The 142,632-nt window shown below is 42.2% G+C and overlaps 5 protein-coding genes across 14 annotated transcripts; all 5 read left to right on the top strand.

Moving 5' to 3' along the window:
- The first annotated feature begins 80,477 nt into the window (after nt 1–80,477).
- Nucleotides 80,478–103,984, top strand: SLC30A5 (solute carrier family 30 member 5). 6 transcript variants are annotated; one of them, XR_010886826.1, is made up of 17 exons: nt 80,478–80,646; nt 80,987–81,109; nt 82,168–82,234; nt 83,590–83,675; nt 85,106–85,193; nt 86,923–87,010; nt 88,329–88,405; nt 89,326–89,496; nt 90,064–90,352; nt 90,713–90,921; nt 94,285–94,442; nt 95,134–95,263; nt 96,788–97,013; nt 98,357–98,583; nt 99,983–100,111; nt 100,566–100,664; nt 100,770–100,853. XR_010886826.1 is itself a non-coding variant. In XM_067315270.1 (17 exons), exons 1-17 carry the CDS (start codon nt 80,573–80,575, stop codon nt 100,938–100,940), a joined length of 2,286 nt encoding a protein of 761 aa, XP_067171371.1. In that variant the 5' UTR covers nt 80,479–80,572; the 3' UTR covers nt 100,941–103,984. The 6 variants fall into 6 exon arrangements, 4 of the variants coding, with proteins under 4 accessions (XP_067171372.1, XP_067171371.1, XP_067171370.1 ...); XM_067315270.1 differs by lacking the exon at nt 100,566–100,664 and adding an exon at nt 96,116–96,171 and having other exon boundaries at nt 80,479–80,646; nt 95,217–95,263; nt 100,770–103,984; XR_010886827.1 differs by lacking the exons at nt 100,566–100,664; nt 100,770–100,853 and adding an exon at nt 99,127–99,503 and having other exon boundaries at nt 99,983–100,019.
- Nucleotides 103,985–104,376: 392 nt separating this feature from the next.
- On the top strand, nt 104,377–108,191 carry CCNB1 (cyclin B1). Of its 2 annotated transcripts, XM_067315390.1 has the most exons (8): nt 104,377–104,472; nt 104,970–105,239; nt 105,361–105,543; nt 105,926–106,084; nt 106,492–106,728; nt 107,193–107,333; nt 107,571–107,681; nt 107,964–108,191. In XM_067315390.1, the coding sequence occupies exons 1-8, from the start codon at nt 104,452–104,454 to the stop codon at nt 108,069–108,071; spliced, it is 1,230 nt and encodes a 409-aa protein (XP_067171491.1). In that variant the 5' UTR covers nt 104,377–104,451; the 3' UTR covers nt 108,072–108,191. The 2 variants fall into 2 exon arrangements, with proteins under 2 accessions (XP_067171491.1, XP_067171492.1); XM_067315391.1 differs by lacking the exon at nt 106,492–106,728.
- A 774-nt stretch (nt 108,192–108,965) lies between these two features.
- Nucleotides 108,966–116,655, top strand: CENPH (centromere protein H). 2 transcript variants are annotated; one of them, XM_067315539.1, is made up of 10 exons: nt 108,966–109,096; nt 109,222–109,277; nt 109,995–110,043; nt 110,463–110,537; nt 111,214–111,270; nt 112,282–112,345; nt 112,625–112,676; nt 113,884–114,047; nt 115,604–115,696; nt 116,300–116,655. In XM_067315539.1, exons 1-9 carry the CDS (start codon nt 109,005–109,007, stop codon nt 115,694–115,696), a joined length of 702 nt encoding a protein of 233 aa, XP_067171640.1. In that variant the 5' UTR covers nt 108,966–109,004; the 3' UTR covers nt 116,300–116,655. The 2 variants fall into 2 exon arrangements, with proteins under 2 accessions (XP_067171640.1, XP_067171641.1); XM_067315540.1 differs by lacking the exon at nt 115,604–115,696.
- A 271-nt stretch (nt 116,656–116,926) lies between these two features.
- Nucleotides 116,927–123,214, top strand: KGD4 (alpha-ketoglutarate dehydrogenase subunit 4). The gene is made up of 4 exons (XM_067315541.1): nt 116,927–117,050; nt 118,168–118,231; nt 121,509–121,711; nt 122,934–123,214. Exons 1-4 carry the CDS (start codon nt 117,012–117,014, stop codon nt 122,949–122,951), a joined length of 324 nt encoding a protein of 107 aa, XP_067171642.1. The 5' UTR covers nt 116,927–117,011; the 3' UTR covers nt 122,952–123,214.
- Nucleotides 123,215–124,009: 795 nt separating this feature from the next.
- CDK7 (cyclin dependent kinase 7) lies at nt 124,010–142,047 on the top strand. Of its 3 annotated transcripts, none has more exons than XM_067315196.1 (12): nt 124,010–124,147; nt 124,395–124,454; nt 125,303–125,336; nt 127,236–127,303; nt 128,777–128,845; nt 130,514–130,624; nt 131,226–131,344; nt 132,432–132,531; nt 134,333–134,419; nt 135,676–135,825; nt 137,501–137,648; nt 141,527–142,047. In XM_067315196.1, the coding sequence occupies exons 1-12, from the start codon at nt 124,088–124,090 to the stop codon at nt 141,541–141,543; spliced, it is 1,023 nt and encodes a 340-aa protein (XP_067171297.1). In that variant the 5' UTR covers nt 124,010–124,087; the 3' UTR covers nt 141,544–142,047. The 3 variants fall into 3 exon arrangements, with proteins under 3 accessions (XP_067171297.1, XP_067171296.1, XP_067171298.1); XM_067315195.1 differs by lacking the exon at nt 141,527–142,047 and adding an exon at nt 140,830–141,054; XM_067315197.1 differs by lacking the exons at nt 134,333–134,419; nt 141,527–142,047 and adding an exon at nt 140,830–141,054.
- Nucleotides 142,048–142,632: the final 585 nt, after the last annotated feature.

Raw genomic sequence — 142,632 nt, 5'->3', positions numbered from 1 at the left:
CTCCAAATCTTTGCTCGTGTATTGAATTCCAGAGGAAGACCAGAGAAGTAAAGTGAAATGGCAGATTAAGCCTTTAATACAAAATGTTCAAAGTGGTGAAGTGGTATTGGTGAAGTGAACGTACACACACACGTAAAACATGCACATTACCACATGTGTCCCTGTTAACCATTCTGCACATGAGACTGCAGGCACCTGTGGACATGTCCGTAGAATAATCCTTTGAGACAATGGGCCATGTTATTTCTTTTTGAAAACAAGAGGAGGGGATACCCTTAAAGTACTTTATTGTGGATTTATATTGTTCGTGATCAGCAGCATTTGCAACATTCTCCACATTTTATGTATGATAAATCCTGCTCATGATTTATCACATGCTTTACAAACTCTACATCTTAAAGGCATACAAGCTGTTTTTTCTCAGCTTGTATTACTTAGCTATTGGTTATTCAGGAGATTGAGTTTATTTTAAAATCTATTCCAAAACACAACAACCCAGTATTTGGGGGGTGGGGGGTAGGGGGGGAGAAAGTTGTTGTTGTTTTTTCATGAATACAGAACTCGCTGCTTACAGTGTAATTCTGTCCAATTGGGACATCCACATTTCTAAAAAGATGCTGAAAATCTGAAGATAGTGAAGATAAGAGCTGTATAAATGATTCCAGGGCTGGAAGAAGAGAGACTTCAGGAGTTCGATTTGCTTAGCTTAGCAAAGAAACATTCACTGAGACTCCTTTAAGCGGTGAGAACACTGAGTCCTAGAGGCCCTTTTAAGCTCAAGGAGAAAGTCACAGGCAAAACTAGTGGGTGGAAACGTAAGAAGAAAATTCAAGTAAGGAACAAGTTACCATTTTTAAACAGTGGGGGTGGCAACTTTTGGACATGCTACCAAAGAAAGTGATAGCTTATGCAAATCAAGAGCAGATAGCTTTTCAGCAAGTTTAGTTTTGTCCAGGAAAGTTAGATGAGCATGTGGATGGCAGGCAGTGATCTCCAGTGTAGAAGAGTCTAGAGGAAATGTCCTTTCCTTGCTTCAGCTTTTGTGATTAAAAAGTGTCTGTAGCTGTGAAAACAAGTTCTGACCTACTACCCTGACAGCTTCTTGTTCTCACTGGAAAGCCCTGGGAAAGTTCATCTGGTAATACCTCTGATACACTGAAAATGGTCAGGTTTTGCACCAGAAATGAAGGTAAATAATTTTGTAAAGGTCAAATACTAATCCCTGAATGCCACAGGCAGCCTTATGCCTGCTCATCTTACTTATTATAAGAAATTAATAAAACCATTACCTCACCAATCCTCCTCTGGACAGATGGTTATCTTGCTAAATAGATGGCTTGACATTAGACCAGCTTCATGCTGAGGCAGGAGTCCAGAACGCTTTTGATTTGTCTTCTGGAAGCCACTGCGACCACTTTTCCTCCCTTCTAGGAACAGCAGGCCTTTTCTGTTCAGATGGGTAATGATGGAAAAGATTGTCTAACAGAAGTTGGCCACTTGGTTCCTGAATAACACGGACATTAGCTACTTCTGCAGCAAAAATTAGAAGTTACCGCACTGAATCAATGATTTAGGACCACCAAGAGGAGATGCTCTTTGTTTTTGTAGTACTTTAGTGATCACGAGCAAATACAGTTGCAACTGTTTTCTGATGCTGCTCTTTAGAATTATTATTTTTAGCCTACATAATTCCTCTCCAACTCCTGATTTTTTGGCAATGCAAAGCAGTAGCTAGGCCAGGAGTTAATGATTGTGAGATAAGCATTTATCTCACTTGATGCCATGTCGGCTTGTTCTACTTTCAAATATTATTTGCTCTTATGCATGCTGTTCTTCTGCCAAGGCTGAAAACAAATTATTATTCTTTTTCCAAGAAAGAAAGAACTGTGACTTGATTCCAATTAGTAATGTGGGTTTTAAGTATAATCTTTGTATTGCTCCCTTATTTTACTCCCATTTATCACTTTTGCTTACTTGTAATCTGTTACTCTGTACTCTTCCAACTTTCTTCTCATATCTGAAGATATACTTGCTGTAGAAATGTCTTGAGCAAAAAGTGAATTTTCAGGCTCCTGTCTGAAAAGACAGGGGTCCCAGAGGTTATACTGATTTTCTAGCATGCTTATGCACATTCAAGAACTGTGCCACTTGCAAACATTTACTAAGTAGCTTTCTCCTCCACTGTACCCGGCATTCCCTTTTGTCCTTACCTTTCATTTTTTGTTCTGCATGATGGTGCCTCAGGTTACTGTCAGGCAGCCAGAGCTGTTTATTGCTTCCCAAGTGCTGCTATTTGCTGTGCAATTGAAGATGGCAACAGTGTGAAGGACTGAAAAAGAACAACAGCCCATGTTCATTTTATTGCTTTTCTAGGTATGGTTTCTTGATATCTTTGCTTCCTGGTGGAAGTGGATTGATTCAGTGATCAAATTGGAAGGTATTTTCCTCTATGCAACATATTCCAGTTTACCAGAATTTTTCTCTCTGAAGAAGCTGGCCACAGAGATATTGGCCACTGTCATACATAAGGCATATACGAGAAGAAGCAACGAGCAGACAGCTATATCCCACCTGTGTTTATTATTTGATATCTGACTGAAAAATGGAATGTGAGTAAAACTCAAATGTTGAGACAACTGGATTACTCAATCCTTTAATTTACTGAATATTCAGTAAGAAATGTAAAGCACAGGGAGGTACCCCTGCTCTACGAAAATATTAACCTGTACATTCAAGAAAAAAAATAAGCTGGTCTGAGCATCCTCATTCTCTAGCTTTGCTGACCATTGCCTTCCAGACCCAAGGTCTGCCTCTGCGTGGTTCCATGAAGAGAGGGGTGTTAGTCCATAGCTTATATTTTTCTCTTCTTTCTTCAATCTATTGTTAGTATGATTTTAATTCTGGGTTCCAGGCTACTCTTGTTTTATCTGACTTTTCCACTGATCCAATGAAGATATTTCTAAAATTAGAAGATACATTTCTTTTTAAGTAATAATAACCTTCGGCTGATTGGTACTTCTCTATTTCAACATATTTACAGACATTAACTGATTAAGCTAACTGGTACTCCTGTGAATCTCATTTTTTATTTCTCCCTCAGTACTTAGCATTTTCTGCAGATTAAACTGAACAGTAGTTAATGCTTTCAGGTTTTTAATAGGAAATGATTGTCACCCAGACTCGTTCACCCTACCAACCCCAAACAAATACTGGCTACAAATTCTGTCATGTTTTTGCTCTTCGGTCATGAGATAACATGAGACAGAAGGAAAAGTCTGCTAGTAACTTACTTCGTCATGCATTTACCAACTCAGTACCTACAAATATATAAAAAGCTACAGATTTAAATTAACTAGTAGGATTCATAAAAGGGCATTCCCTGAAAAATTAAGTAGTTGTTTAACTTCACACATGAATCTATGAATCCATGAATCCATGTTTATGTCTCTCCAAAACTGGACTATAAATAGGATGTGATTTGAGTTTTGTAGCAAGAAAAATTCAGAATGAAAAATAAATAGTAACATTTCTAGCAATGAGTGCCAAACATTCAGAAACCACAGCAGATAAGACCATTTCACCAAGAAAGGTTATCAGCTAAATAATAAGCCCTAAAAATCATTTTTTCCCTTTTTGATTTTCTCTGGAAAAAATAGCAGTAGAGCCAAGGAAATAATCTAAAGTTCATTGCACATTTGATATAAAATCTGCTTTAGCCAGTTTTCTACCTTGAGGTGTATTTTCAGGACTAAAAAATACACCATAAAATCTCAGCAAGGATATCAGAAATAATCACATCTCACTGCTATTTATATCTGCTTTTTCAGTTCCTCTTGTTCATATTGCTGTGGTGATGTCTAAAATAGGAAAATCAGTTGGATAGAAATGTTACAGCTTATTCCCACTCCTTAGGAATGAATAAAACCTTCTGAGCAGTCAGAACGCTGACAGCTCTACCTGGAGCCACGCAAGTGTACACTGCCCTCCTTTTTTTAAATAAACTTTGGGATGAATCAAGATGTTGAAGGCTTGCTTAAATCCCAGCAAAGGCATAGCTCTGAGAGCGGTGAAAGGAAAAACTGCCTGTGATGACAAAGTACATTTCACAAATCTGCAGGAATGCCTTCGGCACTGAGTGTTTTTGTGTCTGCGCACCGAGGCACTGCTCCCTCAGCAGCAGTGCACGAGCACACTGTGGATGCGTGCTTTGCAGTGATGTCTCTTAACTGCTAGTCTGCAAAAAAAAAATGTTTGAACTAAGAGAGCAGGATCCAATCCTCCTAACCTACTGACCCATCAAATTTAAGATGCCTAACAAGGCAGGTGTCTGAAAGTGAATACCTGTGCTCTGTAAAGCGAACAGAACGGGGCTTTTACAGGCCCCCAGATGCATCCTGTTTGCCTAAACATGCACCAGTACCTCTGCCCACACCATGGACAGGGGACACAGACACTTTAGCAAGACTGCTTCACTCAGGGCCCAAAATTTAAGTGCAAGTTAGGTGCCAAAGTCAAACACCTAGGTTAGGCCAGCTGGATACAAGCCCAAGAGATTAGTGGTCTCTTACGTCCATCCTTCCAGTGAGCGCAGGTCACCAAGTCCTGCCAAGCTCACCAGCAGCCTCTGTGCTGGGCAGCTGCGGGCAGCACACCCAACTTACAAACACTGAGCTCAGTGTGGATTTTCCAAACACAGCTGAATGCAGAAGAGCACAGTCCCTTCACGTGAGGGCAAGCTTCTCTAAAGGCATCAGGGAGCTTTCAGGGGTTCAGGGCCTGTTCAAAACTGTCTCCCAAGGACTAAAGGAGCAGGGAGTCACCTCAGATATGTTAATTCCAGTTATCTGAGCCTTATAGGAAGGCATATTCATGTACCAGTGATGATATACCAAAGGCATGCACAGTATCATGTTCTGTTTCAAACTGGCTCTAACGTTTCTCCAATACATATACATGCTAAGGAGCTTTCTAGGTAGACGCTGTCACCATTCTTCTTTTTTAAAAAGTGTCTTGTAATGTCATATGATCCTTGCAGTTCCTCTAGGGGCAACCAATGCTGCTCCAGGAGGAAGGCTCTGCTACGTGTGTCAGTGACTCAAAAGCTGGTGCGGCCGCGACAGCCAGTGACGTCACCCATCTGCCCGGAGGTAGCGGGCTGCCAGCTGGTGGAGTTCGACATTTTCTCTCCGAAAGTTCCCCTCCTTCTGCACAGCGCTCCTCCTCTGCAATAGCCACAACCCTAGAGAGGAGAAGGGTGACAGCACTGAGAGCACAGGACGAAGCATGTGTCGATTGCGGTTGCGTTTCAAGCAGCCCTGAATCGCTGTGGGATTCAGCTCTGAACCCAGCATCACGTCCACATGCCTGAAGCTGCGCAGGCTGCACAGGAGAACATGGGAGTTTGGCTCATACTGCTAGTGGGGCCATCTGTTAACAGACCTCCTACTTTCATGAAATGCGCAGGAACCTCCCTCTTGACCTCTCACAAATTTGTTTTAAATTGACAAGCTAGTCCAAAAGTCACTGGAGTGACAGACGGAGGCTGAGGCTGCGTAAGCACCATCTCCCCAGGAAAGCAGAGTAGACAATGGGGGAGTGAGACAAAGGGGCGGGGCGGGGGGGTAATGAAGGCTTTCCCAGGACATTATAGATCAAATACTTGTTAAGAGTCTAGTGGCAAGCCAGCTAAGCAACATCGGTGAACATTAGTCATCTGGCAGTAAATGGGTTCTGACTTGTATGATGCAGAAAAAAGGTGATCAAGAAGCCCTGAAAATCCAACATCCTAAAAAATCATATCTGAAAACAACTCAGACAAAAAATGGAGAAAACAATACCATGCTACAAGAAAAAAAAAGAATGGCAAACGTATTTCTACTTTTAAAGTAAACTTGGGCTGCTTCTGAAGCTTCTTTCAATTTCTCAGACCCAGAAATGAACTGAAGGAAAAAAAAGCAAGCTCGGAGAGAACATATACTTTTAAAATTGTTTGTGTATTTGCTGGAACATGAGAGAACTGAATAACTAAATACTGTGTGTCAACCAAAAAGGAAATGGCAAATGAACCAATGCTATTTTTGGTGGGAACTAAGTAAGTAAATAACAATAACAACAAAGACCTGTAATACCAAAAATAGTGTTTATTGTGTTTTACCTTCTGACCCCAGTCATGAAAGTGTTTCTGTTTTCTAACTGTTTAGTTTGGTAGAACTAGTTCTACCTGCCATAAGTAGATGATAGATCAAACTGTAACCATCATACCATCGTCTGGGAAGGATTATTAACACTGTACTCTGCAGAAAAACAAAGGTAAAAGAAATACTGAAAATCAGTGCTTAGGTTTACAAAATAAGCATAATTATTTTGTACACTCCTTCTCAGCACTCAGATATTTTCCTTTTAAGCCGAACAGCTTCCCTAAGCACTGTGCAAGCCATAACCCCGCTTGCCTACTGGCTTAGCAAGAAAGCCTCTCCCCTCTGCCCTTTCTCTCCTGCACTCATTCCTGTATGTGGCTAAAGTTGCCAGGAATGGCTCATGGTTAATACAGAACATGATGAACTTGTTTTTCCATGTAGCATGGAGTGGAGACATATTTCTGTCTGGCCAGCTCGCAGCTTCATTCCACAAGCAATTCTGGGTTTGAAATTCTCTATTATCGACACAGAAGAAACGTGCTTCTATCCCACTCCAGCACTGGTTCTGAGACTGCTCTTTCCAGTGCCAACATCCTCTGTCTAATGCATCCTCCCCACCCTTTTCTGTTTCTCTTTCAGACAATATGAAAATCTGCAAGCAAAATTGTGTGAAGTGCCAAGAGGGCAGTAGTTCACCTTGGCATATGCATCCTATTCTGTGCATAGGTAATGCACTCTGCCTTAAGAGTCTTAATATGTCTTTCAGGAAAATGTTTCAGCATTAATTTTCTTTTCCTTTTCTTTCTTTAAAAAAACCCATCTGCTTTAGAGGTACCATCACCCGAGGTTTTCTTCAGACTCCTCATTTCTATGTCTGGTGTGGATCATTACTTGAGGTAATGAGGTTAAAATCTCTTCAGTTTTTGAGCCAATACTACATCTGACTTCTCTGAAAAGACTCAAAGCTTGTCATCTTCCAGGGATTAGGCCAAATGCTAACTGCAGCAGTACTGTGGTGGGAAAAACAAGCAGAGACAAGGTAGTAAAATCATAAATAAAAAAATAACTAACTAAAAGAGAGGCAATAGAGGAGAGGAGCTGTACTTAGTGATGTGATAAATGCGTGTGCTGGGGGAGCATGGGTAGTGGTGTGAGACGAACCTAGGCCCAGTGGGGACACCCAGCCAGGTACTTATACCAGCACTTTTTAAAGCAGGTGGAAGAAACCAACAAGGTACTGATATACAGGCTGGAGCTAAGACATGGGGGTTTGTAAAGAGTGGTACTGGTCCTAGTCATCTGGCTTGGGTAACCCAAGTCTCCTGTGACTGGGCGAGTGGATCTGGGCTGTTTTCAAGCTAAGCATCCCAAAAGCATTTTTCAAAAGCACTTGGGGATCTCCAGGGATTTCTCTAAGAGACTGAAGCTCATTCAAGTCAGACCCCTAGTTCATCATGAAGTCCAAGTTGAATGTATCTAAGTAAAAGCTTCAAGTTATCTGCACTGCAGGCCTATACCCCGTTACCTCTGTTTAAGCAGAAGGCAGTTCCCTGTCCTCCTAGCCAAAGCTGAAGAGAGAAGGTCATCAACACAGCAGACAGGAAGTGGTTTGGATGTGGGAGAGCTGGGGTTCGAGCAGGCCGAGAGAGGATGCACACATCAGGCTGTAGGAGGAGTACTCAAGGTGGAAGAGCTGGGAAACTGAGGGAAGGAAACTGTACAATTGTCATGTTGTGCAGATGACACAGGCCAGAGAGAAGTAAGACCGAATATCAGAAACAGTACCCCTCCTCTCTTCCCTGCCCACTGATATACTGCTTCTCAGATATCAACCAGGGATGAAGCCCAGGCTAGGAAGTCAGTAGAGATTGCTCTTCCCCACATGGAGAGGATTTCTGGGTCCAAGCCTAGCTGAGGCAAGGGAGCAGATGGTTGAAGCACCTGCCAAAATAAGCAGCAGCAGGGAGGCTCCCCAAAAACGAAGCCACAGCAGTGGGGAGCTCCAGTGGGTTTTAATAGGGTGTCCAGGGACTAGCTGTAATTTCATAAATGGTCTGGACAAAGTGACCCAACTCCCTCACCATTGCTCTGTACCACCCTAAACCAGGCTCTTCTCATTTCAGTTCCATTGCTTTCAATATTACAAGTGTTTCCACATGATATCAGGTCTTTAAAAATGCATGAAAGAAAGAGAAAGGGCTGAGCCAACTTCTCACCCACCAGACATCAAACTTCCAGCAAAAGTTTTCTATTTCCAGAATTGTTCTCCAATGTGCTTCAAACTACCCTTAGTGACCAGAGCTGGTCACTGATGCCTTAACAACCAGTAACACTCATATGATGGACTGGAGATTGTTTAAATATGTATCTAAATGTAAGCACACTTCCATATTAACCACCATGCTTCTGCTGCCAACATCCAGTTCCTTTCCTAGCACCAGTCATCTGGAAAATATAAAAAATGAATCCTTTTCATTTCACACTTTAAGCTGATAACAGCTTCAGGCTGATCAGCTTTAACACATTGGGATTACTGTGCTGGTCCTCATAGCCTTTGGGTTTTTAACATCTCCCTGTCAAGATTATCCTTTTTCCTTTTCCTGATTATTTTATATTGATCTACACCTTAACTGCCTAATATTTTTTGTTTCTAAAGAAGGACCAAGAGTTATTGTATCTTTGTTTAGTGTCCACTCTCCTTTTCGGTGTTTCCTCCAAATCAATAGGCTAACTCCCTTTTGCCATTTTCCCACTAGAAGAAATCACATTTTGAAAGTTTCCATTACAGTTTAAGGAAGAACTTGTGATAACTGCGTGGTGCTCACATGTGTACTCTAGGCAAAACAGGAAGGATTATGTTTGATATATGTTTTTATATAAATGCATTTTCTATCCAATCTCACCTCATACGTATGTAACTTTAAACACAGCCACGTCACTATTTAGCTGCCCATAGCAAGCCTGCTTAAAACATAAGCACTAGGTCAGGTTCTTAGCTGATCTAAATCATCATCATTCTGGTGTCTTCCATCTTTTCCCATCATCCCCATACTATGAACCTTAAGTTAAGAGGAGAAAATTTAGGAAAGGTCTACCCATTCCAGAAGCCCGGTATTTGTTTCCCCTTTGATGCTCATTCCATAGGGGTTCCCATCCCTTCCCACCTAAAACACCTGTTTTGTCTACAGGCTGAAGGCATTGTTTCAAGACAAGATGGAATTAAAGGAGAGGTGATAGCTACCTGCAAGTGTGCAATTAATATAAACACCCACAAGGAGGACTGATGTTTGCTGCATATTATTAGCATTAACAACAGAGACAAACTTAAGTGAAGGACAATTTTTTCCAAATAACTGAGTATCTGGTGGAATCTGAGCTCAATGTATTTAGTCTAGGAGAAGATGCATGGTCTTAATGGTAAGCTTGACTACCTATGGAACAATTTATCAAAGATTTCTATAGGTTCTTTATTGGTTGAGGTCTTTAAAACAAGACAAAACAAAGTCTTCTCAAAGTCATGCTCTGTCCAAGCACAAACTGCTTCATGCAAAAGGCACTTTGTAGAAATCTACATTGGATATCTGTGAGAGGTCTGACCTGAAAGTCAGTGATGGTCCCAGCTAGGTTCAGGTCTATGAATCTATCAGATGAAATGTCCCAAACTGGACTCAGTGCAATTAAAGATCTACATCAGCAGACCCTCTGGCCTGGGAGAATGAGTGCAATAGATCCAAACCCAAAACACAGTTAAGATCTGTGGAAAGGTTCTCTTTGACATCAGAGTTCTGCATGAGGTCCTTAAAGGGTGGACACAGTGCAGATAGTATGCAGTGACCAGGCTTATCACTTCCAGCAAGTATTAGGTGACACTGCCCTCAGACGGTCAAGACAGAGTAGGTAAACTCTTCCTAATTCTTAAAATAAACTTTAAGGCAGATCTTAACCAGCTAAATACATTTCAAGCATTGTAAATAAATTCATAATTTCTCCATCACACCGGACTATTGAGGAAAACGGTTATTTCTTTGTCCAAAGCCTCCAGTAACCTGGAGTACAAAGACTACAGGTTATGAAACCTGTGGACTTGCAACATTGGTCAAGGTGGGAAGTTAGAGAGACAGGCAGCCCTAACACTCTTCCAGCTTCTTCCATCTTTGCTAAATTCAAACTAGCAGGGAGAACAATATGCACTACAGAATCAGACCTTCAGCTGAAAAGCAAGAACAGAAAGGAAATTAAAAGGAAAAATCCTCCTCCACATAAAACCTTTGTACCATAGCTAAATTTGTCTAGGAAGTTAACATTAGAGAAATTAAATGGGCACTGCGAAGTCCTCCATTAGTTGGGAGAATATTATATTAACATCAGATATAAAATACAATTAGATTTTTATAGCATCTTTTATGCTAAAGGTATCAAAGTGCTCTGCACAGTTTGATACTGGGAGTGCAGTGATGGGTTATCACCAGAGCTCAGAGAGAGCAAGGGGTGCTGGGGAAGCAGCCCGGGGCCCTGGGCAAAAGCAGACAGGGCTTCAGGAGCACATCTAGGCTCCTTCTCTGGATATTGATATTTAAGGGAGGTTCTGCAGAATATGTGTTTTTGTGTCATCCCAGAGATGGGGAAGCAGTCTGTCAGACCCAGTGCAGGGCTGTCTTCCTCGGCTGTCCTTGCCAGCAGCCGCTCAGAGCCCAGCACCAGTGCATTCAGTGGGGAGCGCTGGTGCCGACGTTTTTGGACCAGACACGGCACGTGCCCTGCATAGTCCAAGGAGAGGACCAGGCTGCCATTCGTCTGACCTGGTTTTGTCATGTGCTCCAGGAGGGGGTGAATCACACACCCAGAGTGCCTCTTCACCTCCTCTGGCTGTGCATGAGCCCTGTCAAGCAGCTCACGTGCAGACATCTGCACTGAGGAGGTCAAACTTTGGGAAATTGCAGACAGCTGAGAAGTTGCCAACTCCCTTGGCTCTATTAAGAAGAATCTGAGTTAAGAAGAAAAGTGATATCCTATAAAATGGGGGCCAGAAACTGCTCCACCTTGCACTGCAGTGAGAAACTGCCATTTTCCTTTCCTTGCTGTCAAAGTGGCCTGTTGTCCCTTACTATCTTCCTGCTTGTCCAGTCTAAACCACAAAGACATTTCAGTCCAATCAACTAAATTTCCACGGAAGGTTTTAATACAAGACCAAAGGAGAACCAAGTCCTGCAATCCTCTTCATGTATCTTCTGAGAAAACAAGTAAATAAAATCACATCTCCTAGCTAAGCAGATAAATGCTGGTTGCTCTTTGAAAACATGGCTGATGGCAGGCAAAACGTGCCCCTTTCAAATGCTCTCTATAAGGTCATTCCTGTAATCAAAAGAAAACTAATCCTTTTGCTCTAGATAACAAACTTAGCTAGCCAGTGATTTTTACTGCTTCAGACAAAAGTTCTTTGAATTCAAAGATGAAAAGTGCCAGAGATTTTGAAATGCTTGAAGAGCATTGAGCAGAAAGTACTTGGGGGAGAGGAGGGTAAAAAAAACTTTTTTTTTTTTTTTTAAAGGAATGTGGCTGCTGGGGAAACAAGGATACTTTTCTGTCTAGACTTACATTATCACTTGTTGTACACTGGTCTGTCACTCAGAGATTGAGCCAGACTAGCCAGCAGCCACCGGACAAGCGTTAGGAAGAGGCAGTTGTGAGGAGGTGCTGTGCAGGTGTAAGCTGGCCATTTGCATGGGACCGCCTTTCTGATGAAGTGCTGCCTGTACTGCCTGTAGTGAGGCAGAATGGTGTAATTGAAGAAATTCTGTTTTAGACTACAAGAACCTCCAAACTCTCCCAGCAATTGCAAAGTTAGGCAGATACAAACAAGCTTTTGCACAGGAGCTTTTCACCTACTTTAACTGATCAAGAAATATACAGGACAAACTCAGCCTTCTCATTAAAAAGAAAAAATGGTTGACTAAACTAAATAAGGAACTCAGAGTAATTTCAACTCTGACTTCCTCTGCTACGTGTCATCTCCCTGAAATGAAAAATTCAAGTCTGAAGCATGCAAATGCAGATTTAAGGCAGAAATATGTGTACCAATGTTTGCAAATGATAGTCTTGATAAATCCATTTTCCAGCATCTCTGTGAAATAGGGATAATAGTCTCTCTCTCACAGTAGGGTTCTGGCAATGAAATAATATATTGAATTCCAATGCACTTGAAACCCTGGACAATTAAGAAAGCAATTGTCCCTGGCAGAAATTTAGTCCCTCTCGTTCAGGTTTGCTCAGGCAGCTCTGCCCCACTTTTCCCCACACACACATATTTATGTCACCACATCCACCATTACCATTTCATAACTGTTTAGTTTCCTAAATCCAGCCCACAACAGCCAGGCTGCGGTGGCACTGGGCAGGTGCTTACTACCGAGGGGTAAGCAGTTTAACAGAAACAGCAGTGCCAGAGCCTAGGCTCTGAGGTACAAAGCATGTGTCTGTCCAGCAGACAGTGCTGTGATGATAGCTCCCATAAAAAGACCTGCAGCAGCTTGCTTAGCCAAGCCCACTCAGATATTATTGCAAGCAGCGTAACAACGGTGTCAAAATCCACCTGAATGGCCATGCAAGGACCCAGGCAACTAGTCCTCATTAAACTGCATGTTACCCTGTTCTTGCTGTTAGTTGTATCAAAACTCGCCAGTTTATAACTGTCATAGTCTGCTTCGCTCCACTACAGCAAATTGTAAACCCAGCTAAACAGCCACTGAGTGATCTTCCCTGGCTTCAGGATAATCCTTGTGTGCCACCATGGCAAACTACTGTCACACCCTGACAGTCTCTGGGTGCTGAAGAAATTCCTCTGAGCCTCGGAGCATCCTTGGGCTTTCCTAGGAACAGCTGCCCTCCGCGGCCTGATTTCTTCAATAAGTAGGGTATTCCACCACAGTTTATGTAGCAAGAGGCTGGACGCATTCTTAGCAGGATATCTGCTAAGGCATGAAGTGAAGGCCACTGCTCTGCTGCTGCCTTCCTAGTCTCTGTATTGGAAAAAAATCTGTAGTGCACCAAACTTGTCACTGCCTCCTCTACAATTCACTCCTGGAATGTAAGGCTGAATCAGGTGAGGTCCACCCAGTCCACAGTCCTGGGAAACACTCGCTACCCGTACCCAGCATCTCTGCTGATTGTAGGAATTTCTCCTACCAGAGGGTAATGGAGAAAATAATACACTACCCATGGCAGCTTGCTTTTTGTCCAAGATAATGTGCTTCTAGACAGGTTTATCCCACCCCCACAGCTGAGCACAGGGATTGGCCATACCCCTGACCTGCTTGAGCAGGGCAGTTGGACTAGATGATCTCCAGAGGTCCCTTCCAACCTCAGCCATCCTGTGATTCTGTGATTCTGTGATTCTGACACCAACTCTCTGCTCTATAGCAACTGCAGAGCTTTTCTCTTTTTTAAAATTATCAGGAGGGTGGGGAAAAGCAATATGAACAACTACTAAAAGAAAGGTTGTTTTGTTCTTTGATACATTTTGAGTTGTTTGTTATTCCATATTTCAGCATTTATAACCAATGACTATGGTAGCTGATGGTTCCTTCTGCCTTTGCTGTTCAGGTGTCCCAGTCCCGGTGTCTCCGCGGGAGCAGCAGAGGCTCAGGGCCCCCATTCTGCACCAGAGCTCCTTCTGGTCACTCTGCACCCAGCTGGGGCTACCCTCTGCGCACCATGGAAATCAGTGGCAGAAACATTGTTTTCAGCATATTTCTTTCCAACATAAATGCTTCCTTCGGAATATTTTCTTTACTGGGAGGGTTTCTGCTGGTGGCCTTGGCTCTGTAGGGGCAGGTTGTTAAGGATGTCTTTGCCCCCAGTATGCCCACAGACTGGCCCAGAGCATGACAGATAGACTTTCACCAGGCAGCCTTATGGTGGTGCCAAACACTGTCAGGAGCTCCCTGAGGTCAGCTGGGCCTGAGGGACTTGAAACGTCAGAAAATCATGTCACAAAAAACCTGAAATCTAAATCGCATGCTAAAGCTTAAGAGAGAGTTTGAAGGGAAATTTTTATAAAGCTTTCCAAATTGACAATATGTTGCTTTTCACTAGGTCCCCAGCCATCACTTTTAATGTGACTATGAAATATAAAACCAGATTGCAGTTGCTTCCTGCTCCATGGCTCTGATTCAGTGACGCTCATACAAACCCAGAGAGACACCACTAGCTTTAATGGCATTTTACCAGATTCATGGTCACGAAGATCAAAGCGGAATCTGGCATGTATAAATTGCTTCTTAAAAAATATATTATCCCAAAGCCAGCCGCCTATTCTGAACTACCACCTGTGTTACAATGACTCCAGTGAATTTATTCCAGATCTAACCAAGACCAGGATCAGTGCCTGAGACTCCTCTCTTGCAAACTCATCCTAACCTATTCAGAAACCTATTATTCATTGTGTTAATATTTTTTCTTATCTTTTCTTACACTAATGAGAAATTAGAATGATTTCTCTCTCTCCTATCTTTTTTTTAAGTTAAAAGGCTGCAATATGGTTTTGTATAGATAGAACACCCAATATATAGGCAGTAATTTATTCTGAAGCAAATGTTGAAATGTGGAAGGGTAATGAAATTTATCATGGTTTAGCCTGTAAATTAATTGAGGCTCTTTAATGTAACCTATGACAAAAATTGCTATTTATTGGACTCTGATCGAAGTGTGGTTCTACAGCTCACCGGCTGATCAACATGAAAGGACGAACCTGGCTCCATAATCCTGAATTGCAAACAGCATCAGCGGGGAAGGGATTGTGTTCTTTGGGATACCCACATGTTTCTATGAATTCTTACTCTACCCAAAGTTAATTATGCTTTTTCTTTTCTTTAGCTTTCCTTTTTTTCACTCAAATAGCTGTAAAATGATGTGGGACAGAAATTTTCTTACATTTTGAAAAGGGGTCAGCTGGAAATAAGAAACCTATTTCCTGACACAGGCTTCTTGAACAAGCCCTTTAAAACAAACCTGCACGAGCACAGTCTTCCCAGCTAGCCGGGGGTGGGTATTGAGCTTATGACCAAATATAACAACAGATAGATGAATGAACATTCAAGGAGAGAGTGAGAAAAAAAGAGAAAATGGCAGGTGTTCCTTGGCTTGGCTAACACCAAACTGCTGAGTAGTGGTGGTGGTTGAATCACAGGTTGTACATTCGTACTCCAGCCTTAAAGGACCAGATAGCTTCACAGCAGTTCTTGTTCAAACCTGCCTTAATATCTCGCAGTCTGCTGGAAGGGAGGATTGCTCAGTAGACTCTGTAAGTAGGATGTAAACTGGAGCTATTGTAGGTAATACTCATGAGATCCCTCTGGTGACTCCAAACTTGCTTTTGAATGGCTGTTCTTCTCTCCTGTGGTTCCTGCTTTAGAGCAATTTCCTAAATGTTTCTCCTGGGTACCACTTTCAGCAGTGGCAGCAGTGGCAGCAGGGAGCAGAGTAGCACATGGGAGTGGACATTAACTACCACAGCCAATGCCAGTTCAGCTCGGCACCAGCTCACATACCCCGGGTTGCAAAGCCCTGCTTTGAAGTAAAAGTTGTGTCACAAAGTTTAATCATCACCTTTTTGTTATGTTTATAGTGAGGGCTGTTGTCAGAATAGCTGCTCCTCCTAAGGCTTTGCTGGGCCATCTGGTCCATTTCCACTTGACATAAGGACTAGGATGGATGGAGAGAGACATCTCTAAGCCATGATCTTTGAGCTCCTTCACCCTGCTACAGCTGGTAGCTGATCTTTGATCAAGTCTTTTGCTCTTGCCAAATGCAGGGCCTTGGTAAGGGCAAGGCAAGACATCTTGGCTGCTTGTTTGAGGAGGCTGCCAAACAGGGGCTAAATTTTTGTATACTTCCATAGTCAAGGAAGGTGAGCAGTGAAATCACCAAAATGGCATGGTCTCCTCCTCACATTCCTGGGCTGCCCAGGAGGGTCTCTTCCACACGAAGGGTAGCCAAGAGCCTGCCCTGACATTGTTATGGCATCCCAGGGTTCCCTACCTCTCAAAGCCTAAAAAAATCTAGCTGTCAGGCTACCCTTGGTTGGGCTTTCAGCTACCACCTACTGCTCTTGTACTACCACCTACCTTCTTTTAATGCTCTTGCTTCTTGGGTTCTTCTTTAGACTTGTCAGAAACTTGCCCCGGCTATCCACATTGTTATATGCCATGGCTTTGGAGCTTTATTCTTGATCTAACAGCAGTAATATGTGTCTTTCCTAATTTGAGCACCTTGCAGGAGATTTAACCTTTTTTTTTAAAGGAAGTAATTGGAGGATTACTGAATTGCCATTTTAAATTTTTTAGGTGAGTTAATGGTTTTCCTACAGATTTGCAGACAACACTGGAGCCATAGTACATGAGCAGACTGAGAGTACATCCTCAGCAGACATTTACCTAAGGTGGCCAAATTAGTTTTTGCAGCTTCCAGAGGGGAAATCCTATTTCAAACCTACAGGATCTGAGTGCAAAGCAACTGTTCATGGTCTATCTCTGCATCCAAGTACTGTGTCACCAGGTCCCACTGATCTGCAGCATGCATCGGCACACTGATGGGCAATATAATATATATGAAAATGAAGGAGCAAAATATATGCAAGGCTTCAGTGGTGGTGCAGGGGGCTGGAAAATATCTTGTATAGTACATCATTTCACTGGAATTTCTCATTTTCAGGACATTGGTTCTAACATTACTGCAGTCATAGTGTTTAATGTCCCTATAGTGGCATTCCAACATTAAAATAAGAAAATCTATGGCTGCTAGCCAGGAAAGTGTACCTCACTGCTTTTGACTGGGCTGACTATTTTAGAACCTACATGTAGCTGTGTCAGGACAGAGCCTCCAGCCTGGCAAGTACCTGGTAAAAAGAAGTACAATAAACAGGAGTCTCCTCCTTACACATGCACACTTAGAAATGCTGCTACAGATAACAAAAAAACTCTTGAAGAACAGCACATATTACTGTTAAATTTTGTATCTATCCCCTCTGTTTGCATTTAACTACTATGAAGTGATTTAAGATGTCTACAGGAAAAAAACATTTGTTTGTGAGCGATGAACATATTGGCAGCTCCTTGGATTAACCTGTTGATTGAAAACTCACCCTTTTTATTTAAGGTCATCTCTGCCTGCACTGTCTCTTTACAGTTCTTTACCTTGCCAGTATTAATAGATGCTGCTCTGTCATGCTGAGGCTGGTGCTGTACATCTTTCAAATGGGATTAGGATTTGATATGGGGGAAGTTTAGAATGGATTCAAATGACACACTCATTCTGATTGTACCATTTTCACCGTTGTAAATGGCCTCTCTTTGGAAAATCAGGCACCATTTCGACTCTGGGAAGCACACCATTCCCCAACCACTCCTTACACACTACAGCCCTATAACAAAGGCTTTAGAGCATGCTGAGACAAGGCAGTGCAAAACTGAAAGGCAGAAATAGCTCTTTCTGAGGATTTCCATGGATGTGACACTCTCCCCACTTGAAAGCTTCAGGAGACTGATGGGGAATTGCATGGGTGGGGGTGTCAGCTCCACCAGTACACTGTTGGATTTGCCAAATACAGCATTTCACCTCCAAGCCCTTCAAGTCAAAGTGCTTCTGAGTGCTTGCTTTGGACCTGCTGCTTGTGCATCAGCTGTTTATGAGCATATTTCACTAAGCCAGGGTTGATTCCCACTCAGAAGATGTCCAGCAGACCTAGACAGCTAGTCTAGCTTCAAGAAAAGCTCACACTATTGGTCTGAGGTGCAGATGCCCAGAGAAGTCCATTCTTGGCAGGGGCAGCATCACTGAGACCTTTCCGCCACTTTTCCTCTCTCTGAAGCTTGGAGCTGCCTTCACCTGAATAAAAACGACCTGTTCAAAAGGCAGAACAAGCTCAGCTTTGCTCTGCCTTGTGCTGCCAGACAGAAGCTGCTGAAGACAAAGTACGAGCCAGGACATGATCTAGGAGTCTCCAGCCTGCTCCTAGGATCTCCTCTATGCTGGGGAGACCCTTTTCCCTGCAGTGACCCTACCAGAGGAGGTAAGGAGATTGTACTCCCACTGCTAAAACCAAACAATGCAGCAGGCAACCTGGGCCATGAAGAGCTGTCAAGCTCCTATACAGACCCACCCCAAAAACTTTCACAGCAAAGGCATCCACATCCTTCCCAGCCTATACCAGCAAGCAGGTTCTTGTGCTATTGAAACCTTCATTTGTTCAATGAAGTTAACTTTTAAGCCACCTTCCTGAGCTGTATGTGAAAGCTCACATATGACATAAGCAGTTTTTAATTTTGTCACTGTCTATAAAACTCACTTGAACCCAATCAGAAACTCCTTCTCCTAAGCAAAATCTGGAAATCCAGGAGGCTCACCCCACTCATACCTCTAGTTTTCCTTTCCACATCTATTTTTTGGGAGTTCTGAAATATAGAGAGCAACTTTACCTGCCCAAAAACTAATGGAAAATCTATAGCACTTGGAATAAAATTCGCCTTTATCCTGGACATGGATTAGAGAAACAAGGTAATGAGAAGTGATAGATATTCAGACACTGAAATGTCCAAGAGGTTGGGTTGTGTCTTTTTTTTTTTACAGTATGCTTTACACTGTTTAAAAGAACAAAGACTTTGGCACAAAATATTTCTGTGTTTTGGCAGTAATGCTCTTTATCGTAGTCAGTTTGGATTCACCTTCATCTAAGCTGGAGAAACTCGGGCAGGTACGATAGGACCAGAGGCATTTCATATAGCTGGGAATGAAGCATCTAAGTATCTTTGGTCTCAGCATCAGTCTCCATGGAGAATTATGAGGAACAGGTTGTAAAGCACTGATCTGTGTATGTATACGTACTCTCTACCTAACCCTCTTGCCATCCCTCCCTTTCCTGCAGCAGAACTGAGGGGGATTTGCTGACTTTCCCCAGTGATCAAGAAAGTACAAGAACAGTAAAATGGCTGTGCAAAGGCTATCACAACCTGGGATTTCCACAGAAAAAGTCAGGCCTTCAGTAACAACAGCAGCTCAGCCAGTCTGGGATTTCAGTCTGTCGGGTAATGACAAGCTTCTCTGAACACTGGCTAAGGTGAAGTCAAAAGATCTCCAACATTTTCTCAAAATGGCAGTGACAACTTTGGGAAATAAAAAAAGAAAAAATCCCAGCCATTCTGCCAGAGCAGATAGAGGCAGGACTCAACAGCACAGGCTGGGAGGAAGGCTGGGGAGGGGTTGGGACTCCTTGGGATGAATGAGGGGTGCTTGTGCCCCTACACGGAGCTCAGCCATGCCCAGAGGGGAGAGGAGACCACACTGGTGCCACCACGCAGCCCGAGAGCTGCAACAGGCTGCAGGAGGAAACCTCTGCAAACCACCTACTCCTTCTCATACATTGGAGTCCACCTGGGGCTTTCTTATCCCAAGGTCACTATTGTGCCCATTATTGCCAAATAATGGGATGTGTGGGTCTGTACAGGAAAGGAGTTATGACGACTTTAAGCCAATTAATTTCAGAATTGATTCCCTCTGCTGCCGGCATCCTCTACAGTCAGCAGGGCTCTTCACTGCAATCCAATGCAATGCACACACCTTTGAAAAATGATGCTTTCAAGCCTGCCCTGTGGTGCAGTAAATTTGAAAGTGCTCTTAATAATAATAAGGATCAACATTGACTTTAATGGTCTTCAAACTCTTCATGTAATTTCATTAGCTACCCAACACAGATGCAAGCAGGGGTGATGTCATCCTTTTTCCCTTGCTCTGAAACCTGACTCAGGCGCCAGAGATAGAAACCAGTTTTATTGCCTCTAATCGGATTAAAGCTTCTGGCAGCTGGTGATCGACAGGTGATTGCTGGAGTAATGCAGAAATACAGAAGGTTCTTGTGAAGATGCAGCAGGGCTCAGATTGAGTCAGGGGTCTTGCAGACTGCATGCAGAGTTGAGGATGCCATCAGATGCCTGTAAGCACCCTGAATCAGCATGGGCAATTTGGTATTTAATAGCATTCCTGTCAGTGCGAGCACCAGAACACAGTGCAGTTTCACAGCATCAGGCAAGCTATGTTTACACGCTGCGGTAATTCCCAGAACTTCCCTTTCTAATGCAATGCCGTTTACAAAAATATACCATGTAACTATTATATCACCATTACATGGGCAGCCAAACACTTATGTCCATGTACAAGTTCTCTCCTGAGCCAAACTCCTGCTGCCTTTCTCTCCCTGGTACAGTGAGCACCACTGAAGGTTAGAATCTGTCAGTACTTTACCACAGGTTGTTATTTTTGTCAAGAGCAGGAAATAACAGCGGTAACCTTGTGATATCTGGGGATAAACAGCAATGTAATGACTGCCACCCCACATCCCAGAACTCAGACCCAGTGGACTGCAAAACAAAAAAGAAAAAACAGAACAGCACCCAAAGAGAAATGAGGAAGCTGGAGAAGTCCATGGCCATTGATTGCTTTAACACGACTTTTTCAATAGGTTGATAAGATGCAATTACCTCATCATCTGAATACTGCAGCAGTAAAATCAATGCTACTTAAGGAGTCTGACAATCAATTAGGCACTCTCTCGATATTTGTGAAAGTCAAAGCAATTCTGTATAAAACATTGATTCATGCAGAGATATCATTAAAGCACCACAATACCAGTCCCCTAATGGATATTGAGAAAATTAATTTATTCCAGCTATGGAATTCTGATAAAATCAGACCTCTGAATCTTCCCTTTTAGCTGGATAAAGTTTATTTTTCTAAGCTAGAGTTCTTCAGCAATGTCATCAGTGTTGAGTAAGTGGCATTCACATAAGCACCAGTGCATACCTGCCTAGCAACACAGAATATAGACCAACCCTCTGGATGGGCTCATTGTATATTAACATCATAATATCATTATCCAGTGGGTAATGCTAGACAATGTGATTTTGGTTTTAGCTCAGTATATCTGATTAGTGAATAGACCTACAAATATGTAACAAATAAAAATCAGAGTCACAAAGGCCCAAATCATCAAAAGTATTTAAGTATCTAACGTCTTTTGATTGCTGCAAGAGGCAGACATCTAGCTGCCTTTCAGTATCCCTGAATGTCCTGTGATTTATGTACACTACAGATGTCAAGCATGGGAATAGTTTGCCTTGAAAGGTTGTGGAATCTCCATAATTCAAGATTCCTTAAGAACAGATTAGACAAACATCTGCCAGGAATAACCCAGGCATCATTGCTCCTGCACTGCAGCCAAGAAATGGACTACACAACCCCTTGAGGCCCTCCAGCCTGTAACTCTAAAAAAAGCCCCGATGCTCATTTCATGATCTTCTGATTTTGTACAATGTCAGGTTGGGCTTTTATCTGATATTTAGATAGTAATTCTGTATTAATTTAGTCATAACAATCATATCTAGAATAACGTGGATCGATTTTATTTCTGGCGTGATTTAACTTCCCTGGAATTATACAAAGGGTGATTTTAGTCCTGCATTTGGATAATTAATAATCTATCAACGTCTTACGTTAATGTGCATATTGAGTTATTCTACCATCATTTAAAACAGTGGCATCGCTAATGAGACTATTAACTATAGAGAGCATCAAGTCACATTGGATTCGTGTTTTCTTTATTTCTATCTAAAGCTAGTTTTTAGCTCAGTCAGTTAATAAATGCCAGGGTGATGCTGGCACAGAAAATACGCATCTCTTAATTTTCATTAAGATGTCATGGAGAATGGTAGTAAATAGACAGATGTGACTGCTTTGTATTACAGAGTCCCTGTAGATAGTGGAAAACTAAAAGGTGTATTCTCATTCAGAATATAGTACATACAGTTACTTGTATATTATTTCTGAAATTATTTGAGCTGTATGAAATTCAGAACCTATTTAGGACCTAGTCCTGGAAAACACATCAGCTCCTGCCAAACTTTAAACACACATGTAATTGCACTGAAAACAATTGCTGAATTTAAGCCCACACCTGAGCATTTGCAGGATAGATTACCATGGAACTTCAGGTGTGATTATGAACACAAATCCTGCTCCCAGCTCCCTGACAAATTAACAAAGCTTGACAACCTTTTAATGTTGAATTGGGTTGTAAATGAGTCTGAGGTCAGACAGAGGAGCTCCCAATGAAAGCTCCATTTCAGACTATTCAAAAACCAGATCCGACTGTTTAAATAATCTTTAATTTTGGGCTTCTGAGAACTCAAAGTTTAAGACAGAAAACAGGGAAGACAACCTGACTCAAATTGAAATGCAGAAAAATTATTGCAAAAGCCTCAGTAAAAATAAACTTTTGGAGCAAGCTTTAGAAACAACATCATTTGGGGATGTTTTTGCTATTACCTCTTTAGCAAAATGAAGTAGACTTCAAAAGATGAAAAAGACACCTTAGTGCATCATGTTATATGCCAGATTGGCAAAATAGAGTCAGATTATAGAATATCGTTAATTGACCACCAGGCCAACTCTTTATTGACACTCATAAAGAATAAATTTTGAGGCCAAAAACACTGTAACAGACAAGATAAATTACAATCTGATCCCTGCAATACAGGGTGGTGCTTTAAATATTCAAAATATATCCCAAGCAGTGATATCAGGCAGGGAAAATAAATTTTCTTGAGCTTGTCAAAGGAAGAAAAAATTCCTACAGCTGAAAAAATATCCTAGAAGAACAGTGGTAGCAGTGGTTATAGCTGTATGGTTGTTGGCAGCCATGCACCAGTTCAGACTCAAACTCTCCATCAAGTAGTAGCTTGTACCATGTGTACTCACACTTACTCCTGGGCTTGTCTCTGGCTCATGCCAGCTGCATCCACACTGTCCTTGGTCCTCTGCCTTCCTACCACTTTGCCCTCCACTGACAAGGCCACCTAGTCAGCATACCTTCTCTGATTTTTCCATGCCCCATGAAACCCTTGTGTGTTCTCCTGTAGGATAAGAAATGTCAGGGAAGAGGGTGAACTGATGTATATCTATTATAGGGAACTACCGTTCCAACATCAGTCAGTGTGGATTAGTACGGAACAAAGAGAAGACAGAAATAGTGTGCTCTCCAAGTACTTTTCTTTCCATTGCTGTTTTCCCATTGTCATTCCCTCTTCATGACCTCCTCTGGTAATGAATCGACATGAGCATGAAGCAATAACCACAGGAATACTGTTTAGTGTCCTTCACTTTCCATTACTCAAAACAATGTTTAAGGCTGACTATCTGGTATGACCCTTAAAAGACATCAGCATACAATGTAGGGAAATGTTCACATCTTTGTTCTCTAGATAGGTCCACATGTATTAATCTGCCATTGAAATAATACAGTTCATTCTGTGACATGAATACATGAATTTCCATTTCAGGCACAGTAGTCTTAGGGATTGCACAGATGAGACTGAGGAGAGGAGGGTTGACATTTGTTACCATCAACAGTGATATGATGCCAGTCCTAGTTCCTCACCTCACAAAATGACAAAATGGGTTGCTCCAGAGCACATCTACTGACTGTCATCCTCAACCTGCCTCGAGAATTGTGCAATCCCTTCTATACCTCCACCCCTTTCCAAAATGCCTCATACAGCAAAGTCTTCAGGAAAGATAACATGAGAGTTAGATACCTCTTAACCAGCTGCAGAGTCCTTTACATGGGGGAACTGATGCAGCAGCTTTCTTACTACTAGTGTAGAGTGGAGAAGCAAGCAAATCCAGCCCATTGCTCTAGTTCTTGGTCTGTGGGACACAGTAAGAGTGGAACTGGCTAAATTACTAGATATCACTCACAGTCACCAGTGATGCTATTGGAAAAGAATGACATTTCCATTCAGGAAGAGCCTTTCTTAGCATCCTCACACTTCCTTCTTTATCACTTACCCCAGCTACATGCCTGCATGGGGCCCCCTGCAGAGCAGAAGGATGCTGGAGTGAGACAGACAGCACCGGGGAGACAGGGTGTGTGTCTCCAGCCTTTTAAAAAGCCATGAGGACACAGGCCTGGCTAGTACCTGAATATCTCTCACAGACTGACACCAAACACGTAGGTAGAGCCTGTGGAAAGAATCATGTTTTCTGTATTTCTTTGCCCTGTCATGATTCTCAGGGCAAGACAAGAGATGCTTGTTACCATCAAACTCCTCCCCAGAGACATTTCCTAGTGATACGAAGCAGCAGCAGGAAGGTCACGCTAATGAGCAAATAGATTCCTTGCTACTCATCTTTATGCAGTGCAGTAAGTGTATGTAGAGCTTTACACATGAGTAAAACACAAGACTTTTTCTGATATCTGCCATGTGCTACGTAGCCTCACTCGTTCTCAGGGATTTCATATACAGAGTACTTGAGGAATTTGTTCCTCCTGATACAACCTGGGACCTCTTTCCCCCCTCTACCAACCTCACTAATATGCTATTTCCCTCTGTCATTTTTCACCAGCTCTTGGCTTATTTTTCGGTTGAGTTGTGTTTGGATTAAATTCTGCAGGAAAGGTACCCTTATCTGCCTGGGCATTCATGGGAAAGGACAGGGATGGGTTCCAGCACCTGTCCAAGGCAGAGCAGGAGCAGTGCCCGACAGCAGTGACAGAGGCTGCTGTGTCCTGAGCCCAGCAGCAGAGCCAGAAATCAGCCTGCAGGAAAGAGCTCCCATTTGGCACTCCAGAGGCAGAAGTGGGAAAACTCTATATAACTCAGATTAGAAGCAGCTAAATTGTGTGCTTTACCCCATGATTCCCCTCCCAGTGATGCTGTAGGATCAGGACTTCAGCACGTGCATCAACTCTGCTATGGGAAGGGCATTGCCATCCCTGTCAGCCTATGCCAGGGGCCTTAATAGCAATGAAGCCCCGCAGCACAGATTTCAGCGTGGGCTGGACAGCCTGGCTCGGCACCCTAGGTGCAGAGCGGAGAAGGTACTGCATGTCATTCCTGGGGGAGGGAGGTTTCCTAATACGTATATCTACCATTGCACATGGCCACATATTTTTGGAAAGGCTTTGGGAGCAGTTCTCCTGCAGACCAGGAGAGAGGTACATGTCCAAAGCAGTTCCCACTCTAAGTCAGTTGCAGCCACACTTTGGCTATAGCTCCCCCAGCAACTGGAAACTGAGCATCTTGCAGAGAATCTTCTACAGGCTAAGCTGTTACATGCTGAAACAAATAAAGTTATACATGAAACTCCATTATTTTCAAATGTCCCTGAAACTATAACTCTGAATATCATGATTTTGCAAGGTTTAAAAACTCATTTTTAACACTGTAATAAAAGCTGGGAGGAGAGGGAAGGGAAGGAGAAGGGGTGCATGTATGTAATAGACAAATAGTTCTTGTATTTTTTGCTACTAAGAGGCTTTGTTACTTATAAATGTAATAGCTCAGGCTTTCATGGCATTCTTATTAATAATTTTTAGGCCCAATTTAAGGGTGCAGAAAGCAGTTGAGTGTTACTAGTTACACTGTTTACACAGCAAAGTGAAACAGTCCACATGCCAGTATCTTGTATAAAATTAATTGACTCATTAACCTCAAGCAAGGTCAAATACAAGAACCTAGATGCATACACATTCTCCTTTTGTTCTTTCAGAAAAGTCATCCTGTTAATATTGCAGGAGATTTAAGAGAAAAAGAAATAATACAGTGAAAGTGAAAAAAAAAGCAGTAAGTAAATGTAGTGACGAGTGAGAAAACATAAGAAAGTGCAATTGCTGTGTTAAGAATGGCAAGCTGATTCCATTGCTCTGTCTGCAGGAATGACGAGGGTGCTCCAAAATTCCTGGGCTCAGTTATTCCAAATAGGGTTCAGATAAGCCTTAGAAAACCGTCTCAGAGAAAGTCCTCAGCCTATTGAAATCACCTAGACTTTCACGGTGCCTAGATTTCACCTCCAAACTCCAGGATACTTACCAGAGCCTGTAAGAGCTCAAGTTCACTTTTCTTGGGCTTCTCCTGGGAAGGCAACAGAAAGCCAGCTGAAAAACCACAGCAGAAGCATGAAGCCACTCTGCTGTCTTAGTGACTGCAAGGACTAGGTACTGGATACAGCCAAGCATACCTTTTATGCCAGGACCTTCCCCATATATAACACACAAATTGTTAAGGAATCTGTCTACAGGTAAGAGTCCTTAGAGTTATTCTTGGGTTCATTTCCTGGTCTCATCAATAGGGCAGAAACAATTAACTCTTACTGCTAATGTAAGTGATTTCAACTATAGAATAAAGGACCACTTAAAAATTAAGACTTCAAGTAAGGAATCATGGTAATAAGGTCATTTTGAGTGTTAAAGATGCTCAAACTTCATCCTGGTGCTTGTAAGTGCACACAAGGTGGGCTGATTGTGCTTTCAGCACACTCTTTGTAAGAGTGCTGATTTCTCCTGGATTTGGATCACAGTTACACCTCACACCATATGCAGGAAAAGGTAACACAAGAGAAAAGTCTGTTTTACAGTTCCTGGGCAGACTAGAATTCAAAATGCTGATAGCTGACCCTCAACAGTAGCAGTTAAGTTCAACAGGGAGTTATAATTAGACCATAAATAGCCATTTTGGTTGTGATTAGCAGCATTGTGTTCAAATAGTGAGTAAGAGGAAAATTGCAGGCTTGCGTGGGCTGCTAGTTGGACAGTAGTACTGAGCAGAGCCACACTTAGCATCATTACAGCAGCCCAGACAGATTCACAGTCAGCCATTCTCATCCATCCAAGGAAAAGATGGGCTCTGTGCCAAAGGGGCTTTCCATCTTTGACATTTCACTGCATGTGCCATCAAATGGCTCAGGGCAGAGAGTGGGAAGTTTATTAGCAGCAGCTGGAAGAGTTTAGACAGCTGTTGCTTTCCACTGCCTTTCCGAAAGTCTTGGAGCATCAAACTGCTGCGCAGAATGTTATCTCCAAAACACTGATCACGAACACTTCTGCAGGGAATTTGACTTTGAATACATAAAAGATTACAGTGAGGAGGAGAAAAACTGACTGCTCCTCATCGCCATGGTTGAACAGACCAGACGGAGTGGGCGTAGTGCAGCAAGCTAACTTGATGCAAGCTAGACATCATGAGAAGCTTTCCAGCAGTGAGGATGGTGAAGCCCTGGAACAGGCCACCTGCAAAGCTTGCAGAGAGCCCAGTAGTGAGGGATGGTAATCGCAGGGCAAGGAGATGTACTTGGTGATCTCTTGAGGGTCTTTCCAGATTTACTAGTCTTTGCATGTCTTTACATTTCATAGGCAGCAAAATCATTCCAGTATTAGAGTCAAATCATGTTAATAGTAGTACACATATTTTTGGAGTCAGATCAGAAAATCACACTGCAGAAAATTCATTTCAGACACTTTTTCCAGAATGTGGCTGCTTGACTTCAGCATATCTCAAATGACTGCATGCTTGGAAGGACCATGTCTGTACCTGTATTTCCTAGCAACCCCCCTGCCATATACTCAAATGTTCTTTTTCCTTACTCTGTATGGAGTTACTAGCTCTCTCCCCCTGTGCTCTCCTGCCTCCACACAGGCTTCCAGCTAGCTTACTCCCCTGTGCAAGCAGCTTCACCTCTTTGGCTATATTGCTGATATTTGGCAAAGCGCTTGACCTGAACTCTGTGCTCCCCTACAACTTAATGGAGAGACCTCAAATCCCTACTCGCATCTCTTTTTGATGGGAAGCTGAAGACCGGTCTCTCTTCCTAGGTAGTGCACTACCAAAGCAGATTCAGTGGCAAGCTTTTGGAAAGTGCATAGCCAGAAATCATTTTGTGGCAGTACATACCTGAGATTTGACTTTAAAAGCAGCTCAGGCAAAGCAAAGAATCTGGAGGGGATGCTATGTCCTACCACAAGATTTAAATATGAAAGAAAAACAGAAGTTTAATTCAAGAAGGATATCTAGGGAAAGACCAAGGAAAGTGCCAATAAGAATCCTCTGGAGGAATCAGGACCAGCACAGGGCCTACCAGCCCTGCCGAATCTGTCACATGCATTTTAGTTTCCTTGAAAAGTTGAAATGATCTTTGACCAGATTTTTTTTTAAAAAAGTCTTCTTAATTGAGGCAGTTTTTTCCAGTGCTAATGAAAATCCCTTCATGATTAATTCAGTATCCTGATATTTGAAGAGCACTGATGTTGTGGTATTATATAGCTATCACAGAAAATTACCACTTCAGGACAGATGGTGCAGTGGTGTTGATGAGTAACAATTAAGCCCAATCATTAAGGGCTCTTCTGCTCATTGAAGACATACACTGAAGACGTGTATGTAGAGTAGATATGACTTGTTTTCTGCTACAGATATCCTCATAGACTTTTTAGAGGGCCCTATTTCATCTTTAGATGAATTAATTAAAGGGGCTATATCTGAATTACGACTTTTGATTCTCTTTCCTGAGTGTTAAAAGCTTTTAGAAAAAGTTTAACATAAAGTTATATAGTACTTGTAATCATTGCTTTATAGTGAAGACTATAAATTTGATGGTCTGACCCATTATATCTTACTGTTAAGTTTCCAGTTTGTGAACAACCAGATGAATCAGATCTTTAAAACTTTGTCTCAAAATACCTGCAAAGTCATGAGGAAGACTCCCAACACCGTTCCGCAATGAGACAAGTGAGTTGTTATTTCAGTACAATATAATTTGGTCATTTGTAAAGCAAGCTAACCAACAAGAATGGTTTTCATGGTATTCTCTCAATAGATGAATAAGAGAAGGAGGATTAAAATGTTCTACTAGACTGTTAACAGTGATTCAATACAGATTCAAAATGTGGTAAGACCCATCAGATGCTAAGAACAGGCGGGTGATGTGCACCTCTCTACCAGAAGGAAGCTAGCTGGTGATAGTTCTGACCTCAGCTTGGTGGAAATGGTTTTCTGCACCATGCAAGTCTTCATTTACTTTCTCTAACATACTTCTCTCAGGATCTGCTCTCAAGCCACACAAGCAGGACCAATGGCCCATTCCGTTTTCTGGCTATGGTAGGATCTCGGCTGGGAAATCCCTCCACATAGAGAATCCCCCGCCCACCCGGAGTCCTCTGAAGGATAAGGCTTGTGAGGAGCGCAGAGGAGCAAGGGTGGTGTGTGGTCAGGGTGCTGCTGCATGCCCCACTATGCAACAGCCACGAGTGACACTGGAAACAATGCTGGAGTTGTATCAAACTCTAACAGGTCCATTGCCTTCGCCAGGATCAGCAAAGAACCAGGTGGCTAGGGCAACCAAGGCATTGGTCTTAGCATTTATATTCAGAAGATACACATAGTGACAGAAATCACTGAATTTGATTGTGGTGGTAGGTTTGAAATCCAGCACAAGCACACAGGCTGAGTACTGAGGTCGTTGGAGGCACAGCCAGGAGTCCTCCAAGCCAAATGTCCCATCCAGTACTGTGGTAGTTGAACACTGTAGTGGCAGGATGTTAAATGGACACACTTAAACAAATCAGTGTTGGAAAAAAAGTCCTGCTTTCACCCTGGATCAAATGAAAGAGTGCAGAGCACTGCTTGTAGCAGCTTGCACAGGGCTTGGAGAGAACAGCAGAGACTTTAGGAGGGAAGGCTCTTAGAAGAGGGAGCTGTCTGGCCATGGCGGGAACACTAGATTCAATTGCAGCCTCTCAACAGCAAGTTCTCGTAATGAAAGAGGCAGGTTTAAAATCAGGGGTTCCTCTGTGTCATGTGTGCCGGGTAGTAGCACAAAACATTGCTGGAGAAAGCTATGTGAATACAAAGCTGGGTGAAATACCTGTTCAGATATTTACTGAGATATAAGCAGAAACTCGATTGCTTCAAAGATGATAGTGACTATTCATCACCAATTTTCTGATGAGAACCTATAGCTTATGACAGGGTCATGCTCACCCATTGCCCTCTTCTCCTGAGATAAAAGAACGTGTGATACCAAGGGGACAGAAAGCATATGTTAAATAGCTGACTTGTGCCTTGCTATTATCCTCCTCCTTCCTACATAATAACCTCCTCTTCTCTATTTATATTCACATCTATATTTAATGCTCACTGAAGACTACAGACTTGTGTTTGATGTTCAGCTGAAGACATGATTCATCACAATCCTCATTTTTAGTAATGGAAAAAGGCTGTGGTAGAAAAAAACAGATGAGACTGCTTTTCATCTTGGTAGCCATGTAACCTTTGTGTGAACTTGGAAAGTCATACAAAGAATGGCAGGCTCAGCCTGTCGCGGGTGATTCACAAAGTTTTCTGAATGCTGTGTGATCTCCCCTAGAAATATCTGATCTCTCCTTCTTTAAAGAACACTCATTAAAAATAGACAGTAAATCACCCATTCCTTGACCTACAATTTCTGTTGTTGTTTTTAACATGAGATGTAAAAGACATTCTATTTACTATAAAAAGTTTTTTTTAAAAACAGATGTTATCATTTCTATGTCTGTAGCCCTAAGAATGAAAAACAAGGAGCACAGGTCAATTATTAACTTGTTTTTCACGCTCTGCCCTGCAGCCAGTCACCAGTGTTATGACTCCCAACCAGCTGGTTGGAGGGCAGCATGGCACTCCCTTTGAGGCTACCAACAACAACCCTCTAAGAATGACAGTGCAGAGGCTCTGAATGCGAATAACCAAAGAGCTTCTAACATAGATCCATGACACAGCATATTTTAGTGCTCCATTTATTCTTTCTCACAAAACTCGCTGGAGCACCAGACTATTTTGTGTCATTGGATATATATGCAGATTCTCTTATACATTCTTCAAATCTGATAGCATGAAAAATGCTGGTGCTCTTGGGGTTAAAATATTTCTATGCACAGAAGCTGGTTGAAAACTGTTTGCCCATAACTTTAAAAATCTCTTTGCACAGGAAACAGATTTACCTCCCTCTTTTCCAAACTAGCTAATTTGCCTTAAAATAACTAACATCAGCCTGTTAGAGATCAGACATAACTGGGTTAGATGACACTATAATCTAAGAATATAATTTAATGCTAACTTTTAATACCAAAATGAAAGATTGAAATTCCACTCAGACATGTGAATTCATTAAATTGAAGTTATTTTCATTCTTCAGAAGAAATCTGTGTTCTTTATAGAAATAAGAAATAGCATAAACGACCTCCAAATTCACAGTTGCTATTAGGAATATTACAGCTTTCATTTGAATTAAAAACTTTTAATTTCTGGAGAAAGGAAAGCACACATCTTTCATCTCTCTCATTCCTGCCTTCCCCAAAGGAAACTCAAAAGGCTTTATCGTGAGCTCTTCTTTGTCAGCAGAAAGACACCAGAAGAGCTGGCTGAAGCAGCACCTGCAAGGTAGCGAAGCCAAACCAGAAGGCGTGCTTTGGGGGCATGGAAGTGCTACGTGTGAAAGAGGCAAGTGACAGCGACAGGCTCATCTGACAACTCCTAATCACACCGTTTGTTTGCTCAAAATTGCTCCTTGGGTCCAAAACATTTAGGAGCTGCTTCCACATTGAGGAGGCGACATGCAGCTCTTGAATGAAGCTCCTCATGGCAGAGGAATCAACCAAAGTCTCAGCCCAACGCCTCTCTTGCTGGCGGCCATGCCAGGCGCAGCACAGGCCGCAGCTGCACTGTCCAACGTGCCAGCCGCGCAGCCAGGAACAGGTGGGCCAAGAAGCGCAGACACTGAGCACGGAGCTTCCTGCCCCTGCCGTCTGGGAGCATTTTGGTAAGCATGCCTGGACAGCTCAGCTCCTCAGACCTCAGATCTTGCCTATGTGCCCCCGCCCCATATCGAGTCCTAACTTTGCAATGTCAACGGGAGTTCAGGTCCCACAGAGACACAGCCTGTGACCTCTCTCTGGTACAGGCTCATGGTGTCTGTCACTCTTAAGTGGGCAGTAAAGGTCAGTTCTGCCTAACATTAAGACTGCAGGTCCTTGTTTCTTCTGGCTGCAGAGCCAGCCCCCACCACCCCTTCCTCTTCCCGCCCCTCCTTCCTCCACTGCTTATTCCAGCCCTCACACAGTCCCTCAGTGGGTGCACAGCTGCAACCGGTGCAGCTGGTTGGGGTGGATACAACTGGATCAGGAGACCAATCTGAATTAAGAGTAACTGGTTCGTTGTTTTGGGCTGTGTTTCAGGGGGATGGTTTCTGTGACACACCCCACCCTGCAGCTGCCAAACTGCACCACTAGCTGAGGGAGCTGGGACTGGCAGAGTGGAAAGACCATGGCTGAGCTGGCACTGCTGCCAAAAGAAAGCCTTGGTGAAACCATTAATTGGGACGTCTTGGACTGGGCACCTCATGCAACGTTTCAAATCTCCACTGGCTTTCACCCAGGCGCTTCCAGCAGCACCGGGGAGCCCAGTGCACACATCCTCTCTGCCAGCAGCTGTATCTCGTGACTTCTTTCCAAACCATACGCCATTTGTCACCTCACCTCTCTTCTTTCTGACTGCCTTACATCTCCTCTTTCTCTTGCCAACACTCACTGTGCACCTGACTGGTGGGGCAGGGGACACTGCACATGAGGAAGTGCTGCAGAGGGGCTCAGGGGGGGACCAGGGTGAGGCGGCATGATGTGGGGCGGTACCAACGAGGACAGGAAGGTCCTGGGGAGGGAGGCCATGCACCAGCAAAGTGGGTAACCAAGTGGGTAAGTGCAAGAGTCCAAAGCTCCTTGTGCTGAAATAACTGTGCAGTAGAAATCAAGGAGGTCATTTTTTATATGTGAAGCCAATTGTCAATCATAGTCCCAGTCCTTGGTGTCCTGTGCAGAGTTACCACATCTGGCTTGTGGGCCCTTGAGAGAGGCAGCCAGCACCCATGGCACTGTGTCACGGGTCTCCTGCAAGCTTGGTCCTGCCAGCATGCGCAGCAGCCTTTCCAAAGGGGTATATCCACATAAAAATGGCTACAGCAGAAGGTCTGCAACCCAGCATCTCTCTGGGGTGGTGCGCGTCAGGGTGCTGCATATTGCTGGATCCCAGCTAAATTTGTAACTGGCCTCTCATTACTGGCACCACTAGCAAAGTATGGCGGAGGCACTAAGTGCTCTCCCTTCCATCAGCATGGGGACTGAGGCACCACATGAGGGAAAAACCTGACCCGTGCACCCCAGAAAATATTCTCCCAGATTCAGGAAGAAACAAAAAATGGAAGAACAGATCTGGAGTAGCTCTATTTTCCTGCTACCCCCATCCATCCCCACACCCCTATTAAAAAGCAATGATTGAAACCTATTTCCCTCCTTGTTATTCCTGCATTATAATTGTTTGTAAATGCCATTTTTTCTTTAATTACCCCTTCCTACATATACATGAGAACGATAGGATAAAGAACGATCCAACATTGCAATTGAATTACAAAAGCATTGCACACGGCTGTCCTATTAACTTCATAGCAGTGATGTGTTATAAAATGCAAAGTGCAGAAAAGGGGGGTAGTAATTTGTTTATAAATATGTTAATTAGGTGGAGCAAATGCCATATTGCCTGAGAAAAGAAAATCACTGATTGCAAAGTGTGCCTTCTAGCATGGATTTCACAGGGCAAAATGTAGTTAATAAAACTACCTTTATGTTTTGTATTACAGCTTTTTAGCATAAATAGCTAATAACCAATTTACATTAATGGTATTGGCACAAATGTAAATTAGGGTCTTTTTGTTTGTATTACTGAAGTGCAATTCTATTGCCAGACGATTGTATTTGGCCATTTCATTAACTGGAGAGATTTAAGAAACAGATACAGTTCCAGGCCCTGCCCAAAGAATATTAATATGGAAAAGAAATTGTGCTGCACACCTGGTTACAAGCTCAGGCCTCACAAAGAACGCATGTGTTTTGTGGATGAAACTCTGTTCCTCCATCACACATGTAGACATAGCGGGACCACGTCTTGAACAGGCTGGTAACATATCAAATTCAGTTCCAAAACAAGGTTTTCCAGTCTTATGCAGCTTTTCAAGAATTCAGCTATTTTTCTGTTCTAAGTCACAAGAACCAAGGTGTTGTGAAGCTGGTTGGCATCCACACTAGCAAAAAAGAGAGGGTTAGAAAAGCATGACTGTAATCTGTGGTCATTTTCTTGAAATGGGGAGAACCAGTTTCAAGCCTGTGCTCCACCTTACTCTGACCAGAAAGTTGCCCCTGTGTCTCCCAGGTGCCCGCTGGAGCTTCCCCCTTGCATGAGGGGTCCTGGACCCGGCTCCCCCCAGCTTGGAGCTGGGAATGCAAACCTGGGTCTTCTGCATCCCAGTTGAGCAGCTAACCGTTCACTAAACTGCCATCTTTCTCTAGAGATCAGAAATGTGTTTTCAGAGTCAAAAAAATATTCATTCCACCAAAGTTTCAGTCACTCAACCAGCCAGTTTTGGTGACTCTGCATTTCCCAGTGGAAAGAAGTACCATTAAACGATTCAGCACCAGGCTCCCTGGGCACTGACCTCAGAAAACGGTGAATTTGGTCCTGCAGCACTTCCCCATCTGCCCCCCACCCGGGATAGAGAGAGGTCAGACCTCAGGATGCCCATGGTGCCGAGGCCCCGGAGTGGCTGGGGAAGAGCCAAGCTGTGGCTCGGCTCAGACCGCTTTACTCTACAGTCACAGTGGCTCTGCTTGGTGCAAAGCAGCTCACGTGGCCGCAGTAGGGCTCACCTCTCCATAGCGTGGCTATGTCCAAGGTTGCAGCTCTCTCCAGTTATCAAATACTCCTCTGCTTGTGAATGATTTAGAGCACACTCTTCTTCACTATAGTGAAACCATTCTCCTGCAGCTAAGAGTTGTGTATTATATTTTCTCAGATGTGGGAAGTGATGTGGAACCTTATATGGGATTTACACCACAGTTTCTCTACATTCCCGGGATAATGGCTTTCCAGCCTGACACCTAGAAAAAGAGACTGTTGCAACATAATGATTTTTATCAGTTTAGATGGCAGGTAGAGAAAGGGGCCTTTACAGCCTACTAAATCAGTGTTTCTGCTAGCCAAAGATCAAATGTAAATGTTGGCAAATTACTGGCAATGCACATGAAAGCCATACAATCCAGTTTGCTATAGCAATAGAGGTTTTCCATTTCAGGCCTCATTCATCTGGGACCTTTCATATTCACAGGGTCTTTCTTTAGTCATGCTATGTAAGCAGCTACTGTATATACTGAAAGCCAATTTTCCTATATACTTAAGTGTGCTGCTGGAGGGACAATAAATCATGAATCTATTTCCAGTTGCATTACCCTTTATATGATATTGATACAAAAGCATCCTTTCCCCTCATCTGCTTGTTTCTAATATGAAGACTAGAAGAAAGACTTCTTCTCTTTATACAAATCGGCATTTGTTTTCTTTTCATCAATACAGAAGCTGACAGTCATTTCCTATAGCAAGAGGATTTTGGAAAAGGGATGCCTGTGTATTGGTTGTGTGTTGTTTTACTTCCAGGTATGGAATGCACTGTGTTAAATTTTGCTGTCATTGACACTGGGATAACATCTCCAGAAATTCCTTGATGAACTTGGAAAAAAATGTATACATTAGAACATGATCTTCCATTTGAAAGAATCACAATGTAAATATATATATATGTATATTCATCAAAAACAACTCTCATCCTCAATATGAACAAAGTCATTCTATGCAGATCCACAGAATTACAGCAGATCTCAGCCTTGGACTTATCCTGCATTGCTGTAAATCAAGAATAATTTCATAAAGTTCATCAGATTCAATGGATGCAACTCCAATGCAAATGAGATCAGAATAAGGCTTCTTGACTTCTGGATTCTTTCCCTACTACATGCACAGAGCATAATGAACTATGGAAATGTGGTAGGCAAGATAATGTTATTCCCATAGCATATGAAGTATTAAAGGCAATTAGCAAAAGGCTGGCGATACCAGCATTGCAAGATCAGTGTTACAAATCGCCAAGACTTGAAAGAAGCAAAAGAGTAGAGTCACTCCTCTGGAGACCTGGCCCTATGATACAGACGCTGGTGTTAGGTGGGTGCTCCAGGCATGTTCTGGATGGTAATTACTTGAAGTAGTTACTATCTGACTGCAATTAGGTGGACTAAGTGAAACACTTTATGGTTTCACTCCCATCCCTAAGCAACAAGACCAATGCTCTGCTTGGCTCACGTGGGTCTCTTGCACATTATAAGTCACACAAATACCAAATTGAGCTAATTATGATTCATGTTAAACTTATACAGGCTGATCCAAATCGCATTATCTGCATACAACGATTCCCAAGGGGTTCCACGGGCTTTGGATAAGATCTACAATGATGAATGCCAAGTTTGTAGGGCCAAAATGAGCTGACTACACCAGTGCAATTTCAGCATAACTCTATTAAAGTCAGTGGGGCTACTCTGATTTATGTCAGTCTAACTGAGAGAAGAATTTAACCATTAATGGTTTGCAATGCAATACAGTGTGCTTCCCATTTTACAACATCCCTAAATATGTTTTTTTTAAAGCCCTAATTATTTTTTCTTTCAACTGTAGCTGTTATGTGTTCTCTTGGTAGTTTTTCAGAGGTAAGATACCCCATTTAATGAGCTCGTGATTTCTTCTAGTAAAAATATTCTTTACAACCTGTAATAGGGCAGGAAAGCTTTTAATACAATGTAGCCTTTGAGTCAAATAGGGCTCGCTCTTACACTTCAGTGGGATTTTGTTCTCACTTGACATCAATAATGTTGCCTAAGAGCAAAAGAGAGGGGATTTGGTCAATTATACATACATTTTTACAGAGCCGGCTTGAAAGCGACAGAAATAATCATTAATCATTAATGAAGACCAAAGGGAAGATTCTGGGGTACAGAAATCACAGTGTATTGCTTTACTTTAAAGGCAAGGCTAGGAGGACTGAAAACGAACAGTCACAAGAGCCACGACCTGGTATGGAACACTGTGTTTAGTAGTGCAGTGCTATTAATACTCTCTTATGCCAGTATTTCTGTATGAAAATTATTACAAAGCTTTATTCAGCTGCTGCAGCCCTGGCTCGCATTCAGTGAGAAGGTACCATGTGCTCATCCAAAGCACTGAATGGGTTAAAATGTTGGGTAAAACTGAGTTTAATCATGTTTAGGATGGCTGGTTCAGGCAGCTCCAGGACAGGGGTTGCTGCTCAATCCTCTGTGCTCAGTGTCAACATCCCCGGAGGGCTGGGCCGCCGGCTCCGACTCTGGCTCCGGCGACGCAGGCTCCCCGCAGGGTGCGCGGCTCCCGCTGCACCACAAACAGCCCCGAGAGCCACGCGCGCGGTGTTCTGACACGCAGGAGCCACAATATTTTACAGGTAAATAAACCTGTCTGCCAGGAAGGGCTTGTCACTTATTTTTGAAAGTGATATCATGAAAGGAAAAAGACAATGTCTTTTTCAGTGGGAATAACACTGTTTACAAGAAAAGGACAGCAAATCAGGCCAGCCTTCCCAGAAAAGCCCTACTGACAGGTGAAGCTTAGAAAAGTTTAGCTGCTGATTCGCTTCTTCTTGCAAGCCCTCTGAAGCTTTGAATGCCTCAGCATCGTATTAAGAAAAAAAATCACATATTCCATAAACCTACCTTAATCTGGCAACTTTTACAAGTGCTAAATTCCTTTTAAAAAGGCATTAAAAAAAGTACTGAGGCACAGATTTAATAGCTCAGATTTGGTCGGTCAGAATCAAGGGCAGGTATGGAATAGCTATTAAAAAAGATCAAATGGCGTGTGCATCAAACCCAGCACCGGTGGGTGCAGTGATAAATGGCGCAGTTCAAACTGCCACGTTTGCCTACAGTCACTGCATTACCAGCACTATATTCTACCTTAACTGCTTTGTAAAGGTGCTTTGGAATAGGTAAGTGCAAGAGGAGCTATATAAAACCAAATTTTGTTCCATTCTATTTAAAAGTTAAAGGCATCAGTAAAAGAGGATAAATATCACTCCTCACTTTAGGCAGATGGGAAAATTCATCATCAAATGATTGATAAGCCTTATTGCAAAGGAAGCCTTCAGGGTGCCACTCTGTACCACCACGCTGAGAGATGCAACGCCGAATTTGCTGGCCCAGGTCGCAAAGGCAGAGCAAGACACCTCCGCCACAGTGTCCGTGTGTGCCGATGGGGACACCAGCTCCGACCCAGGCTCCCAGGGAGGCACCGCCTCGGGGGCGCCCGGTCCAGACGGCAAGTGTCTCTGGGCCAGGACATGTGCCATAATGCTGCCCTGGCCCCTGGCCCCACGTGCAGCCCAGCTCCTCCCTCAGCAACTGTGACAACAGGAATGTGTAATTTCAGCAAAGAGAAGGAAACAGGGACTCCACAGAGAGTCCATGTGATTAGAAAAGATATCGCAATAGCTGTCCTGGCTCTGAGGGTGCTGCTCTGCCGGCTCCTTCTCCAGGAGAGAAAAAGTTCTCACTTGCGACCTTCACAAACCCATAGGACATGCAGGAACAAGTAAATTGTCTAAGGCAATTTCATATGCCTAGAGACCTCTTCAGTGTCCATTTGCATTACCTAGCGGGAGAAGTGAGGGAAATACTAAGCAGACAGTAGCCCCTCAGTGACAAAGCCGAATGCACCTCGTACGGGGACAGTAGAGGATTTACACACAAAGATAAACAAAAGGGAGAAGCTCCCTCATCAACACAAATTTACACAGCAGCTCACAGCCCAGAATAATTGTCTGCGCCAGGCATTAAAACTTCTGGGAAAGCAACAGTTTAATAAATGCTCTGAGAGGAGCTTCTCGCCACGGGAAAATTATTTCAAAGAGAAAATCCCGCAGTTGCACAGCAATTTCCCGCCAGCGCGCAGACCAGGCCCAGCCCTACTTGATGAGGGCACACATTCCTCCTTAGCAGAGGTGAAGGTGTCGATGGGGACGAAACCCCGGGCCGCTGCTCCCGGCAGCCTCCAGGCGCCCTCGCTGCCAGGACGCCCCACCTCGGCGCCTCGCCATCCGCACTGGGTCACAGCACCGGCCCGGAGGTTTCCCCGCAGCCGTGAGCGCAGCCAGGACGGGACGGGATGGGACGGGGCACTCGGCCTCAGCTCCAGCCCTCTCACCTGTGCGACGGCTGGCGGCTGCCCCGCCAAACGGGACAGGAAGCCTGGCAGCATCCAGTGCAATTGCCAAAAGTAAATTACTTGGGTAAACATGAGACTGAAATTACATTGAATTATGGGTCCTTCTTATCTCTAGTTCCTGTCAAATATGGTGACATTTCCCATGGCTCGTGTCAGCCGTCCGTCTCGTGGTGTTGGCAACGCTCTTTCTCAGAGAGTGAAGCCAGTCAGCAAAACCTGTACATTGGGCTGTGTAACACATGCACGGCACGGCTACCGGCCGTGCTCGCGTCTGACCGGAGAAACTTTTCGCATTTCCAGCTGAGCCTTCCCTTGCCTTCAGGAAGGTCTCTGGAGGGTGCACCACGGCCGGGCAGCAGAGTGGCCCCTGAGGCACGCTTATTCATCCCCGCTGACCTCGAGGTGGTGGGATATTTAAAACAGCTTCTTTTGTGGCTGTCTTGTTGCCCCAGTGTAAATTTTGTGTGCTTTGTCCACACGAGGATATTTATTTTTAAATTCTACTGTTTCGTAACCAGACATATTGGAGCACGGGTGTAAAAGAAATCTCTTTCATTTTATGTTACTTATGGACATGTTTCTTAGAAATGATAGAGATGAAAGAGTGTAAGTGCCCTAGTATATGCCAGTCTCGAGGTGGGCTTCATTAAATCACCGGCATGGAAAGTTTCACTGTTAAAGACAACAGTGTTATTTCTAGAGAGGGCTCCCACCAAAGGCTGCAGGGTGGGAAGAGATTGGCAGATGCGTGGCTGCCCCACATGGTGCCCAGCGCAGCGGGTGCCCTGGCACCCTGCACGGCCGCCTGTGCCTGCTGCACCTGCACGCACAGCCCTGTCCCCCCAGCAGCCAGCACCAGTGCTCACGTTCGCCACTTTTCAGGCAGCTAAAGCAAGAGGAGAGGAATCTCAGCTTTATCGCTTGACATTATGCATATTTTCAGCCCCTGGATAACACCAAGGCTATTCTCTACAATCTCTGTGACTTTTCCCATCCTTTCTAAAACCAGGCCTAGATGGCAGCCTCCGGCTACATCCCCCAGCACCAACTGCCCCAGATAATAAAAGTGTAGCCAGCAGATTTGATGCAATGCATAGAAAATATCTCACCCCTCTGCCTAGAAAGGGCCTAGTCAAAACAGCACCAAAGCTCTTGTTGCTGCTTGCTACCTCTGACCAAGTTTCCTCAGGAGCAGGAACAAGGAGAAAATGCAGGTTTCCTTACACAGAATGGCTCTGTTCAAAAGCAAAGTTTCCAAAGACAAAAGAGCTCAAGCACTTCCAGCCCCGGTGCTCTGCAAGTCAGGCAGGGCCCATAAGGCAAACGCATTTGTGTGTTATCAGCCTATCGGTGGGGCTATCCCTCACCACTAGAAAGTGTATCTTTACAGGGTCTTGGAGGAAGGATGGCATAATTGTTACCGTATGAGTTTAGGATTTAGGACTTCCTGGCCTGCAATAGCTGTGTGATCTTCAGCAAGTCACTTAATATCTTCCTGGCAATTCTTCATTCTTTAAAAACATAAGGATAAATGTGCTTCCCTGCTCGCAGTAGGTTCTGAGGATAAACGCAGCTCAGACAGTGAAGTGCTGAGACACTGTGGTAATGTGTGTGCCATAAAAAGAAATGGTCTCCTGAATACATGAAGAAGACAGAAAACAGGTTAGACCACAAGGAATAGCATATGTCGGTCTAGCAGAGTAATGTGCAGTCAGACTTTTCTACAGCTTTGTCTTTTCCTGCCGTGAAGGACTAAAACTATGGCTCACTAGCATCATCCGCTTGTCTTCAAAGCAACAATCTACAGTCAATTGTATCAAAAGCTGCAGGCAAGGTCTTTACTCTGCACTAGAAAATTATAGCAAAACCTATGTGGTGCCTGTTGCCTGTCATACACAGTGGCCACAGTGCATGGGGAACTGTTTACAGAAGAACTAACTTTATATGATGACCCCTGAAGAAATCTCAGAATCAGAAAGGCTGCTTTCATTGTGGAAGAGAGGATTACTCAGACCCCACCTGCTTACCAGGAAGGCTGGGTCTGGATTCACGTGAGGTCTGGAGCAAAGGCTTAGGGCTTGTTTTGAAAGACGAAGCACTGGAATGCCACAATGTCCTAGACAGACTGAGTGATCCTTGAGTAAAATGGATAATGGGGGTCAGAAACAACTTCAGGTATATCACCTCTGTGTCCAAAAATGACCTCTGAGTTTAGTGCATTACTCATTTATTCTCAAACAGATTATTCTGAGACCTAAAAAGACCAGTGCTGCACATAGTCAATCCAGTGCAGTACATACAAGCTTGACCTTTATGGTGAATGAGCTCTGTGACTTTTAAGATTGCCCTTTTTGCTATGACCTTCATGTGATTATAATATTGATAGCAAAATTGTTGTCATGGTTGGGGATAAGAATCATGTTCTCAAACAAAACACTCTGTGGCAGCTTATGGTACCAAAAGATAAATAAACTCTAGAAAAGAAAGTCTGTAATTAGGAAAAAGGAAAATTCCGTGAACCTGTAAGAGAATTTGGTACAAAGTGGCTTGCAAAACCTTCAATGGGGCCATGAGAAATAAGTTCTTGAAGTGTTAGCCCAGGAAAATAGAAAAAAAGAGTTTTGAGTAAGCATGATGATAAAATTAGAAAGGTTGAAAATACAGTTGGCATTAAAACAAGAGTGTATGAACCAGGAAGAAAAAGATAAAAAGCAAGACCAGAATTCAGCAGTCCACTGGTACAAGAATTTCCTGTTATGAGGAAGGTCTCAGAATTCGATCTAAGCAGAGCAAATCTGTGTGTCTTTGTCCATTATCATGCAAAACAAGACAAAGATAAACTCAGTGAAGAACAGCACGGAATATTGGTCTATGTGAAGTTCAGACATGAAGACCTACATCACAGCTGCTGCTGCAGCTTGATCAGGGCAGGGACCACATTCCTCTGAATGCACTAACCCCATGTTATGAACTGGTGTAAAGCAACACTTTTGCCTGTTTTCTGTTCTTATGAGAAATTTCATCCTAAATGTAAGACAATATCATCAAAACTAAAACTCTGGGAAAAAAGTTTTCCTTTTGATTCTCTGCTTTGAACATAGAATGACAAAGGGTAACATTCTCTTGAAAAACAGATGTATTTGGATCACTTTTCTTCTTTTTATTTCTCTTAAAAAGGAAAGACACTTAAAAATAATGAAGCATCATTTTAAAATAGATTTGTCAGCCTTTCCAGTTTCCCTTAAGATTTTATTATCATGAAACTTTGAGCACAGAGGGAATGATTTGTCCTATGTAAGGAATGTGCCTTGCGGGGGATCCAGGCACAGAAAGGTCTCCCGTCCCAGACCTCAAACTCATGGCTCCTCCCTGCTGGAGCACTTCAAAAAGCCAGAACTGTGGTACTCATTACCCTTTAATCTTCAGAGGAAAGGCTGGGTCCCAGTCCTCATCCATATGTGGTCTGTTTGCACTTTTCTGGATTTTTAGAGGGTAGGTTCACATTTAACTTTTACACTGCCTTTCCAGTGCACACTGCTATACAGGAGCCTTGACTTAATAAGACCCGTTATTTCTCCATAAAGGCATCTTTCTAGATGGGCTTTCTGATATTCCTCTTGTTTGTATTTGTGATTGAAAGTGTAATGTCCCCAAAATGACAGTGTAAATCATTAGAGTTTAATTATCAAAAGTGTTTTCTCCTCTAAGTAATCTTCGGCTAAACAAGCCAGTGTGATGACTAAAGAAGACAGGGCTTTTCATGGACAGCTCATATGTGGCCTGTAATGTAGACAGCAAGTGCACACGTAAGATCAGGTCACATATTTCCTACTGGAACAAGCAAAACATGGTGCACAAATCCAAGCATTGTTCCATTTTCTTCCAGCACAGCAATTGTTCCCACATGGGAATAACAGGATCTCAACCAGATCATTCTGCCTGGCAAAATTCCACTCCAGACAACCAGGAGGATCACTCAGATATGGGACTCCCCTGGCATGTTTGGAATTGCTGATGGCAGATAATATACAGCATACATTATTCAAAAGGCAATTTGGCCCTGCAAAAAGGTCAGTAATTTGGATCTGTGACCTTGACAGCCGGAAGTGCTGAATCTCTCTGTTCAAGCAGTCCGAAGGCAAAACAGTGTATGCTTGCTAGAACTGTAAGAATATTCCCAGTTAATAGGCTATATTAATGTTTAAAAGTTAAATTACAGTCTTTACACTTTATCTGCCTTTCCTCTGAATAGTCATCTCCAATTGCGCATGTATGGGCAAGAGATATTTTAAATTAATAAATGTGGTATTATGAACTGATCCTTTAAGCAATCGAGAGATGAAAGGCTGATTTTTTTTCAGTCCCAGGCACACTGACATTAGGGGTAAATATGGAGCTTGATGCAAGGGATTCAACTGTGCAACTGACATTAAAGCTTATCAGAGCCACAAGAAAAACCAAATGACATTCTCTTGCTTGGACAAGAAATTAAATACAGATTGCAACTTATTCAAAGAGTTCAAAGTCAATTACTCTTCCCATTGAAATCAATGAGAAGGACTTTCTATTTCTGTTCATCAGACCTGCTGCCAGCTGAGAAAAGTGACTTTATCTGGGATCTTTATCACCATTTGCTGTCCTGGATTGTTGTTTTTTCTCCTTTCTTTCTTTGACTGTTTGATGATTGGTCTTATAAATGCAACATTCATTTTTTTCCAAAGTCAATTCCACTGCTTTCAATAACTGGCTAGAATTTTGAAAAATCACTGGAATTTTCCTTTAACACATTGTAAATGCCAGAACAAAGACTAATATTAGCTGAATGAAACATCCAAAGCACACATCTTATTTCCCAACAAGCCTGTTAAAATGAGATTGCAGCCAGGATGAGATCTATGGAGACATTCTGACTAGGCTTGACTTTTTATTCAGTGACCTCTCTAAAAATGACATGCATACTCTGACTTTGTCTTCATTTATCACTATTTGGTTAAGGCTGGTATCACTTGAATGGACTTGTTCTTTTTCCATTGGCAGCAGCAGTACCACGACAGTGTGCAGTCACTTAAAATCTACTACAGAATATGGAGTAGATGTGCCTGAGGGAGCTTAGACTGATGTCTAAGCTCTATTCATTCAAAGATGTCAACTCTATCTGCTTACATGTACTGATCCTAAATTTTGTTTTAGGGGATTACATGTTGGCATTGCCATCTCCAAGATTTGGGCTGGTTCCCGACCTGACAACTGTCATTCATTCTTAAAACCATGTGTCCACACAAACATGCTGTCTCTTCCCTTTATTTTCTGTATGAGATTTGTAGCTGATCTAGGGCTGGTATAAAATTAGCACACAGTCTTAGCTTGTGTGCAGCTACACCAGCTCAGGCAGGCTGAGGATCTGGCAGCTGAATCACCAGGGCCCAATTTCTAACCTTATTTGATAATCATCATAACATTTAGCTGTTAAGTAGCCAAAGTAATTAATCACATCATTCTAAACTTCCCGTGCCCTTTGGTTATCTCACTCCATGTGGTCTTTGCTGCGCAGCCTGTCCCATGTGCTCACTGCGCCTGGTGAGTGATACACCAGGGCACACGGGGGCTCTGCTCGACTGATTTCACCCCATGGTCATTTGCCCAGAAGCTTGTACTTTTAGAGATAGATGTGTTTGAGGCGGTGTAAATGAATGTGCCCTGGGAGGTAAGCGTGGAAGCAGAAGCTCACGGTGCAACCAACATTTTAAGAGCTGTGATGGCTGGGTGCAGCTTGCAGCACAGTTTCCAAAGAGAAGGGACACTGAGAAAAGCAGGTTTGTCTGAAGAGCATTTGCACTCCCTGTTTTCACACTAGGCTGGGCCAGCTCTGGGGACAGCAGACACTCCTGACACCGTGAGCACACACCAAAATCTCCAGAGAGCTGACGGTGGAGAGCTGCAGGCTGGACCTGGGAGGCGATGGGGCAGGGGTGCCCCTAGCTAAGGCAGTGACCTGCCCAAAGCACCCACAGTCCCCTGAAGGATAAGGATGAGCTGGGGAGGTCTCCACATCCCTGTGCTTGATGATTTACTTCTTCCCAAAGCCAAGGATGCTGATGCATGCCAGTGCAGCCCCGCGTCACAGGCCTGGCATTACGGCCACCCTGGTGCTTGTGAGCCAGAGGTACACGCGCCGATGCAGCGCTTGCCGTCCTGGCCAGTGTGGGCAAGCAAAAACCTCAGGCCCAGATCAAAGAGCCCAGACACATGCCGGATAATTCAGCCTACCTGTATGGGAGGACTTCAGATCCAACACTTCAGCAGAGGCCTATTTAGAGGATACTCAAGGGTTTGCTATCAGGAAGCTAAAGGAAATTATTATTTTCATTTGTCAAGGACTGTTCTTCTCGTGATGGATTTGTTTTACTCTTGAATGATGGTCTCCAGCTTAAGGAAAAAAATCAGATCTATACTCTTCATTGAAAATCTTGTTTTGCATTAGGAGGGAGACCCAGATCTCTGTTTTGTAGAAGGAGCAAAGGAGGAATTTACTTGCAATTGCTGGATTGAGGGCTGTGAGTCGCCGAGCAGAGCGCGCCGTGTCCAGCCCCGACCGAGCTCGCCTGTTTCCTGTGGAGGTCTGCTAAGGATGAATTTGGCCCAAGTGCTGCCAGTTTAACTTTGCCCACTTTCCAGTAAACACTGTGCTCATTGTTACTGGGTTGCCTCATAGCAACTGGATAAGAGCGGCTGGCTGGCCCTACCAGCCGCCTGTGCTCTGTAATGCTTATCTGGGGTGACTTGCTCACAACGGATAAAATCACCCTCCCACAGAGGACCACTGCATTGCGTATGCTCCAGTTCAGCTTTTTTTAAGGCATCAAAGCAACCTGATTTCACCCCAAATGAGATGTGATCTTTCTGCTGAATTGGACCCAGTTGTGCCTGTTGCGAAGGTGATAGCAGTTTGTTTGTACAGACCTGTCGCCCTTCAGTTCCCCTTTCCTTGGAGGAGGGAAGTGCCTTTTTATTGCAGGAACTCGGTGTTTGTGGTATGGAGTGCACTCAATAAGTCAGGAAGTGCCAAGGAGTGATGAAGGAATTTTAAGGCTGTAAGACTTTATTTTGATCATATTGTGCATGGAAGTACAGTGCTTCCAAACAACAACAATGATTATATAGGTTATAGGTTTTTTTATTATCATGTTTTTTGGCACCACACAGATATTCGGGACAGCCTAGTGGCTCAAGCACTGTTTAGGGACATTAAAGACATGAGTTCAGCCCAGCCGCAAACTTCCTGGAGATAAATTGCTCAGTGTGTTTTGTGAGTCATTCTCTGTCTATGAAAATAGAGCTACTGCCTCACACGGATGTTGAAAGAATGAAATGGCCTAATGATTATGATGCTCTCACCTATAGCGGTGGTGAAGCCCAGGGAAGCTCCCACAGCTCCCACTCGCACTATTAGCTAGCAGCTTTTCAAGGACCAGCTACCACTCCTGAGTGTTCAGAGCATTTCCTCCTGGTTATATCTTGATAGAGCTTTTAAATATACTTGTACAGCTGAGGTTATAAGACAAGCTCTGAAATTACTAGTGTGAGTTATAACGTTAAAAAAAAATCCAGTAAATGTCATTGTTTTTCACATTTTATAAACAAACATAGTAAAGTTAGAATTTTTCCTCAGATATCAGTTTAACTGGTACTATAAATTCTTATTGTTACAAAAAGAATAAAAAGATCAGAACTGAAAGACTGTCTGTACCATGAACATGAAAACTGCATATCTGTGCAAACTCTTTGAAAATGTACTTTTGCTCTTGATATTATTTCTACTCTGTATTTTAAAGAACTCAGTTGAAATAATAAATGTCCCACCTTCTACCACTAGAAAAATTGCTGCAATTTGCAAGACATAAAACAGATGCCCTGTTCATACAGAAAATTCATACAGATTATTTTCAAGCACACCTCTATAATGAATCGGAATCGCATTCACATAGGTGTGCCTGTATGCACATATTAATTTCACTATAAAATTTATTAGCAAGTAGAAATGTTTAAGTTATAAAATGGCAACAGCTGGATCACAGCATGATTCCCCACGGCCACTGCATCACTGGGGGAATCCCCCTGGCATGTTTTTCACAATCCTTCCCTATGTGCCAGAAGCGATCACACGAGCTGTCCTGTCCCCTCAAGCAAAGATGCCTTAAACAGTGAGCGAGCCCTCACAAGCAAACAGTAGGACGAGAGCAGCCCGGGCTGCGGCAGGCTCCCTGTGCTCTGCCAGCCCCTTGGGCTGGCGATGGCTGATGCATGGGGACGTGCACCGGGTTTCTCTTCCCCTGCCACAGACTGAGAGCCAGAGCCCCAAGCGGTATGTCCCGTCTCAGTCCTACCCGCCCAGTACACCCTGGGGAACAGGGCAGCTTCATACATCTTGTGTCTTTTTTTAAAAAACCTCCTGATAACCTTGGGAAGGAAAAAAATATATCATAATGAGAGAGCCCTCTGCTGGTAAATTAATTTCTGACTAGAAAAGAAATGACAAAATTTGGCTCGTGTTGGGTTTCTTCTCCACTCCGTCAGCAGATCTGTAAGGTTATACAAAACAGCTTTGTTTCATAACTGCATTAAAGGAACAAGGACATCTGAAAATCTGTGTGCTGGGAAGACAGCGGTGAACGAGGTCCCTAGGTTAGGGAAATCGAGTTAGGACAGTTCACTGCTGATTTCCTGGGGCAGATTTAACTATTGAGTTAAAACCCACTGACATTACAGGCGACATTACAGTGCAAGTCAGCATAGGATGCTGCCCACTGCGTTAAATGAAGACTCTGAACACAGAAATTTCAGACTGGGGAGCAGAGAAACAGAAGACACGCTCCCTTCCCCACCATGTGCATGCACTGATTATCCAGGCATATTGCATATGCAAAGAATAGCAAGTTCTCATACAAGGCATAAATCTGGCCTGCCATTTTTGCTACGCAGACTATTAGCAAAGTGTTGCGTATAAATGTTGCTTTTACTAATCTCTGCATTTTAGACACCTTCCAGTAGATGTACTGATGAATCAGTTCTGTTAGTAGAATATTATTACCTTTTAAAAATGGATTAAGGGTTGAAATAAACCTGGGGGGAGAGCAGACAACCAGTTAGATATAAATGAGACATGCAGTGGTGCTGGAAAGAAACCGGTGCTGCTTTCTTCTGCAAACAAGGAGGTTTCATATGACAGGGCAGAAGAGCAATCCTCTTCCTAAATAGCTTCATCATAACCTGTCCTGGGATTTTGCAGTCAGTTTTGACCATTTTGCTATCAAAGCTCTATTAATAAGTGGGTGCAAGTCCAGAAGATATGGGCCCAGGACCTGGCTCCGAGGGGAGGAGGAGTGGAGAGCAGGCGTTGTTCCTGTCCACCAACCCGACCCATCTAGCCATTTCGCTCAGCTGTCACCACTTCCCCAGGGGCAAGGACTTGGCAAGGAGCTTGTACCAAGTCTCACATATCAAGGCTGTGATCCTCACCTGAACTCCTGGCCACATCAGGAATTCATATTTATCTTGTGGGGTGAAGAGGCAAAAGGGGAGAGGGCACAGGAGCTGATGAACATGCCATGGGGACAAACAACAAACACGAAGAATGATAATTTGATGTAGTCAAATGAGGTACGGTACAGAAAGGGAAAAGAAATTGCCAGGAAAAAGCAAAGGAAATGAGAAATGCTAAGCTGCAGATTGGTCTCCTTCAGGTATTTCTATTACCTTTCTCCATGAAGACCATTTAAATTTAAAAATGTCCACAGCAGGGGTTTGCAATTCATTGACCTGTACAGTGTGTACACAGAAGAAGATGTGTAGTAAGCATGGTCCTGCATTGATATGAGGGAAAAGAGGGTCAAAATGTCCCAAAAAGTCCTTCCCTCTGCCCTCCTTGCTCCCCTGCCCTGCAGTGCCAGGCCACTGACAGCTGCAAACGGGATGGTTTGGTGTCTCATGCTTCTTGATCATTGGCCACACAAGTCGGAGAGAGAGCAGCACATCCATACAAGACTATCTCCGAAGAGAGAAGAATTCCTCAAGATCATGGCTGCGTAAGCCCCTTCAGTATTTATAAGTTGCATTAACCTCAAGCACCATGTGTTGGGGTATTGATCTAAAAGCCGCTTGATAATATACAGATAAATACTGCATTCATAATAAAGTACAGTGTACGGCAAGTGGAAATATATGTAGGGGATAATGACAACTTGTTGCAGTTTGAAATAGCAACAAAATGTGATTATCAGAGGTAAAAATATACTACTAATCATTTGGCAAGAGGTCGAGCATACTTCAGCCTCATGGTTCTCATGAAAAGCCTGACAATAAAAAGCAGAGGGATGCTACCTTTGGAACTAACTACATGAAGGCTTTTTTCTCACTAAGATCAGCTTTTTTATGTTCGTCTATTGAATTTTAAAATAGCCGGTTTGGAGAGGGAGACTTAATAAACTGACCTATTCTCTGCAACACTGGTTTCATATTTTTCATCTCTTTCCTAATATAATCGATAGTAAAGGAAAGATTGGGCTGTAAGTAAAATTGCTCATGTGGGCAGTCAATGGCATGCACTGAAAGGACGTTTTAAACACTCTTAATAACAATTAACTTCTCAGAATGGCGTGTTTCAGCAGCCAGCTGAGCCGCGTTTAGTGCACGGTCAGCGAGAATAGCTCCATAGATCATGCACCTCTGGAACTCCTCAAACATCTCATTTTCAAAGAAATGTGTTGTACCGGGTATGAATTTAGCAGTAGTTAACTCCTTTTTGCAGGAAGAGAATACAGGATGCTCAGGCCTTGCTGCAAAGAGAAGACTTGGGCCCCACCACAGAGAAGGCAGAATAAAAGGGGTAGAAATAGTGGTGGACCCCAACCACCCATGTTGATGTCTATTGCCAACAGGACCCAGGCAGGAGACCCTGTCCGTGTGATCTTCCACTGAGCACGTCCTCCCCTAAGGTGGCTCCACATGTGATGGGGCACCATACCAAAACAAATTCCCCTCTGACTGCCAAATATCCTGGCCACAGGCCAACACACAGGTTTCTTTGACCCTTCAGGTGAACATGGGGTCATTTAACATCTCATGGCAGGATCTGGCCTGCAGGAAAAATACCAAAAGCCGTGGCTGGAAGATGGTAGCTGGAGAGGGTGGTCAATTAGGAGTGGCCACGTCTTCCTAGGGAAGGCTCTTGCCTAAGTGGGCAAGCAGAGAAGAGGCACAGGTCCCCCAGCTCTGGCTTATGGCCAGTGGTGCCCATTGGTGGCGCGTCTGAAGGCTGGCTTGCGCACACACCCTCAGGTGCCTGCTACGGCAGTGCCACTGCCAGCTCCTGCACCAACGTCCTGCCCAGCACCCACTCCTGAAGCACACAGTAGTGTAACATCCTTGAGACTCCTGCAAGATGTAGCTAAACATCAGCCTTTGGATTCCAGTGTTGCTCTGGAAGCAGCAAACACTCATGTATAAACACTTGCCAAGCGTAAACACAGAAACTCTATTTCCTAGGGAAACCATGCGAGAAATGCACAGCTCCTTTCATGAACTAGAACTCTTTTATCTTGTACCTCTTTTCACAGGTCTATATTGAGTCCAAGATGTTCATCTAAGTACCATTTGTAGTTAGTGGAGTTTTGTATTTTAAGGTCAGTATCTTGTACCAGGAATTGAATACAGACCTCAAAATGGATTTTATTATTATTATTTTATTTATTTATAAAAAATGTAAGATTTTTGCTAAAAACTGAGAATGCTTTCCAGTTGCCAGCTATTTTGTGTCAATTCATTATTCATAATCCTGATATTAATTTTTTAGATGCTAAACCAAAAGCTGGTTGTGACATTTAGGAGGGCTGGGGTACTGGAAACAAGCACAATGTTTGTGAAGTAGGCCAGATTCACAATACTGGAACTGCCCAAGGGATAGAGCACCAGTGGGAGCCCTCATTCCCCTGCCACTAACTTATTTCTCTTTTGCAAGGTGATTTATTGGACCCCATGACGCATCCTAACAACTTCCCTTGCCTCTGTTTGTCTGCCAGTGCTTGCAAAGAGGATGCAACTTCCAACAGCGATAGCTGGTCTGTGCTGTGGAAGGTGGTCAGAGATATCAAATAATACCAGACTGGAATCAGATACCTTCGCAATCTTTTAACAGTGCCCTGAGACATCCAGTTACAAGTGAATCAGTATTTTTATTGTTATCTAATTGACAGTCAGACCTCAGTAATGTGCGAGCAGTTGCCGGACTGTGGTTTAACTAAGCGCCAAGTGCAGAGATACTGAGATGGTTTTACACAAACTCCCTTCAGACCAGAAGCAATAAGGTCACGTTCACACGGAGGGTCTCTGCACAGACGTACCTCTCCATTCAGCAGCTTGGGGAACTCAGCGCTTCATCCAAACCAGTGTCACCGGAGCTTTCTTTTCCCCTTCACACCTTCACTGTATGTTCTTGGGCTTATTTTCTGTACCTAATATATTACTTGTTTACTTGCTTTAGCTAGGTTGTCCCAAACTCCCCTCTAGTCTGGATGGCCAAGAACTATGATTGAAGTAACAAAACATGTAAGAACAACGGAGGAGATATTCAAAAGCACAGACAAGAGCTAGGTTCTCATTTGTGTCTTTGAAAATTCCCCTCATTAGTATTATAAGCATATCTTAAGAAGGATGCCTGATAGTTACAGCCCATCTGGCAACACGGGGAAAAGAAAGACAATGTTCAAATAACAGGAGACCTGTTTGCCAAAAGCGTACGTTGGAGGGTTGCCAGATTATATCCCAGGTGTTGTGTGCAAGCCTGCTGGCCAGCTGTCTGTGAGCAGCCCCCGTTGCTGTATGTTGGACCCTTACCCATACAGAGCACCACCTTCTTTCCAGCAAAGTCTCACTGAGGTCAGTAAAACATTTTAGAGAGTCTAGTGAGATGCACATCAGAATCAGTTTTGTAACACAACACCCACTTTTCGATATCTCCAAAACCACCCAGCAAATGTAAGGTTCATCTTGCTTCCTTTTTCTGATTTCCACTTATTTCATGTAACGAAAAGCTCACCTCTGCATAAGCTTTATTCTATAATTCACTCTACAGTCTCTGGTTTAAAACACACCAGATTCCAGCTATAAACTGCTTCAAATATCCTGAGAACTTCTGCAAAGCACAATGCAAATTTGAAAAGTTCAAGCCTGGTGCTAATGCAATAAAAGAAGGCGAATATGATTCCAGATATACAGTTGGTGTAATGCCTTTAGGAACCGCTCCATCAGTTTGATTTAGAAAATGATTGTATTATGTTAAAACAACTAAATTGGATAAGAGGGAGAGGGATTTGTTGACGTAAATCTTGTCTCTCGGTTCCAAACCCCTCCAACTAAATGCAAATAAGAAAATACATACAGAGAGAGCTGCCAATTTCCCCCAAGGAGATCTTTTTTCAAGGAAGTAAAAGTCCGTATTGGAAATCAATCCACTTGTTTATAAAGCAAGAAACCTCTGTTGGAAGTCAGCGGGAAGGAACATTGGAAGTGAACCATCAAACAGAAGAGAACAAAGGAAAAAAAACACTCAAACTATATATCCCAGGCTTTTTGTTTTCAGATGATGGTGCTGGCATGAATCAGGAATAACTTGACATATGTCAGCTAAACATCACCAGCTCAAAGCAAGAAAAAAGACAATGGAAGAGAAATCAAAAATAGGGCCAGTGGCTTTAGTAAAGGTCACAGTGAATAACCAACATTAGGAAGAAACAAGGCAGGAATAATGCTAGGCATCATGAATTCTTAAAATATTTTCCATGGACCTAACATTGTGCACTGGTGGCAGTCTTCAGCCTAACAAATGACAACGATAGCTATTCCCCTTAACATTTCTCCTTCCAGGAGTGTCCTGACAAAGGATGTCAACGTAGTGGGAGCAGGGAGCCTGAGCAGAGGCCAGGGTAGGAGATGAAGGATTCGGCTCCCTTCCACTTTCCCCTGCCCCTACAGCTCCTGAAAATGGGGGGAACAGAAGCAGGGAGCAGAGCTCACTGGAGGCAGCTTTCCATAGAGTTCAGGAACCAACTGTGATTTCACCAATCGATGCTACTGAAACACTCCCAGCCCAGCCTCAGTTGTGCCCAACCTTCTGCTTAAATAGGTAATTGAATACAGCTTGGCTGAATTAAATAGATCTGGGAAATAACTGCAGCTTTATTCTGTAGAAATTATGGGAAATATTATCAATACATACATCTGTATAATGCTAAACATCTGTCAAGAAGTAAAAAGAAGAAAATCTGGAATGACACCGTCATGCAACTCCATATATGATTCTTTCCCTATAACCATTATTGTTCCTTTATCTATTACACCAGCAGGGAAACATTTTCCCTAGGTGGTGAATTAACTCATTAACATTATTCAAAGCTTTGCTCACTGAGTAATAGCCAAATTGCAGTTGGTTATTGTCCCACTCCCCTTGGGATGGGGGGTGCCAGGTTGGAGCGCCACGCGCCCGCTGGAGTCCAGGTGCACAGGTTGTTCGCGGCACTTCTTCCAGGCAGATGCCAGCATTAATGGCCCCCCCACATATGGCTGGTGGAGGTGCCCCTCGGTGGACCTGTGAGCTATGCCTGGGCTGTGGCCTTCTGGGAGGGTGATCCTATTTAAGGATTGCTCACCTGGAGGTGCCTTGATCTCAGCCTGAAATCACCCTTAATTTGAGCCAAGTCATTGTGCAAGCGAATGTGAGTAATGTAGTCATAAGTCCCAACAGACAGCATGGTTTCAAAGATCATTATGGACACAGGCTGATAGAAATGGAAAAACCCCTGCTTAATCTCTTTCTCCCTAAGGCGAATTCACGAGGGCATGTTGCCCTTGCTGAGATGCCACAGCACCTCACTGACCCATCACTCTTCAGCCAGCAGAAGCCTACCATACACTGAATCTTACATAGTCTATGACCATACAGACTAGTCCCCACCCATTGTACAGACATCTAAATTAGATTAGTGATGGAAATCAGCATTGTCTCTTTCACCAAGACTAAACAAATAGCAGCAAGTTGCTTGGGTATGACAATCTACTTGGAAAACCCTGTTTCCAGCCTTTTTTTGGAGGATGGCAATGACAACTATTCTAAGAAACCAAAAAACAACACCAGTTCCTCTAGCACAACAGTATGAGCACTAGCTTATTTGCCCGTGCTGTGGGCAAAATAAAGAACAGCAAGAGAGAGTGTCCTTTCCTTCTCTTTTACTGACGCACAGTTCAGCCCTTGAACAGAAGCATACTCTAATAAGAGTGCTTTGATCCCACAAAGATATGCCTCCTGGCGACCAAACAGTGCACGGGGAGGGCACCGGGCTGAGACCAAGCCGGGATCCCGGTGATGAAAGCACCAGAAGATCTGCTGCACTCACATCCTTTGGTAGTACTTAATGAGAGAGAGGTTGCTATGGGACCTTATAACTAATGCAGAAAAAGGTAAATTTACAAATATTAGAAGAATGGGATTGTGCAGAGAGAGAGAGAAGGCTGCGTGTCTTTCCTTGGACATCCCTAGTTTAAACCAGGAGATCCCGAGTGCTGTACAACTATAGCATTTCAGCCCTAGAAAGGACCAAGGTTTCCTCACACCCAGGGCAGTGGACACTGAAACCACTAGAGATCATAAAAAAGCTCACCTGCCATTAGGTCAATATTTTATTAAATAAAAATCCTTTTCTCCTTGAGAGACAGTTCTCACTGAAGCTCACAGATATTCTTGCATTGTCAGCTCATATTTAGTGATCCTTTCCAGGGGACTGAAAGAACCTTATTAGCATTAGATAATTTAGGCTTCTAATATCCTGCTTAAATTGTGACTGTGACATAGCTTGAGGAGCATGGGTACAAACTGTAAATGCGAAGCAAAACCTAAGTGCATACAGGTCCCACTGGGTGTCTTACAGAAATACCTGCGGAGACACATTGTCTACTGCTGCCTCAGTGCAAAGGCCTGGGCCCATCACTCAAGCCATAGCAGCTTGTTTTACTCACAGGGGAGGGAGTTTTTCTAGATAGCAGGCATCAGCTAGTGCAGTGGAGAGGGGAGCAATGTGCACCTTGCAGCATTTCCTGGGAGGGCAAAGGCAGCTGCCGTGCCGGGAGGAGAAGCGGGAGCAGCAGAACAAGGAATCTTAAAATAACGCCCAAAGAGGAGCTTCGCTGGCCAGCTCACACCTTTAAAAGACCAGCCTGTGCCACTGTATTACAGCTGAGATAGTTCAAGTTGTGGAAGAAGGTTGTCCAGCAGATTCCCTGGTGCTGCTGTGCTGTCTAATGCTGGCCTTCCACTATCCATCTCTCTGCATGTGCACAGACATATCCTCAAGGCACCTGCCAGCTGGGACTGCTCTGGTAAGAAAGGTTCAGCTTTTAAGAAAAGTGCTAGCCATCACAACTCCAATTTCACCCCAAGACAAGCTTGGTCTCAACCCATCACTCGTCCTCTGACCTTCCCCCATTCCTGTCCAGTGCCACTCCTGCACGACAGTCTGCTTCCAGTCCTGCACTGACCAGGTCAAAAATATCAGGGAGATGCTTCTGAGAGGTCAGTATGTTTCCTCTTCCTCTTGGAAAACCCTAGGGCAGCTGCAGACTGCCATGACACCTGCAAGAAAGAGCAAAATGTGTTCATCCAAAAGCCTGCAGGTGCTGGAAATGTTTTCACCTTAAAATATCCCATTGCTGCCCCTACTGCTAGTGAGAGTCATTGCAGCCCTGTGCATGGCCAGCTTTTGGCACTGGTAATAATTTCTTTTCCCAAGGTCACCTGCAGGAAAACCAGAAATAGAAACAAGATATCCTGACTCCAGATCTCGCACTTTAATCACATGGCCATTGCCTCCCTCTTTTGCATTTGCCAATTTTATACTGTCCTGTTTGTAGCAACATTCATGCTCTACAGCACTGCTCTCCTCCAAAATGAAAATCAGTAGAAGTCACCACTGATTTAAAAACCTAAGCAAACAAACTTTTCACTAACTCCAAAAATTGCTTGGAAAGGACAAAAGCACTCAAGACACCTACACAAAATCAGGTTTCTAGAGCACTAACTATTGTATCAGGACCACACTACTTCTCCTTATCATTTCCATTTTTACACACTGAACTCTTATATCACACTTTATTCAAGAGCATATCAGGGGGGAGTGAAATAGCTGTAACAACCAGCTCTATTTATGTATCAGCCAGACCTATACTGCTGGATAAATATACCATATGAAAATCCCTGGGAGAAGAGCGATTACGTTAAGAGTGGCTTATCTGCATGATATTTGATTAACGGAAAAGGAGCTAAACAAACAGTGATTTCTCTTTGGCAACCTGTCCTACTTCCTCCATGAACAGTAGAATATGAAAAGAAGAAAGCAAAAAGGCTATTTTTACATACAGCGAGCTCTTGCTGATAACCTGCTCCTGCGTCCCAGGTGGCCGCCACCTGCCGAAGGTTTGGGGCGGGAGCGTCGCCGGCAGGATGCTGCCCGCTCCGGGGAGCTCTGGCACCTCCTGCCCTGCGGCACCGCGAGCAGTGCCGCGCCATGCCGCGCACCCTGGGCCGCGCCATGGGGGACAGCGGAGGCGAGAGACAAGCTGACACCCTAGTCCCCTTGAAATTAATAGCAAAACTTCTGCTGATTTCAGGGTGTCGGCGTTGGGGTTTCGTCCAGAGATTTTATTAGCAGAGACCTCCATTTCTGCCTTCACTTACCGCAGCAGCAAATAAAATACATTTCAATTAATGCTTGCATCAGTAGCACCTGGTGTAAGTTACTGCCACACACATGTCTGACACATCCTCCCACGGAAACGTAGCTGCCCTGTAACACGGCTGCAGCCCGGGAACCTTCCTTCAGCGCGGAGCCACCATTTTCTTGTGTTTCCAATGTCCTGGCTGGAGCTATAAAGCACCCACCGCCCGGCATGCACACTCCTGGAGAAACCACTGCAGCCAAGAACAGCTTCTCCCGTCACCTGGGCAGGCGTCGGACGCCCGGGGCCTTCAAAGAGGCTCCCTCCTGGGGAGGGCAAGGGGACACGTCTCTGAAATCACCTAGGATCAGCCCATTTTTCCGAGGAGCTCTTCCTGCCTCTCGCCAGCCTCCCCGGTGGGTCTGGGCAGGAGCCTCCAGTCCATTCACCCAAGGGTGAATCCTCTTATGAAAAAAATCCTGTGGAAAATACTCAGGAGCATATAATCCACATCCTTTTTTCTTTTTTGCTTTTTGGGTTTTTCTTGTTTTGGGTTTTTTTTTGCCAGAAGTCTGGCAACAGTGTATGTATAATGATGAAAATTAGAAAAGCTCTTATTTTTGGAAATTACCTGTGTAACCCCAAAACATCCTCCTCACCTTAAAGATGTATTTCCCTTATAAAATTGAAATATCCTGCTTGTATGTAAACTATTTTATAGGCAGCTCGGACATTATATTTTTTATTCAAGATGGGGATGGCAGAACTTCTTGGGGGGAACCTCACACAGACGTCTCAAGGGCTTCCTTTTTCTCAAGTTTTCTGTGTGCAAAATCTAGTGCCTTGTTTTTCTCTTTTCTCATAGAGAAAAAAATGTTCCTGATTCAAAGCAGCACTGAAATACAAGGCTCTGCCAGATGTTACATAAACGATGATGTAATGCTCAAGTATTTCATTACACATGCAGCTCTGTTCTTCAGCCCAGCAGTGATTTATTACATTTTGTCAATCCCATTTTATGTACCCACATAATTTTTACATCATTTTTCTTCATGACATTGTTACATTCTCACAGAAGCACATAGAGATAACATCATAACAGTGCAGGCAATGAAGTTAGCATTTTACAAATAATGTTACTAATAAATAAGTATACCAGTGAGGGGGAAATGGTCTGTCTGAGAGAGTGAAAAGCAAATTTACCTTTGAATAATCTGATGGGGGGAAAGAGGCCATGGTTCCAATAAGAAAACTGCGTTTGTATCCTCTTGGAGCATCTTCTGCCTTCATGCAGAACAGGGAGAAAATGCTGTTCTTGTCTCTTCTTAGTTTAATTTCACATTCTCTTTGCTTTCCTAATGTGCTCTGTGTGCTGCTGGCTAGATCTGATACACCAGATGCTTGGTCAAATAGATTAATCAGCAAGCACAAAAAGATCAACACTTAAAATCTATTTTGACCCTGAAATTATCAATGCATAGGATATATTAGCTTTTTTTCTAATCTTCCATCAAGGTTTGTTATAAAAAGCACACCCAGCAACATCACTTCATATACAGAGAAAAAGAATTCCAGAAACCACGAACTGAAAAGATATGAAGGTCACGTCAAAATAATGCAGCAGGAGATTTAAAAGATGCATTCCTACAGGAATATGGTTAGAGAAAATAACCCTTTTAATAAGCAGAATACCCAGAATCTTGTTAGACGACTGAAGCCGAGAAGTTCTCTTACCTAGCAGCCAGCCATTAACCTGTATCACATAAAATGTTGCAGGGAGCAGCTGCAGTTGATAATAATTTAAAATTTCCTTGTTCCAAGGAGGGCCAAATTCTGTTTTTGTTATGTCGCTAGAAAACCAAAATGATCTGTTTTAAATGGGGTTATCCCACTTGTGCATGGAGTCTCCACAAGACAGCATTTGTTATTCAGTGGTTAAGGTAAGGGCCAGCAGAACACTCAGGCATATGCTTACGTCTCATTGATTTCAATGGTTAAGCTCATGCTCAGAAATTTGGCTAAGCCAAAGGCTCGTTCTGCTGTTCTTCATGATATACTTGGGCTTTATCCTAAAGCCCATTAAAATTTGTCTGGGGCCACCCACTGACTGTGCTGCCTCTTGGATTTCTTTGCAGTTATTCAGCCTCTCCTAAAATGTCAGTGCTCCACAGAGACATCCTTCTACCCTTACAAATAGCTGAGCATTTCCCAAATCTGGATGTTGAAACTAAGCAATCCAGAAAGGAAACTTTGCTTTCTGCTCCAGGACATGTCTGAGTAGGTGTCTGGTCCAGAGGAAAACTCTTGCTGTCTAAAACCGGTGAAGAGATGAGCTGGGGTTTATTTTCAGTCCTTGCATGGCTTTCAGACCATTCACAATTAATTCTCTCGTTGCTTTCCACTGAAGGTCAGCAGAAGAGAAATGGAGAAACCTCAACACAATACAATCTCACTGCCACCTGGCACACCCCGCAATCACACCCTCCACCTCATGGGACCCTGTGAGGAATTTTTGATGGTTTGACTTTAGAAGCTGTCACTGCCCTTTTTTGGAAGGGAAGCAGGAAGGACTGGATTCAGCTGTTCCAGAAAAACCTAAATAACAGCCATGTGGAGGGTGTTTGGAAACAGAGACAGCGTTTTTAAGAAACGATGGCAGACATGAGGACACAACCCTCCAGTCAGTGGGCACAGGCTGCTTTTCTTTTTTCACTGGAGTCCAAAGAAAAAAAAGCTATTATCTAACTAGCCATGAGATTCAAACTGGGGCAAATAGGAGTTTGATTTCTTTTCAGATAAAAGAGATGTTACAAATGAGAATTTTATCTTGCATGGAGGCGTGACAAAGTATGAGACAGAATCCTTCTTGATTACAATCTTCCATCATTTTGATTTTATAATTACTGAATGGAATCAATCAGCTTTCAATTGTTACCTTGGCAAAAGATTAAAACATCATTACTTTTCATACATATTTCACACTTTAGCAAATTTTAATAAACTGAATGCATGAGAAATGGCCGTATTATCTTTCATGGCGCTGGGATGCTAATGACATTTCTATTGATTTTAATTCACATTTGTTGGTCAAAATTACTCAGATTCAGGCAAGGCATGGACTCCCATAATCAACACTAACAAATGAAGACTGCTGAACATTGAAACAGCTAAAATGGAATCATTAATCAGAAATACCATAAAATAATTGCCAATGAGCTAGGGAGGTCTTATCTTCCTAATGATCATCTTTTTTGGTGTATTGATCCGTTTATAATTTGTACATGGTGGTGGTTTCTCCACACGATACCAAGCGGGAAGCGGCAGCAGGTGCCACAGCAGAGGTGGCCTGGCACAGGAGCGCGGGAGCTGCCGCTGGGTGCCTCGCGGGAGCACGGCACCGTGTCAGCACACCCGGACCCAGGGCTGTTGCCCTCATTTTGGTGATTCTGCAGGGAGGCAGCGAAAGCCTCCGGGCCACCTCAGGGCACAGGCACATGGCCACAGTGGTCGGCTCCCACAGTCGGCTCCTGCGGTTGGTCTAGCAGCACCCAGACCGCAGCTCCCCTGGGGCACTGGGGACTGTCCTCAAGCACAGAGAGACGTGGCCATCTGAGGTGCAGGCGCCCCAAGGGACGTCGTTCTCCCATGAGCTGAACTCCCTCCCTACCACGCCGGCTCCAGACCCACCAGCACCAGCACAAGGCCTGCCGCCCTCATGGAAAATTTATATGTTGGAGTTAACCCACAGAAAAGGGGCACTCCCTTGAGCCTCCCTGCCCACATCCCGGGGTTACCAACTCACCTGGCAGCTCTAGGCTGTGAGGGGGAGATCAAGCTATTCGCGTGCTTTGTTCAACACAGTAGTTAGACCCAATATATCCCTCACCAGCAATGCTGCATGGTTTCTTTTCAGTACAGTCCTGTGGTTCTTGTGCTTCTGTGCTCACATTATACTTGGTTTTCCATACAACTTTTACTGTCTTTCAGTCTTTGAGAGTATCCCATATGCCCAGTGAAATTAAAGGTGCTTCACCTTTGTTTTGCACCATCCCTGATTACCTCTGTCCTCGCTGCACCTTGCAGGGACTGCGGAAGAGTCACCATGACTTGGGAAATTCCCTTGCACAGAACCTCAGCTCACGCTGGCAACCTCAGCATCCTAATGTCCTTATATCTCAGCATGGCCACTGCCTTTGGCCACTGCTGTCCTGCAGGATCAATGTGGGCACTAGGTCTCACGGCAAGAGCCCCACCAGTGTTCGGCAATGGCACCTCTCCCATGGACAGAGATGGGGAGCAGGTTTGGGACGTCTTTGGGAAAAGAGCAACTGAAATCAGCCTTAATCTTGAGATATTCTACTACTGTGCTATCTATGTAGAGCTAAAGGCTCCCTCTTTTTGAGCATGGAGAGAAAAAGTCTCTAGTAAGTTACTACAGGGTGACGCAGCATGACCCGTCACAGCTTCAGAGGGTTTCTGTCAGACTTTCTCCTGCTTTGCTCCACACAGGGGCTTATGTGATGAGCTCCTGCTCAGTCTAGATCTGGATCTGAATTCTCCTAAAGGTTGGGGCAGTGCAGATCCCAGCTGGGAGAGAAGATTAAATACTTCAAGGCTACTGCCAAGCTTGTCTCCACTGGGTAAACCAGAGTAACTCTGCTGCTGTTGACTGCTGTCCACGCATGGCGGGCACAGGGCAGAGCACACTCACATGCTCCACAGTGGTACCTGTTATACCTATAACATGCTATCTCCTTTTATTATTTTTTATTATTTTATTATTATTTTTGTAGCAAGACCATGAGTTCCTAAGTTCTCTTGTATTTTCCTAGGTGTTTGTATACATCTAACAATGCTGATTTTGGTGGAAAGTTCTAGACACTTTTTTTATATAAATTACAAGAACAATCTGTTTCTCTTGCCATGTACACTGTGATTAAAGCAATAATCTAAGTTATCCAATAGCCTAAATAACCCCATCAATTAAGAAAATCAGAGATACTCACTGCTCAATAGTTCTGAAAATCAAGCCAAACTGAGACACCAACAGATTCGGAAATTTAACCTGATGGATCTGGTTTTGAAAATCTAGTCCAGCTAGCACTTCTTTGCTGAATCATATTTTGTTGTCTGAACTGACACTGGTGCTTTCTCCTTCCATTTCTTAGCAAGACTTAATAGCAAGATGATGTAATTGAATTACTCAGACTTCATTACTATTATCAATACATTACAGAACATTTACTAATATACTCTGAAATGTTATAAATAATTAAAACTTAAATACATTTGTTGAATTAATACAGCTCATTTTGTGATACACTTTTTCCTCCTTCTCCTATGGTCCAGTACTGGGATGCTATTAACCCACAGGCCTGCAAGCTTTTAAAAATCAGCTTATCCCTAAGCCCTTGAGAAGTGCCATTAACACCAGTGGAACTAGACACAGTTTTAAAGCACATGCAGAAATGTTTGCAAGATCAAAATTTAGCTTTCTTATCAGCTACTGATTTCCTTTAGCTCCTCTTTCAGTCAGTGGAGTAGGTAGGTTCATCATCTCGTAGGGCCACCCAATAATACTGTCTCACGTCTTGGTTGTTTTAACGCCTGTATTCACTGATATGTACAATTCACTGGTTTACAGCAGAATCTTGCTAATCACTGAGCCCATTGGCAAAAGGTCTAACTTAGCTGAATTACTGGCTGATCCTTACCATTACCACCAGAAACCTTTATTGTCTTTCTCCTCAGCATCACCAAACATTAACATGGGTGGTTTTATGTCTTATAGCAGCAGTATATGTCATGTCTTTAATGTATGAAATGTAAAACTGTGTGTAGTAGCACCCTTAAATAGATTGTGATCCTCCAGGTGGTGGGGTGGTCTTTGTTTCAGAGGCCTCCAGCACAGCAGTATGGAGGTAGTGTTGCATCTCTTTAGTAAATATTATGATCTGAGATCCAGCTTTTTCCTAGGAGCAAAAGGCACATATCTCCTGTGGCAACCCTCAGAAACCATGCCCCATCCTGTTACACACTGTATGCACACATATAACAATTAGATGGTCTCTGCCCTAAAAATTGCTAACTCATTTGCAATGCATCATACAGTAGCAGATAAAAAAAAAGGACTATACTTCTCATTCACTGCAAATAATTTAACTACATAAAGAAAATGAGATATATGTACTTAGAAAATAAAATGTGGTGTGTTCTGTGGTATATTCCTGCTGGAAACAAAGGACAAGTTCCCTGCACTCCCTCCATTTATAGTGATTATCAGTTACTGTGGGAATCTGCCTCCTCCAAGAACTGCTCTCTGTGCTCAGGCAAGCGAGCTGAGCCAGGGCTCGAGTCTCGCTTTCACAATGTACGGTGCTGAAATCCAAAGATACCAGGATGAACTGAGGGGATCCCTTTAGAGTTCAGCAGGGATGAGTAGATGTTTATGGCCAGTGATGACAGCAAACATAAGGAAAAGGTGCACAAAGCTGCACCAACTGAGAATTTGACTCAGAAGTGTTTTAAAAAATGTATCAGGAGTGCTGCTTCCTGGGTCATGCTGCAGGCTTGAGTACCACATTTCAAGGCTGTTCATATCTGCTTTTCCTGATACTCTTCCTCCTTCTGTAGGATATATCTGCTAGTTTAACTTATTCTCATAAGTAGCAGAAACATTTGAAAAGCCAATACTTATTTTAAGATTTACCTCTACTAAAGGTAAAATACAAATATCAAACAGAAAAACTGAACTGAGCTTGAAGCCATAACCAAGGGTATCACAGAAACAGTCAGGGCTCTGGGGCATATGGTCCAGCAATGCCAAAAAACAGTGAACATGGATTGTAAATATTGACCTTGTCCCGCTCCAAAAGGATAAAACCTGCTTCCCTTGTCCACCCTCACTTCTTGAGAATCGGAGACACAGCAACCTCAGCTGCCTCAGTAGTAGTACACACTACACTGCTCTTTCTCACTCCTTAATGCTTAAAAATCCCCTGTTCTTGCCTTTGCCTTCAGTTTGAGGCCCCAGCCAAGCTCTCCCAAACAACTTGCTCACATCCATAAAATCAAGAAATTCTAGCTTCCGAATTTCCTTGGCAACTAGCAAGCAGCCAGCAAAACTTTCTCTGATATCAGCCTACAGGATTTTGCATCCCCCCCAGGAGGAGGTGGCACAGGTAACACAAAGCTGCACCAGCTCAGCAGGCAGCCAGCAGCATCTCCCTCCTGATCATCGCAGCTCTGGAGCAATCAGGCCATCCTTCACGTCCAAAGGCACGAGAAGAGACACCAAGTTTTATCTTGTTGATGATTTGTTGATTAATGGCTTCCTAACAACCTAGGTCTCCTACTGCATGTCTGTTATGACTGATGTAACATACTGTGGTAATAATCTCAAATCAGAAGGATACCAAAAACGAGCCTCTAGGACAGAATTCTCCATTCCTATTCCCACGTAGCGGCCATTTATAAAGCTTCAACAAGCCTCAAAGTGCACCTTGAAATGCCAAATTTAAACATAGGTGCCTGACTTGCAAAGTAAAATGAATGTAGAGAGTTTACTTGCTCTATGTTTCGGTCTTCAGAGGCCTTTTGTGGTATCACTGTTTAAAAAAATCAATAAAATTATGGCAGTGACACAAAACCAATAAAGCAGATAAATTTAGAGTTGAGGAATCACTCTTACACTACATCAGTCCCTAAGAGAATAAAATGTGTTGCTAAACTCAAGCCTCATTAAGATGTCATGTATTCTGCCTGCTCTCCTGTCTATGGTCACTGGCTACCAGGGCTGCTCCACTCCAGTCAGTTCCTCTTTAATGCCATGTTCATAGCGGGTGAAATATTGGTTTTAAGTCAATGTGAGCTTTTCCGTGTACTTCAGCAGGGCCAGGATTTCACACCCTGAGTTTATGGTGGCCATAGCTTGGCTGGGAGCCCATTGGGTGCTGCACCACCACTCGATCTCTGCCCTTCCTATCCTCGAAGCCGAGTCAGTAGCAAGAAATCTCTGCCTTTCCCTGAGCCCATGGCTCATACGTGGGTACATCTAAGGACAGGGATACATATATGTATGTATGTACATCTCCCACTCAAAGGAAGGAAAGATGGAAGTACATACAGCTAAACTAGAGATTTTGGAGGTATATGGCTGGGGGCCTCAGGGCCGGGGGTAGCCAAGGGTGAATCTGACTCTCTCTGCTAACTTGTTGATTTTGCCTTTCTCTGTTATAACCATAATACATTCTTAACATTTTTATGGTTGTATGTGAAAGTGTCAGTTCTGTTGTTGTTATGTATTGCTAAAGAAGCTATAAATGCCTTATGACTCAAGGAACTCCAGCCAGAGAAAAAGAGCTTAAAAATGGAACAAAATTGCCATCCATAATTTAAATGGGCAGCATTCTCATTGAAAAATGCTTTTCAATTTAAACTCTATTAACAGGAAATTAGGAGATCTCCCATCACAGTGTTATTGTTTATTTTAAAATGAAAACTAAGAACATAAAAATACTATCAGCACAAATGTTTGATAGACCCAGAAATAAATTAAACCATTTTATTATGGGGTTTTTTACCCCCAATGTTTATCATATGGTCTCTGGCAATTTAAATGTATGCAGAAAAAGAACTATTAAGCAGGTAGTGCAAATTGAAATTTAGGGCCAAATCCTTGTTGCTCTGAAGTCAATGACAGAACTGCCATCGATTTCCATAGGATCAAGGTTTAAACTAGTGCATTTGGATTAACAGTAGAGCTATCACAAAGGGCCTGACCCTTGATCCTTTGCACAACCAAACTTCCACTGGGATCAGGAGATGATCACCATAATCATCGTATGTAAAACAAAAATTTTGGACTTGCTGCCTGGATTCACTTGTAAAAAATGTATCTAGATACAGATATGATGTATATATATTTTAGGGATAAACACATACCTATGTTTGTGTGTAGCTGTGGCTCTGGCTGTATGTATGTATGTGTGTCTGCATAAGTATCCATTTGCACAGCCAAGGTGGTGTGAAGAGATGGAAATATAAATGAGAAGTTCGCTCTGAGAGTACAGCCCCATTAAATAGTTCAATATAGGTGAGCGTGCAATATAGGTGGGTTTAGTAAAGCAGGTAACTCAATATTTCAACATATGGAGTCAGCATTTTTATGTGCAGAGCAGCCAGCAGCCTGAGGCATAGTCCCAAAGTGTCCAAAACTACCTGATCTAGAACTGACCACATCCCATGCCTTTTCTTCCAAGAAAGATTCCAAAAGTTCCTCATTTCAGTCCAACGAGAAACATATTAATATCAATCTTTCCCCTAATACTTGGATTCTTCTGTGGTAATATCTAAAGACAAGACATGCAATGAGATACAAAAAGGAGAGCAAAAAGGTTAACTAGAATTTTTCAAACCTCAAGGAAAATATGAAATGTAATTGCATTCACAATTAAAATGTTCCCTGTCATTGCAATACAGCCAAGAAAGCTCTCAGGTTTCTGTAGTTTGACTATTATTTTTGATTTTCATATGAACTGTATAGGCTCAGTCACTCCTAGGCCTAGGTTTCATCAGAGTTTGCTTTTCCCATACTGTTTTTAGCAAAGAATTTCCACATGTTTACAGTAAAGAAACGTGACTTCTTGCTGTATGAGGCTGCTTGTTTTTCTAGCTCATATCCCTTGTCATATACCCTGAAGGCTTGGTCTCTGTAAACCAATGAAACTCTGAAGAGCATAAATAAAACCTGATACTAAATAACAGTGTCAAAACACTTAGGAAAATGGGACAATGCCCTTCAGTGAGCTACATTTTATAGGAGCACTCCTAAAGAAAAAAACAAGGCAATAAGACGATGTTAAGCCTCCTGTGATTTTGAGAGCAAAATGTGCTTCATCTCCAGACCACGGCGGGCTGTATCCGGAGCAGCCTCACCTCACGTCAGGGCCTGGGTGTCCCTTGGGCGAGTGTCTCCAAGCCCAGCTCCCAGCTTGACATGGCAACATGGTGCAACGTAGCCTACTCTCAATTTGCTCCAACTCCTTTCCGCCTGTGAGCCCTCACTAGCAGCAAAAGGCAGAAATGACCCTAAACAGTCTGGTTATAGCATACTGGCTCGGCACAGGCCTGAAACCGGCACATCAGCAAGAGCTCGCTGCTCTGATCTTGGCTCTGCAACACAGGAAGAGTGAAAGAAACAAATGCTTTGGAAAAATGGGCAGATGTCCGCCTCCCCCTGGCGATCAGTGTGCCCATGGTACCACGGGTCAGATCTGGTGACCGTGGGCCAGTGACAGCCTGCCTGGCCTGACATTTGCCAGGGTCTCTGCGTGCTGCCCACCACAGAAGGGCTTTTTCCAGCTCCGGGACCCTGCAGCCACTGGAGAGGCTTGACTCCAGCCCAGCATGCTTGGAGGATCTCACCTGGTGCCTAGAGCAGCTGCTCCGGGCTGCTTACAGTGGCTGAGTCCATGTGCACAGAGCTGCTCATGAATCCTCTACCTGCCAAAGAGCAGCGATGCCAACATTCACACTTTTATTAAAAAGAGAGAGAGAGGAAGAAATAACTCTGTGTGCAGCTGAACTACTGAAGTCTGGCTTCCTGCAGCTTTGACTCTCAAGCTTGGACTTTCCAATTAGGCACGAACTCCAAGTGAAGCTTTCTTTTATGAGGAACATTCAAAATAACACTTTCTCATGTAGATTTTCTGCAGTGTTTAATACGGGGTGAATCCAGACATCTGCCTTTCCCTCAAAGGAGCCCTTCATAATATCTCTCCTCTCTATCCAGGCACTCATTTTCATGAAATTTATAAGAAATTAATGCTTCTACATCTCTGGCTGAAATTAGCCTGAAAGGGCAGGTGAGAGGGGCAAACATACTGGCATAGATACACACCCCATGGCTACAACAGCCTTCTTTCTGTGGGAAAAAGGGCAAAAAAAAGGATGCATTTTAGTCATTACAGTAGTAATGCTAAACTTCCCAACAGGAATACAACATACAAGGGAATGCATGTCACTTTATTGGTGCTGCAGAAGATATCAAGCTGTAAGACACGTATTGATTGCCCCAGCCAAATCCACAAGCTTTCCCCATGAAGCCCCACTGCAGAGACACACTAGTGCAGCGTGCCTGGTGCCAGAGCCGAAACTCCCCTCCAGCAGCTCGGGGCGGTGCTGACTGAAGCCTGCTGCCCCCATCTCGGCCTCCAGAAGCTTTGGCTTCCCCGGGGTTGCACCTCTGTGGCTGCCTGTGTCCAAGGGTCAGCACGGCTTGTCAGCAAGGGTGCACCATGCCCCTGAGGGACCCAGCCACACCAGGGAGCCTGCAGCCACTGCCAGGTACAAGCCAGTTTGGTACCAGCTTCAGTCCAGACACACTGGACATGTCTACACAACAGAGGCGAAGCAGGAGTAGGCCTGCTTTGCCTTCCTGGCAGGACGAGAGCCAGGTCCACCTGCGGAAGCATGTGGCCTCAGTAGCCCAGTGTTGGGCTGAGCTAATAATCTTTCTAGAGAGCAGAATACATCCGCTCTTGTTGAGCATCTCTCCACAACATGCTCAGGCTGAGCTGCTTCACATCTCACCGTTTCTGAGCACAGGCAGAGCTAGCTCAGCTCCATCCAACCTGCCCTGTGGTTGTATTTTAGGGGCTGTAAGAATCCAGCTCTCCATGCCATGGCACATTCAAGTGCTTCCAGCTGCTCCAAACAGGAGAAAAATGAGCCTCAGTAGCAAGTTCCTCCAGAAGGACTGAGACATGACATATTTCTCAGCCTTTAATCCCAATAATTGTTTATCAGGAGACAGAAAGCAGATTGTCTCAGGTTTGGACTAACTACTTAGTCCAAAGTTTTTTCCTGAATGCTGGTAATCCCATTCTTTCACATCCCATCTGTCTTTACATTCACTACCAAATCCAGACTGGGCACAATAGGCCACTCTTTATTTCAGTAGGCCTGCACTTATGGATGCCAGTGTCAAATCTTGTCCTTTGTCGTCTGTGCTCATGCAGAGCTACCGCTTGGCTGCTGCTGTCTGAGCGCACACAAAGCCACTGTTTATGCAAGAGCACCCGCTCCAGGTGAGCTCAGCAATCTTGGGCTCTTCCAAAAACCTTGACTAAATCCATTCTACTTTTCTTCGCTAAATCCACCTGCTGAAGGAAAGGCCACTTCAAAGTGAGACTCTCGCCCTGCCTGACATCATGGCAGGCTGAGATAATTCAGAGTAGTTATGATAAATGTTCTGACTACTGGCATCAAGAAACAAACAACGGGCTCAGAGCAACATAAGATTAAACATGTTTCCACAATTATCTGGGGAATTGTCTTACTGTCCGTGTCCTTTCTTGCTATTTTTCACAGCCTGCAACAAACAGAAAACCTTAGATGGCTGTGTGAAATAGAGCTGTAGTGCTTCAGGCCCACAAAAGGCAGGGAAGCTCGGCTGTGGGAGGGTTTTCGCTTGTCAGGTAAGGGCACGTTACTAGCCTCTGCACCACTCGTATTGGCACACTTGAGAGGGACGCAGCGCTGCTTACAAGGGCTAATCCTCGCTGCTGGGAGGGTAATGCTGCACCACTGGCTTGGTGGAGGGAGGCTATGCTCAGTCAGGAAAGAACAAGCCTAGGTGGCAAAAGGGAAAAGGATTTGCAGTGAGGGAAAATGTAGCCTGCCAAGTCAAAATGCAATGAAAGCCTTGATCCCAGCCACTGGCTGTGCCAAAGAGCCTGGTACTCTGTAGCCCAGCCATGAAAACACTGAGCCTTGCCAAAGAGCAAGTGGGAGCAGATGGAGCAAGCTGCGGAGGACAAAAACATGAGCTCAGAGATGTAGGCAGGACCAGATTATGCAAGAAAAAGAAGTAGCTGTCAGAGTACCTCCATCTTAATTCAACTGCTTCTTTCCTTTGCCATACCCTGGTGCATTTCTTGCTTTGGTTTCCATTTCCATTGCTTCTTCAGCAAGGACATACTACTTCGGTTCCCTTCCTGCCATGACACCTGTACAGACTACCTCTTTTGATCCATAGCAACTGCATGCATTTCCTTAAACCAGCGGACCACCCTCCACTCCACTCTGCTTCAATCCTGTGAAACCTCACAGGCTGTAAGTAGTTGTGCCGATGAGTTTCCTTGGAGTCAGATCTAAACCCATACCCCAAGGCTGCCTTAGGGAACCCACTCTCTCTCCTATATCGAACACACCCAGGGCCATTCTCTGACACTGAGACCAGCTGGAATAGCAGAGCCTACAGCATGCTCTCCTTCCCTCTGCAAAGGGTGCCTGCGTGGTGACTGCCTAAGAGGAATAGTCCTGGCCTGTGCTACCTCCAGACCATGCCCAGAAACTGGTTGAAAAGTGATAACTGGCCTGGACCACACGTGCCAGGAGCCAGTCTAACCATTTCACAACATAGACACTTGAGTTCTGTGCCCAGGAGTGGTCACTGCTTAACTTACTAGCTAGATTCACTGCTACTGGTTGTGTATTTTTCTATTAGCCTGCTTTCTTAAGGAGTGCCTGCAGGTAATTCCACTGGCTTTGTGTTGATCCCCTCCTAAGATATTTTTACTTGTTGGCCAGTCTTAGGTACTGACAGAGCAGTAAAGGTCTTAGAGATATTCACTTCCTAGAGTTTTGTGAAAACATGCAGGTAGGCAGAGCAGAGAGACCCTGATTAGTGTCCCACTAGAGAAATGTCTTTTAAGTCTTAAGAGTCTTAATGAGTTTGACTAAACTACTATACAATAGAAAATCCACATAGATTAAGACCACCATAAATGCCTCAACAAAATGAAAAGTTTCATTCAGGCTTAATTAATGATTCAGTGGTTGGAAAATCATTCTAGACATCCTACATATCATTAATAATTATTTCTTTTTGACAATAAAATGTTCCTCTGTTCTTAGTGCCTTTTTATTTCTCTTCCTTCTTCTCCTCACCTTACCTGCTTTCATAAGGATATTTTTTAAATCCAAAAATGTGTTTTATTCAACCCCATATTCCAACATGGGCAAAAATGTATCCTCAGCTTAAGTCCTCATTCTCTGGGGACCAGACCCTAGTAGACATCTTGTCAAAACAGGACATGAGGAATACCAGTATGGATGTTAACAAGTAGTAGTATGGGAAAAGAAAACTGATACGTCCCAGGACAGCATAAAAGAAAACACCCGCCTATTCAAGCAGTACATATACATTCACATAATAGCTCAACAGTGGTCAGAAATCCTCCACTCTGCATCCTGATAAAGTGGAATGGCTGTCCCCCAGAGGCCTGCAGAAGAGGAGATGAATGTGTAATGTGAATTCTGCCTTCAATTTATGGCTTAATTTTAAAATAACTGGAAATAAAACATGAAGAGGAATATCACCCAGAGAGAGTAGTCTGAACTCAGCTTTCTATCACTTTCCTACAGCTTCCATTTATCTTTGTCAGCACAGAGAGCTTTCTGAATATGCCTGTCCTATGAGCTAAGCACGGGGCCAGGCTTGCTCTCAAGGCTGGACTTGCCCACTATCCACTTTTTTAAAGCTTCGAATACACACATCTGCAGCCCTCCACAGCCAGGAGCTTGAATGCCTGAACATGGATCCAAGCACTGTACGCAACTCACACCAGCACGAGGCCAGATACAGTGAGATACAGCCTGCCAGAACATAGTCCAAATACAGATTTTTTTCTAAACCCAGCATGAGCCTGGGCAGTATCTGTGAGGGTTAAGCAAGTAGGTCACAGGGCTTAAACCTTCTGTCCAGACTTGCCTTAGATTCACAATGTCTCTGTCATCTTCCTGTGCCTGCATTACCAGCTCTCTTCAATTTTCCACCAGTGTCAGAAACCAGAGGTGGGCTGGTGTAGACTGACCATCAGTGGTTTTGTCTCCATATCATCCAGAAGGTTGGAAAGGACAATGTTTTTATCACTAATGTTTATGTGATTGCGATTCCATTATTTGTTGTTCTCAGTCACACCGGAGTAGGCGGAAATTTGAAGTAGAATGCTATTCAGAGAGGTTTCTGTGGTTCAGCTTCTCAACAGCATGTGTTCCTTGTTACTTAGAACTGTCACAGGGGAGGGAAGATGATATAAAATAAGACCTAACTGAAGCTGCTGCTTTAGGATGGAAAGTTAGCATCATACATTTGTCTCTACTCGCAATAACCATGCTTCATGGGTTTCCTAAAGCAGAATTTACTTTGTCAGCAAAAAAGAACATGTGTTAATTTACATCCTTAGGAAAGAAAATAGTGAATCATTTCTAATGGTTCAGGTGTTCTATTCTTAGCACCTAATTAATCTAGACTGGAAAGTTGCAAAAAAATTCTCTGAAATAGTTTCAAGCATTTATTCCAGTTTTATTATTAAATAAAATCATAATGAATGAGAAATTGACCTTGTGGTTAAACCACTGGCCTAGGACTGATGTTCAGTCACTGACTCGGCTCCCTGTGTAACCACATCACTTTGTTGATTTTTGTTGTATGTGTTCTCTCTGCTAAACCTGTTAGCAAACCGCACGCATGATCTTGGGAGATGCTCAGCTTCTGTATTCCCTGCTGGCATCAAAGGGCCAAATCTTGAACCAGCCCACGTACACATGAAGAAGTGATCAGGCCTTCCCAAGTCAGCACGATTTTAACCATGAAGGAAAGTCTTCTCAGCTGTAGAAATGGTTAAGAGCAGTTCAGCCCTATCAGTCTCACTGTCATATACAGGCTGGAAACCCTAGAGGAGCCAGGTGTGACTGCTGCATTTCCTGCGTCCCCACACAAGGGACTCTGACCAAGGGAAACAATGACAGCTCCAGGTGGTCCCCTGCCAACACAGCCATGTGACAGCTACACAAGCAGAGATGCCAGACAGGAATGGGGGTGCACTGAGAAACACACGTTGCTATATCAAAAACGGAGGGTAGGAGAGCCTGTAGGAAACAGCGAGTCTCTACGTACAGACACCACACTTGGTGCATAAGGCTCTTCTTACCCGCTTGTCTTCCCTATGCAGCAGGGACTCAAGGGCATGGAGCAAGGGAGCCAGAACGAGACAGGGGAGGCAGCACTGGAGCCAAGGAGGGCACAACTGCTCAGTGCCCTCCACCTCAGAGGCAGGAGTGGAAAGAAAACCGTTGCTATAGACCTGCATTTACAAGATCAAGTAACAAAAGCTGCTTATATCCAAACAAAAGTTTTCCGATAATGCAAAATTAAACTGACAGGAAACAACACACATGTTAAAATACAGTATGATAGATGCTTTTGTTTTATGTAAATTTGAATAGGCACTATATTCTGTGACCAATTCGATAAGAAACTGAACTCTCATACCCGCTCAGCAAGCCTGCACGTTTTCTCCACTCTTATTTTTCTGCTACATTGTCCTCAACTAGTAATTTCCCAGTAAAAACACAATAGATGGTTTATGTCTCATTACAGGAAATCATGAAAGTCTCTAAAGTGACCCTGATTTTCAGGAGCTTTCTTAATTTTCCATCAACCCTTCTTCCTTCTCACAACTGCTACATAGTTAATATTGGTGCTTTATAATAGGAAAACAACATTTTTAAGGCACAGTAAGGTTTTCTTGCTAAGTGATTTCTTTTCTCTGAATTATTTCAACAGAAGCTCTTTTTTTGTTTTTACTTTCTCTTTTATCACTGTAATTTTACCATTTTACATAGAGGTTCTTCTGACACACAGCAGTGCAAGAAGAGGAGACCCACAGCAATCCAAGTCACTACTATGTTTTTAGAGACTGCTCCCCTTCTTTGATCACTTCCACAGATAGCAATACTGAAATTGTATGCAAATTGCTATGGATCATTTTATTACCATGACTGAACTGAAATCCACAGACCACTGATGTCTACATGCTTCCCTGAAATGCTGCCTTCTGCTCAGTTGTTTTTTACTATCCAAAAAATGAAAGAGCAAGGGTTACATTAGAACCAGAAGGATGAAATACAGTAGCCAAATCTTAGCAAAGTCTTTGCCCTCTCATGCTGAATCAGAAAGAAAAGACATTTTCTGCCATTCCAATTATTTAGTTAATCCCAGTGAGCTTTTCCTGGAATAGATATCTATGTGGCCATTACTCAATAAATACAAAGCTATTAAGATATTTTCTAAACAAAACTCTTAATGAAAGCACAACTTGGAATAAATGCCCATGTACAGCACAGCTCTGTCAGAGCTCCCCCTCCTGGACACTCCCACTCTCCTGAGCTGATTCACATCGGCCTGGAACCACGAGCTCGGTCTGAATAACCACTTTTGTGTTTTGGTGGCCTGGGCACAGACACACGCACAAAGCGTTTTGTTCATCCCAAAGGGAAAACACTTGATCTTTCGTGACAGAGCAAAAGCCCAAATTACAAATGACTCTGCAACTCTTCACTGGGCACAAAATGAAGGACTCTTGGTTTTGGAGGAGAAGGGATTTTTGTTACCATCAGCCAGAGTGTAGTCTTGAAATAGCAAAAAAAAAAAAATATATATGCCACTTAGAAACTGACACAGTTCCATTTTTGCTTCAGTTGCCCCAAGGTCTCATTTAGTGAAAAGAATGAAAAATCTATCTTCCCAAACTTCTCTCATCCTTTCTCTTCTAAGTTTTCCTCAGTCTGACTAAGTTGCAACAGTCATTAGTTTTGTTGTTTCACAGGACATTTCTTAGGCATATGTTCTCTGTCTTTTACTATGTCACATTTTCATTAAGGGATAAACCAGATACCCCAAACCTGAGGGCCACTGCTGACACTCCAAGTACATTTTTCCCAGGGCTCTATTCTTTTAGATACTTTGATTTTATAATGCAACTCCTATAATGCATGCATATTTAAGCAAACAGAAACACAAGCTTTGCGAGCCTTCTCAAAAAAAAAACTCAAAAAACTTTTAGCTAGCATACTATATATCCAGGACTAAAGTAATAAATCTTTAGACATATTTTTATGACTTGATTTTCTCAGCATTTCTGCACGGTTTTTGGGCTTAATCCAGAGACCTTTCAAAAGTCCAAGAACTCCATGTCCTCATGCATGTGGCTTCTTTTTTCAGTCACAGTCTCTGGGTCTGTGCCTATTCTTTCTGAGCCACTGTTTCTCTGTCTTTCAGCTGACCCTGCAGATAAGCCACACTCCAACCCTGTTCTGGTTAACAGTGTTTATTTTCACCACTCCCTTGAAGGATCCTAAGCAATTTCACCAGGTGTTTTCTCCTCTCCATTTTTGTCTGTTTTTTAGTTACTCCCCTCTTGTCTTTACAACAGGGCGGTAGCCATCTTTGTGCAGTGGTTTTCCACTTGAGTATTTGAGCATCTAAGTTTAATAGCCCTCACATTGATCTTGTTGGGGTATAATAATGTGTATTTTCGCATCTACTGGAGACACAAGACATTTTCACACAGAGAGTTTACAGGCTGACACAACGATGCCTCTCAGCTAAACCAAATACCCATGCACCAGACTGACAAGCCAGGCATGGATTTCCACTATGTCAGGATCACAGGACAGATCCACACATGTGTAAGGTCACATCCCAGGTATGCTTCTGCATGTATGGGGCTGTAAAGCAGGAGCAGCCAATGTAGCAGCAAAACTTGCCCTTCAGGAGGGCTCCTTGGAGCCGGGGGTGCTGCCAGGGTGCGCAGCCTTGGCAGGGGTGCCCGTCACCCCTCCAGCCCCAGGACCCTGGCACCACCAGCAGCCAAGGAGAAGCCGCCAGACACGAGTGCTCGGGACACGTGCTGCGGCAGTGCTGGGGGGGCAGCCGAGTGAACCTGGAGTCCAGCACAACACAGGGCTTGTACATGATGTTACCAAGGAGGAGCCACAGGCAAGTTGCTCATGGGTTGCACCCTGCCCCACCATGCCACATATTCCCATCCTTAAAAAGTGTCACAGTTCTATTCCTGCATCCCCTTGTCTTTGCAATGCTGTCATTTAACTCACCCCTCTATTTTGTGTTGGAGATTGTGTGGGTTTTTCTCCCAGTTTTGGTCCCAGAAAACTCTCCCCTGTGCCTCTCTAGTCTTTTTCTCTTTCTTTCCCCATCTGCATGGCTATGATCCAGCAAGTCGACTCTTCCTCTCTGCCAGCTCCCACAGCACTTTGTTTCCCTGCTCAGCTCTTGGACCATTCACCCATTTCTGCCCAGAGTCCAGAGCTTTTACAGGTTGATAGCACTCTCCCCTGTGCTATTTACCAACATCTCCCTCTTCTGGACATAGTGCATATGGCATACATGCAAATACCTTTTTTCTTGCCTACAAACATATTGATGTCTTCTGATTTATGGACTTCAGGGGATGTCAGGCTGTGAACTGTGGTCTTTTGGACAGGAGGCAGGACCTGCAGTTTAACCTTTTAAGGGCTTTTCAAAAGGTAGCTGAAATGACAGAGCCTGCATTTCCTTAAATAGGCTTAAATTTGTATGCAGAGGTTCCCATCTGCACTGGCAACAGTTTACAGGTCTGCAAGTCAAATTTCTGTACAGTGAAATCCTGAAGTTTTAATTTTCCAGCAGCAATATTCCTCTGTGCTCTCATCCCTTCACCTCTTGCCAGTTAAAGGCTACTCTAGATTATTACTTAGAAGAAATCTAAGATGCAGCTGGCCATTGCTGAAACTCATTCAACACATGATGCTAGCAGGAGCAGACTTAAAAGCAGGCAAGGCCAGTAGCTACAGTCCCTCTTCTTCTCACAGTCTCTTCCCTGAGAGATACATGATCCATATCCCTTTCACTGTGCCATTCACTCCCTACTCCACCCTTTGTTCACTTACCAATTGATTTCTGTGATCTCTTTTCCCTGCCTCAGTACTGAACTAAGGACTAAAATCATGTGTCGTGTTGTCCCAAGATGAGGGAGCTTAATACATGGCTGGAACAAAGCTGTAGGCTCACAATTTGGGTATTTCCAACCTGCTGCCTCAATTTCCCCACTAGTTTCAACTGGTTATTTTTGTCCCCTGTGTTCTCATGTATCATCTCTATAAACTGTTACACACTTTGTGTTTCACCCAGGATGTTCCTCCATTTTATCTGTGGGTGAAGCGATCTCTGTGTACAGACTATATTGTTATGCTGGAGGTTGGGTGAAACTCACCAGCATCACAGACACTTCATTCTGGATAAATAGCAAAACTCAGTGCTGTGGAGAACTCCCCACCTTCCCGGCCATTGTCAGAAAACCCTGAGAAGTGACTTACTACATGGCTGAAGAAACAGCCCTCTCATGGTTTCACAAGCAAAAACAAGTTGGAGTATGAGTGCCCGGGTTCAACTATGGTTATGCTGTTTCCTTGTATGAACAGCAGGGGCATCAAGGGAGGGAGGCTAATTGTAGACACTGCCATAGCTGGGAGGGAAAAGAATTGGTTATTCAAAGAAACAAACATGCCCAAGCAACTTGCAAGGCACATGTGCAAACACTTCTTGTTCAGCCACGGAACTACCAGGTGTGAAGTCTGTGGAAGTAGTTTCCAGTTCAATCGATAGGTCTTACTTAGAAAATTCAGATCTCAGCATATTGTGTAATTAGAAATTCATCTAACAAGCTAGGAGTACATTAGATTATGTTGAAGTGCAAGGAAAAAAGAAGAGATAGCCAATGAAGAATATGTACCAACAATCCTGAGAAAAGGTAGAAAAAGAGTATGTTGGGTGGATGTGCTTAGAGGCTTGCAGCTGTGAGCAGAGAAATTCTCTTCTGTTGCTTAATTCTTACAAAGGTCAGGAGAACAAGGCTTTATACATCCTACATAAATAAAAGGACTGCAGCAAAGAAATACAAGTCCACAGCAAATCTCTCCTTCTAATGGAGACAACTTGCAAGACTCTATATATTGACTAACTTGTTCAAATGGAGAGAGGTGATAATATATTGCATCAGATTATTGCTCTGTCTTCCATCAGGTTCCTGTTAGCACAGTGTCCTTCAAAAATGAGAGGTATTGGTATATATCATTTTATTAGTGAGAACAGCTGCAATATAGTTCCAATGTCGAACAGTACAGTACAGTCACATTTTCACGGCACTGGGAATTCTTAAACCTGCTGAGTCCTGGGGGATTCTTACTTTATTGCATCATACACCATATGAAAATATGATAGGGCAGGAGACATATCATGGCTAAGTTTAAGGACAAATATGCTTTCTTTAAAGGACATCAAAAGTAAAAGCAAAAATCTAAGTAAGGGTTGTGAAAGCAAAAGTCACAAAAAATCTCTAGAAAATCTCTCTGTACTATATATGTGCCATATTTTATCATTTTTAAATCCAAGTTTCACTCTTGGTCTGTATGCTTATGCACAAGAAGGCTGATTTCTGTCTTCACTTTCCTGTTTGTCAGGTACAAAGCATGATGTATAAGAAAAGAGCATCAGCTATCTTTAAATCTGAAGCCGAGATTTTAGAGGCTGAAATGTCAAGAGTTGGGAATGATGATCTAGACTTTTAAATTGCAGTCCCCTTAACTGGGGAGGCCCTATAGTACAACTTACTGTAAGGCAAAGGACATATTTTCAGAGTGAGGTAATAGGAACTTGACTTTCAGCGCTCTATTCAGTCCTGTAAACATAGGGACTACACTTAATCCAGTGCCCCTTGAAATACCTTATGTATCCAAGACATACTCATGGAAATGGTAGATATAGCATAGGACCTACGGGAGACATATGTCTTGCTGGACCAGCAGTTGAAGCCCAACCAAGATGCTTCAGGGAGGGCTGATGGCACATGGCAGATGCGTCTGTACAAGCAGCTGAATCCCACCCAGAAAGACCATGGTCCAAAGAACGTAGTCTAATCCTTCATCTGGTCTAAGGCTGACATGAAATCCTCCACCATTATTGCAAGAATGACTATTAATTTTTGCCTGCTATTTTAAACTCACCTAATATTATTTAAGCTGTACTGCTGGAGACAGACTATTTCTAGCACTCCATTGCAATACTTGAAAAAATGAGCTAGATAGATGATGAAACCTTTTTGATCAATATGTTTAAATTAAATGGCTAATCTTGTAAACAAAGGAAAGGAGAACTCTTGATCTAGTGTTTAGTTCCACATAGCTGTACTTTTATCAGATTAATCATTCTAGAAATTCTTCTCATTGCTACTAGCAGTACTTCTTGGAAGCATTTCCTCTTTGATATTTAAAATCTATTTAGGGCATTAACTTTGAGATTCAAAGACAATTTCTCCATCAACACCTTTTTTCCTCATGTAGGCTGATTGCTGCAGACAACCGAGGCAAAGGTCTGTGGCTCCTGCTGACTTCTGCACCCTGGCAGTCTGTACACAGAACACAGGGCAGCTAGGAGAGCAACCAGAGGACAAATAAAGGGCTCCCCTTCAGTACTGACCAAAAATCACCCTTTGCTCCAAAATAAAGCAAAACGTATCGCTCAAGTTATACTGTATCTATCAGTGAGCGACTGGCACTTTTACTCAGCTCACAGAAGCTGCAGTAAGGCTGGTTCTAGGAACGAAAAACTAAGAATCCTGAAAAAACTTTGCAGCTGCCAAGGTCCCAAGAAGCGAGGACCGTGCCCGCTAGAGAGCAGTGCAGGAATGCACCATTTGCTGGGTAATGCCATCCCGGCCGACTGTCAGAGAAGGATGTGTCAGCGTGGCTGCCCACTCGGCGGCTGGGCGCAGCACCCATGCTGCACGCGGAGCGGCTGCATGCTGCGAGCACACACACGCAGCACCGGGTGCCCCAGCAGAGGCGTCTGCAGCTGTAGCAACCGGTCAGTGGAACGGGCTGACAGCCACACACGAGGGAGCGATTTAATTCAGTAATTCAGTATTTAATTCTAAAGCACGGGGCTGCAGCGGCTACGTGACCACATCTCATGTGTGGGCAAGTGGCAAATAGGCACCTGCACAGATAAAAACTGACCAGAAGGGCAGGATGCCACCGGCTGTACTGGGAAGCCAAGCGCCGCCGGCCCGGGAGGGCCTCCTCCGGGCAGGGCGCGAGGGAGATGTCCGCCTGGGGCACCGCGGGCAGCCCGGGCAGGGGCCTCGCTGTGGGCCCGCCCGCGCCCCCGCCATTTAGTGCCCACAGGTGCCACGCACGCGCACGGACAACGCTTGGGGGCTCCGCCGCGAGGGGACGAGCCCCAGCGAGGAGCTGCCGCCGGAGCTGGGCTGTGAGCGCATGGCGGCGGGGACCGCACGAGGAGCCGGGCGCGGGCCAGGGGCGCCGGCGAGGCCTGGCGAGGCGAGGCGAGACCGGCGCAGGCCCTGCCCGGCCCTTCGCGCCGCCCCCGCGGGCGCCGCCGCCCCGCGCCCGGCCGCTGGGGGGCGCCGCAGGAGACGCCGCTCGGGCGCCGCCATCGGGCCGGCGGGGGAGGGGGGGGGAAGCGCCATCCCGCCTCCCCCCACCCCGCGCGGCAATGAGCGGTTCCGGCGGCTGCGGACGTGGCGCGCCCCGCGTGCCCGCCCCTTCCGCTCCGGGCGCCTGCGCGCGTGCGCCCGGCACCGGGCGGGCGGCTCCCCTCCCCCTCCCCCTCCCCCTCCCCTCCCCGCGCCTGCCTGGCGGAGGAGGATGAGGCGTCCCCGCGGCGGGGGAGGCTCCTGAGGGTCCTCCCGCGTCCCTCCCCGGGCCCGCTGCCCCGGCCCCGGCATGGAGGAGAAGTACAGCGGCCAGGCCTTGGCCGGCGGCGGCGTGCTGGGGCCCGTGGATGTGCCCAGCGCCCGGTAACGGCCGCGGCGGGAGGCGGCCTCGGCCCGGCCCCGCGCGGGGGGGGGGGGTGGTGGTCGCCGTCCCGGTCCCCATCCCCGTCCCGGTCCCGTCCTCCCCGCCGTGGGCGCTGCCCTTGGCCCTGCCGGCGGTGCTGGGAGCGGGGCGGCCTTGTCTGCGTGAGCCGCTGGGGCCTTCGGTGCTGGGAGCGGGTGTTTGTGGAGGGGCCGGGGGGCCCTTGCCACGCCGTGCGCCCCCCTCAGCCGAGCTCCCTGCGGGCGGGCGGGCGGGCGGGAGCCCGGAGGGTGGTTAAACGGGCGCGGTGGCTCAAAGTGCCTGTTGTCTTCCCTTTTGCAGGCTGCCCCGGTATCTTGTGCTGCTGTGCTTCACCAAGTTTTTAAAGGCCTTGGGGCTGTTTGAATCCTATGATCTTCTGAAAGTGGTCCACCTTGTACAGTTTATCTTTATAGTAAAGCTGGGGTGAGTGTGCTTACAGCGAAGCCTTTGTATATTCTAGTTATAGCATATTTTGTCTATGTAATTTTTTGTTGGTGTCAAGCTTATGCTTTGCATTGTGTTTTGTTTAGATTAATTGAGGAGGAAAAGGCATGGTGGTGGATCCAGTAATGTTCTGATCGTAGTGTTTTTGCTTCTTAAGCGTGCTCACTGTAATTTCAGAAACTTCAAAGTCTGTGCTACTTTAAAATGGATGATGCTTGGACAATTCTGAGCATAGGAAACAGCTGTTTCCAAATTTTCTTAGGAAAAGTATAGAAGACAAGCTTTTTTCTTTATCATTTACATTTCTGTAGTTCCTGTGTGCTTCAACTGCCATCTTTCCCTGATTGGGAACTAAAGTGTAGAAACTGACAGCAAGTGTTACAGTATCAGCCTTTGCCAGCAGGCAGATACAATCTTGCTTCATGTTGTGGAAGAGCATTTCGGTAATAAACTTGGTAGAGTTGTCTACCGCATTCCTACCTATTATTTAAATTTTTGTTTGCATTTCTGACTTTCTCACTTGAGTGTTCCCAAACACCGTAGCTTCTCTCCCCTTCACTTGTTCTTGATCACAGTTGAGAAAGGAGCATATTCCTTCATACCATTTCTAACAAGACCATGTATTCAGTGTTCCATATACGGAGAAGCTTTTGGGTATATGTACCTCACTAATAAAAATAGTATTGTAACGGTATTTCTCCTCAAAACTTTTCTGTCTGAGGAGATCAGTTATTTTGGTCTTTGTAAATCATGGAAAAACTTCTCATTAGCTATTCTCTGAAGAATTTTTATGTAAAATTGACCAGAACTGAAATTCACCTGCATGAACTTTTTTATTGATACCTGATATAAATAAAGCAGTAGAGAGAATACAAATAGTGAGTGTGGTTAATGTTGTCTTTTAGTGGAAAATGTAGAGGTAGCTGTTTTGTAAACTGAGTCTGATGTGAGAAGGGAGAGACTTAGTATATTAGCAAACAACTTTTTATTCAGATTGCTCTAAATAACTAATAGAGAAAATGTTTTCCTTTTAACAGATCTGCGTTCTTTATGGTTTTGTTTCAAAAACCGTTTTCTTCTGGAAAAGTGGTAACCAAACATCAGGTGAGTTGGCATATACGTAATAGTAATTCACATCTTTGTAGATATTTTTGACAGCATGACTCTTGCTAGAAATTGCTCAGAAAGTGGGAAGAAGGTTAATCCATTTGGAAAACATGGCTGGAATTTCCAGATGTGTTTAAATAACTGTGCTGTAAAAAATGATCTGCGTTTTTAGGTTTGTTGGCTGTCAATGCAGATAGTTGAGAGCATGGTGAAAATGTTGGTCTCTGACTCCACACAAGCATCTACTTTGAGAACAGGATTTTTTAAAAGAGCTTTTTCTGTCTGTTTAGCTGCCTTTGACAATTCCAAAATGGCAAATTCTGGACTGTCAGAATGCAGAAGTGCTCCAGTTGTGCCTCCTTTGTGAGAGTGCTTTTTGCATGCTGCATTGTGTTGAGGGTCCAACCTAGTTGCTCTTCAGACTTAGGTTGAGTTTCCAGTCTGCAGAGAAGTCAGAGTTGGGCTTGAATTGGACCCTGCTATTTGAAAGAAATAATCTTTCTCTTCTTTTACCTGTTTCCTATTAATCTTGTTTATATACAATTATGTGTGCAAAAATGTTATGCATGCACAATGTTTGCTCTTATCAGTGTATGCTACGTAGAGAGAATCTGAAGGATAGCATCAGAAATGTTCCAAATGTAACTGCTTTTATGATTAGATGTTTTGGTAGAATTTTAAAGTGTGAATAGAAATAAATCACATCTTTGATTTGTTTTCAGAAAAATATGTCTGTTTAGGCTTTCTGTTTTAGTAAAAAGTTTTAAATTCTAGATTTTGAAGGTGTGATACTTGCTGTAGGCACTTTGTCTACTTTAATGTATTTCCAAAAATGAATTGTTTAAAAACTTGCATTTAAAGTTTACCATGTACTGAATAGTCCCAGTTGAATTACAAATTACTTCCTGAAGAAAGAATTAAACACATGCATAAATATTTGTAGTTTTGAGGTCTTAGTCTCTTTATCTTGAATGTTTTAGCTAGCATTGTGTGTCTTTATCAGATGTATACAGTATATTACAAAATAAACAATTTCTGACAGGTAAATGATCACAGTTCTTCAGCCTGTATCTAAAAGGCTGGGGACTGTATGTTTGTTTTTTGAAGAGCTCTCGAACTGTGCTATAGAAGCTAGTAGAAAAGAAGTAAAAAACTGATTTTTATTTTGTCCAAGCAAACTTAAACTGCTTGGCAAAGTAAGCAAGAAGGGGATAATCGTACTCTACTTTTGCAGACTTTGCAGAGCATATTTTCCTCTCTAGTTCTGGAGCCACTGTGCTAGAAGAGTGTTAACAATGGGGTTTATTTTGAAACTGTGGATAAATTGATAATGAAATATCTTTCTTTTGTAGTGGATCAAAATTTTTAAGCATGCTGTTGTGGGATGTATCATTTCACTCTTGTGGTTTTTTGGCCTTACTCTTTGTGGACCACTGAGGTAAATATGTACAGTAAATAATGCTTTATCTTTTTAAGCTAATTTTTGTGACCTTTCCCTGTGTTACCTGTTGTTTTTCATTTTGTATCTGTCAGCCCATGATGCCAGCCACTTGCTTGCTTTTTTGAATTTTAAAATGACATTTGTGCTTTTTTTTCCCGTAAATTCTGTTTTGCTTGGAAAGAGCTACATAGAAATGTCTCATAATTCTCCTTATCCTTTCTTTGACAAGATGTCAGTGACATTCTTGATAGTGCTTAAATTATTGATGTGACTGATACAGTACAATTACTGCCTATTGTGCTGACTGTGGTTTTCATTGTTTTCCTAGTCTCATCTCTGTAATCACGCTTGTTTACTTAACTGTTTGAAATCCATAGCTTGGCAGCTAGCAATAGCAGTTTGCATTACTGTGTCAGGTGACTAGAATTCATTTCCCCATTTGTCGCAAGGCCTTGTTTTAGTCTCTGATCTTATGCCTGTGCTGTGTTGCAATTTGGTAGCATTAGTGCATATAATCACTTGTGGTATTTGTTAGCAATACTGATGAATTTCATCATAACAATAAAAGAATAATGTTAGACTACCAAAATGAAGGTTAATGGTTTAGAAAAGTGAGAGAGTGAAAGGAGAGCATTAAATGATGCATTTTATCAAATTGAAACTTTATCTTTTGCACAGGAGAAGGCATACCTAAGTATAAGAAGATTTCTTAAAGAAGTACTGTAGTGTCTTTCTGATTGCTGACAGTCTTACAAACAGAACCACTAACATGGTCCCTAGTAAGCTGTATTGCTATATGAAGAGAACAGCAGAAGCATTTGGTAAACTTGACAGAGACTGTTATTCTGTGTTCTGCTCTGGAAAGCTGTCAATACAGCTTGTCAGTTGCTCTTTGCTACCTGAAGGAGCCAGCATGCAAGTCAGAAATTCTCAGTTTCAGCGATTAAGAGGCTCTGGGGGTGCATAAACTACTGGACCATCAACACCTCAATAAGCAGGATGTAGTATAGCAGAGCAGGGCTGCTTTTTGGGGGGATCCAGAAAGTAGAAACTTAGTTTACAGAAGATATTGTCATGGGAATATTATTTTCACCTTGAGCAAATTAGTATCTTGTTGTGTTATAAAAAGATTACAATTTGAAGTAATCCATAAGTGAATACTTGTAATCTGTTACTTGAGCTAGGAAATTCTTTGTTTTGTGACATGTCTAGCTGTCACCAGCTAGATCCATTTCTGGTGAAGGCTTTGGATTTGCAGTTATCCTTTCAGATTTTTTTTAAACTTTCTGTAGAAAATGTAGGTTAAATCTCTGACCTCCATTTCACTGAGTTTTAGCTGAAATAGTATATATCAAGCTTGTGCAGCAATTTCCTTGTAAATGGGCTAAGTGCTTATGTCTGTCTTCTTTTTTTCATTTTTTGTATAGGACATTGTTGCTGTTTGAGCACAGTGATGTGGTTGTGCTATCACTCCTTAGTGTTCTGTTCACAAGCTCAGGTGGAGGACCAGCTAAGGTAATTAAATATATTCTGACAAAAGTAAAAGCTATTGTATGCTAGAAGTACATCTTCTCTACCCAGAATAAACAGTATTTCAGACCTATGTTTGTGTTTAAAAAAAAAATGTAATTTTTAATATAGGTACTGGTGCAATTATAAGATGTACTATTTGAAATAAGGTGGCATACACTGAGAGAAGGAGTAGGTGAAGCTGTTTAAGATCCATGATAGACATGTGAGAAGGTTTTTTTTGTTTGTAGGCAGAAAAAAAACTTGAATGTGATTTTTCACTTCAGCATTCTTTGTACAGGGATTTGCAGTTCAGATTGGCAAAAGGATGTATGTACCTTCAGTGCCTTGAAGCACCAAAGTCCAAGAATAAAGGCTCCAGATTCTTGCCTAGACTCTTCAATAGTCTGTAGCTTTCCACATACATACAGGCTCATGCAGAACTTAATCAGAGAACTCCTTGGCAGAAAAAAAGTGTATCTGCTGAATTCTTGGCCCCAATCTTGCACTTAATCAGAGATGTATACATGAGACATCCTTTACCTGAGTCCCACTACATGTTCAGTTTCATGGGTATTCTCTAATTCGGCCTAATGAGCCCTAAAGGTAATGAGCTCATCCCAGCCCCTAGCAGTCATGGCCATTTTCACTCAAAAATAGTAATAGTTGAAGGAAACTACCTTATGATATCATATACCAGAGACTAGGGTATTGCTGTGTAAGAGGCAGTCTGCCATTGGTGCTGCCTCAGGCTATTTCAAAATCTCTGTGTTGTAACTTCTGCTGGAATGCCCTAACCACTTGTAAACTGGGCTTAGAATGGAGTGAATGGCACTCCCCTCTGCTCTTTCTGACACTCTACCAAAAAATTTTAAATATTCAGGGCCTCCAACATAAAACTGTCTAGAAGATAAACTTTCTCCAACCAGACATTCAAATGATAAATATAGAACTTTGCAGAGGTTCTTTGTGAATCTCTATCTTAGAAGCTTGCACTTGGTAGCTAAGCTGCATGTCTAGTAAGGCTGAAACAAGGGAATGATAGCCCTATCTTCTGAATGTTTAAGCTTTGTGAAGTCAGCTAAAAGCTAAAGAGAAGTCAGCTGACTTTCTGAAACAAGAATGTGCTAGCTGTATTTGACCTCACATAAATTATCATAAAAGTAGTTTTTAACTGTAGATCTCAGTGTTTTGCAAAGATAGTAAATATGAAAATTGTCATGTTCTAAGTCAGGATGATAAAAGCGCAGGGAGCTGGGGTCCCTCTGTCCCTTCCGCAGCACAGCACTGAAGAACTCTGCTTCCTCAGAGCATTTGCACAGTGCTCTAGCCATTGCCTCCCATTGGACAAAATTTGACACTTGGTCCACTTTTAAGCTAGAACTTGTTTATAGCCCCCTGATACCACCAAGTGTTAAACCATTGTGCTGAAGCAACTGTCTGTTCTGGCAGAAGTACACCATGAAGAAGGAAACAGTCAGACTTGATATTCATAACATACAATCTCCTAGCTCGTTGCGGTGGTGGTTTGCCCCAACTTACCTGGCAAATCTGAAAACCTAAATTAGTATAAAATTATATTGTCAAGATCACTTTTTCCGAAAATGTTTTTTCTTTTGTTTCTCTTACTCAACCAAAATATGCTTACGTTGATCAGAAAGGGGGGAACTCTTTTCCTCGAGTCTTTAACATTTATCGGTTACAGCGTGTCATAAAAATGTTTTGTTTTTTCCAGACAAGAGGTGCTGCGTTTTTCATCATAGCTGTCATCTGCTTATTGCTTTTTGATAATGATGATCTCATGGCTAAAATAGCAGAACATCGTATCCTTTCTTGTTATGTGTGGGGAGAATAAAAATCTTAACTGACAACATCTGTCATAAGCATTGTGTTTATGAGTATAGGACCAGGGAGAACAGAATGCTAAGGTGAATGCACCGAATTAAATATGCGTGTATTTTCCTTGATAGGAATCCTCACTTAAAGACTGCTACAGCATAAGATTTTACTTTTATATCTAAAAATGCTGATATTTATAGTCAATTGAATGGCATTGGTTACGTTGGTGATAAAATCTATAACTGTGTTCTAAGTTAAATTATAGTTATAGATTTCTTTCCTATTTGCTCATACCAGATCGCTTAGGATTGCTAGAAGCTTTCTCGATCAGCTTTCCTCTTGGAGAAATTCTAGAAATAGTGGCTATTGCTTAAGTGTTTTCAGTAAATAGTTGGCTTGCCTGGCTGGCAATCTTTTTGGTATATCCAGAGAGATAGTTTTGTACTCTTACTAACATGGTAGTTGTCTCAGTTTAGCTGCTAGGCTGAAAAGCGATGTGAAATAGCCTGCAATAGCTTCAGCAATGATGGAGTCTAAGCTGCAAATGGAAGCTGGCAAATGTGCTTCCTAAGCCAATGAGTAAATTGGAAGTTGTTCAGAAGCAAGTTTCCGAAAGGTCTTCTCATCCTAATTAGGTATATTGAAAAAAAGTGGTGTATCTAAGGACGGACAGTAACAACAAAGCCCATAGCTGATAGCAAGGTGAAGGTAAACTTTCTGAAGGATGAAAAGAGCATGGAATTACAGATGCAGATGGTATATTCAGAAATAACTTTGATTAATCAACGGAGTTTTCACTGAGTAAATTCATTGTTAGAGTGCCCTCTAGTAGATTTCTGAAAAGCTATCATTACTTCAATATTTGCTGGATTGTGCTTGTCAATTAGTCTAACTTTCTAAAGTTTAAATATTTATAAACTCAGAAGAAATTATCATATTTTAGACACTTCACTGTTATAATGCTTTTAGTGAAAATGAATCTACCTTTTAATGCTATTGTGTTTATTCTTCTGCATCTAGTTGCCTGAATTAAAATAAGCCATGTATCATGACTGCCTTCTGTGCACTATTTAAAGAGACTCTGCCTTAATATTTTAAAATATTTATTTTTTCAAATACTTCTAACTGTTTATCTTTTGTGGAAATATTTTCTTCCTTTCTGAACTTTAGGGATCTACCAAACTTTATAGCTCAGTTTGCTTTCTTTTGCTTTCTGTGGTCTTCTGCTACCTCTATCTGTTCTTTGGTTTAAAAAAATAAAAAATAAAAATAAAGTTCTTCCTTAATTTTTTTTTTATTTAGCTGAAGGGCACCATGACAGTGCTCTTACCCATGTTCTGTATACAATCATTGCTTTCCTGGGCGTTGCAGATCACAAGGTAAATAACTTGGTTTTTAGTTGGCTGATACTTTTATCAGTTTTATTGGTAGGAATTTCAGCAGCTCAGAGTGGGGAGTTAAGACAAGCATGAATCAAAAACAGTAAGAAAATTCAACATACTTGCCCCCGCCTCCACCCCCCCCGCCCAACTGGAACAGAACCAGCGCTGTGATTTTTTTTATGTCTTTGTTGAATAAGAGCCAATTCAATTTCAGCTGAATACAAACTAGGAATCCACTGAAACATGCAGCAAGCCAAACCATACAATATACAATGTTTTGTTGCTGCCTCTCTATTCTTCCCCAGTCTTTCCTTTACATTAGGGGCCTGTATTTGAAGACAAAGATTCTGATACTTCTTGTCTCAATGTTATAAGCTTCTTATAGTTGGTGGGATGAGTAACTGTGTATCAGAATCTTACTGTGTGGGATTGACCTGGGTGATTGAGCTTGTCTGTTAGGTTAGTCTTGTTGCTAAAGTGGGTATACTGGGGACTGAAATGGGGGGGGAGGAGGGGGGAATGACACTGAACATTAGTAGCAGCTGAGAAAGTGTTAATGTGAAAATAAATTAGATGTTTGAGTGAGAGACTGGTTAACTATGCACAGAGCAGGTGTGATCTGAGTGATAGGAGGCTGTTTGTGTGTGGAGTGTCTTGTGATTCATTTATGGAACAATTTTGAATTAAAATATTGTGAAGTAGTATCTGAGGGTACGAATAAAGGTAAGCAAATGAAAAGATTGTGAAAGCATTAGAAAAAGGCTGAAGTGACATGACATTTTTGAGCTTAACATAGGCTTTCAACACTCTGCTTTTTGTTGATAAAGTGTATTTTTTTTTAATGTAAATATTGGGTTTTTTTGGAGTGAGGTATTCAGCTCATAAGAAATGCTAATAGAACCCCTTTCTGTTTCCAGGGAGGAGTGCTGCTTCTGGTGCTGGCACTGTGTTGCAAGGTTGGTTTTCACATGGCTTCCCGAAAGCTCTCTGTAGATGTAGGTGGAGCCAAGCGTCTACAAGCTTTGTCTCATCTTGTTTCTGTCCTTCTGTTGTGCCCATGGGTCATCGTCCTCTCTCTGACAACAGAGGTAATACAGCAAGTACACATTAGCAAACATAACTCATTTTCTGTAATGCTTCAGCTCGTGAAGAGTGGCTTAAATCTTTCCTTGACAACTTTGGTAGTCTTAAAGGTGTTTTAATCTTTGCTTTTCTAATAAGCTCTGTGTTTGAAATAGTTTTCTGTATTTGATGCAAGTCTTTGCATAATAACTTTATTTCCTCTTTCTAGCTTCAGACATTATATCTTGGATTCTTTTACTAACATTGTGCAAGAATTAATGACTATATAAATACAGAGCTCTTTTTTCTTGAAGAGTGTATATTGTAATTTAAAGACATGTTCATTATGCCTCCTTGTTTAGGGAGAGTAAACCAATGCAAATAGCATATTTCTTTTAAGCCTGTGAAAGTATTTTAAATAAGCTACTGCAATGCTCCTTAGTTATATGTGTCTTTCTATAGTTTGAATGTTGATTTTCTATGATAGAAGTATTGTTGAAATTATTTATTAAAAAAGTGCACTAGATTTAATGCTGCATAGACAACTGATCTAATAGTGAACAATCTTGTCTGAAATATATTTCTTGTTGCAGAGTAAAGTAGAGTCCTGGTCTTCTCTCATCATGCCTTTCATAACAGTCATCTTCTTTGTTGTGATCTTGGATTTCTATGTGGAGTCTATATGCTCTGTCAAGATGGAAGCTTCCAAGTGTGCTCGATATGGATCCTTTCTCATTTTCATTAGTGCACTGCTTTTTGGCAACTTTTGGACACATCCAATAACAGACCAGCTTCGAGCTATGAACAAGCCATCACACCATGAAAGCACAGAGCACGTCCTTTCTGGAGGAGTGGTAGTGAGTGCTGTTTTTTTCATTTTATGTACGTATTCTTACTTATCTTTTAATAAATCTGTTAAATTTGTTCATGTTACTCGGAACCCATTCTGAAAATGGCTCTGGTCAAAATTCTTTTGAATGAGCTTTTATGAGTTTCTTTGAATAAATGGGCATGCAGTTTTGTTCTGTTTTACTGCCTAGAAAAAGGAATATAATAGATCTGTTTCCCTGTGGAAGCGATGATCTAATCTTACATGTCAGTAAAATCTAATGGTAAACTTCAAGGTGAAGTTGATGGTCACTTTGCTGCCTTAATATTGCACATTATCTTTGAACGCTTGCATTGTAAAATTGCTGCGAAGCTTAGAAACAGCAACAAAAACTTCAATACGTTTCCTTGCAGCTGCCAATATCCTGTCCTCCCCCTCCAGGAAAGGGCAGAAAGGCACCCTTATTGGCTATTCCCCCGAAGGCACTCCTCTGTATAACTTCATGGGTGATGCATTGCAGCAGAGCTCGCAGTCGTTACCCCGGTTTATTAAAGAGTCACTGAAACAAATCCTTGAGGAATATGATTCTAGACAGATCTTCTACTTCTTGTGCCTAAATCTGGTAAGTGCATGCTTTCTTCCAAACTTAATCACATAGTACAGTTGCTCCAAAGGTTCCCATGTTTGTTTTTTTCAAAGTGACCCCTGATACAGTAGTCTCATTAAATGGAATCTTAAAATAGATTCTTATGCCAATCTTACCGTAAGTGGCAGGGCTGATTGATTTGTTGTCACAATGGGGTGCTGGTTTTATGTATAGCTATTGTACCAGTTGCATAATGATTGAATAATGATTAGAACAGTAGGGTCTCACTCAAGATTGAGGTATCTCGATGTTACCAGCACTTAACCTGAAACTAGTGAGGCCTTCAAGGATGGGGATAACGAAACAGTACAGTGGGATTGAGTAATGTCATTTTCAGAATAGCCCTCCCTCTCTCCCTCTCTCCCTCTCTCCCTCTCTCCCTCTCTCCCTCTCTCCCTCTCTCCCTCTCTCCCTCTCTCCCTCTCTCCCTCTCTCCCTCTCTCCCTCTCTCCCTCTCTCCCTCTCTCCCTCTCTCCCTCTCTCCCTCTCTCCCTCTCTCCCTCTCTCCCTCTCTCCCTCTCTCCCTCTCTCCCTCTCTCCCTCTCTCCCTCTCTCCCTCTCTCCCTCTCTCCCTCTCTCCCTCTCTCCCTCTCTCCCTCTCTCCCTCTCTCCCTCTCTCCCTCTCTCCCTCTCTCCCTCTCTCCCTCTCTCCCTCTCTCCCTCTCTCCCTCTCTCCCTCTCTCCCTCTCTCCCTCTCTCCCTCTCTCCCTCTCTCCCTCTCTCCCTCTCTCCCTCTCTCCCTCTCTCCCTCTCTCCCTCTCTCCCTCTCTCCCTCTCTCCCTCTCTCCCTCTCTCCCTCTCTCCCTCTCTCCCTCTCTCCCTCTCTCCCTCTCTCCCTCTCTCCCTCTCTCCCTCTCTCCCTCTCTCCCTCTCTCCCTCTCTCCCTCTCTCCCTCTCTCCCTCTCTCCCTCTCTCCCTCTCTCCCTCTCTCCCTCTCTCCCTCTCTCCCTCTCTCCCTCTCTCCCTCTCTCCCTCTCTCCCTCTCTCCCTCTCTCCCTCTCTCCCTCTCTCCCTCTCTCCCTCTCTCCCTCTCTCCCTCTCTCCCTCTCTCCCTCTCTCCCTCTCTCCCTCTCTCCCTCTCTCCCTCTCTCCCTCTCTCCCTCTCTCCCTCTCTCCCTCTCTCCCTCTCTCCCTCTCTCCCTCTCTCCCTCTCTCCCTCTCTCCCTCTCTCCCTCTCTCCCTCTCTCCCTCTCTCCCTCTCTCCCTCTCTCCCTCTCTCCCTCTCTCCCTCTCTCCCTCTCTCCCTCTCTCCCTCTCTCCCTCTCTCCCTCTCTCCCTCTCTCCCTCTCTCCCTCTCTCCCTCTCTCCCTCTCTCCCTCTCTCCCTCTCTCCCTCTCTCCCTCTCTCCCTCTCTCCCTCTCTCCCTCTCTCCCTCTCTCCCTCTCTCCCTCTCTCCCTCTCTCCCTCTCTCCCTCATGCAGTAAGCAAAATTGATAGGATTTCATGGCAATTTTCCAAGAAAATAGGGGGGAAAAATCTCAAGTGTCTGTTATAACTTGAGGAATTACATTATGGAAACTGAAATATAGGAAAGAAGAAAGGAAAGTTTAACTTCATAGGCAGATTAATTAATAAAGAATAGTTAAAACATACAGGAGGAAATATATATTAAAAACGTTTCCTTGCATACCCTTCTCAAAACTAATTTGTAAGATTTAAACAGTCAACTAATGACTGAAGAACTTTTTTCCAGAACAAGCTGTTAAAAAATAGTAACTGAAAATAACTTTAACTGCATTTTAATAAAATGGTTTTCTGAAGCCTCTCTCCGATTCATGATCCATAGCAGAATTAATAGTCATTTGGATATAATATTTGGATTTGCTGTAAACAATGCTTGCTTTTTTGAGGACTCCAAAATCATTATTAGATAAGACAATATGGAAATTTCCTATTCAAATAAATCGGGGGAATAAATTATTGACAGCAAATTTGATCAGTTGATGGCATTTCTAAATTACTAGCTATTTCAGCCACCCTGTTGATGTGAGATATTATTTAATATTATATCTCTCTTGATAATTTGATATTCTATCTCTCTACATAGAGTGCTTAGGCTAGTCTAACAAATTAAGAGCAACTACCTTCTTTTAAGTATTTATAACTTGGCATAGTGTATACCTAAAAATCATGAAAAAGGTGTTTGTATTTTATAGGAGATAAAAATCTCTCGTCTTTAGGGATTAGATGAATTTTTTTTTTCTAGTTCGACTGGATCTTTTTTCATCATTTAACAATTTGCAGTGGCTTTTACAAAATGAGCCTGTAAGTGGTGGCTTCCAGGCTTCCAAGTAGCTACAATAATTACACAAGTTTTGCCTTTCCTGATTGGTTGTTTCTGTAGACAGTGTAAGTGAAATAGATGTATAGACAGCATTGCTTTTACGCTAGTAGTAGATCCAGTGCGAGTTGTTCGTTGTCGCTTTGCACCAGGAGGTGCTGGGTTTTTATGATCCCTGTAAGAAAGGCACTCAGATTCTGTAAAGAATCTCATAAAATGCCATTTATTAGAGCTAACACTATAAGGAAAAAGAGGATTAGCATGGATAATCTCATGTCCCTTCAGATGCTGGGAACCCTGAGGTGTAAAGCGTCAGTCAGGGCGCAGCATGCCACGCAGATCTAGTCATCGAAAGGATATCCCATTTTGGTCTTTTAAGCTCTTATAGGATTTTCTTAGTAGAAAACAATTCTATTCATCATTTCTACTGTCAAACGAAAAGGATGTTCCCATGAGAAATTGTTGTTGCACTTTTAGGTAAAGACAGGGACACGCAGGTGGTGTAATCACCAGTGCCAAGTGGGAGCTGCCTACAGGCTCCTTTGTTACAAATAGCTGGCTAGGTTTATCCTGTGGCCAAGGGATATGTGCAGTGCAACACAGGCCTGAAGGCTAAACTATCCATGCAGCATAGCACAGCGCAGTGCAGGCCTGTGCCTACTCAGGTTAACTGTTACACGGATCACTGATTCTTCAATGTACAATGGTTTTCTGGTTAGGTTTTCTGCAGTTGTTTAGTAACAGAATGCTTATAAGTTATGCTGCGCAGTGCCATTTACAATCCGAAATAAAAACTTTGGTCTTCTCTTGCAGAAAGTTGCTTTTTTAGGTCTAAGGCTGTGGAGGGGTTGGTTCAAAAAATGTCTCATCAAATGTCTTATTGTAGACTTGGAATATATTACCAATTTTGTTTGGAAGAGAAAAAATGGTTTAGAAATACTTTGAACAATACCTTTGAAAACTAGCAAGTGTCCTTTGAAAGAGCTTCATGGCAACTACCAAGCCATTAAATTAAAATTTAATCTTCAGGGAAAAACTGAAACCTTTTTTCATTTTAGGCATTCACTTTTGTGGAGCTCTTCTATGGAGTGTGGACCAATAGCCTTGGTCTTATTTCTGATGGATTTCACATGCTTTTTGATTGTTCTGCTTTAGTGATGGGGCTTTTTGCTGCTCTGATGACAAGATGGAAAGCAACTCGCATATTTTCCTATGGGTATGTATATTAACTTTTTTTAAGGACTATCTGAAAAGTTTTCTACTTATTCCTTCTCAAAATATCCAGCTATAAAGATATGTTCAGGATGCCTTAATGATGCTTGTTTCTTGCTTTTTTTTTTCTTCTTTTTTTTTTTTTAACTATTTCTCTTTTCTCTTCCATTCATGCTCACGTCAGTACTCTCTTACCCCAGCCAAAAAAGCATTCTGAAATGTTAGCACTTCATTAGCTTTAAGATCCACAGATAAAACTTTATCACTGTTAATATCATTTAGAAATTGTCTCTATATATGTGTGTATGGCAAACAAAAATATATGAAGTCGATGTTGATATGGGTATTTTGCTTCCACTGAAATTTTCAAAAATTGCATGGCTAAATTCCATAGACATCTAGTAGTTTGAAGCCTTAAATGTGCAATGTATATTAATATATGTTTAAAAAAAGGAAGTATTTAGGTTGTTAAAGCTTTGTACTATTGGCGTATAGGCGGTTGCAATCTAGCCAGCTGATGGGCAGAAACATAACCCAGAAACTAACACATGATTCTGTGGCATTAAGGAAAAAAAAAATCAAACCAATCTTAAAGTTCATAATGCTGCATTGAATGTATTATAACTTTGAAATTTGTTCAAGGTAGTTATTCTTCCTTCTGAAATGTGTGTGTGTATATATATGTTTGCTTTCAGATACGGGCGTGTGGAAATTCTCTCTGGGTTTATTAATGGGCTCTTTCTAATGGTAATTGCTTTCTTTGTCTTCATGGAATCAGTGGCCAGACTGGTAGATCCTCCAGACATAGATACAAATATGTTAACGGTAAGTTTTGTCATTCTGTTTGAATGTTGTTTTGCACTCAATGGTTCATTTATGTTCATCTTCATTTAAAAAACAACAAAAAAAGAGAGATTTAAGTTGCATGCTTAGGAGACTTAAACTATGCCTTGACCTCTTAGCATATAGTTCAGATTTTAAAATCCAAACCATATCTAGTCTTAAAGTATGAAATATATAGAAGTAAATATAATTTAATTTTAAATTGATCTTTTTTTCCAAAGAGGTTACAGCTCTAATCTTTATAGATGACAGTCTTTCTATAGTGAAAGGTGCTAAGGAAATAATCATTCCATACAAGACTAAATTTAATTTTTGCTGTTATGTATGTCAATGTCAGTTATTGCAAAAATGTTTTTGTACTTATCTGCAATTGAGATGCCTCAAAAATCAGCTGGAATTTGTAAAGTTATGCTGTGTGTGTTATCATGGCATAAACAATCATGAAGCTGTCAGTAGCCAGACTAACTGCACATGTGTCTTGCCATCTTCCACAGCCTATTCAGGGACTCTCCACTAAAATTTTCAGGCCTCCATCCCTTTCCTCTGGAATGGGGCAGTCCGTTTCCTTCATCCTAATTGCTTTAGATTGTGGAATTCTACAAGTCCTAGCCTTCATTTTTCACACTTTCAGTTTCACTTGTTTCTCTCCCCCAAATGCATGAATTTGTGCTGTTTTGTTCTCTTCAGTAACAGGAAAAGATTTTTATGTAGGTAGTACTAGATATGTGCATTGCTGGAGTCTAGGCCTGATTTTCTTCCTCCCTCCCCCCACCATCTTCAATATTTGTTCTGTTCTCACTACTGATTTTTTTTTTTTTTTCCTTTGGGGTTCAGGCTGTGGAGTTTTTTTACTGCTTCTACGTGAGTTCTGTCTGCATATCCAAGGAAAGGTATAATAGCCCCTGAGTTGGACTCTCTTAACTCCTTTATTAGCTGGGATTATTCTCTTGCACTTGGCCAGCTTTTCAAGAGAGGAGTAGAAAAATATGCAGACAGATAAAAAGTGCAACGCAGCCTGTAAAGCAGTACTTGCTATCATTCCTGTATAGTCTTGTCTTTTTTTTTTTCTTTCTTTTTTTTTTTCTTTCTTTGCAAATGAGTGATAAACTACAAGCTTTGCTTTGCTCCTCTGAACAATTTTGTCTCTTTCTGGAAGTAAATAAAATCAATTACTGCTTCCCAAAAGTAAAGTTGTTACCTTCTCCTGATTTGTTGATACTAGGTTTTGCATTTTATTGGTTGACACTGGGTGGGGTTTTGGGGAGGTTGGGGGGAATCAGATTTTTTTGAGAGGAGAAGAAAATTCCTTCAAAAGAAGGTTGTGCAGGAAATTTTGCTGATGAGGAATCTACATTAGAATAATCCTTCTGTTGATGCTAAAATGCTTCCACAGTTTTTCTTAATTAACTGTATAGTGTCTCTGATTACCTTGTTCTAGAAAATAAACTTGAGCATCTAGGAATATGTAATGAAGTTAATGTCTTGTCTTTTCTGTCTCTCTCACAGCCGGTCTCTGTTGGAGGGCTGATAGTAAACCTTGTTGGTATCTGTGCCTTTAGCCACGCGCACTCCCATGGGGCTTCTCGCGGAGGCTGTCACTCCCATGAGCACAGTCATTCTCACCATGGGCATGGGCACAGCCATGGGCATGGTCATTCCCACAGTGACCATGGGCATGGCCATGGACTTTCCCACGGGTCTTCTGGAGGAGGCATGAATACCAACATGAGAGGCAAGTACAGATTGCTGAATTATAAATAACGTAACCTGGGCTTCAGCAGACTTTGATTTTTTCCAAAATCACACTGAACTATGCATGGTTCTTAGAATCTCCCTCCAGAGGTGGTCTGACAACCTTTTAATGTACTATACATGAATTTCTCAAACTCTTTATTCATTAATGAGTTTGGTTTGAAGAAACATAATTTGAAACACTTCTTTGTGCAGCTTTCTCGGATTTTTGTGGTATCTTGTTAGTGATTCTTAAAGACTAATAAAAAAATAATAATTTTTCTGCAGTCGTCATAAACGTTATTGAAAAACCTTGAAGTCTTTGTTTCTAAGTTCCACCTAGAAATGCAAGTGCAAGGTCTCTGTCTATAAAGATATTACCATACTTCTAGGTGTCATGTGACAGCCAGTTGTAAAAACACTAGGGGAAGGGATAAGAAGGAGAAAAACCAAGGCAGACCAGCAATCTAGAATATGCTTCTATTTGTGGTTCAGAAGATAAGATGAAATACTCTTTTTCAAATCTAAAATTGGAAACTAACTGAGAAGGACAATATAGAAAACCTTTCCCCCTACTACTTAGAACAGTATCTTTCATACTAAAATCTCTAAAAGAATGAGGTGTTTTGTGTAAGCTTCTCAGAGATTAAGCATTTTAGCTAGTAGTCTCATATTTTATTAATTATTTTACATCAGTTATAGTTTTGTTGACTCTTGTCTTGCATTTTTGTAAAGTCTGCTCATCCTCTTACTGTTTCAACATCCTTTTAAATCCTGATACTGAAGTAGCACTAATCTCATGAATAGTTTGAGGTTATTTTTCAATGTCCTTTGAGTGTACACTGAGAATGCTACTATTAAAGCAATATAAAGGATTATTCCTAGCAGCAGCTGATAAACAATCTACTTATAAAACTGGAGCAGAGTTGGAGTATAAATCCAAATGATACATTTGTATCTGTCAACATTAGCAGGTCAATGGCTTTACAGTGATCTTTTTATCCTCTGTTAAGCATCAATAAGTCCTGATCCCTCTGTCAGGAGTTAAATGATTATGCTATATATTGCAAATCCCACTAACATTTAAGACTGCATTTGCATGTGTGGCTTAATCAGCAGATGCCTGACTAGATCATTGTATGTAGAGTGGAAAATGGTAATTTATACCAATTTGTAGTCAATCATTAGGAAAGCTAACTGTTTTGTTTCCTTTTGCACCAGGTTGAGCATGTAGAGTTAGTATCATAAACCCCACTGTTTCCACTAATGAACACAGAAATACATTTTAAACTTTATTTTAAACAGAAGTGTTCAACTTAATCACCCAGTGTATTTTGTTTTCAGGTGTGTTTCTGCATGTGTTAGCAGACACTCTTGGCAGTGTTGGTGTTATCGTATCCACAATATTTATTCAGCAATTTGGATGGCTGATAGCTGATCCACTCTGCTCTCTTTTTATTGCTACGTTGATTTTTCTCAGTGTTATCCCACTGTTGAAAGATGCCTGTCAAGTACTTTTGCTGAGGATTCCTCCAGAACAGGAGAAAGATCTGCATGCTGCTTTAGAAAAGGTCAGAACCACAGTTTTAAGTGTTTTCATATACAAACATACAAAGTTATAACTGTTTTTAATATTTGTTAAACTCAAATAGTTCAGTGTGACTGCTGCTTTTGCCTCAGACAACTTTTTGTCTCACATTGTCTAAAATCTATTTTGCAGAGATTTGAGAGAATTAAGAGTTGTACTGATGGAAGGCTTTTGCAGGGGGGACTAAAAACCTTTTCTGAAAATGGTTTTACTCATTGGCACCATACACTGCCTTTGCTTTATGGATAGCTCAGGATTTCAGACAAGTATGGTAACAATGTGGGAAGCCTAATTACTACTAAGAAAGTGAGTAACATAGTAATTCCCAAAAGTTGACAAGCCTTTTTCAGCTTGGTCTGTACAATTCGGACTACAGGATTATATCTTGGGCCTATAATTGCAGGTTTTCATATTTGTCCCATATCTTGCTGGACATGCTGGCTCACAGTGGGTGAGGCAGCAAAAGCAAAATGAAAAAGGACTTGTAAAAACAACTGTAGCCTTTTCTCCCTGTCTGCTGTGCCAGGTTATACACTTTACAGCAGCATTTAGTCCTCACTGTTGGCTCATTTGAAGTTCCTGCCCAGAACCTCACTGCAGACCTTGGTATGGAGAACTTACCTGTGTCAGAAAACTAGTATGGGCTCTTTGAGGATGCCATCAACGAGAGCTGGCAAGGAAGACTATCCTGATGTTGTATGTCTTTTGGGAGAGGGGGAGACAAGTTCTTGTCTGCACAAGAAATAAAAAGTAGAAGTTGATTAGAAGAGACTTGTGTAGTGAGGAGGAAGTGCAGTGCAGATTGAGGATTTACCTTTTGATGAAAGAAGACAAAGTAATTCCTGCAGACTGAGGAAGAAGAAACTACTTTTTGAGAACAATTGAAGAGTAAATCATTAAAAGGTAATAGGAAAAGCATGAAAAAAATTACATTACCATAAAACAGTAAGACCAGTCTTAAAAATGTCTTAAATTAGGGGGAAGATACGTCTTAATTCAGTCTAGCTATGATAACTAAGTAGATACTTATTCTGGATACTGAGGTAACAGATGCCCTAGAAATGATTAAATGCCCAAACAAACTTTCTGGTTGGTCTGTCCATTGATGTTACTGTCATCTGTACACTAAATCAGTTTTTCTCTCATCCTATTTAGCATTGCACTCTGCAGGGATTTTCATTTAGTTTGATTTTATACCTTTTATTTTTTTGAAAGTAGCAAAGTGGCCTCCCAGTACTACGTATTTCTACGATCTAACTGGAAACATGCTTTGCTATGCAACTTTTTCCCTGTGAAATATTTCATAGCATTACCCATATGCACACAGAGAAGTTTAGAATATATTCTTAAAAGTAATTGTTGGTAATGTAATTTCTTTACAGATTCAAAAAATAGATGGAGTCATATCCTACAGAGATCCTCATTTTTGGTGTCACTCTGCGAGTGTTGTAGCAGGTACAATACATGTACAAGTGATGTCAGATGTGATGGAACAGAGAATTGTACAGCAGGTAAGGTGCAATGGTTTTAGACCCTAGTCATTTGCTACCTCTTCATTCCTTATTCTGGAACCCTATTTCTATCACAGACTGAACTTTGAAGCAGCTGTTTGTGATTGTTTCTGTAGCTATTAGTTAATGTCCTAGAGCTGGTCTCTAATGCTGTACTTTCCCTTGCCTGCTGCCCTGAGATTATTTACATAAAGAGTTGTTTGCTAAGACTTCTGCCAAAACAAAAAATACATCTATTCCCTTCCTCCCCCGTGCCCGCATCCCCCCCATCTTTGGTTCTGCTAAAAGTGGCAGTACACCTGCTGAGAAAAGGGGGAGTAGGTTGGTTTGGTACTGCAGTGCAGGCACTAAGTGGGAAACAGGGAGATCTGGATGCTAGTCATGGGTTTATTACAGGCTTATTAATGTGATCTATCTGTCCTGCGTTTTTTTTTCTTTCTTTCTTAAAACACAGAAGATGTTCATTTCCTTATACAAGCAGTTATGCTGAAGTCACAAAGCCATACCCTCTGAAGCTTATCCTGACTTCCCAGCAAATTGACTTTTTGTGATGGTGCTTTTTTAATTTATAATATTTTAGACCCAGAATACTTTAAATTATTAATATATATATATGAAGTGTAGCAGTAATGTTAACCATGCTAACTGTAATACTCAGGTTACAGCGATTCTTAAAGATGCTGGAGTAAACAACCTAACCGTTCAAGTGGAGAAGGAAGCCTATTTTCAACACATGTCCGGCCTCAGTACAGGATTTCAGGATGTCCTTGCAATGACTCAGCAGTTGGAATCCATGAAATACTACAAAGATGGTACTTACATCATGTGATAAGAAACTGTTCACCAGAGGGGATGTAAACAGTGAAGCTGTAGGATTCCATATTTGTATTTTTTGGTCACAAGAGCTTGCACATACATGTACAGAAACAAATGTACTATATATATGAATTTTTTAAGCATAATATCTTTATTAAAATTGGATCAGGATGCTTTTATAAAGAAAGTAAGATGGACTAGAATATTTGCTGTATATGTGGAAATAATGGAAATCTTAAATACTCTACTTAGTGTTTATTAAACAGAAATCTTGAGACTTGTGGATGAGCACAGATATATTCCATACTTTCTCTTAAGTATAGAACATCATGATTATAATTTCCTTTGCTATGGGAAATGGAAATAGTTAAGGTTACAATAGAAACAGAATCAACTGAAAACTTTTTTTCATTCAAACATAGCTTGAAGACTTTGAATAAAAAAACATTTACCTGTTTATTATGGGGAACTTCATTAATATGAAGGTTTCTTTTGCAGATTTTGTGATATAGGAATAGAAATACAGTTTTTATATTACATCTGCATATAAAACTGGTTTCTAAACTTAATTTTACTGCATCAGAGCAAATAGATGCTACCATTCTAATTTATCTCAAATTAATTTTTAAGGATAAAAATCCACCACTCATATTAACAGTGAGTAATGGGGAGAAATAAGAATTGCAGATGCCTTTCTTTTCTTGTACTGTTTTTGTTTGTGTTTCCTGGACAGACTTAGTCAAAAAAACACTGTGTAAAGTAACTATTTTGTACTTTTTGTATGACTAACTGCAAATGCAATAGTTTCATGCATAAAGAAATTCACCAGTAAACATCCACTTCTATTCATCCAGCTAAACTTTACCTCTTCAAGACAGAATATTCTGTCATTTATATGTGTTTTTTTCCCTACAGAATAGCTAATTGGATGGACTTCCATATTTACAATTTGTTTGTGATAATTAAGTATTCCATAACTTTCAATTGTGCCAAAATCTGTTTTACTTTGGAAGTTAATAGATTTAGGAGAGTAACTGGAGAGCAGCTGAGTGACCTAGCAGTGAAATCTTTACTATTTACAGCTTGCTTGTTACTAAAATGCTGTTCAGTTTGTTGGAGGTTTTTTTTCTTAACTTGACTTGTTCAAGATCAGCTGTCAGCTGAAGTGGCTAAATGACTAGCTAGGCAAAAAGAAAAGAGCCTTGCCATTCTGGATGGATAACATCCCTGATCTGTTTGTTTTTTTAAAAAAAAGCAAGCTCAAACTGTACCATAATACAGCTGCACATCTACTGTACTTAATCTTGCCCTTGTGTAGTACCTAAGGAAATACTCCAGGTTTAGAATGCTTAAACTAGGTAAGCAGTCTGGGACTTGGCAAGTTATTGAAGCAAACTGTAAATTGAGACTTCTTGATTGAAAAGAGAAAAGGAGCATTTGAGAAAGAATTATGCATGTTGGGGTCTAAATACTTGCAGAGAAGACAAATCTCTATCTTTAGGGAGAACCTGTTAACTGGGTAAAAACAACATATGTCTTTGGAGGTAGTTATCCTTAAACTGTTTTCCTGTGCTCATCTTTTCTTCTTCCTGTTTGAAAACCTTTTAAGTATTTTCCTTGTAATTCAGCAATCAGTTCGGTGGCTAGCAAGAATGAGTACATCTTTCATCATTCCATGTACCTTAGTAGTCTTACTCTGTCATATTGTTTTTTTATTCTGTTTTTCAGGATAGATACCCGAATTGTTTTAGTAAATACTTAAATTGATGCTAGTGGAGCTCAGCATAGAGTGATACAGGAATTACCTTATCAGATCAGATTCAATGGAGATGCATTTTGAAATGTCCTTTAGCAATTCTGCTTCTCTTGTGATCTGTTTATACAAACTGTAGAATTTCTTATGTATCTGTTAAACACCTTTTCATTCCATTCTCTTCCCCTAGTGCTGTATTAAAATAATTTCTGCAGTGCGGGACTGACTGACATTAAAAAAAAAATTTTTTTTGACTGCAGTCAGAAAGCTTCCAAAAGTTGCATCGCTTTCAGGTGACTTGTATATTCTGAATCTTGATCGCTTTAAGTCCCTTCGTAGCACCTCATTTCTCAATCTGGCACTGCAGAACCAGCAGAATATCTCAGTGGTAGCAGTATGAGAACTAGAAAGCATATTGCTTGACCTGCTGATCTTAATGCGTATTCAGCTTGTACAGGGGGTTGCCCTGGGAAAAGGAAATTATTTTTAGTGGAAACTAATGCCTTTTGCAGCAGTTTTCTCACCTTCCCACCTCCAGAAGGCTCAGGTCAATTGGATAACAGTGCTACAATTATACTTGACTTATAAGAGGAATGATCTTATTAAACCTTTTTTTTTTTTTTTAAACAAGTGTTGGTTAGTGTTTGCCACTCATGTTTAAGGTAGTTGAACCAGAGCTGGCACTATCTTACCAAACTGAGTGTTAGCCCAGTCTTGACAGGAAAAGAAAAATCACTACCCTTCTTATTTACAAATCAATTTAGCTGAACATAATTGAAAAATCTTAAAGCCTCTTACAGCTTTCTCTAAGCAAATGCAGGTTAGATGATCATGTTTTCTTGGTGAGGATCAGCTGTGACGTGGTTACCTAATGGGGAAGTGCTAGCCTGCATCTCAACAAGTGCTCAGCAGCTTTTCAGGTTTTACCCAACAGGTGTGCACAGTGCTGTCCGGGCTGTCCTGACAGCAACAGACACCTGCAGTAACCACAGTCTGCCTTTTGTTAACTTAACAAAAGCCATTATCTGGCTTCAGGCTTCCCCACATGATCTATTAGAACTATGCTGTAAGGGTGGTTTTTCAGATCACAAGTATAGGCCAATTGAAATATTTTAATAAATACTTCAGTGTGGAAGTTCCTATTCTAGTCCTTTGATCTGTATGCAAACAGTTGCAATGAAACACTTCTGTTTTAAATCAGTTTCGTCCTTGGAACTGCAGCTATGAATTGTACATTTGGCAGCAAGCAATATATGTATATAAAATGAGAAAAAAAATAAATTTATTTTTCAAGAATGTTTTAATTTTATGTGGTACATCTTGACTTTCCTGGATTAAAAACTTAATTGGGATGTACACAGGTAAAGGTTTAAAAAATGCTTGTGACTTCACAGTTCTGCCTTCTATCACAAGCTGTTTCTACAGGAACCGGTTTTACCTGGAGAATCTGCGACCAGCCTCGCGCCTCGCCGGCTGCGGCGCGGCACGTTACAACCTCCCCGGTGACCCGGGGCGGCCGCAGAGGCAAATAGTCGCGGTGACGCAGTGCGCGGCCCCGCCCCCTTTTCGAACGCTCGGAGGAGCCACGTGCCGGTCGCCGCGGTAACGCATTCGGGCGGTCGCGGGCAGCAGCCAATGGGGCGGCAGCGGGCAGCCAATGAGCGGCGCCGAGTGCGAGATTTAAACCTGCGGCGGCGCAGCCCGGCTCGGCTCCATTCGGCTCGGCTCGGCTCCCACTTCCCTCGGCTCCGCTCCGCTCGGCGTCGCGGCCATGGCGCTCAGGGTCACCCGGGTAGGTGCGGCGGCACGGACCGGGCCGGCCTTCCCCCGCTGGGGAGCGGGGTGTCCCGGCCCCGCCGCGCGGCTCGGCCACCACTCGCTCCCCGCTCGGGGGGGGACGCGGGGCAGGTGGGCTGCGGCCGTGCAGCCCTCCCGGGTCGCCCCCCTTTCCCCGTCCCTCCCGCTCGTGGGGTGCAGCCGTGCAACACTCCCGCTCGCCTCCCTGCTTCCCTCGCTGAACGGGGGGGATACAGCCGTACAGCCCTCCCCTATCTCTTTTCCCCCGGCCCTCCCGCTTTGCGGAGAGGAGGAGGGGTGCAGCCGCGCAGCCCTCCCGAGTGCACCCCCCTGCCCGGCTTGAGGGGGGGCAGCCGCGCAGCCCTCCCGGTCGTCCCCCTTTGCCCCCCTCTCCCGTTGGGGGGGTGCCGCCGCGCAGCCCTCCTGGATCTCCCCCCGACCCTCCCGGTCCCCCCCCGGCCCGGGGCCCCGGTGACCGCTCTCTCCCCGCAGCACACGCGGACGGCAGCCGACGCCGCGGCGAAGAGCAGCGCGCCCGCCGCCAAGCGCGGGGCGCCGGCGGCTACCAAGGCGGGGCTGCGCCCCCGCACCGCCCTGGGCGACATCGGCAACCGCGTCGGCGAGCCGCAGCCGCGGGCCGCCCTCAAGAAGCCGCCGGCCCCCGCCGCCGCCGCCGCCGAGAAGGCGGCGCCCCGCAGGGCCCTGAGGGCGGCCCCCAAGGAGGAGCCGCCGCAGCCCGAGCCGCAGCCCGAGCCCGCCAAGGTACCGCCCCGGCCCCCCCGGCAGCGCCGCCACGGCCCCGGGGGCGGCCCCGGGGGCAGCCCCGGCGCCGCCTCCCCGGCGGCCGGTGCCTCCCCTGCGCTCACCCCAAGCCTCCTTGTAGCTGGAGTCGCCATCTCCCACGCCCATGGAGACGTCTGGGTGCGCCCCATCAGAGGAGATGCTGTGCCAGGCTTTTTCCGATGTCTTGCTTGAAGTGAAAGATGTAGATGTGGAAGATGGCACTGACCCCAATCTCTGCAGTGAATATGTGAAGGACATCTACAACTACCTGAGAGACCTCGAGGTTGGTAGGAGTAATTCAGAGCCACAGGGAGACCCACTGACAATGCACCCGTCATTACAGGGATGAGTTGGCATTGGCATTCACTCTCACATGGGTTTTCAGGAAGCAGGAATAAGCAATTCCTTAACTTAAAATTCCAGAGTAAAACTGACCAACCTGATAGCTGACTGGTCTAATGACCAGTGTTAGTAGCACTAGTACCATGCTCTTTCCAGCCAATATCTAATAAACTAAGAAACTTCATACTCTGTGTCCCAGACTTATGTGGTACACTTACACTGAACTCATGAAGGCCTTGCCTTAAGATGAAATAGCTCAAATCCCTGCAATGTCCAACCTCGAAGTGGCTGGATCTCCTATTAACCCTATTTCTTCCATACAGGAAAAACAAGCTGTCAGACCCAAATACCTCGCAGGCCAGGAAATCACTGGGAATATGCGAGCTATACTAATAGACTGGCTTGTGCAAGTACAGATGAAGTTCAGACTCCTGCAGGAGACAATGTACATGACAGTTGCTATCATTGATCGCTTCTTGCAGGTAAGTGTCTCCTGCCTAGTGTCAAGGGATGCTTTTCCTCTAAGCTAAAGCACAATGAGCACTGATAACATCATACACATGGTTGGACTTGTTAACCCTAACAAAAAAAAGTAGCTGACCAACAAAGGGCTTTGTCTCAAACTGCACACACTGTATACCTGTCCTGACTAGAAACAGTAACCTGACATATCAGAGCTCTTTATTTCTCTCCCTGACTTGGTCTCAATAGCTTGTCCATAACCCTGCAGAGGCTAATAGAGGTAATGAAATGCTGTACAGTTACTCTGTATATGCCAGTGCATAGCAGGAACCTGATGCTGACTACCTTGAAAAGCTGTGTTCTGACCCAAGTCATTCAGTCTCTATTCGTTCACTCTCACACAAGTCTCTACTGTTTTCTACTACAGGACAATACTGTGTCCAAGAAGACATTGCAGCTGGTTGGTGTCACAGCTATGTTCATTGCCAGCAAGTATGAAGAAATGTATCCCCCTGAAATTGGGGATTTTGCCTTTGTAACAGATCACACTTACACAAAGTCCCAGATCCGCCAGATGGAGATGAAGATCCTCCGAGCCCTGGACTTTGGTCTGGGTCGCCCTCTGCCCCTACACTTTCTAAGGAGGGCTTCAAAGATTGCAGAGGTGATGCTGAGAACTGTGGTGTTACTGTCAGTGTTATCTTGAAGATGCAACATTTGGCTGTTGCAGCTTGTTAAAACTGTATAAAACTTTGGTTTGAGTATTATAACAATTTAGCAACTGAACAAACAGTTCAGTCTGAAACCTGTCTCCTTGTAGAAAGTGGTTTTGTTTGTCTGCTTTTTCTCACTTGAGTTTAACCCAGCCAAACCAGAGTTAAAATGCCTGCCTGGTACTAGCAGAGGATTCTCAGACTGCTGCTAAAGGGAATAGTCCCAAGCGATGAGCAGCTTAACACTACTCAAAACAGCTCATGATTAAGTCACTTAAATTTCCAGCCTATAGCTTGAAAAATGTTTGCTAAGGAAGCATTTCTTCCTGCCTGATGAAACAAAGGCAACTGAGCTAGCTATTCTTGACATGATGTTTTTGCCTTGGAGACAACACTCAACTCGGGCTTATTCCAGGTGGACCTGGAACAGCACACTCTGGCCAAGTACCTGATGGAGTTGTCCATGGTGGACTATGAAATGGTTCACTTCCCTCCTTCTAAAACTGCAGCTGCTGCTTCCTGTTTGGCTCTAAAAGTTCTTGATGGAGGCGAGTGGGTAAGTTGTGCTTGTCAGATACCACTTACTAGCTTGGGACTTGATGTACTCGTGTACTAGCATAAAATGCCACTCTAGGCCAAGTGTGTTTATCTCCCCTTGCCTATAACAAGGGGACAGAAGTAGGGCGGTAACTGTTTCCTGTCAGAAAGACTGTAGCTGTCCAAGCCCAATAGAAGACAGAATTCAACAAGCTCAAACTGTTCTTGTAGCATTGTCTAATAATGTTTCTTTCAGACGCCAACTCTACAACACTACATGAGTTATACTGAGAGCGACCTTCTTCCAGTCATGCAACATATGGCAAAGAACATAATCCTAGTGAATCGGGGCCTTACCAAGCACATGGTAAGCTTCTCATGGTAAAGATGGGGAGTGGACTTGGTTAAGTGTCAATATGTGGTTCTGTGATTACAGCCACTGATACTTTTATCAGACCTGCTAGCTTCAGCTGAAGTGTCTCTATCTTGCCAAGGTGGTATAAGCCAGCACAAGCTTACCAAAACACAAACTTGTTCTGGATGCTAGAATTCACTTGACCTGGCTACCAAGCCTCAGAATAACTGAAGGCTGCCAGTAGAGTAGCATGTTTATGAGAAGGCTAAACTTAATCTTACTCTCTCTTTGCAGACAATCAAGAATAAATATGCCAGCAGCAAAAATGCCAAGATAAGCACTATTGCACAGCTCAACTCTGCTGTCATACAGAATCTAGCCAAACCTCTGGCCAAAGCGTAACTCCTGTAACTCCCACACAAACTTGGGCAGGATGTTGGCACCATGTGCCACTGTGTACATAATGTATCTTATTTGTGTGTTTAAAGCTTTTAATAAAGCATCGTGTTGCCTTTTACTCTAGCTATAGTGCTTACCTGTATGCTTTGTGCTGGTCCCTTTCCCCCTGAAGCTGCTGGCAGCTCTGGGGTGAGCCCTTGTGGGCCTGCTGACACCCCAGGGCTGTGTACAGGCAGGAGTGGTAGGATGTGCTCTGCTAACTGCTGGGGCAGGTGTAGCTGCTGCTAGATTAGTCAAATTCAAAATATTGCAATCACTATAGCACAGCTCCAACTTGGTGTAGCTACTTAAGTAAAATACTGTGAGGAGACCTGTATTAGCAAGTACTAATTAATCTTGGTCTGCCACAGTCCCTGTTTTGTTTTGTTGTTACGAACTCCTGCAGCTTCCTGCTTCACTTTTGTCTTTGATAACATGTCGGGTTTGTGGTGCCTCCTGCCGGAGTCGGGATTAGGGGAGGGCGGTGGGGGCGGAAAGCTCCGCCGCTAGCAGCAAGTATGGCAGCTAACGGTCCCCGCGCGGGGGGCGGCGGTAACACCGCGCTTTCACTCAGCTCAGCGGCAGGAACCCGCCTGAGGCCGAGCCGCTGTTCCCCTCGCTGCGGGCTGGGGTTTCAGTCCCGTTTCCGTGCACCTCGGGGCGAGGCCCAGCAGCCCCCGCTACCGCGCTTTGGCCCGTAACGGCCCGCGCCTCCCCCGCGGCGACGGCCCCGCCCCGCCCCGCCTGGCGGCGGAGTGCCGAGACGGCGATGCGGAGGAAGAGGCCCAGGATTGGTAGCGAACACGTCGGCGGCTCGGGAGCCCCGCCCTCCCAGGCGGAAGCAATCGCCGGCCGAGCTCGGCGATAGGCGCGCGCGGGCCGTTTGAAGGCTCGGCAATGGAGCCGCCTCAGCGGGAGCCGGGCGCGGCGGCGGCGGGGGACGCTGAGGCCGGGCCGGCGGCCAAGCTGGACGTCCTGACACTGCTCCGGTCGGTGCTGCGGGGCCGGGGGCTGCACGGGGTGGCCTGCGGGGCGCCGGGGCCCGGGCGGGCCGGGGCCGCCCTCCTGGGCTGTCGCTCTGCGTTTGACCGTTGTCGCTTTCCCTCTGCTGCAGCCTGAGGGAACAGATGAAGCAGCAGCTCATGGAGTGCAGCGCCACAGTTCATGCTAGTAAGCCTATTCCTTTCCCTATTTCCCTGCATAACCCAGCGTGCTTTCTCTTAACGTGACGTATTGCGGTAATAAGGAACGTGATGTATCTCATAGCTGTATATTTGAAATTGTATTTTTTAATTTATCAAAAGTGCTTGTTGTAATATTGAATTTTTTTCATAGACTAAGCATCTGACTGCATTCTCTTGGTAGCTCTTATAGACATGTTTGAACCCTTACAAAGCTGTCACATAAGTATTCCCTACCACCCCCACCCTTTCTCATCTTGGATTTTTGCTTTAGACCCCTCTAACACTCTGACAAAACCTTAAGTTGTAGTAATGGCTTTCAGGAATCTGATCAACTGGGGTTTCAGTTTTACAATAAAAAGTGTTTGGCAGCAATACTGATTTAACATAATTCTTCTTGTTCCTGTTCTGTTTTCGTTATGTATCTTCTCCACTGCACCAGCCAGTTGCATGCAGAGCAGTGCTGTGAACCCAATCAGGCATGTCTGAAAAGTACTAAATAGAAATATTTTAAAGCCTGATTATTTTTCTGATACAGTTGATTGACAGTGCAGCCCCACTAATAGCGAAAGAGATGGTGAGGTGTGGCGCTAGGGTTAAGAAATACCTTGTTAGTATAGCCGTCAAACTGCTTATCCTTTATATTCTGTAAATTGGGTTTAAAAATTTTCTGTTGTGCTATTTTAGTAATGTTCTTGCTTTGCAGGTGAAGAAAGTTATCCTGACCATATCATAGAAGAAAAGCTAATCAAGACGTAAGTCAACTGATGATTTCAAACTTTTGGCATAGTTTAAAATAAAGAAGAGAAGAGTTAGGAACTGAGCTGGATGGTCTCTTTCTACTCCTTTTTATTGAAAAGTGTGGATTAATTATCAATTTGCAAGAGTCTGATGAAAATAGAGGATATGAAAAGAGAATGTGTGGAGGAAATATTTTATTCAACCCCCTAATACAGTCCTGTATCTGATGTGGTTTCTAAATTTGCAATCCTTCTAAGTAATGGCTAGAGTTAACTAACATAATTCCATGTGCCAAAGTACTCCTGAATCAAATAATTTGTAACTTACAGGCAAAATTCTTATTTCAGGCATGGAGAAAACAACTTATTACTTACAAGAGTGAGATTGCTTTAAAGTTTTTCTTGTTCTTTTCACACTGTTGTTTTTGTTTCAGTACCACAGAAGATTTGGAAAGAGAGATGGAGGAAGTAAAAGTCTCTTTCCAAAACAAGACATTGGTGTTGCAGAGGCATGTATCTTTTTCCTGTTTATTTGGGGGATTTTCTGTTTGTTTGCTTGTTTACATATGTGTGCATCATGGAGGTACAAGTAATTCTGATTAAATTAGGATTTCAAAATGATGCGGTATATATTACAAACATGAAAAACTTTAGTACCATTGAACCAGTAGGAATGAAAATGGAGATACCATACAGAATGACAAAAAACACTCAAGTTGAAATCTGTGAGCCCCAAAGGTCCTGCAAAATTGTGAAAGGCTGACCATATACAATCACTAGACAAAATTGTTGGTGGTATTTTACAAATGCCTGTGAAAAGGTAGAGATGGTAGGTGTTACGTATCTCCTGTGTTATGTGACTGTTCATTTGAATTCTCACCTTTGTCCAGCTTCCCTTCTGCAGACTTTGGGATTACTGACTTCTGAAGTATGTTTGGCAAGTGAGAAATGCATTGTCACTCTTATAAAGAATCACTAATATGTTCTTCTTATCCTGATAGTTAAGAAAACCCCAATATTTAAGCAGTGTGATATTTAAAATTGACGGGTATTCTTATATATATTTCCAATGTGAAAACGGGCATAAATGGAACACTGGCAATCTCTCAATCTTTATCTAAATTCCCTTTTCTTAGTTTCTCATCAGTTCTCATCAACTCTATCTCTTTTCCCCACACTGTGCAGGATCCAGCTTATGGATGCCCTGAGAAACAAAGTGAAACAAAATGATGATGACTCACGGTAAGGTGTTTTGGGGGAAAGGATGGCCAGAAAGAAAGGAAAGGAATTGACACAGTTGAATGAGGCACATTTCGGCATTACTTCATTGTATCATTTAAAAACAAACTTTCTTCTTCTAATTTTGACTGGATGATACACAGTCCACCTTCTGACTAGAATCAGCATGATCAAACCTCTTATACCTGGAGTGGTTTTACATTTGGGCTCTGAACTAACCAACCTTTGATCACAGAGACATTGAGGCTTGCTTCACACAAGCCAGCTCAGTTCTAGAAGCACCACCGTAGTTGTTTGTACACCAGCTCCATGATCTTGGCCGCACTTGTAGAATGCAGTTGATTTTTCTTTGCTCCTTCGTGCTTTCATATTTAAGTTGGGCCACAAGAACATATATTTGATGTTATATGAGTTTTTGCCTTCTTTGGGTTCTGTCCTTAGATTCATGTTGATCATCTTGATGTTTGAGAGCTGACTGTATACAGGGCCTTGCCTCTGCTTTGTTGCCTTCATTAATCAATCACTTAGGAACTCAATGTCTTTGAAAAAGAACTGAAGGTTTCAAACTTGTTTGAAATTACCTGTTCATCTCTTACCCAATATGAATGGATGCATGCATACAAAGTGTAATATGAGAAATTTCATTTCTGTAGGAAACATAGCCAAAAACACTCTATTTCCATGATGTGTCTGGCATTCCTAGGCTTTCTGAGGTGGCTTGGCTGCCTTGATGTCTCCCAAGCTCTGTGCTTTCACTGTGCAGTGTTAGACAAACCTAACTGAAACATTGAGATGGAAATAAGGAGAATATTTAGCCTCTAAAGCTATACTTGGTATGTTAAATCTGCAAAAGAAAGGGCATAGTTTTTCAAAAGTAAAAAATAAAAGTATGTATGCTTTATTTTGGTGTTAGAGGAGAATTTTTTATATATAATGTAAATAACTTTAAAATATCTGTGCTCTTTTCATATATTAACAGTCTTAAGGTGTGCAAATATGTGTTTCCTTCCTTAGACTGATTTTGGAAACTATGAAACACATAATAATGCTCAGCACAGCAATACTTGAATCTCAGCAGGTAAGTGTCAGTTGTACCCTCTCTTGCAGTTGCACAGGTCTGCTTTCCTCAATACGGCCAGGGTGCAATTTGAAAGTAACAGGAATGCAAAAGTCATATGAAGTCAAATATGTGGCCCAAAGTGCACAGTTACTACTGGTGTTAAAATTACTGAAATGATTACTTGAAGTGAGGATGCAAAAGGTCTGCCTATAGAGCTGCCCTTAACTACTTCTGTGGATTAAATTAGCATCTATCAGTATTAATTGGAGACAGAATCTACAATTTTTTTTCTTGCAGCAAGCACGTGAGATGGAAGAGAAATTGAATGACATTAAAAAGAAAAGACTCTGTAAGTGTGTTAATTAAATTTACTTTGTTTTATATTTGAAGGTACAGTTTGTATTTTAGAAGGTGCTTCTTGTGGCAATATTAACATATGAAGTCACCATGAAACTCTGAATACAGCTGTAAAACTTCTGATAAGAAGAATATGATGTTAAAAAAAAAAAAAGGCATGTTGTCTACATGCAGATGACACTGATGTGTTAGAACAGAGATGCAAGAAGATACTCAAAAAGAATGTGGTTTAGTTTCATTATTTAGTGTAAACTCCCCAGTTTATTACACCTCACTTATGATTTTTTAGAGTGTATTCGTATTAAATCAGTCCTACAACACCTAAACAATTTTTTGTCATACTGCACCTTTGTGAAATGTTTGAAGACTGAGAGGGGACTTATCTACAAAGAACTTACATAATAATGTATATCTTGGTATTCAGTATGCTGGTTAGAGTAGGTCAAGAGTTGAATTTAGATTTTTTTTTTTTAATTTGCTATTCAGCACTTAATATGGTAAATATTTTTGAACAGTGTAAATATTTGCTCCTACTGTGACATGATTAGGTCTGCCAGCAATTTTAACAGCTATTTATTTAATTGTGTTTGTTTCAGAATAATAAACAAACCCAGTCAAATATCTGTCTTCAAAGGAAAAATGAGCACCCTAATATCTTCAGAAATAAAGGAAGGGCTGCTAAGTCATGAGGGGCAGCATTCTTTCAGTGTATGAATTGTCCCTTAGTGGTTTTACTCAGTTTAGTTTTTAGTCTGGTTTCCTAAGAAAACGAGAAATATTCACTCTTATTGTCCATGTCCCTTGTATGACTTTGGAACTTGGTTTGGATCAAATTTGAAAATGAGGAAAAAGGTCTTAAACTTCTTCAACTATAGAAGTTGTGACAACTGGAGACAAGGTGTAGGACAGATGTTCAAATTAGTGTCCATGTCTGATGGAAATGCAGGCAGTACACACAGTACTTCCTCTTTTGCTAGGAGCCAGGGAACGAGTTTGTATATATTGACACAAGATGCCACAGCACATGTTGGTTTTGTGTGGAAGGGATATCTTGAGGTGTATTGGAGGGAAGGGATGGGGTGAGATGTTAGGATTATTGCAGTGGAAGTGCCTTAGATGTCTGTGGGAAACAGGGTTTCTTTAGTTCCACTGCACACAGAACTACTTGTTAATGCTTCATTTTCCTAATCATGGAATAGTACTAAAACAAGCTGGAGGAAACAAACTACTGCAAATTCATACCACAATGAAAAAACAAAAGAAGGAACTAGCAAGTATGGAAGTGGGTGAAATGCTGGAGAAGATACGTAACAACTTACAAAAAGAAAAAGAGATGACTACTTTAATTCAAAATATATTCCAGGTAATGAGTCATAACTTTCAGAAGCAAGTTTGTAGTTTTGTGTCACAATGAAGGTAACATACTGTATAGTAAATGGAACTTCAAACAAGATTAAGATACAGTGTGTGCTTTCAAAAAAGCAATGATGGTAATGAAAAAACTGCTGCATGCAGAGATAATTCTATTGCCTTAAAGACTGAACATATGGAATTGCCCCAAAGTGTTGTTTGGAATAATTATTTATAGAAATTAGAAACGATCTATTGATCTGTCTTTATTTCTTTTTTCCATCTAAGATACAAAAATTACGCTTTTCTTAGGAGAATGAATGTCACATCTCCCCAAAATCAGTTTCCCAGTCTCTTGCTTATTTTTCCGAAGCATGTCTTAATCCCATGACGCCACCATGCCAGGCTGCCCCTTCTGAATCTGCTCCTTCTGACCACAGACACTTCTCTGGTTCAGTGTCACACACTGCAGCACTGTGGAGGCCTTGGCCTGCCAGCCAAGGCCAGACTTCAAATACTTTCAGCGATGTAGCCTTCATCGCCTTGGTTATTCACCTGTCACATGCTGCTGACTAGTCTGTATCCATGTAGCTGGCTGGCAGGTCATCTGGTGTTTGGGGTCACACAAAGTGAGGAAGAAAACCTCATGATTTAGGATATGGAGGAGGGGAGGAAGGGTCTGCAGCATCCTGTGCTTGGAGGGGTCTCACTAAAGCTCTTATACCCTGCACTGCAGTCTGGTACTCTGCCTCTCACTGTGTGACCTGTCCTGGCTTCCTTCACCTGACCCTACAGATCAGTCGCTTAATAAGTACAAATGTGAATTGCAGTGAATTGTAGTTGCAATGCTTGCGAGTTTGTCCACCAATGGCTTATGAAATCCCAGTTAAGAACACACATGGTTTATTAAACAAAACATAGACTGGGGAAAGATAGAGCTTATTTGAGGTCTTCAGGTAGGAGACCAGATATAACCATTCTGTAAATTTGTATGATCTGAAGAATTTCAAAGGACAGAAAAAGAGCCACACGTTTCTGTGTTGCATGCCATTTCTACTAGTAGTTTGCAATGGAAAATAATGTTATATCTCACAATGAGAATGAGAAATTAAACATCTCAGTGGGTTTTGGATTAAATTCCTGGAATTATCCTCTATTTTTGTATTTTTGAAATCTTCTGAGCCATAAGAAGTAGAACAAATCTTCTTTGGTTAAATTTAATAATTCCCCTTTTCTGTCCAGAATGGCAGGGTGAGGATGTTAGAAACTGTTGTCTTGTGTTTGAGGCAAATTTTATGTAAAAAGTATATATATTCTCAACACCTATGTTTCAAATGGGGATGGTGTGCCAGCACTACAAGGAAGTTCAAACCAGCACACTTTTTTTTTGCCTATGTGTTGACAATAGGATCTAAACTAATACTTCCCGTTCTTTTCTCTCTCGCCCTACCTGCCCATTTCAAACACTGCTGTGAATTTCAAGGGCTTCTAAAGATTCTGAGAGATTTCAGTAAGAACAGTTCTTTTTAAAGGCATTCATTTTTTAACTAATAATCTTTCTTTTTGTAGAATATCATAATTGGAAGCAGAGTTAACTGGGCAGAAGATCCATCTTTAAAGGCAATTGTTCTACAGCTTGAAAAAAATGTGTCTTTTCTCTGAGTAAGGAGAAATTGTGTTTATTTTTATATACTGTATGTAATCAACATACTAAATTTGATATTGACTAACACATGTTATGAAAGCACATTTTAAGATTTTGAATATATAACCTTTCTGGAAGTGCTTCCTTTCTTTAGAGATTCAGAATGTGGCCATGCAGCTCTTCAAAGTGAAATTTAATTGTTGGTATATAACAAATGTTAGAGCAGTTAATGTAGTTGATGAAACTAATTGAAGAATCACTTCCTGGCTGCTCTATCCCGAGAGCTCACTTCCCTCTGAAATGCAGCAATGACCCAATAAAGAAGAATAATCTATGTATTACAAACTCTTATGTAGAAGTGGGCTTGAACCAAGGCTGTACCATGTATACGCTGCCCAGCTCCCGCAGCGGCGCAGGAGAAACACCCCCGCCGAGCTCTTCCCTTCTGCGCCAGGGGGCCAGGGCAGAAGGCCAAAGGGCTGAGGCAGGCAGTATCGCCCAGCTCAGCCCCACAGAAAGCCCGAACGGGAAAACTTTTTTAAGTCAGTATCTGCTTAGGATTTTTTTTTTTCTTAAAACATTACGTATAATTTTTAAGTCTGAAAAATTTATACTTCTAGCTGTAACTCTCACTGTGACCAGACTATATGATGATCATCACATCCAGGAAGAGATACAAACTGCAGATCCTGTCACGGCAAAATATGTCAAGCCTAAAGAAAATGTATGTAAAATGGAAGATGGAGCTTGATGCAGTTAAAATTAAGCAACTGAGCAATATTTTAAGTGTATTTATACATTGACATTCCTAGAAGAAAATTGACATGGTAAATCATATTTTGTGTAATGTTTTGGATTAAAATATTGTTACTTCTCGTTTTATGGGTGAATGCCTGATTTTAGATGGTGAATCTGACGTGCCTTTATCAAATTCAAATAAATCACCGATCTCCTCTAAGCAGTTATTTAGACCTAACCTGTTGTCTTCGTGCTTCATTCACCTCACCCTGGCCCCGGCTGCCGCGGGTACCACAGCTGCGCGCCGGCTCTGCGCCTCCGGGCTCGGCTGCGGTTCCCTTGTCTCAGCAAGGCCGGGGCGGGCTCCGCAGGCTCGCTTCTTCTCGGTGTCAAGGGCCCGGCGTCGCCCGCCTCCTCCGGGACCCCCGCACCTGCAGCCCGGAGCCCCGGCCCGGTCCGGCTCTGCCCGCCGCCGGGAGCCCCGCCCCGAGCGGCGCTGAGCCCCGCCCCCGAAGGCCCCGCCCCGGGGCGTGGCCCGGCGCTGCCCCCGAGGCGTGCGGGCGAGCGCGGGCGCCGTGGCGGCCGGGGGTCATCATGGGCAGCAAGATGGCGGCTGCCACCAGGGTCGTTCAGGTAACGGCGCTCGGCGCGCGGCGAGGCGCGACGGCGGCGGCGGCGCCCCGGGAACCGGCGCGGGCCGCGGGCCTCGCGCGGGGCCGCCGGGGCCTGAGGCGGCCGGGGCTGCCGGCGCCGCCGGGGCGGTCCGTGTCCTTGGCCGGGCGCGGGCTCGCGGCGGCACCGTCAGCCCCCCGCCGCCCCCGCCGCCCCGGTGGCGGAGGAAGCCCCCGCGGGAGCGCAACGGGGGCCGGGTAGCGCCGGGGCGCGGGGGCCGGGCCGCTGCCGTGCGGGGACTGCTCCGGGGGAGAGGAGGCGCGTTACCTCCTGCTGGGTGTTAACTGCTGCGCTCGTTTTCCCTAGAGGAACACGGGCTCTGCGCTTTCGTTCGTTTTAATTTAAAAAAGCCCTGCGATTTGATCTGTTCCTCTTCCATCGTGCCTGCTTGCTTTCGTCAAGTAATCAGCATAGGTACAGTGCGTCCTGGGTGTTAAATACATTTTTTTTGCTCTCCTCTTACTGTCCAATCGTTTGACCTGCTGCTTAGTTCTCTTCTGGTACAAAATGATGCTGCAGGGAAGCCTGCAAGCTGCACCTTTTGTACCATCCGTCAGGCGGGGAGGGTGCTCGCCGGCATCTTTTTAAGTCACCCCTCTTCTCTTGAAGGTGAAGGTGAGGCATGGAGTTTTTGAAAGAAATGCTTCAAAAATGACTGGCTCTGAATACCAAATTTCTTTTATTTATAGCTTTTTCAATCTTGTCCAGGCAGCTGAACAAACATACAAAAGCCAACACTGTTAGCGATTCTATGGTTCTTGTGCTAAAACTTTGTAATTCCATTTATGCTACTGTGATTCCTACTTCTACATAATCTATGATTGCTGTGAGAAAAGTAAAGGAGCTCTTATCCCTGTGCTGGATACCAGGATGAAGGAATAGATTTAAAAATGAAATTTCTCCTTGGGTAAAACTAAAGCAGAAGTAATAAGTTTATCAAAATGGCAGTGCAGAAGCAGCACTATATAAGTGGTCAATTAATATGTTATGTTTTCCATTTTATTATTGTGAAGTTAATGTTTGTCTAGAAATGTATTTTTCTCTTCCTGTGTTCTCCCACTATCTTGTCTTGTTCTAGGTAGTCAAGCCACATACTCCCTTAATTAAGTTCCCAGACAGAAAAAGTGTCCCCAAACCTAAACGTAAGTATTTCATCTATAGATACAACTTGCACCACTTTTTTTCACATTGTTTTATGTAAGAACCAGGACACACTTTTACTAACTTGGATTAAATATTCAACTGATTCTGAGCGGTGTTTCTAGAAAATTGCTTTAGTTTGGAGACAGCTCTTTGACGCTTCCATTTCAGACTTTACAACTGTGGGGGAAAAAAACATAGTGTATGCATGTCTTGGTCGAGGCAGATTCCTGAAGATTGTTTTCCTACTTTTGATTTATACACAAGATCCTATTTTTTGCAAATACTAATATTTTCTTGAAATGTTTCTGACAAAGTCACCGTGAGAAGCGACCTTGGGTATTCAGTGATGTTTGCAGAAATAATGTTGGATTTTGCTTGGTTCTTTTTTCCCTAATTGAAGTGTGCAATGTCTGTGGCATTTAATATCCTGATTATAGCTGGGAGGGCCATCCCACTCTGCATTTTAGGAAATGTTTTCCAGTGCTATTAGTTAATACTGAGGAAAAAAGTAATTTCATTGCAATCTTTGACACATCAATTTTTATACCTATAGCTATGCTGATATTTACAGGATACCAGGCAGTTATATTTAGATAAAAGTTATATGAGCTGGGTGTTGTTTTAATATTCCTTCTGAGTCAATAAAGCATTTGAAACTAAAATAACATGTCTTATGAAGATCTGTTGTATTCTCACTTTTTAGAAGTGATGGATGGTTTTGACTCATTCTTTTTTTGGCTCTTTACCTATGAGATCTTTTTTTCTAATACTCAAATCAAAATTTTTCTGCACTTTAAGGATCTCTTGTGAGCAGAAAGCTTGTTTAGTCAGCTGAAGATTCACTGTTTCTACTGATGCTCGAACACAAAGGATGGATGAAAACATCTGGATTTTAGATTTCAGAAACCTTCAGATTTCACACAATTTTACAAAAGAATTTGAAGAGTGAATATTCTGTAAAGAATGGTTGGAAGCAACTTCAGTTATGCACTTGTATTTTTGGTTATTTTTAATAAAAAATTGTTCAGTACATGAATAACTGTACCACATATTTGCTAGAGTACTTATCCCATGTGATTTAGCTCCAAGTTATTTTATCTCTTAACATCATGATGTACCTGCAGTGCACATCAACTGCCACTTCTGACTTACCGATGGATTTTTCAGGAACTGCTCTTTGTAATAATTCTTGGTCAGAAATCTGTACATTGTGCCTTAGTTAAGTCAGTTGCACCACCTTTCCTGCCATTTTAAAAAACATGTTGCTTACCTCTTGTTCATCTCTGTATCAGAAGTTTTCTGTGAATATTTCTTTTAAGTATGTTAGACCTTTCTACCTTGATCAGGTTCTGTTCCTTGAAAGGTAAATTGCAGTCTACCTCACTTTGCTTGAACATTGTAGCAGTAACAGTATTTCAGTGTACCAGACTATTGCTTCCACATAGCCAGAGCTCTGCAGATCAACACTATACTCCTAGGGACTTGGGTGTTTGAAAGGCCAGCCAAACTCTTTTATTGTATTACTGCAACATAGTGGTCTCAAATGGGGAAGGGAAAATGGTGGTAGAGACTATCTGACATTAAGCAACAGCAGTATAATGTGATACTTCTGAGTCTCGACTTCTTGTAGGTGTAATTGGCTACTGCTTCTATTCCAGCTACGCTTCAGATGGTAAAATACACAACAGAGGAAAATCTTAGGCAAAGCTCTAGACATTTTTGTGGCGTATAAAACAAACTTGGAGAAACTGTTGTTCATGTCTTTCATATATAAGGAGCGTTATTTCTTCTCTAGGAGGAAAACACAAATAGTCCTGTCATCACTAGCCAGAGCTATTAATCAGCTGTGTGTTGTTAGAAAGTTGACAAACAGCTATTTCTTCTGTTTTTATTTTCTGCTCCCTTTGCTTCCTGCTCTAGTTTCAATTCAATAGCTTTCCCCCACTTCTGATTCTGCTCCTTTTCATAGTCTGTCTTCCTCCTCACTGTTTGGGACCTTTCTCTCTGTTCCTGGTCCTCCTGGTCCTCCACCTGATCAACACACAACTTTAAGATACAGCTTTCTCACTGAGAATTTCTGCATATGCCTCTCACTAGTGACTTGCATGAATGTTTGATTGTGTTGCTGCAATTTGACATCCCCATCCTGCCATTGACTCAGACTCGGTATGGCTGAAATGGACTCCTCTCTTCCTTCTCTGTTATCACTGGTCTTGGAGTGGCAGACAGGAAATTTGCCATTTAACTCCTTGCATTCTTCAAGTCATCCAGGACTGCTTTATCTTGTTGCTGCTTATTTTATAATTATATAGTCCTTTTGTCCCAACTGTTCAGATGTTGCCTCTGTTTTGCTCATTTCTCAGCCACACTGGCGCTTCCCGTGGAAGTATTCTGCTTTGTCAGGTGTTTAAACCTTCTGTCCAGAGGCCTGAGTGTTTTTTAAATAAACATATTGCTGTAAGACTCAGTTCTGCCTGGTGCGATAACTATGTATTGCCATTATAAGATCAGCTATGCTGGGACAGACCTAGGGTCCAAAATTCTTTCAATGCTGACTCTGATCGCTGACCTTTTGTCAGCTGTGCTCTGATCCTCAAACTCAGGATGACTTTTCTAATGTGAATTCCTTATACCTAGCTCCTGGCCCACAACTGTAAAGTGTTTCATGCCCTCCTTTGTCTTTGCATTTCATTAACAGTTTGATTGCTGATGCCCACTATGCGGTATTCATTCTGCACATTAATAATGTAATTTGACATGCTGCAATTTATAATATCAAAAATGGGTGCAACACTGAATTGCATCTTGTGGTACTTCATAGTTGCAAGCTTTATCTTTCTGTAAGCATCTACCCCTTTTTCACCTGTCTGTCTTTACAATCACAGTAAACAAAGCCAAATATCATCTTAGTGGAGAAATATCTCTACATGAACCCCCCCCATACCTTGATGGTACTATATGCTTTTTCTGCAAGTACAATTTCCTAGTGAAAAAGTCTTTGTTAGGGTATATACCGGTTCATCTTCTGTTGCCACATTGGTATTTCTGCCACTCAAATATGCTTTCTTCTACTTTCAGAATGTTTTCACTGTGCTATTGCTATATTTAACAACAATAAAAATAGGTTGTGCAAGTAGAGGATCTTAATTCTTTTAAGTATTTTTATAAGGAAGAAAAATCAATATTCAGTAACTGGTAACTTTTATTGGCTGCTCATGTGAATAATTTTACAGTCCTAGTATATTCCTGTAAATGGTTTTGCAATCTGGGTTTCAGTACAGGAATCCCTACAAGCAAGTGTGCCATCACACCATGCTTCAAAAGCACAGGAGTCTGTAGGAGGTGGATCACCGGCCTTTCAAAATATTTCACCTGTTAGTAGGGTACAAGGTGCACCAGACACTTCTGAATTAGCAAGAACCTTACCTCAGAAATACAGAAGGAAACTTATGTCAGAGGAAGAAATTGAATACATTCAAGTAAGTTTATTGGTGCATATTTCTATATTTACTTATTTCTACAGGTTCTTTAAAGTTTCAGATATGGTATTATGTTTTAATTTTTGATAACTGTGTACTTGAAGCTTTCACACCTTTGATGCACAATACTCAAACTAAATAGTCTTAACATGCAAGGTCTCTTGCCAACTCTCTACCAACTCTCACTGATTGGTAGCTGGTGGTATCACTGAGTAGAGAGGTATGGACTTAATACACACATGCAGAAAGTTAGCGATAATCATAGCCTACATTAATGATAGTCACTGTCTGTTTTATTATAGCTGTTTAATGTGTAATATGAGTACGTTGGACAGGAGTGCAGAAGTCTGTTCGTAGAATGAAAAATGCTATTACTAGATGATTGAAGTCCAAAATATTTTTCAAACTAATTTTTATAGGTTATTTATTAGTAAGTCAACTCATATTTCGGTTAGTGGAAACATTAAATTTGATTTAAATATTTTCTGCAATATTTGCAATTATAGCATTGTACATGAAAGGCAAGAAAGACCTACTCTGTCCTCTAACAAGATTTTAATCACTGTGTTATTCAAAAAGGGAGCGTGCACAAAATTTGAAGAACTGGAGAGATGGGTCTGAGTTTGAAATAAAAAGACACATAGCTTAGTTAAGTGAGTAGGACATCTGAAGTATAATCGTGTCAACAGAGGAAATCAGTTTTCCTGCATACATGTGGGTAGGGTATTATAATAAGAAATAAAATGAATTATTTTCTGTAGTAGTACACTTCTAGACTTCCTGCCTAAATTTTATAACTGTGAGGTAAATCCTAACAGTTTTGTTGGCAAAATGAATTGAGTGCCTTTTTAATGTCTCATAAAGATTTTAATGGCTGACCTTGCTTTTGTTTTTACCTTGTACCTTGGCATCTGGGTAGCAAAAGTAATTCTAAAACTCCTGTTCACTATGGCAGGGTTTATCAGACCTTTCTAAAAGTCAAGCTTCCCTGGAGTAGGGGAATTGGAACCAGTTACAATTATTGTTTGCAGGTGTTTATCTTTTTGTATTTTCTCTGAAATGAAAGAGCTGTTATTCATTGATGCTAATACTTTGAGACTCTGTGCATGTTCTTTTATAGATTAAAAATCAATGTCTCTATTACCTGTAACAGTGCAAAAGAATATTTGATCTTGATTTACCTTTTTGTAGAATATATTTAACTGTCTACTTTATTTTACAGCGTGGAGGTCCCGAATAAATATGGAAGATCATTTGTTCACCACCGTTGAAGAATGAAGTATTGTATTCACAATAAAAGCATTTCCTTAATGTTGTAAATTATATACTAATAGCTTTAATAAAGCCCCTATATGAAGGGTGAGAAGGTTGCCACTTAATACACTATTAATTTGTGACTGAGAAAGATTTTCTTTTGATGGCTAGCTAGCAATTGAATATACTTGATGTCTACACCATTAAAATATTTTTCTAATTAGCCATTCTACAAACTTGGCAATAAAACTGTCTTGAGTTGCTTTCTTTTTCTACTTAAAAAGATTCAGATGTCTCTTCAGTAATAATTTTATAGGCAGGAAAAAGATAGTTATGTATTATATTAAGACTTTACAGTTGTTCTTAATAGCTATGCAACTTCTGTCTGGTAGTGGAATCCAGGGGGCAGTAGTCTAAATTTCAGATCTGAGATTGGGAACAAAATAAAAATAGGTTGCTCTTGGTCTATTTAAACCATTAGCTTTTTCAAGAAAGTTATCTGGATCTGATTAGAGTTAGACCTACATAATGTACCTGATCTCTGGACTTGATTTTTAAGATAACAATAGTATGTAGTCTTTAGCTATTGGCTTTCACGTGGCAGAAAAAAAGTGAGACTGTGAGGCTGGACAGAGTGTGCACCTAATGCAGTTACAGCCTCCTGCGTTAGTAAGTCGTGCTCGTTTTGGCCTAAGCTAATGCACGGGGCCCTAAACTGTGGTGGTTAGGAGAAGCCGCCTGTCCCTCTCCTGCACGTGCCGCAACCCGGGCCCTCGGCTGGTGCGGCGGCTCAGCGGCGAGCGAGGGCCGCCGGAGGCCGCGCCGCTGGGCTCCCTGGCGCCAGCGCCCAGGGCGGCGCGCCCGCACGCCGGGCCTGTCCTCGCCTCCCGCCTCCTCCTCGGCAGCCAGCCCGGGAGCGCAGCGGCCGCGGCTCTCGCGAGAGTCTCCTGCTCTCGCGGGAGGCGCGGCGAGGAGGGCCGCCGTGACGCCGCCGGTTGCCAGGGGCGGGGCCAGGGCGGGGCGGGGCTCCCCGCCGGGCCGGAAGCGGCGCGCGGCCCGGCGCTGGCCACGTGCGGCCCAGTGGTCGGGGTCGCGGCCCTGCCCCCTCCCCCGGCGGCGGCGATGGACGCGCGGGCGCGCGCCAAGCGCTACGAGAAGCTCGACTTCCTGGGGGAGGGGCAGGTGAGCGGCCGTTGCGGCCGTTGCGCGAGGGCCCCCCGCGGCGGCGGGGCGCGGGTTGTGGGGGAGAGGGGCGCAGCGCCGGGCTCCGGGCAGGCCTCGCGCGGGGAAGGCCGCCCCGCGGGGGCGCCGGGCTGGGGTCCGCAGCTGCAGCGCCGGGCTCCGGGCTGGTGACGAGGCCGCACGTGGCGCTTGTGGCCAGCCCTGCTGCTGCGGTCATGCAAGCAAGGCCTTCTCTTGTCTCCCTTAGTTCGCTACTGTCTATAAAGCGAGAGATAAGAACACCAACCAAATCGTGGCTATTAAAAAGGTGAGCGTCCGAATATTTTTCCATTGTGTGGTCGAGTATCTGTTTGCTCTTGCCTGCTTAATGATTTCTTGGATGGATTTAATGGGTAACGGGGGAGGTTTAATTTTTAATCGTAAAGCACTTTGATTAAATGGTCCAAATCAGTTGTCTTTAATATTCTTCTTCTGAGAAGAAAGAGTAGTTTCAATCGTATTACATTTCCGAGTTTCTTAAGGGTTACTTGGTCTGCAACTTGAAATTTAATTTTTTTGGCAAATGGGTATATCTTTTAAAGAAACACACGCTTTCAGACTTCAGGTTTTATTAGTCCTTGATAATGACTTACTTTTTCAATTCTTTCTCTTGCTGCCCCTTATTTCTTTCAATCCAACTGTGTTACTTCTGAATAAACTCTTTGGAATTGATGGTGGAGAAAATACTGACAAAAGCAATCTTAGGTCTGCAACTTAACTGTTTGAATACAATTGATGAAAATGTGTTTGTGTTGTCAGAAGTTGTTTCACTTCATACTATCTGAAGACATTACAGTAAGTTTTTGTATTGAAAATAAGTCCAGACTGTCAGTTACTTTGACTTTCCTGGGAAGAAGCTTGTCAGTCATGTAATTTAGCTTTGTGACTACAAAGCATCTTATTCTGCCAGATTGTATTATGTCTCTTTTCAGCCATCATGAATGTTTTTAAACTTGCATAAAAGCTAATGCTGTGAAATCAATTTTCTCTATAAATAAATAAGTCTAGTTTGTTAAGCGCTTTGTGGTACTAAAACTCATTTTGTCTTAGAGGAGTAACATTAAGGAATTTATCCACTGTTGGGTCCCATAAATAATATGAAACATTTCTTTTTAGATTAAACTTGGACATAGATCAGAAGCTAAAGATGGTAAGTTTTTAACAAATTTATACTGCATAACTTGTGTCTTGTTTGCTTTGTTTCTGTAAATTCTTGGGTTAATTTTCCACATCATAACTTGGCTGAGAAAAAATGAGCTCACCTCTTTTAGTGTTAGGCTTAATTCCACATCTTGTTGTTTTCCCACAATATCATAATCAAGGTTTTCTTCCCAACCTGGAGGGACAACAAAAAGCAGCAGAAATATCTGCATATGCAGTATATGTCTAAATGCGAAGGCTTAACTGGCGAACTACTCAATTTAAGAGAAATACAAACATGAATAAAGTGTAGAGTAGTGCAAAATAATTATTTCATTAATACACAGCCAAAATCACAGCTAAATAAACTAATTTACATTACTGAGTTTAGAATACCTTTTTGCATTGGTGTTTGTGTGTATGACAGGTGAGAACATTTATCTCTGTTTTCGGATGTTTCACTTGCATTCCATTTTTTTGTGATTTATGCTGAGACAAAAATTAATAAAAAGATCTTAAACTCTTGACTGTATGTGGATTTGTTTGTTGGTTTGTGTTGAAAATCATGTCCATGGAGCTGTATCTTTTTGATCGTGTGTTCTGACCACCCACATGCTTTTAGGTAAGGATATAGTAAGTAAAACCCACAACTCTTGGTTTTCTCTCACCGCCTGTGCGGTGTGGTAAAATTTTGTATGTGTCCAGGGTGTTGTCTTTCAGGGATCCTGCATCAGGCTGCCTGCTTCCCAGTGAAACATCTTGGCTCTCGGCTCTTCCGTTCCACCCTTGGGGAAGAATTCTCAAAGAGAAACCGAGTGCCAATCCCAGAATCTTCCAGATGGGCCAGCTGCCACAGAGCCATGATCCACCTGGTCTGCAGTGGACTGATGTGCTTTGAGGGCAGTTATTACTTCTGGCCTATAGAATATTCAGCTATAGTTCAAAGATGTTTTTAATAACAGTGACCTGGATCATGTCTGGTCTCCCTGTGTTATCTGGTAACATAAATGGCATCTTTCTTTCTGAATCTTGGCACTTGCCCACCTGAAAGCAAACATAGTCTGCTTGATTCTAAAATAGGCAATTAAAATAGGCAAAGCAGGAGTACAGAGTAATCCACCTAGCTTTGCTCAAAACTGTGGTACAGTCTGATGTGTTAAATCAGATCCAGAGTTTGGGAGAACAGGTCTGCTGTTGTTCAGCTCATGCATAGCTGAAGCTCTTCTTAGACAACATACCACAGGAGTGCTGGTTTGCCAGTCAGGTAAGAGCCACCTATACTAGCATCTTTGAAGAATGAATTGTTACCTTTCAGTAATCATGGTTTGATGCAGTACGGTGTGACTGCCAAAATGTACCTCCCAGTCTCTTCTTTATAAAATCCAGCTCTTCTAGGATTCGAGCTAGGTGAGTGGGTTTAGGCCACTATACTTCTATGCCGCAACACAAGAGCATGGTGTACCTTATTAAATAATCCTATTTTAAAAAGAAAAGAAATACTTTTTTATGAAGCTTGTCATTTTGCGTCCCTTTGGAAATGAAACACTTTGAGGAACTGATATTTGCAAGATGCACCTTTTCTTTAAAACAGAACTAAAGCTTACTATAACCTGAAAATTAAAGATTTTTTCTAAACTTATGCTAAAACTTCCCCTTTTTGCCAAAAGGGGGCATATGTAGCTTCATAATGTAAATTTTCTGACTACTGTGATGTAGAACCTACTTGCTCTGGAAAAAGTATACATCCACTGCAGCAATGTACTTCAAAAGTCACGAACTGAAATCAGTTTTTGAGCAGAGAGGAAGCAGATTTTAACAGCAAGTCACAGAATAAGAGATTTCTTGTTTGGAGTTTAATACAAAGTTTTTGATTTTTTGTTCCATCTCTGTCATCTTTCTTTCAATGTAGGAATCAACAGAACAGCCCTCAGAGAGATAAAGTTGTTACAGGAGCTAAGCCATCCAAATATTATTGGTGTAAGTAAAATGAATGCTACTTCTAGAATCGGTCCTTGCATACTATTCATGCAATTTCACACTGAAATTTAGAATTCGTTGTGTCATGACAATGCTTCTTAATTCTTATTTTTGCTATTTCTCAAGTCCATGAAGGGCAGTAAAACAATTGTTACTGCAAAGCACCAATTTCAGTAATAAAGACAGACTTTTTTTCTCTTGAAATCCTTTTACTTTTTACTAAGTGAAAGATAATGATGGGGAGAATTGTGGACGTTTAGATCACCAGATTTTGCATCTCTCTGATAGACATGCAAACAAGTGCAATGCTGCATTTACCTGGTGATTTGCTTCGTGTGGCTCTGGTAACTGCTAAAAGCAGGCTTTCATAGGCAGTGGAAAAGTGGTGTTCATGTGGCTTACTAGGTTTTAATGCTGATAGTTAAAATTCTGTGGGCCGGAGCAGTACCTGTGCCCTTTCAATTGCATTTTAGTTTGATTTACAGGTACAAATACTTATCTGGAGCTGAAAATACTTTAAAATTTGCTAACGTAGATAATTTGAGACTTTTGTCAAATTTGCAGAGGGAGAGCATGAACACCAGCCCTTGCTATTATAAACTGCACAAACAAGTATTTTGCATTTGAGTAAATCACATGGGCTGTCATACTGAGAGTCTAAGGTATGAACCTCACCATGGAGGATCTATCTTCCTGATCTTAGAAGTAGAATACCAGGCTAGATGGTCTGTTGGTCTTCCTCAGCATCACAGTTGTGTTATCTTAAATTAAAAATTGATTCTACCTTTACACTGCTTAAGAAAGGATTATTTGGATATTCTTCAAAGAGCTTTGTTTATCCTTGAAAGCTTGTTACAAAGATGAATACATGCCTAAGAGTATCTTTGAAAGGTAGCTGGCAAGCCCAACACTTAGGACTTCTACATACTGCATATTTGCAGAAAACATATGCAAAGCAGAATCCACGAGGAAACTTAATCTGCTTTAAAGAGTAGTAGGAAGTTGGTAGAGTAGATGACCTCAGTAGAGGGCAAGGTGTGCATTAGAATATCTGTTGTAGTTAACGTGATAAGGTTATTCCTGTTTTAAAAGTTTCTAACTCCAGATTTAAAGAAAATCCCAAATGGAAGGAGGGGCAATTGTAAAATGTTATTATCATACTTAATGGGATTTTTGGAGACTGAGTTAAGCTAAACTGAGTAAAAATTTTCACGTTGCAAGTGGACAAACAAACATAGTACAATTTCTCAAGGGTTGTATAAAAGAAAGTCAGTCAAGACAAAACTGAGGTGTCAGATGCTCATGCTGTCCTTTAATTATCAGTTCTTCCCAATAGGTAGCTGTGTCCCTGTCCCTGCTCCTCTTCCCTCACCCACCCTAGCAACCTGAAGATCTACATGCAGATTAAAATGGTGGAGAGTTTTAGAAAATTGGAAGTATTAGAGTTCCATCATGATATATGTTATTTTCCAGCTTCTAGATGCATTTGGACACAAATCAAATATTAGTTTGGTGTTTGACTTTATGGAAACAGATCTAGAGGTAAGATTGCATCTCTTAACATCTTTTAAGATGTCTGTTATTTCAGTGTCTTCAAATGTTTTTTGAAAATAGTTGAGGCATCTTTCTTTGACAGGCTTATATTTGCCTATGTTTTAGAAGAGTGACTTTCATTATGTAAGTTGAGTAAAATCATACCTTAAAAATAGTTTGACAATTTTCATAAGTCCTCAGCTGATAATGCTTTTAATTTTAAATACCTGGTGTCAACATGATTTTCTCAAGAAACAGATTACGCTGTCTTCACAATGTTAGTTCTTTGGGACTCCAATCATAACGTAGAACCTCAGTCATGGACCAGGATCTGAAGGTGCAATTTCTAAGAATACTAGTACAAAATATGTTCATGTAAGTGTGATATTAAAGTATACTGAATGGTGAGCTGATGATACTAAAATCACACACAACTGAACATTCTTCTAAATGTAACAACAGTAGGTATTTGAATGTCTGAATTTTACTGATGTGTCATTCTTAAAGACATTAAGGTAGTTTGTCTTTGCAGAAGTCTTTGTATTGGATATTTTGATACAAGGTTCTTCATTCTGGAAGACTTTCCGAGATGACATTTCATGTCAGATCTGTATCTGCACATATTATCCATACTCTGGACTGAAATAAAAGTAGTTGTTAAGCTAACTCATTACACGTATGATATTAAGCATTGGGGCTAGCATATAAAATATTAAAAGAAAATGTTGACAGGATTACTGAAACCAGAGAAAGGCAAGACTAAAAAGGTTAGATCACAAAACAAGTTTTTGCTAATAAAAGCTACATTGCTTAGTAGACTTGCAAAAGGATTAATTCGGTTTGATTAGTAACTATGCAACATTTGGAATTAAGGAAAATACAGTTACAAAGAGGAGTGAAGTGCTTTGTACCACATAATGCTGTGCACATAATTCAGAGTGCTTATTTGCATGGTGATATCACTCAAAGGCCATCATTTGAGACCACAGCCTGTTGTGACTGGCAGCATACATGAAACTCTTTGTATAGTCTCAAATAGCTGTTTTGTAAATCTCAAACAACTTAAAGCTTGGGAATGGCTACTATGCAGCTGCAAGATAATATTAACAAGAGAGTCTCAGAGTAGTGTACAGAATATTTTAAAATAGGATGTTTACATAGAATTTTAATGTCAAAATCAATGAATGTTGACAATTTAAATAGCTTTATTAAAACATAGTAGCATGGGCTACTCCATGCTATATCTCCAGGTTGTCCTGGAATAGAAGAGGGAACCATTGTATTTGCAGAGATTAGATGCTTAGGCTATGCAAGGAAAGAAGGAAGAAGTGGGAACATAAATCTGCCAGTAAACATGAAGAAACTGTCCTTTTTAAGTATACAGCCTTGTCGTGAAAGCTTGGGTATTAGCCTGGAATTGAACTGAAATGATAAACTTGTGTTTCTCTCCCATTTTCTCAATTGCCAGTTATGCAAGGTTCACATAGGCTATCTGGACTCCCCATTTCAATTTCTGATCTTCAGAATAGATCTATTTTTCTGGAGAAATGGTGAGAATAGAGAATACGTGGTTTCCAATTCAAACTTTGACTTAAAGTATAAAACAACTTGAGCTGAAAGAAGTGGAGTAAGATAATTTTGCACAATAAGCTTTATTATCAATCTAATACTTTACAGGTTATTATTAAGGATACTAGTATTGTGTTGACACAGTCTCACATCAAAGCATATATGCTGATGACGCTTCAAGGATTAGAATATTTACATCAGCACTGGATTCTACACAGGGTAAGCATGCACTGAGAGCCTTTATGCCTGTAACAAAATTGTGGCATTCAGTACAATTTGAGTCTTAACAGCTGATTTTGAAGCTCATAGGTTTTTAGTCCATAAGCTCTAGTGCTAGCTGTTATGGAGAGACAGTAGCAGTACCAGAAATGTTAACAGTTATTGATGGGGTTATCGTTTAGACATATATTTATATAAAGGATCTAAAATTAGATGACTTTGGCTAGCACTGTTACTGTATTAAACTGTACTAGTTCCGTGATTTGTGCTACAGTTATTTGAAAAATTATCAAGGTCTTTTTATTATTCATTTGGCAACTATGCAGTAATACAGAACTGTTCTTCCTCCAGCAAAGCTAAAACCAATCTGAAGGCAGCTTTTTTAATTTCTGCAATTTAAATATCAAAATATTCAGGTGGGGGTGTCTGACTGATTTTCATATATGTTTAAATACTTGACACCCCCCCCCCAGGTGAATTTATGATAGAATCAGAAGCCTGCCTTTTGGAATACTGTTATTACAGACCTGCTGGGGGGTTCATTATTTGTATGTTTTTATCAATAGTAAAATAATTCATTCTTTGCTTTCTATACTGACAGGATCTAAAACCCAATAATCTGTTGTTAGATGAAAATGGGGTTTTAAAATTGGCTGACTTTGGCTTGGCAAAGTCTTTTGGAAGTCCAAATAGAGTCTATACACACCAGGTGGTAACAAGGTAAGAAGTATTCTACTTTGGTTCCTAGGTATTGATTGTGTAGCTGTTTTGTATTGCCCCTTGAAACATGTCTTGTTAAATTAGCATGTGCAATTTTGATACCTAGCTCATGTGACGACGCCATAGTGGTGAGAGCCTCATAATGGACAATACAAGAAAGCACTGTTTGGCAAAGTTGTAAGAACCAGTAGAATATATATCTATGGGGTTGTCGTGTGGTATGGTTTTCTCTTGAAACATGGAAATAGTATGTAGCTGCCTATAAGCCTAACTTTCAGAGCAAGACAACTGTTACTTTCTGTTAATCATGAGACTAGAATCTTGTTTGTATGTTAGTCACATACTTATAAGACAGGACACCTCAGCAAAAGCTTGAGCTCATTACAGTATTTTTATTAATGTTATTTATGGCATGTTTGTTTAAGGAACATACTCTTCTAAAAAGCAGAGGACTGTAAAATATGCAAGAGAGATCTTTTTGTCTGGTGTAACGCTAGCACTATTCAGACAGAGTTGGAGTATTTTTACACCAAATAGGTGGAAATGAAAGAGTAGTTTCAAATGCAGTAGGCATCAGATCTTTGTGTTAAACTTTGATTGTTCTTAGGCACTGGAAGTAGCTGCTCTAAATAACTATTGTCAAGATTCATTTTTGCACAAAACTTATCTCTACCCTTAGGTGTGTTGCTATTGAGATTTTTTGAAAGCTGGAACGAATTTGTTTTTTAACTTAGGTTTTGTTTCTTGAACACTTTTTTTTTTTCTTAATTTGCTTTGTAACATGCAACTCTGTTAAATGTTTTTCCTTTGCACATCTGCAGTTCAGTTGTTTGATAATCAGCTCAGCTGAAACTATAGTTGATTTGTGGTAACACTTGATCCTTTTTGTGAAGAAAGCACAGTTTTGCTCAATCTTTCTTAAACAAAACAAAACACTTTGTAGGATAGAACACAGGTCTTCAATTTCAGTGTCTGAAAATACACAGGCCAGGAGCAGTGTCTGTTTTGTAGTTCTGGCATTGCTGCAACATACAGCACTTGACGTCAGGAAAAAGGTCACTTTTCCTAAGATGATTTTTCTTTTCAGGTGGTACCGAGCCCCAGAACTATTGTTTGGTGCTAGAATGTATGGTGTCGGTGTTGATATGTGGGCTGTTGGTTGTATTTTAGCTGAATTGCTCCTCCGGGTAAGTCTTTAAATGCAAGCATTTGTATTTGCTCTTCTTCAGGGTAATGCAGTCCTTACATGTGATCTTCAGTAGCAGCAAAAGGAAGTTAGGCTACTTGTTAGGTAAGGATGAAGAGGGGGGAAGTTTTCCTAAAACTTCCTAACTGTAAGGAAAATGAAGTTTTGGAGTAGACTGAGGTTCCTCAACTGTTGAAGTCAGTGAAAGTCTTTAAGAATAGCTAGGCAAACAATTGCAGCAAGCTGTTAAAAGTCCTGCCTTGGAGAAGGTCAGTAAAGTAGACAGCTCTTCCAGTCCTGTGAGTGTTATCCTTTCACATAGCTTCCCATCAACTTTTATTTGTCACCTTCCTGGAAATCTGACATCATAGGTGCGTGCACACTCTATTGCTTATACATTATTCCCAATAACTGGGAATAATTATCACTGATACATGAACTGTGGGTGATTTGTAATGAGTGAAGGATGTGCTGATGTTCTGCCTGTGCTTACCTGGCAATACTAGAATAAAGCTGAAGGCTAACATCAAGCTTCTGCTACAATGTCATTCCCAAGTAAGGTGCACAGATGTAATAGTCCTTAAGTATGTTTTACTGGAGTAAGCCATTTGTTATGTGGCTCTTCGAAGAGGAGATGAAAATATGAGGTGGGGAATGGAGGACAGGTGTATGGACACAGCTAAAAGGATAAGATAGCCTTCAGGATAGTATATAGTATATCTTCCAGGAGTAAACAGATTATGCTTGATTTCTGCCCGGTACTTTAAATGTTTGTGTGGCTATGTGATGAATCAGATTAGGAAATTGGTCTGACTGACAATATCTAGAAATATGTCTTTTTCCTTATTCAGTTTGTCACACAAACAGGTATGCTCGTACAATTCAGTTGGCAGTTCAGAAATTGAAATGTAGAGGGGCTGTTTAAGCAGCACTAGTAATGTGTACACAAGTATGGCATTAGACCTTCTAAAGTTGGATAAGCTCAAGGAAAGTCAGGAAAGCAAATGAGAAATAGCTGCATTCTGTGGAATTCTTCAGTTTCTTACAAAGCAGAAAATGTGCTACGGTTCACAGCCTCATCGGGGAGCTTTACAAAAGCATTTGATGTTCAAATGGCCTTCATTGTATCAAAATTTAATCACAGTGCCTGTTAGGGATGTTCATTATGCTCTTCCTATGCTAATCTGTTAAATACTGCCTCTAATTCTTCCTAATGTCACTTCTGTTCAAAGTCTCTTTTATTTTGCATTGTGGGCCTGATGCGCAAACTACAGTTTAAACTGGACAAATATCCCCTTTTTTCTGCTGTCTGCCTAGTTTAAACTAGACGTGACACTGGTTTTGCAGTTTCTCATGTAATGGGTCAGTACCCTACCTCATGTTGTCATCTCCTCCCATCAATCTAATTGATGTTTTTGTAATCCAGTCTCAATTCACTTTCAGTGTTTCAAATATAAAACCTAACTTCAGGTTGTAAGTGTCAGAAAGATCACTGTGACTGACAGAGCTTAAACTGGCAACTCTGCATACCTAAACTCTTTCCTCTACCACGTTTAGTCATTCTACATTAACATTGTGGTTATTTAATCTTATATTTAGTTCTATTCTATCAAGTCACTGATACCAAGCCTGGTTGCAAGAAGCTTGCAGAATCTGTCGAACATTCAGTGCACCTCTTTGTGGGAAGCCAGTATACAAAAATGTTTTGCTTATAATACAGTTATGAGTGGGAATTCAAAGTTGCTCTCTAGAACTGAACTTCAGAAAATAATTCAATCGGAAATTCTGTTGCCTTCTTCCAGGTTCCCTTTTTGCCAGGGGACTCTGATCTTGATCAGCTGACAAGGATATTTGAAACACTGGGCACTCCAACAGAAGAGCAGTGGCCTGTGAGTCCTTTAGTTTAACAGATTGACATTCATTTTACTTTAGATTCCTCTATTTTAGTTTTAAAATTAAATTAAAGGGCATACCAGGATATTCGAGTAAGTTTTCAGAAGGCAGATGCCTGATCTCACAAAGTAGAGAACAAGCAGCTGAGATTTATAGTTTCTCTTAGCAAATCTATGATTAATATGGCAGTGTTGTTAGCACTGGGTAGCAATAACAAAATTTGGTTTCCCTTCTGCATGTTTTCGTGGTTTCCCGTGGCTAACTGTGTGAAGTAGTAGTGGTTGCTTGATGTTCTTGACATGCTTGATCAACTTGTCTGCTTTAACTTGACAGGCTTTAATCATTTTCAAAACTGAAGCAATTCTGTGTTGTTGTGCCAGGATTCTAAAAGAAACACATGAAGTTTGGGGGGGGGGGGGGGGGTTGTTTGACCTGTCCATGTTTGTGGGAGAGGGAGGGACAAGATATAGGTGGGAAAAGCAGAAAATGCGACTACAACAAAGATGATGGATTCTAAAATTTGCAAATCCATGCATTTCAAAATTTGAAACTCTTCTATTCTAGAATAGAAAAGACTACACTTTTTTTTACTTCAATGTTAATATTTTATTTTGCTTGTAGTCATGACTGAATTGTGATGACTACAGGTTTAAAATACATACTAATGTTTGGATGGAGACATCCAAATAGAATGAAGACAATGGGAGTGATTTGATAGCTAAGTGGGGAGGGGAAAAAAAAGTATGCGATTCATCTGTTGTTAACTGCTTGACATGTTTTCCTTTCTCACCCCTTCCTTTCCCCCCCCATCACAAATAAAAAGTTCAACAGTTCTAGATTTCAAAAGTAGCTGAAAACACTTGGAGGAGGGCAGTATATTATTAACTTGGAGAAAATGCAAATAGACTTTTGTGAGCTCGCAAGAGAAAAACTAAAGCTAGTGTTACTTCATTTGTTCACACCCATTCATACTTCCTTTCTTTATTAGCAATTTTTCCTTTTGTATTGGTCACTAGTGAAGCAAGGGAAAGAGAGATCATTTAGAAAAGGAAAGTGTAAAGCAACTGTAACAATTACAGAAATGTCTTTACGAATTGCTATTCCTACTTGTTTTACAGTGACCAAGTATTAGCAGGGTGCTTTGAAAGATAATTTGCTTCTGCTGTGAAAACAGCCATGCAAAATGATTTCCTGTGAAAACCTGAACTCTTTCTTAATGTGAACAATGTACATGCCATTTTTGTCTTTGTAGGGAATGACTAGTCTTCCAGATTATGTCACGTTTAAGTCCTTCCCTGGAATGCCACTTCAACATATCTTCAGTGCAGCTGGTGATGATTTGCTTGATCTTCTGCAAGGCTTATTCACATTTAATCCTTGTGCTAGGGTTACAGCTACTCAGGTATAGTAGACTTGCATTACGTCCTAATGTTCATTAACCTACTGTTAATATCAGATAAATGTGTTTTGAAGCTAGTAAGCCAGTTTAGAAATGAAATGTCACATAGCTCTGTCTACAAAATACTAGAAATATTTTGGAGGTGTTTTATAGAGAGAATTCTGAAAGGCATGAACAATGCTGACCAAAAATCTCTGTTCCTAGTGTAGTCCAAAGGTAGGAAACTAAAAGGTGTATGGGTCATGCTCTTCTGACAGCTTTAAAGCTTTAAACTTAAGACTTAACCTAGCATATTTTACTCCATTTTTAAGATTTTGTCATCCTTAATTCATACAGTCTTCTTTTCAGTTTCATTTAAACTGTTTTAATCCCTCTTTTACATGAAATTTGTAGTGATTTAAAAAAAACAGCCTTCTGATCTGAATATCCATTTCTATTATACTCAAGTAAAACTGATTCCAATTTCTCTACTTGTTGGTGAGGAGAAATGAAAGACTCTGAACTAAAAATCTTGCAGAATGTTTCAGTTCTGGTTCAGAATATGCTTTCCTGCTGTGAGGAAGATGCAGCAATTGATTGTTTCAGAGCTATAGTTCTGTCATCTTCTACTGCTACAGAAGCATGCAAAAAGCAGAGCTGCTGCGTTAAGGGCAATACGCCTTCACTGCTTGTTAGACAAAGTAGGTTTCAGACCTGAGAATTAGTGCATGCATTAGGTATCTTTTTACTAAAAGAATTTTTCGGAGTATGTTCGGGGTTTTCTGGTAAGAACTTTCAATATAGGTTTCCAAGCAATTAGTTTTGGTATGCATTGAGATGCCTTCTATACTAGTTCATATGTATGAAGTCATTTTACAGGCCTAAAGGCTTGTAGTGTGGTCACTTGAATATTGAATATACATGATTATTCTAGTGTTTTAATTGGTAGCACCACAGCTTAAGGCAGGAAAGAACTTGCACTTTAATGTATTGGCTTGATTTATAGCTGGCATTGAATATGATGTAACTGGCATAAGTCAGACTAATGATTTCCTAAGGGGCTACTTAGCCTCTTTTCCTTAACTGCAGTTTATGGAAGCTGTGGAGTTGCTAAAATTTAAAATAGTATATATAATTCCACTTCAGGAAATTAACCCTGCTTACTTGTGCTTGCCTTGCACTCTACTTCAGACTAGACTTTTCTTACTGTTTACACTGTAGGAACAGCACAGTTTAAGAAATGTTAGGGAAAGACCCATCTTGCAAGCTACTAAGACAGATGGTGTTCTGATCCTGAAAGACTTTGGATATATTCTTTAGGATCTTTTAATCTTTCTTTTTCTCTATTTTTCTCCCTTATTCTCTTATCTGTCTATTCAGAATGTAAATTCTTCAGAGCTGAAAATGTACTGTTTGTGCAAGACCTCCAGCAACGGAGTCTAGAGCTTTGTTGAGATGTCTGAGTACTAGTTAACTAAAGATAATAGTACACGATTATCTATCCCTTGGCTTCCAAATCAGGCCAAGTGCTATGGTGGCCATGAAATCTTGAGTTGCCACAAGGCTTTCTTCAGATACAAAAGTACCTAAGTAGTTTTGAAGTCGCTACAAGTGCTTTATTTCATGTTAACTTCTTTATATATGGTGTTCTGATGCTTTATACTAATTACTTGATTATCTTTCTTCCATTATCATTAAGGCATTGAAGCAGAAGTATTTTAGTAACCGACCAGGACCCACTCCAGGAAGTCAGCTTCCAAGACCCAACTGTCCTGCAGAAGCTCTAAAGGAGCAACAAAATGCACTTTTAAACTTAAAAAGGAAAAGAACAGAAGGAATAGATCAAGGTAACCTCTTAATGTTTCACCTGTTTTATAGTAGCTACAAACTCAGTAAGAATGTGGTACTTCCAGTGTTTCAGGGAAAAAAACTGTCCGAATTGGCACAGCACCAGTAGAAACCCTGTAATGACTTAAAATTTAGGATAAATATTATAGGCTGAGAATGACTTTTTCATGTTTTAACAGATTTGGTACAAAAAAGGCACTTTTATGAAGCTTAGAAAACTATTTGTTAAGAGAAGTGTCTAATTTCTTTAATTTCTCTAAGGGAGTGTGGTAGTACAGAGTAAATTATAGGCTATTATTAGGTCCTTCAAATTTTTCTATGAGAGATCTTACTGAGGTGGAAATAGCTTAACTTTACATCACTTAAGCAAAAAAAAAAATAAAGGGGGAGATGTGATTCTTTCTTTTGAATGCAGGATTGGAGAATGTAAATAAATTTCAGAAGTGAGATTCCTGCTATCTTTCTTAGACTGAGCAAGTTAACTGTTTAGGCAACTCTGAGTAAGGTATTTCTAGGCATGTTTTTCTGGCTCTTTTTAAAAAGGAAGCCTATTCCCTAGCTTTTACTTCTATATGGAGCTTCCAGCCTTCCCCAAATGGTAGCATGTGCTCCATATCTTCATGGTAAGAAAAGATCTGAGGGCTCAAGACCTGTATTTGACATTAAATTAGTCATACCCTCTAGTAGAGAGGCAAACATCATTTTTTAAGCCTGGGGTTGGTTGTCTTGACAGCAGGGATATGCCAGATAGCAGCTGTCAGGATAGCATCAGCGTTCTGTTATTGCCAGTATGAGACTCTGCTCTGATACAGGAGTGACAACCTTTTGGAATGTAGATGCTTCTGTGAAAATATGTTTCTCGTTGAGTTCAGAGAGACAGCAAAAATATCAGCACTTAACTTATAGTTTAGTCACCTTGACCTTGACTGACTCAATGCCTGACACAAATGACAAGTAGAATACATTAGCTCAGTAGCTTAACTTTTCATTGAGATGAAAATTTTTAATCAGATGATTATTTATATGCTCTTTGACCTCAGTACTAAGGGTCAGCTGACATGCAGTAGCTTGTTAAGTTATCATAGCTTAGGAAACAAATTTAAGCTCTTTAGCTCATTTTGCAAGACTGTAAGAGAGTCTGATTAGTATTTTGGAGTCCATGCCCTAAAATATGCTTGTTAACAAAAGGATAAGAAAGAGGAGAAAATGATTCCCCAAGTTCTGAGATTTAACACTTGAAGTTTTGGGTTTCACAACAACTGGTTGTGAACACTAATTGGTTGGATGTCTTTCCAAGAGTCTCATTTTCAACAAGGGGAAATCAGACTTGTGTGTTAAATGCCAGGAGTTTTGAGCTTGGATATAAGTAAGGCGTTTAGCAAGTCAGCATTACTTCTTGAGACCTTTGAGTATCAGTATGAAAAGCAGTATCACTTCCTCTAAGTGCTTCTTCAAGCGCATCAAAAAATCCATTATGTTCTGTTATTGCCTTATCTAGGCTGGCAGAATCTGAGGGTCTCAAAGGTGGATCTTCTAGTGCTAAAGGACACTAAAGAAGAGAGCGAATGTTACACCTAGCAAATCTGCTGCCTAGACTTTATTTAACTTTCTTTTATGGCATTATTGTCTAAAGTTAAAATTCTAACATACTTTGGTTTGGAAGAGCAATTGTGCAGTCTTTTTTTAAATAAAATTTGAAGTACAGGTTCTTTTTGATTTACTGCTATTGAAATGTGAAAAAAAACATTTCAAAGAAAAAAAACCGCATCCCTAGAAATTCTGTGGCTGGCAGAGAATCTTCACAGTACGTTCTCTCTCCCTCAGCTCTATTGAGGTAGCACTCGGGAACTTAGCAGAATGGCTTGAAGTGTTACTGCTGTGTGCCTTCTTGTAAAATCTTGGCAACAGGGACTGGCCACCAGGAGAGAGAATTTATGCAGTCCCTATGAGTGCTGCTTTTCCATAAGATCAAAATCCTGCAGCCTCTGGGGTGTGTTGCACACACTTAAATCTGCAGAGGCTGCAACTTTTCAAAAACCAACCTGAGGTAATAGTGTTTACAGTCAGGGGAAGACTTAACTAGATGGATGACTGCCTGTGAAAAGTATTAAGCATATGCTTCTAACTATTCCTAGCACTTATCAGTGAGGTATACAGGGACACTGATGCTATGATGACATCACTGTCTGTCTTACCACTTCTGGAAAACACTTAATCTAAAGCAGCACTCTTCCCAGGACACCAGTTTCCAGTCCTGTTAATCTGCATTTCTACAGAGACTTTAGTTGGTGAAACAATATAAAAGATATGGCATTAAACTCTTTCCTGAGTTAAAATAGGATAGGAAATCTGTGTAATCTTGGGGCTGTTCTACCTTGGCCTGAAAAAAATTCATGTCTGAAAAAAAATTCAGTCCATTCATATCTAAAGTTAAGAACTTGTCTTATTTGGGCTTTCATTAAAAGCTTGTGAGTGTGATTCAACTGCAGTGTATTTTAGAGGAGGCCTCTGCTTATAGGGCAGGCAAAAACGGTAGAATACTTCCATAATAAACTTCATATCCAGCCAAGAAGGCAGGTGTGTTTAATTCTACCTACATTATAAATAGTGTATGGAGAAATGATATGACGAGGTGGAATAAAAGCAGAAAAGTGCCACTGCCCTGGTCATCTCTACAGCTGATACTAACAAAAAGAGGGATAAAGAATGATACAGAGACTAAAAAGGCTATTATTCTTGCAGACAGCATATTGCTGGGCAGTGACAGCATGTAATAAAGATCACTAAGAGTATATGTATACTGGGGGGAGGGGAGGTTAAGCCTTAGAATAGCTTAGAATACCTTTTTCAGGTTTAAAAATAGAATGAACTTGCTAGCTTTTTACACAAAGAGAAATACTTACAGATATCCCAAACACAGTTAACATTTAAAGGTATTAGAATTTGAGACACACATGGAATACATATACTAAGGCAAGTGGGCTTTGTTTCTAGCACTCTTTCATAGATTTGTTGAAAACAGTCATCATGTACTGCTGTAGCAAACAGCATTAACTGGCTCAGAGTGCATGGATCTAAAGAGTAGTTAGTACTGAGTAGTTAGTACCAAATGAACACTAAAACCTGGAGGAGAGGACTGAACCCCTTTGCTTTGGTAACAATGTAACTTACACTTTTCAGGATTGCCCAAAAAGTTGATTTTTTGATTGCTGTGGATGGTGGACGAAAATGAGTGATCAAATGACCAAGTCCCAACCATTGAGAAATGCTGTAACAGTTACTGGAGGGTTATTTTGTAATATTTTCATATGTAAAATGTGAATTCAGTACTTCATTACTGAACTTGAGGTTTCATTAACCCTACTTCTTTTTTGAATAAAAGTGTTTTTAAAGAAAAGAACAAGATTCCTTTCTCTGATTTGCTGTCTCATTACTTTGACTTATGCTTGGAGATAGTAACTCTGTCAAAACTGCTTGCTGACTACAGATTTTACACAGGTTAACTTAGCAGAGCCTTTACACTGAATGACATGCTATCCTGTACAGATGTCCACCTAAGGAGGAAACTTGCAAGTAGAGCCTTCTCACCTGGAGCTTAAGTGTACATGTGAACATCTGCCAGCCTATAATAGATGTGGAAAAAACTGTATCATTATAAGGGAAGGGCAGGATGCTTTTCTGTTCCAGTTAATATGCCAGTGTAATAACAAACAAGTTTGCACATGCTCTCTCAGCAGATGTCTTTAGACTTTTCAAGGACACTTCTACTTTATTTTTAAAAAAAATACGATGCATAGATTGAATGTGAAGTTTTTTTCAGACTTCAGTCTTCCAGGAGAAGTGATCTGAGAGCATGTAAATACTGTTTCCTTCACAGCCTCAAGATTGCAATAAGGGATGGAGGGAGATCCAGCTGGGAAAGCTATACCAGCCCTCCTGTCAACCTGTGGCTGTTGAGCATTTCATAGTGCAGATGCTGGGCTCAGCTCTCTTGCCTGATTTCCAACCTGGCTGTGCTGCAAAGTGACTGCTGGGTAACCAGACTTCTGCAGTGGAAAGAAACAAGCCAGTAGGTGCTGTTGATGTAGTTTAACTGCATGCCCACCCCTGTTGTGCAGTGGATCTCTGGGGCACCTGGTGAGCCATTGCTGTTTCCCACCTGTGAGCTACTTTCAGTGTTCTGTTTTCTAATGTGGCAAGTGTCTTGGCTGAAGATTATTGAGACTTGTAGAGGAAGAGCAACCATCTTATTGCTCCTGTGTGATACTTCATTTGACTCCTACCTTGAGCCAATGTGAAGTATATTGGCCTTCTGAGGGAGAACAGTTACTAGACACTAAATACCCTACTGTGCTGTATATTTGTTGTTGACAATTGAAAATTAAATTCCTACTAAGATATAATAGACTCTGTAGAAAAAATGTTTATCAAATAACTTTGATTATAGCAGTTTTTACTGTTTGTGTAATTGAACATCAGCATCCTGAGTGCAGGCTGGAGGAATAAGAGGAGAACTGAAGTCCTGTTTCTCACAGGTGTATGTTCAGAAATACGTTAATCTGAGTAGGGAAGAGAATTAGGAGTTCTTGTAAACCTTTTTGCATTCAACTCCTCTAGGGCAGCACTCTGACTGGACTTCAAAGCCATGAAATCTCCAGCCCATTTAAAAAAAAAAAAACACAAGTACTTCATTTTCCAGTGAGTATCCTAACTCTTGGGTATAACAAATACTGTTTGTAGGGCAGTGACAGTTCTAAGTATTCTTATTCTGTGCGTAGACAATACCCTTCCCAGAAGGAAATCTTTTTCTGGTGGAACAAGTAGCAATCCCCCAAGCTCCTATTGGCAAAAGGGGCAGAGCAGGTAGTTGATTTGATGGATATTCAGTATTTGTGAATGTACAGAGCACAGTAACTGTGCTCTGTAAGATTGGGGTTGAAGCAAGACGGCACAGGGCGTTTTTGTATGCTTCCAGCCATGTGT

This window comes from Apteryx mantelli, chromosome Z, assembly GCF_036417845.1.
Source record: "Apteryx mantelli isolate bAptMan1 chromosome Z, bAptMan1.hap1, whole genome shotgun sequence".
NCBI lineage: Eukaryota > Metazoa > Chordata > Aves > Apterygiformes > Apterygidae > Apteryx > Apteryx mantelli.
The sequence above is the reverse complement of the archived record's forward strand: the minus strand, read 5'-3'. Positions and strand labels throughout refer to the sequence as shown.

Excerpts from the sequence above, each read along its gene's own strand:
- KGD4 (XM_067315541.1), top strand. The coding sequence starts at position 117,012 with ATGGGCAGCAAGATGGCGGCTGCCACCAGGGTCGTTCAG. Across the intron at positions 117,051-118,167 it reads CTGCCACCAGGGTCGTTCAG|GTAGTCAAGCCACATACTCC; the intron begins GTAACGGCGCTC and ends GTCTTGTTCTAG. Across the intron at positions 118,232-121,508 it reads AAGTGTCCCCAAACCTAAAC|TACAGGAATCCCTACAAGCA; the intron begins GTAAGTATTTCA and ends TCTGGGTTTCAG.
- CCNB1 (XM_067315390.1), top strand. The coding sequence starts at position 104,452 with ATGGCGCTCAGGGTCACCCGG. Across the intron at positions 105,544-105,925 it reads ACTACCTGAGAGACCTCGAG|GAAAAACAAGCTGTCAGACC; the intron begins GTTGGTAGGAGT and ends TCTTCCATACAG. Across the intron at positions 106,729-107,192 it reads GGGCTTCAAAGATTGCAGAG|GTGGACCTGGAACAGCACAC; the intron begins GTGATGCTGAGA and ends GGCTTATTCCAG.
- CDK7 (XM_067315195.1), top strand. The coding sequence starts at position 124,088 with ATGGACGCGCGGGCGCGCGCCAAGCGCTACGAGAAGCTCGACTTCCTG. Across the intron at positions 130,625-131,225 it reads AGCACTGGATTCTACACAGG|GATCTAAAACCCAATAATCT; the intron begins GTAAGCATGCAC and ends CTATACTGACAG. Across the intron at positions 134,420-135,675 it reads CAACAGAAGAGCAGTGGCCT|GGAATGACTAGTCTTCCAGA; the intron begins GTGAGTCCTTTA and ends TTGTCTTTGTAG.
- CENPH (XM_067315539.1), top strand. The coding sequence starts at position 109,005 with ATGGAGCCGCCTCAGCGGGAGCCGGGCGCGGCGGCGGCGGGGGACGCT. Across the intron at positions 112,677-113,883 it reads CATTAAAAAGAAAAGACTCT|TACTAAAACAAGCTGGAGGA; the intron begins GTAAGTGTGTTA and ends ATCATGGAATAG. Across the intron at positions 114,048-115,603 it reads TAATTCAAAATATATTCCAG|AATATCATAATTGGAAGCAG; the intron begins GTAATGAGTCAT and ends TTCTTTTTGTAG.
- SLC30A5 (XM_067315269.1), top strand. The coding sequence starts at position 80,573 with ATGGAGGAGAAGTACAGCGGCCAGGCCTTGGCCGGCGGCGGCGTGCTG. Across the intron at positions 81,110-82,167 it reads ATCTTTATAGTAAAGCTGGG|ATCTGCGTTCTTTATGGTTT; the intron begins GTGAGTGTGCTT and ends TCCTTTTAACAG. Across the intron at positions 98,584-99,982 it reads TGCATGCTGCTTTAGAAAAG|ATTCAAAAAATAGATGGAGT; the intron begins GTCAGAACCACA and ends ATTTCTTTACAG.